Here is a 144,179-nt window from a genome sequence, read left to right as displayed (position 1 = left end):
GTTAAAAGCTGCAATAACAGCAAACAATGCAAAATTGGAGAGTAGTGTGAGAATGTAGCAAAGAGGGTGAAAGTGGTCGTTATGTCCTCCAGCAGCCTAAGCCTATAGCAGCATAACTACACAGATCCCGGTCCCGGCTTTCTTTTCCAGGCCGTGGGGGAAATCCGCTTTGATTAGGGCTGCTTCTGGAGATCTCAGAAGCTTGTCTCATTACAACCTTTATATGAATGAATGCTGGATACTTGATCAGCAAATCATTACTTAACTTTGTTGCATATGATCGCGTGATCGTATGACACTCTTGGATCCAGTTTGAAGAGTTATGTCTGTTTGGTGCCTCTCCTGTCCGGTTCCCATCTGGAATCTGCATGGAAAGAGATCTGTTTTTTGGAACGCGGGGTTTTTATTTAAAGAGTGACGTCATGGGAAATCCACTGTCACTCCTGTTCCTGTTCCTACTTGAGCTGGAAGTAGGTTAATGCAATTTATTTTGAATGTTCCTGAAAAATTCTTACTGGCTTTTAATGTTGTAACCCATGGATAGCGTCCCAACAACGCTGTAGTAATATTAGCTGGCCATGGCTGGAGCAGTGATGATGTTGGCTTGTTGTAAGGGGGATGATTTGCAACGGTGTGTGTGTGTGTCAGATGGTTTATCAGAGCCTTCAGAGCAGTTACCCACTCGGCCACCCACTTGTGCAGTCGTTTTTTGTTTTTTTTTTGTGCCTGCTAGCTCCATGCTACACTGTTTTCTCAAACGTTGCTCAGCCTCATCAGTCCAACATTTTAAACAAGCCTTTTGTTGCTTCAATGACTGCAGGTCTTTCTGTTTTATTTTATTTTTAGCCTCTAATTTTTCCTCTTGCTCTTTTATTTTATTTTCAACCTTTTTTCAGTACTGGAATACAAAACAAGCCCCCTGCAGGAAAATTTGAGAATTTAATCCAATCATTAATGCATGCAATGCTCCGGGGCCCATATTTTCTCAGCATAAAATCAAACAGTTCTCCCTGGAGGATTGTCAATTTTCTAGAACCCTGCACTTGTCTAATTTTACTGGAAACTTCACCGTCCAATTTATCTGCAAGTAATTTACCAGTAGCCAATGCACACAGAGTGAAGCCCTTAGGCCTTCACTGTTTTTAAACTTCGAAAAAATGGGGAGATATCTCTCTTTAACACTTACCCACGTCTGAGCAAGAATCAGGTGCTTTGTGGCATGCCTGGCGTGCCCCTCTCCACGCATGCGCTCCTGTGGGGGATCTTTTAGGTTCCCAGCTGTACTTGGGAACCAAAGCTGTAAACGGAGAAATAAAAACTTCAATAAATAATAAGTCATTTCTTCTAGTCACTCCTAAATATGCTGACTACAGAGAGCTAATAATCAATCCTGCGCGCATGTGTGTCTGCGGCGAGTGTAAAGGCTCAATTTGGCCTACTCCATATGAAAAATTGTTTTTTGTCATTTTCCACAGGGGGCGTGCGGGGTGTTATACTGTCTGTAGTTACCGGAGGCAGGGAACCCAATGTCGTGCTCAGAAACTGTGGACACTGTGGAGGTATCTTTTTACCCTATAACAAATTTTAGTTGCACCTGCTCTGAATTTTATTTTGTAACCTAGCTAATAATAAAATTACAATTGAAATGTCGTTTTTATTTAGACAAATTAATAATCATTGGCAGACTTTCACTATTTATGTCTCGCTGCAGAAGCGAGTCTTTTGATTATTTGTTGCGCCATGACTTTGCAGCTCCTTCTGCCGATCAGGGTGAATTGAGGACGCGTCAAAATGAAACAGCCAATTACATCTCGTCGCAGTAGTCCGGTAAGGGTAGGCGTGGGGGCAGAAGGGAGGGGGAGTCCTGCACGTACTCAGACATACGCGCGCGCTCACACCTATGCATTGCACCCCGGTATAAAGTGAAAGGCAGCAGGCTGCGGGTGACAGTATCTGTTACTGTAGCGGAAGGCTGTGTTAGTGAGAGCTGCCCCTCCTGCTTCTGTGGTCAGAAGCACCCAAACTACCGCTGTCATGGCTCTGCCCGCCGTGTCCAGCCTGTTCAGGAGCGCTTTAAGGAGCCGAGTCGTTCCTGCGGCCAATCTGATGACCAAACCTGCCAAAGAAAACATCACTGCTGGGGTAAGTTTAGAACCGTTCAACCAAACTTCAGCCACTCCATAGGTCCCTTTCCTCCGCCCTCAGACCCCCACAGGCTGTTGCTAATCTCTGGTATTTAACAGTTCAGAAGGTGTCTGCGTCATCTGATGATTAATGCCGTCTGAAGGGCTTTACTTTAAGTGCGCCAAACTTTCAAATTTCTTAATTTTTCCCTCAGTAAATAATATCTATCCTAATAAACATTTCTAGATTAATGGGTTAGTATCTTTATTCCCACGAGAAAGGCTTTCAATGCACGGACTCACCTATATCTTGCAGTTTTATTAAGTACGTCAGTATCTCGCCATTGTTCCGCATAAATCCATCACGTACACTGCCAAATTAATACCACGTTCCACTGAGCATGTCGGGTGCACATCAGCATTTAGCATATAGACTGAGCTGTGGAACTTCCACGTACTTCTGTGGAACATTTTCCCATGTTCTAGCAGAACTTGACCTCTGAACAAGTGGCAGCAAAGACCTTTATACTGGACTTGTACTGAGCGGAAAGGCTTAAGAGTAGGGATCGTTCATTTTCGCCCACTGCTTGGTTCAAAACATACAACCTTATTTTTCCCCTTTCAGCATCTCCTTTAATGCGGTGTGTTTATATTTAATATGTAAGATATCCTATTTGAATGAACATTAATAGAGTTCTGTTGTGCAGCTTACAACAAATGAGCAGAAACCTGATACTTCTGATAAAAATATAGGATCTCATATTCTGTTGTTTTTAAGGTAGTGGTGCTGTTTTTAGTTGGTGTGTACCAGTCTGAAAATGCTGCTGTGATGTGTTCTTCCAGTCTTTCCAGTTTCGTTCCATCTTGTTCATTTTATCAGTTTGTCTGATTTCCCACAGGAGCAGGCGATAGCCATGACAGCCTTTTTTGTGTCTATCCTGGTTCCCTCTGGCTGGATATTGGCTAACCTGGAGAGCTACAAGAAGAAGGAATAAAGGAAAGGAAGATGGAGGAAGATGGATATCTGATAAGACCAGATGCTAGTCTTCATCCCAGTTAATGAGTGCGCAAAATGTGGGGATATGAATGAATAAAATCACATAAAATTGCAAATAAATTTGATTAATTACTAAGGTTTGAATTAGTTTATTAGCACACTGCATGTCTATACCCCTCTGCACTGACTGCACAGCAGAGGCTCAACTTTAAAAATGTCTTGTTGCACATTAAAAAGAAAACATGAGGATTTGCTTTGACTGCTATCTATTTATACACGCCCAGAACATCATGTACTGATTAACCATCAACTGATAAAGAGTTTGCCTTTCTTCTTGGTTGTGCAGGCAATAAAGGTGCTCCATAAATCCATCTTTACATCTGCGGGATAACAACAAAAACGGTTAATATTTAAGATGTTTTACGGTTATTAGCCTGCTGTTAAAATCCTGTTCCACATAAAGCACTTTACGGTTCTTCAAGACTGGATCACTTCACTGGGTTAACTGTATTAATTGTAGACCAGTAAATCTGAGGGAATTCAATCGTTTTGGACAAACTTCACTCATCAAAACATATAAAACCACATGGCCCACAGAGGAGGAAGGAAATACACAGTAACACTACTTCCGGGTTCTGCTTCAGTCAGTTCCAGTGGTTTCAAAATGGACCTTGTTCCAATAAACTGGTAATAATTAACCAATGTAAAAACATTTTGGCCAGACGTTAGTGATTATCACCGATCTTGGCTTTGCAGGTGTTTTTGTCTCAAGTATTCTTGTAGTAAATATTTTAATTACTGATGCATATCTTAATAATTAATAGAACTTCCATAGAATGAATGGCCAAACCTTTATCAGACTTTCTTTTTTATGCATCAGCGAGTAGCCTGTATGCCTGCTGTTACTGCATCAGTCCTGATGGTGGCAGTAATTGACTACTTATTGTACAGGTGTATGGCGAAACAGAATGTGCTACAAATAAATCTTGGCACTTTCACTGATATCTAGTTGCAAATGATTTGGCTGCAGCGTACCTTCTAAAAATATCTCACGTCCACCTAGAATCTTCTCTCTTCCTCTAGTTTCAGCTCCTTTATCTGAACAGGAGTCCTTCCTGCTATTCTGCCCATTGAAGTTTAAAACAATCATAACATATACATCACAGAACAGCATTACTTGTGCAAAGGATCTATCTATCTATCTATCTATCTATCTATCTATCTATCTATCTATCTATCTATCTATCTATCTACAGGGGTTGGACAATGAAATTGAAACACCTGTCATTTTAGTGTGGGAGGTTTCATGGCTAAATTGGACCAGCCTGGTAGCCAGTCTTCATTGATTGCACATTGCACCAGTAAGAGCAGAGTGTGAAGGTTCAATTAACAGGGTTAGAGCACAGTTTTGCTCAAAATATTAAAATGTACACAACATTATGGGTGACATACCAGAGTTCAAAAGAGGACAAATTGTTGGTGCATCTGTGACCAAGACAGCAAGTCTTTGTGATGTATCAAGAGCCACGGTATCCAGGGTAATGTCAGCATACCACCAAGAAGAACGAACCACATCCAACAGGATTAACTGTGGACGCAAGAGGAAGCTGTCTGAAAGGGATGTTCAGGTGATAACCTGGATTGTATCCAAAAAACATAAAACCACGGCTGCCCAAATCACGGCAGAATTAAATGCGCACCTCAACTCTCCTGTTTCCACCAGAACTGTCCGTCGGGAGCTCCACAGGGTCAATATACACAGCCGGGCTGCTATAGCCAAACCTTTGGTCACTCATGCCAATGCCAAACGTCGGTTTCAATGGTGCAAGTAGCGCAAATCTTGGGCTGTGGACAATATGAAACATGTATTGTTCTCTGATGAGTCCACCGTTACTGTTTTCCTCACATCCGGGAGAGTTACGGTGTGGAGAAGCCCCAAAGAAGCGTACCACCCAGACTGTTGCATGCCCAGAGTGAAGCATGGGGGTGGATCAGTGATGGTTTGGGCTGCCATATCATGGCATTCCATTGGCCCAATACTTGTGCTAGATGGGCGCGTCACTGCCAAGGACTACCGAACCATTCTTGACAACCATGTGCATCCAATGGTTCAAACATTGTATCCTGAAGGCGGTGCCGTGTATCAGGATGACAATGCACCAATACACACAGCAAGACTGGTGAAAGATTGGTTTGATGAACATGAAAGTGAAGTTGAACATCTCCCATGGCCTGCACAGTCACCAGATCTAAATATTATTGAGCCACTTTGGGGTGTTTTGGAGGAGCGAGTCAGGAAACGTTTTCCTCCACCAGTATCACGTAGTGACCTGGCCACTATCCTGCAAGAAGAATGGCTTAAAATCCCTCTGACCACTGTGCAGGACTTGTATATGTCATTTCCAAGACGAATTGACGCTGTATTGGCCGCAAAAGGAGGCCCTACACCATACTAATAAATTATTGTGGTCTAAAACCAGGTGTTTCAGTTTCATTGTCCAACCCCTGTATCTATCTATCCTGTTGTAGTTTTCTACTACATAACACCAATATAACATGTCCAGTATTTTCCATATGTCTGGACTAAGAAGAAGGATTGCAGATTACAAAAGATTTTTCTTTGAAACAAAACTTCCAGGCTGGCAAAAAAATTGGTATAAGCTTACAAGGGAATGTCTTTTGGTCTAATGAAACCACACTTGAATCCTTGTGCAAAAATAGATTTGTTTTGTCAAGGTGGATGAGATGATGAGCAGATCCAAATAACTGTTTTAACCAAAAAACTTTCAGGTATCTGAAGATGAAACTGAAGGTGATGAGAGATTTCATCATTCAACACTAGTTGATCATGTCATCAACCATGGATTGATGCTGAGAGAAGCTGGACTAAGAGTTTAGCCAAATCTTTGGAGATTTGCAGTGGCATCTGGGACTATGTGTCATCCCACTTCTCTGCTCTGGTGCAGAACTGGTTTTAACAACATCCAGTTTGCAGTATTTTACCTTCCAGCTTATTCTCCATTTCTAAACCCCATCGAAGAGTTTTTCTCGGCTTGGCAGTGGAAGGTTTACAATCTCCGGCACCAGGCTCAGGTGCCTCTCATTCAGGCCATAGAAGAGGTTTGTGACTAAATCAAAGCCCTAGCTGTGCAAGGATGGATCCGTCGTTCAAGACGGTTCTCCTCACATTGTCTTGCCAATGAGGATATTGCCTGCGATGTTGATGAAAGTCCCTGGCCAGATAAAGCTAGGGAAAGACATGTTTAGTATTCAATTTATTTTATTCAGATTTCTTTTTGTTGTCTTCTAATGCTTTACAGTACTTTTAACATGTACTGGTAATACTGTATTTTTATTTGCCTATTTTCTGGGCTATGTTGACTGATTTTGGTTATATGCAGAGAAATAAATCATATTTTTAATAGCCTGCAGCATTGGTCTTGTGTTGTGTTTGGTGAATTTACCATGTTAGAGAATTTAAGTGCACCCTTTCATCAAACATTTTGACAGGTGGGCGGGACTTCCGGTGAGGGCGGGACTTCCGGTGGGGGCCATGTGGGCGCCATGTGGTTGCCATGTGGGCAGGAGGTCACGTGGTCAAGCAGGGGGGTGTGTCCAAGGGGCGTAACAGTGGATGTTGATTTGTTGTCGTCATTAGGGGCGATACCTTAAATGAGTCAATTAAAACACAGGGGTGTGTTTAAGGGTGTTACGGGGAAGGCCTTAAATGAGCCAATTAAAACACACAGGGGTGTGTTTAAGGGTGTTATTAATAATCTGTATGTTTTTTCAGGCGTTAATACATCTAAAAAACAAACAACAAAAAAAGACATGCATCCTTTTATATTTTAAACGTATAATCAACTTAATGTTGACCTATCACATGAAATCCTAATAAAGGAACTGTGTAACCTGACAGAATTGTAAGTTAATTTTGCTTTACAGCAGGACCTATTTGTTGAATATATGAGCCAGTCTAAATCCGTTCAAAAATAGAAAAGACCTAAAAAAGTAAATAAAAATAATTGTGCTTCACTACATCGATGGAACGAGAAAAACCTTCAGCTTCTGCGTCAACATACTGGAAAAGCAGCTGAAATAGGTAAGACGAATATCAGATTAACAGAAAAAAAAAGAACATCAGTATACTCTTTCCAAGTTACAAATTGACTCTAGCAATGATGTGTTTGTTTTTGAATCATGAGAGACTCCATTTTAGGAAAAAAAGGAATGAGAATTTTAGTTACCTGTAGCTTTTCTAAAAAACATTTTACTTTTTCATCTTAGAGTTACAGGGTTACAACTGTTAGGGGCGATGTCAGGAAGGGGCAGTTACGTCTGTTTCTTAGATAACATATCACCTTTGAACTCAAGAAGGGTTTTGGTCTTAAAAACATAGTCTTTGCAGTTGAGATAACACTGTCATGTTCTGGTATAAATACTGTGTGTAAATGTTGGGGCTCTGTTTCATTGGTTAACCTCAGTGTCAGGGTCTTCAAATGCTGAATGTCTTTGAACCATAACACTTGTTACATTGAAAAATACCAGTACTGACAAGAAAAAATGTCGGTAAATATTTCAGGAAACCCGGAAATTGTGGCTTCTACTTCTGATAATTCACAAAAACACAATGACATCTTTAAACGTAAGTAAGTAAGTAAGTATTCATTTTTAAGAAATCATTAAATGCATGTGAATGTTCTCAAATTTTGTTTATATATATTGTTTTTATATATATATATATTTGTTTCTTTGTCATAGAACCCACCGCTGATGACCTTGATGATTTCATCTTGACACAATCAGATTATGTTAAGTAAAGGTTAAATGCAATAAAATATATATATATATATATATATATATATTATAGTTAACCCTTGACAATGTTTCAATTTATAGATTTGATGAGAGAGGTAAACTCGAATGATCAAGTTGGAGGGTTCAGTGGCTGGAATCGACAGTCAAAATTGAGAAGGCGAATTATTTCCAAACAAGAAAAACCCGCAACAACTGAACTTTCTTTTAACACAAAAATTAAAACTGATTCTTTGAATACCCCCCCGTCAATTATCAGCATTTCCCCTGAAGACACACCGGATAAGTTACCAGCACCACCAGAAAGTAAGTAAGTCCTAAGAACTATCTATTTTTTCTTTGAGAGTGAATGTATTTTAAACGTCAGATAAAAAACTGTTTACAGATTCGACTGAGAGCTCTGTGGAAGACATAGTTGTCGAGCAGGAGCAAGGTAAGGAAATAAAAATTAAATAAAAACAATATATATATATATATATATTTTAAGCATAGTTCAATAAAATGTCATATAAACCTGTTTACAGATACATCCAAAGATGCCACATTGAATCCGCCCACCAGAAGGTCGCTTTTCAAAGATCAAGACAGCTTTCAGCAGAAAGGCACCGTTTCAGTCCAACAAGAAGTGAAATGTGGAGGTTTTACCGCAAAGAATCGGAGTAAGATAAAAAAAAAAAAAAACTTGTGTATTTTAAAAACTATTTTTCGTTTTATTTATGAACGCTGTGCTGCGCAGCGTAAAATAACTTTTATTGTCTTCTGTTTTTACAGAATATTTAACCCCGGCCAAAAGACAGCGACTCTGCGCTACAAAGCAGAGCAACACTAGTGAGTGGATTAATGAACGGTACGTTTTAATTCATACATACATACTGAATTAATTTGAATTCCTTTATTTTTTTTCCAGCTTTAATGTGATTATTTCAATATATATATATATATATTTATTATCTATTTATTTATTTTTTGTTCATTCTCCTTACAGAGGTAACGTTGATGGTAGGACAGATTGGTCACAGAAACGGACAGCGCAGGAAGACAGTCTCTACAGCCTCACGGAATCTTCGTAATAAGGCCTCATCGTTAACGCTTCTGGCAGCATGTCAGATTCTGTTAAAGAAGCATTTTGGTGACATCAAGGTGATTTTAAACTGAACTGATCACTGTGTTTTGTTTTTTGTTTTTTTGTTTTTTCTGTAGGTTAGTTTTATTTTTATTTTGTTTCTTATGTTCATAGAAATGGATAACCGAATCAGACTTGCCCTGGATGAAATAAGAAATTTAGTTAATGAACTTAACGAAATTCCCGTTAATGCAGAAGTAAATAGCGCACCGTCTCCACACAGCATTGAGCAAAATTATCAGAATCCTTCTACGTCACATGCCGCAGATCGGCACAGGGGTCATTTCAGTACGGACGTAGCAGTTAGTTCTGATCAAATAATCAGACTTGCCCTGGATGAAATAAGAAATTTAGTTAATTAACTTAACGAAATCCCCGTTAATGCAGAAGTAGCAGATAACATCGTTTTAAATGCATCTCCTGCTAACAGTGAAAATGTAATAAATGAACATCAGCACGGTGACGTTTTAAACGTAATCAATCAGGCTCTTTCCGATTTAAATAGCGCACCGTCTCCACACAGCAGCATTGAGGAAAATGATCAGAATCCTTCTACGTCACACGCCGCAGATCGGCACGGTGACGTTTTAAACGTAATCAATCAGGCTCTTTCCGATTTAAATAGCGCACCGTCTCCACACAGCATTGAGCAAAATTATCCACCTGACACTCATCAGAATCCTTCTACGTCACACGCCGCAGATCAGCACGGGGGTCATTTCAATACGGACGTAGCAGTTAGTTCTGATCAAATAGAGCGAGATCCTCCAGCTGTGGTTGAACGTGAACATTTTAATAACCATGAAATAAGGAGACCTTTTACCATACCGCCGCCCTGTCCAAGTAACATTCCAGATTTAGCAGCATTCTATACAGACATCATGCGTATTATAATTTAATTAGCCGACGCTGCGAGATCGTTAACCAGACGTAACGACGTTGTGCAGCTGGAATTAGTGGGTGAAAATCTCAATCGTCACATCACATTTACTGTTACAGATGATGGAAATATGATCCTGCCTGCTTTCGAAAACTTCCTCGACGATTTAGTACAATCGAATGCAAATATACCTGTAGATAATAACATGGAATTTGTTCTTCAGGTTGTTAATGACCCAGCAGGAGGTTCTAAGCGTAAAGCTGCAGGAACGTTAGACTGTGAACTGTTTAATAAGAAAATGCGTCATTTGTATATTATAAACAATACCGGTAATCAGTTATGTTTTGCAATCAGCCTCGCACACGTCTCTGATCCTGAGCTCACGGATCACCGTGCTGTAGAACTGGGGAGGAGATGGCAGCATCAGGCAGGCCTCGACGAGCAAACAGCAGTTACTTTTAGTGATATTGGTAAATTTGAAACCATTCTGAAGAGAAAAAGTGTAGTGTTTCACAGAACCACGGGCTCTACTGCTCTGTGTAAATTTGAGACCAGTTTCCCTGATCGTTCAAACCCTCTGTTTTTGCTGTTATTTCAAGGTCATTACTATGGGATAAAAAATCTCAAAGGTTTTATGGGGTGCAGATATATTTGTAATTACTGTTACGCCAGCTATCAGAATGCCAATACACACCATTGTGAAGGTTATTGTCCAGTGTGTCGAACATATACATGTATGCAAGAGATTAGCAATCCTGTAAGCTGTGCAGGCTGTCAAAGAATCTGTCGTAATTCTTCATGTTTCAGCAGACACAGGGAACCGCGCATCAGAAATAGTGCTGAAAGGCCTATGAGTTTAGTGCCATGGCGAAAGCGTTAGGCTTTACCGATCAAAGCAAGGGTTTTTTTCCCCACCTATTTTCCTCTGAACAACATCTCCAGTATGTGGGGGCTTTTCCTCCTCCATCCTGCTACGCTGTAGAACGCATGAGTCTTCAAGAACAACAGGTGTTTAGCAGCTGGTACAGAGAAGCGAGCAAAGAGGTCTTTGACTTTAAGAAAGAAGCTATTCGTTATTGTAAAAATTACGTTGAAATTCTTTTTCAAGGATGCTTAAAATTCAGAGACGAGTTCTTTAAGGAGACAAATGTGGATCCGCTTAAAAGTATCACAATAGCATCAGTCTGCATGAAGGTTTTTGTAACCAATTTCCTTCCTCCTCAAACCTTAGCCATTCCATCACCTCTGGACTACAGACGTAGCAGTAAAACGTTCTCTAGCGCGTCCATTCAATGGCTCGGCTGGATTGCAGACAGCAGAGCCATATTTATCGAGCATGCATTAAATAGGGGTGAAAAGAAAATCGGGCCATATTCAGTGGATGGGTATGCAGAGATTAACGGTGTCAAAGTTGCGTTTGAATTTTATGGCTGTTTTTTCCACGGCTGTAAAAAGTGTTACATGCCTCATGACAAGTGTCCGTTGAGAGGGGTCGCATTTGAACAGTTTTACGCAGCCACTGTTGAGAGAAGCAAGGTGTTACAAACTGTGTACGGCCTTCGTCTCGAAGTCATATGGGAGCATGAGTGGATTGAAATGAAAAAATCAGACCCAGGGGTGATCAGCTTTCTTGAGAAAGTTAATGCACCCGAACCGCTATCCCCCCGGGACACACCTGTCCTATGAAGTTGAGGTACACAGCGGAACCGGATGAAACTGTACACCATGTGGATTACACATCTCTGTACCCTTATGTAAACGCCAACTGCGTTTTTCCCCTCGGACACCCCACCATCATTTACAAAGATTTTGATGACCCCAGCAGCTACTTCGGTATAATCAAAGCTGTGGTCTACCCACCACGTAACCTGTTGTTCCCTGTTTTACCTTACAGAACATCCCAAGGTAAACTTGTGTTCACTCTCTGCCGCACATGTGCTGAATTAAATTACCAGTCAGGTCCCTGCACGCATAATGATCAAGAAAGAGCTTTGACGGGAGTTTGGACGAGTGTAGAATTCTGTAAAGCGTTGGAGTGTAGTTATCGTCTTGCTAAAATCACAGAGGTGTGGCATTTTGAAAAGAGAAGTGATACAATCTTTAAAGGTTACATTCATTGCTTTTTAAAGGGTAAGCAGGAGGCTTCAGGCTATCCGTCTGAAGCAGTGGATCAGGAGAGTAAGTCAAAGTATATAAGCGACTACAAACTGCATCAGGGCATCCAATTAGACCCTGAGAAAATCAAGATGAATCCTGCCAAAAGGCAGGTTGCAAAATTGTGTTTAAACAGTTTTTGGGGGAAATTTGCGCAAAGAAGTGATCTGTCTCAGACCACAGTCATCACTAACCCTGAAGACTTTTTCAGCTTCATGTTCTCGAGTAAATACAGGGTTAACTATTTTCATTTTTTCAACCCTGAAATGTGTGTAGGGCAGTGGAACTACAGCAAACGTGTCATATATCCACCAAGTAAGACAAATAATGTGTTTATAGCAGCATTCACCACCGCTTATGCACGTTTAAAACTTCTCAGCAGCATGGAGAAGTTACAGGACAGATTGATTTATATTGACACGGACAGTTTGATTTATGTGACAAAAAGTGGTGAAACTCCTCTGGAATTGGGGAATTATCTGGGTGATCTTACTGACGAGTTAGATGGTGACAGCATTTCGGAGTTTGCATCGACAGGACCCAAGAGTTATGCATACCAAACTAAAAACCGTAAAAAAGTAGTGATACGTGCTAAAGGCATCACTCAGACGCATGAATGCAGCGAGAGGGTCAATTTTGACAGCATCAAAGGGCTGGTCGAGAACTACTTACAGGGGTCAAGTGAGGGTGTCATTGAAATCCCTCAGCACACGATCAGGAGGGATAAAAAGAGATTCCGTTTGACAAACGCGACGTTTCTTAAAAAGTTTCGACTGGTGTATGATAAGAGACGTCTTTTTTCTGACGGGACAACTCTGCCTTTCGGTTATTAGAGTTGAAGAAGAAATAAAATAAAAAGTCACATGGATTTACAGGAGATTGATTTTGATCCTAGATTTAGAGCACCTTTCTCATGTATGATAGTTGGACCCAGCAGCTGCGGGAAAACTTTCTTTGTAAAAAGTATTTTACAAAACTGTAATCATGTCATGGATATTGTTCCAGAAAATATTGTATGGATTTACACATCTTTTCAACCCATGTATGCTGAATTGCAGAAGATGAATAAAAATATTACCTTTGTGGAAGGATTGCCTCATTCTTTTGAAGATGAAAACCTGTTTCCTCCTGATCAGAATCATCTGATTATTCTAGACGATGTTATTGCTCAAGCCTCAGATGATGAAAACGTGATGAAGGTCTTTACCCAGTTTCGTCACCATCGTAATATGAGTGTTATGATGTTGACTCAGAATGTTTTTCATCAGGGAAAGTTCAGTCGCACTATTAGTTTGAACTGTAATTATATGGTGTTGTTTAAGAACCCGAGAGATAAACTCCAGCTGAATATACTGGCCCGCCAAATGTTTCCATCTCAAAAGGGTCTCTTCTTGGAGAGTTTTGAAGACGCATCGATTTTACGCCTACCTGCCCAGAACATTTCAGACTGAGAACGGGGATACTTCCTCAGCAGTGGCCTGCTGTGTACGTACCCAGAACAAAGTAAGTCATCATGTCAGCGCGTATAAAAAGGAATTTACCATTATTCAGAGCTTTGTACCAGGCCTGTCCACAGAAACGTAAAGATATTCTCGCACACTGCTCTCCCGACTTTATTCAGGCTCTGTGCGAGATTGCACTGAATATCCTAAAAGGTAACATTAAACTATCACCCTCTCAACACCGACAATTGAAGAAACAAAGAAATATCATCAGATTGTTGGGTGATAAAAGAACCGGGATAAAAACTAAACAGTTGGCTCTCAAAAAGCAACGAGGTGGTTTTATTCTCCCCATCTTAACGGCTCTTGCACCCTTGATAGGTGATCTAGTGGGTGGAATCATCAGGAGATAATGTCTCTCAGAACATCGCAGAAGATGTTTCTCATTTCACCTCATCAATTCAAGCGTCTGACCCAGTCAGACACGTCCATCAGACAGACGGCGGAGGAGAATTTGGATGCTGAAATGAGAGCGATATTAAACGAGCCGGGTTTGACTTCTTATGAAAAAATCAAGAGATACGATGCTCTTCTCCAGAGGTATCTGACTTTACTTAAGCAAGGTGTCAAAGAAGAAAAACAGCGGGTCAGTTTAACGCTGCAGCGTGACACAGAGGTTCCTGAACATGAGCAGTCCCAAGAAAAACAAGGCCCAGGGCAGGACGAGGCCCCTAAGGATCAGGTTCTTACGGAAGTACTGAAAAGCCTTCCTAAACACAATCGTAAAAATGCCGAGTACATTTTGAAGAAATTATCCGAAAGAAGTGAGAGTTGGACTTCGCGAGGTGAATTTGTATTTAACGGAAATATTATAAAGGGGTCCCACATGATTGATTTGTTGAAAAATCTCATGCTTCCGTTTAAAAAATCTGGAGCATCACAAACCCGAGGACGGTCTGATTTTCTACACTCCATGTCAGAAGTAAACATACCTATATCTTCAGTCATTAACCCTTATGCTCGTGAAGAATACAGACGTTTCAAAACAGAGGGTACATCGATTGAAAATGGGGGTACACCCCCCAGCGTTAAGCAGAGAAGAAAAAGAAGAAGAAGGCAGATAACTCATTCTCCCTACTGGTCGAGATCTGAGCTGGAAGATCCAAAAAATGCTGATGGGAGATCAAAAAGGTCTCTTCGTAAGACGACACTACCACCCCGATGGATTACATTTTCACCATAAACCGTTATAAGAAAAATGAAACATGTAGTCTATTTCTTTTATTCAATAAAATATTTATTGATTATATTTTTCAAGTCTAACTTCGTTCTCTACTTCACACACTAACATATGATATCATTACACAAATATTAAATCATAAGAAGAAAAAAAAAAAAAACAATGAAAAAAAAAATAAGACATTTTAAATTCCATAACAATCCAGAAACATCTCCAAAGAGCATGTTCCGTGAGTATAAAATGTACAACTTTGATTAATGACACATTTCTGATATTTTTTCACAAAGTTAGATACCATTAAACCATTCTTAATCACATCTCCGGTGTATTTCGACAACACTTGCTGCATTGATAATCCGCACGCTCTATGACATAGATAAAAAATGCAATGGTGACCACACACAGTGGACAGAGTGTTTTGAAGCTGATTATTATGATACAATATTTTTGAGGATCTGTCTTCTAAAAATGTTACAATGCTTGACGGGTAGAACTCGAAATCCGGAGAGAATCCATAAGAGTCAAAAAAGCTGGATTGACCATTCTCATCCAATGTCAGAGCTAGCCAGTGTTCCCCCGGCATGTGTGAAGGATGTGTATTCACAATAAAGTAGCCCGGCCCTGGGAATTTGTCAGCTAGCAGCGGCAGCTGGTCGCACGGCCACACACCGCAAAACAAATCTCCCAGCAGATGACGCATCAGGCTCTCAATTTCATGATTATTCATGCCTGATTAGATTAATAATAATCCACCAGCACACGCCTCTTTGAATCAATCTCTAAAATAGAGTCATAACAAGCGTAGATGATCAGCGTGGTGGTATGAGGCAACGGGTTTCTGAAGCGCATTTCCAATCTTAAATTCCCACTGGAAACTGGAGATAGAGCATCTGTGTCCTCGCCCGGGTTAAGATTAAATGTGAATAGAGAGTATCCTTGATTAAATTCCTGACGTGTTATACTCAGTGGAAGATCTTTTAGATGTCGTCCTGTAGCTGTAAACAAGTTGTAATACTCTCTCACTGAATGACCTTGGTTAAAATTTGGCTGGAAGGCTTTAGCAGGAATTTGTCTGCCATCCTTACACAAAGCTAAATATTCCATATCAAAATGATTAAAGTCAAACGGATTGAGATTGCGTGTTCCTGTAAAAGCGTCATGATCCAGTAACGCAATCACCACATACTTGGGAAAGACGCCTAAGAAAAGATTCTCTTGGTTGCATACCCTTGAATTTTCAGGGATGGAATATGTTTTTACATTCACACGTGAAAGTGGATACAGAGCATTTGCTTTCATTAAAGCTGAAGCGTGCCCCAGTCGTACAGCTGGAGAGACAGTAACTTTTTTGGTAAAAAGAGATGCTCCTAATATCCTGAGTTTGTAAGTGGAGTCTCTTGCGGCCATGAGACAAAAGGCATCGTTGGCTCTTGTAAGTTTAATTTTAAGGTCAACAGAGTTTAAAAGAAGTCTCTCGCAGAGAAATATGTCTGCATGCAGGGGTCCTAGGAGATGTACCTCCCTGGAATTTGCCGTAAAGCCTGCTCTGCTGTTAAGACCTTGGTTAGGGCCGTTAGTTGTAACAATAGAGTTCAGAGCACCTGCAGTGTCTTTATAAAAAAGACCAGAGCTAAACTGGGTTTTTAAAGAATCCTCAGAAAAGTTTAACAATGTCTCAATCATGGCTCTATATGGATGTGTAGCGCTGGATTGTGAAATCATTCGATCTCCGAGAGTGACGTCACACTGACTGAAGATGGTGTTTAACGGGTAGTTGATGAGCCCTACAGGTGCATCATCTGGCAGGTTTGTTCCATTCTCGTTAGTAATTTTCACTCTGAGATGCAACAGCGTATCGTTGAGATCCAGATACTTTTCTCCGTCTCCCGGAATGAAAAACTCGATCGGCCCTCCATCAGTGATTGCTGATAAAGGCTGGATCTCGGTGTAAATTTTATCTTCGATCGATAGCTGCATCATCGGGGCAGAAAATAAGTCCAACTCTGCCAGCGTGCACTCTGATGATTTGTTATGTAAAAGAACCATTATTTAAATATATCAAAACTTGCGGATGACTTCCTTCCTCTTCGTTTGTCGGCTGCGACTGATCTCCTTTTTCGCGTTTGTCGTTGTTTTTTAACCGTCCTTAAACGATCACCAGGGGGTCTTGTTCTGGGTCTTTTGGATAAAACCATAATTCCTGAACCTTCTTGACCTTCGGTGCGTGTAGAACCACTCATTTTACTCACGGCTCTACCGATGACATCCGAAGCGATATTTGATGCAGCCGTTTTAAGATGGGGTTTTGCAATTGCAGATCCTTTTTTAACCAGAGGGGATACGAAGCGGAATAATTTTGAAAATAATGATCCAATTCCGCGTCCGTACATGACCGGGGCCCCATAAAACCCTGGCAGATTACCGCCTGATTGACTTACATAGTAATTTACAAAGCGATTTGGATCACGTCTCAGACTTAGCTGTGCCATGTTCTCTCTTGCCTGCTTGATGCAGTGTTGAATGACCAGCGTAATATGAATGATAACCAATCAATCTTAGAGGTTATATACATATCTCTGGAATAGTTTATACAAATAAAATTTATCTCAGGCTACGTTGTGATATCACCGGTCTGAAGTGTAGTCTTATGACGGTCTTTCCATAGACGAAATTTACAGGAACGTTTTGGTCCGATTTAATTTCTATATTGATATTTTCAATAAGTCTTCTGGAGACTGGAAGGTAGTGGGCGGGGTTAAACGTCTGAGTAATCATATCACTGAATGTGCCTTGTACTTCGACGGTCCGCAGTAAAGGTGCAAAAGTGTCGCCTACTATTTGAGGGCTGACCACGTCGCTGTAACAGTATAGGTGATAGAAACCAGCCTTTATATCCGCCGGAAAAGGAGCCAGTTTTGGTTCAGAAACATGAATCCATTCCCCTGGTTTGACGCCCATCATATAAGCTAGAGTGCTGAAGAAGCGTATTTCATACGGACTGTTTGCTTGAAATGCAAATCTCTTTTGAACTTTGCTGAATTTAATGCGTAAACCCGATTTCAATTTTTTGAAAAACATTTCCATCTCTGTCTCGAGTTGAATAATGCTGTTATAGTAGCCACTTCTGATCCTTTGCGTATTGATCTCCACATCACCAACCTTCCTCCATTCAAAGTAGGCATCATAATCCGGTAAATTATGCCATGTATGAGGATATGAAATCTCGGCTAATGCAACCATCCATTGGCCTTCTAAATCAATATGTTGAGCTAAATTTACACGGAAACTTGAACTGGTATTATTTTTAAACACTTCCATGCTAGCATTAGATGGAAGAGTAACGTAAAAGCCATCATCCTCTACCTGACGGTTCATGATGCTGTGTCAACTGTGAGGTTTAGTGCAAACCTTTTTTATACGTTTCGAAGTTCATCAAACTTGATCCAACTGTTGAATTTCTCAGGCCAGTTTTTCCAGCTTACAAAAACCTGTTTGACTCCCTTGACCGTACGTCGTTTTAATATTTTTTCCACTTGATACATCTTGTCGTTAAATATTTTTACTTTTTGAAGTTCCTCAGCGTAAAAGGAACCCTCGATAGGTTCTCCATCCAAATCTTTGAGTTTGTATACAGGAGGAGAACGGGGTATCCGGTCATACACTGTAAACACTTCATCCGTAAAACTCTGTTCGTATTTTTTGTCAAACACTCCACGGACCTTGGATATTCTGACAAGATCCCCTTGTTTAAACGTTGTCACTGAGTCCTTGCAATATCTGTTGGACTTGACATCATACAGATTCTGAAACACTTGAAAGGCATTTTCTGGGGTCACTTCCATAGGGCTCATTTTAATGCTGGAGTGGTAGGAATGGTTGTAGCTTCTAGCTAGGTTTTGCAGTACATCGACGTACCGCCGGGTATTGTTAGCTGTAAAATATCTCCACATCCTTGTTTTTAATGTGCGGTTAAATCTCTCGACCACTGAAGCTTTTGCTTCACTCGCTGTGGCAAAATGTTCAATACCGTGTTTCTCCATTAAAACCTTAAATTTCTTGTTAAAAAATTCTTTACCGGCATCAGTCTGAAGTTTTTTGGGGATCTGACTTTCTGTAAAAATTGATTCAAATGCCTTTACCACCTCAGCGGCTGTTTTCCTCTTCAAAACTCGTACATACGCCCTTTTTGAAAAGATGTCAATGACTGTTAATAAATAATTATAACCATCATTTTCCATGGCCAGAGCTTGCATGTCACAGAGATCAGCCTGGAACTGCCTCAATGGTCTGGTGACAAAAACTCTGTTTCTCGGGAACTTTATTCTTGCAGGTTTATGTAGAGTATAGGTATCTTCTCCTGATAAAAAATCTTTAACTTTTTCAACCGCAACCTTCTTTCCCGTTTCATCTTGCATAACCCTCCTCAGCCTATCTACACCCCCAAAACTTCCCGGATTTGAAGGGCTATAATATACTTTCTTCATCAGCCGTCTTCCTGCCATCTCTGCCTTATGCTCACTCTGCCGATAACTTGTTAAATAATGAGAAAAAACACACAGGAGGGTAGATTTATCCTTATTTTTATTTTATTTTATTTTTGTATTTAATATAAACAAAAAACAACCAGAAAACAAAATCAGATAAAATGCAGATGAATTCAAACACTACTAGCTTTTAAACAACACTTTTGGGAAAGGTTACTATGTTCCTACTTTAATTGTATTTAATAGTAAAAAGAAAAAAAGAAGAAAAATCATATAATGCAGATTAACTAAAGTACTGGAATACTAAAAAAAAAATGATACAACAAGTCATCAAACATGTGAGATCAGTTTGTCAGTCCATAGCACTCTGAAACAGAGTTAAGTTGTTTGAGATGTTTCTCATCGACCATGCGATCATAAACGTGCGCTATTGCACTGTGGATGCCTTGTACCGATTTCAGTTCATATAAAACCGTCTTGGCAATCGTCTTCACTCTGAAGTCATCCGCTTGTATGCTTCGAAGTACCAGAAGATTCTGAATAGCAGGAATGAGTTTGGGGGTTACGAGTCGTCGTACGATGCGTTGAAAGTTGACTTGGTAATAATCCTCCCCCAGTACCTCCAGGCAATGGTGTTGACGCTGGCTTGGGTGGTTCGTTATACATCCATAGCAGGTTTCTCTGAGATAGTTCAAAGAGGTTATGTTGAATAAATGAAGTATCGCTGTTTTCACCGTATTGATGAGGGTGGTTGAGAACCAACCGTCAAGTTCGTCCTTCTGGTTACTCTCATCCTCTGCTGAAGGCTGAGGGTCCTCCATCGGTCCCAGGGTTTGTGTAGGGGCTTCGGTAGAGGGTGAGTAGCCGGTGGCTACCTCCTCCTCCACGACCACCTTCATGTCTTCAGGCAGGACATTCGCGTCTACAGACTCAGCCATGAATAGCGGTGATGGTGAGCAGAGGTCTGGAGAAAGCGGTAGATATTTCATGTTGTATCCTGTAGGTGATGCAGGACTGAAGTGGTTCTCTGAGAATGAGGATGTTGAGGTGGATGGTGAGAAGAGGTCAGGGGAAGGCGGATGATATGGTCCAATGTTGAAGCTTTCATCGTGCTCAGGAGAGAAGTGGATCTCTGCTCGGTGGTTGTAGAGATCCCTGTATGGTGTCGGTCCACTCATTCTCATGATACGATTCTCAGTGTCTGTGAGCTTGCAGTTATCTCCCCGTATATATATCATAGGAAGGGGCGTGTCCTCAGAAGAGGGTTCGTTCTAAACGTAAAACAGGAAACGTCAGCGTTTTTTTCACTGACATGACATCGATCCAACTTCGTGACTTTTGGAAAAGGTCGGAAAGACGATGTCCAATTTCATTCATCTTCTCTGCCCAAGCTTCCAACGGCAGAGCCAGCATTGTCTTGAATACGCCGCAGTCTTGATTGAAAGCCTCCAACACAAACAGATCTGAGGGACTCGTCCGGTTGTTCCTGCGTCTGCTTGCCCGAAAAGACCAGCGGCCATTTGCTGTGGTTTTTGACCCCCACACTGCGCTAAAGAGAGGTTCTCTCTCAGCTATTTCAACATCGGATGGTATATGAAACATTCTCGCCCGTTTTACAGGTCGAGGAGACAGTTCATTTTCTTCTTCTTCTTCTTCCTCCCTCTCCTGCCTTGAGACTGTTTCAGGGCTATCATTAAGGTGCGGGATTGCAAGCTTTAACACAGCCCAGTCGCTGTGGGTGAGTGTACACAGAGCCAGTGATCCATTAAATACCTCATCTTGATCCAATTGATACAGGCAAAGCTCTCCTATTTCATACATGAAAATATAACCCCAGCTGCCAACCAGGCCATATGGCTCCAAAGACCATTCTTCCTGCAGTGTTGAACGGGGGTCTTTGTACCCTGCAGATGTAGTATGTTGATTTCTTAGGAGCATTCAATTCACGGGATGAATACTGGTAGACGGTCACTGGGGTTTCGCACAGAACTGACATACCTCTTGGCTGAACCGAGGTCTGATTTTCAACCATGGTTGTTGAAGTTGATGTTGGATCCTCATCATCGGTAGAGTATGTCACGACGGGAATTCCGATAGGTATCTCCGTTGAGGAAGTATATGATGCAGTTGCTTGTTCATCATCATCATCTTGACACGCGTTGCGTTTCTCCTCCGCTTGACGATAAACTCTCTTAACTCTAGCCATTGTTGAACGGGTGTTCTTTTTTTCCAACGAATGCTGCATGTAAAGTGCAGAGTTTTATCTCTGTATTTAAAGTAAACACTAAGGCACGCCCTATTGTTTTCATTGGGTTATTCAAGGTTTAACGATGCTTACAAACACACCCCCTCTATTTTTAATTGGTGCTGATGCCAAACAGTTTCCGATAATACCATATTTGTCTTGTTCTATTTATAACAAACACACCCCTGTGTTTTAATTGACTCATTTAAGGTATTGCCCCTAATGACGACAACCAATCAGCATCCACTGTTACGCCCCCTTGGACACACCACCTGCTTGACCACGTGACCTCCTGCCCACATGGCAACCACATGGCGCCCATATGGCCCCCACCGGAAATCCCGCCCTCACCGGAAGTCCCACCCACCTGTCAAAAAGTTTGATGAAAGGGTGTACTTAAATTCTCTCATGTTGTATATTTGCACTTTCTTTGTGTATTCCACTTACAGTAATCTAATCACTGAGGTAGAATTGCTAAACGTGTTTTAAGTTGAATACAGCAGTATGTAACTGGTTCAAACGGAATTAGGCTATATGGAATGTATGTTTTCATATGGTAACATAATATGGTTTATATAAATTTGTATAGTTTTTACAAGTGTTTCATTTTACACAGGATCTGAGGTGTTCTGCATATTGTGTGGGTGATTGTGCTAATTGTGTGTAGTGTTTTGAAATTCTGAGTCCTGATTTCAAAATTGTGCTTAAGCAATCGTAAAAAACTGTATCAACAGAATGGCTTTGCCAGAATAAAATCAACATTTTGTGGGATGGTGGTGGAATAAACTACTAGCACAAACGAATGAACACTGAAACTGAGTCATAGGTGCTTCAATAAAATAGTAGTTTAATATATGTAACCAGGTTACAACCAGGTTATTGCAGCTTATTTTGTAATTTTTTTCCCCAGGTAAATCTTTATTTCTCAGTACATGATGCATGTGACATTAGGTTGGTCTCAGTCATTCAAATCTTGCTTAAATAAAAAGCAACTCAACAAGGGAGCAAATTCAGCTGCCTTAAGCACTGAATTGTCAGAATAAACATGTCGTCTTTTTTTATGTCACAAAAACTGGCATTTTATTAGGGTGTGTTCGTTTTTTAAATCCACGGAAAGGAAATCCTGCAAACACTTGACATATAAGGTAAAAGATGTATTTTGTCTTTGCAAAAGATGCAATATAAAGACAATGTTCTTTTGTAAAGGCAGCTAAATTTAAAAGCTACTCTAATTTTTAAACTGAAATGAATTGAAATTAAGTGCAAAGAAGTGTTTCTTTAAAGTTGAACTCGGGTGCGCATTGTTACTTTTTGCTATAATGATCTGCTAAGACAATTATCTCTGTTGAAGAATCATGAAAACAGAATGTGAGTAACGTTGAGGACATAAAGATCGCTTTCTATTAACCTCTCAGCAACATTGTTTAGAGCCACAATGTCTTTGAAGAGCTTCCATGTATTCTCAAGGATCATCAGATTTGACAACCGGGAATCAAGACCTGTTAGACAACGGGGGTCAAGTTTGCAGCAATCCGCACTGTGTGGGACCAGTGGATGGACCAGGTTCCAATGTTGTGGAAGACTTCCTGTCTTGTTCCAGTACCAAAGAAAACTCACCCATCAGTCCTCAATGACTATAGACCTGTTGCCCTGACATCCCATATCATGGTCCTAGAGAGACTCCTGTTGGCCCACTTGAGTAAGCAAACAGACTATCAGGACCCCCTTCAGTTTGTTCATATCTGTGAATTTGGAGCTGAAGATGCCATCATACACCTGCTTCAACAAGCCCGCTGTCATCTGAACAAAGCCAGCAGCACTGTGAGGATCATGTTCTTTGATTTCTCCAGAAAAGGCGACTTTTCCTTGAGGAGCTAGGCAAGGCACTGGTGACACTGTACATCCAAAGGAGACATGTGCCCAGGACCCTGGCTTCTCTAGACACAATGAGGAGTAAGTATTGAGAGTTTGCATTCAAAATAATAAATGTTAATGAAAACATTGTCTCAATTAGTTTTTTTTCCAAGATAAGCATTATTTATTATTTTTTCCAAGATAAGCATTATTTATGACACTCAAGTCTTGAGTATAGTGGATTTTTAACATAAATTATAACATGACAAAAAGAGTAGTGATGCTTCGTTTGTTAATTTGTGTTCTAATAGAGACTAATTCCAATCATTAAACATGTTATCTCAATTGTTTGAAATTGAGATAAAGACAATATATGTTAATGGTTCATTAAGTAAAAATTTATATTAGACTTGTTTTTAAAACCCCAAATATGTCCCAGGTCAATTTGACCTGAGAGATACCAGTGGGTCCCAAAAGTGAATACCATACAAAGGTTAAAAGCAGGAGAAGCATCTTCCAGCAGGGCTTTTGGCAGCAGAATCTTCTAATAGATCTGGGAAGCAGGTTTTCGGACAGAGGCAACTGTGGAGCGCTGCATCAGGTATCTACAGCTGGGAATGTACTGGGTCAACTGGAGCAGTGTCAGAACATGTGATATTTAAATCTGTGCAGTTCTACAAAAAATTGAGTTTAACAGTTGCCATCATTCTGAGTGTTGGCTTGAAGCATTTTAATTAGTGTTAAAGTGAATCTAAGCCCAAATAGTTTGGACCCTAAAAGCCACTAAACTGTACCTTCAAAAGAGTTGGCATCAGCCATTTAGTTGACACCAACCTACAGAAGCCAAGTTGAAGTCAAACTCATTAAAGGTCAGCTGTAAGATGCAATGGGAGGGTGGGACTTTGGTCAAGTCTTATTTACAGGTAAGAGAAGATGTCTTAAAACAAACTGTTTAATAATCAATACAGACATGAATTAAAAATGTACAGTAAATAAGAAAAAACAGGAACAACAAAACAATCAACTTATTTCCTTTAACAGATACAGAAAATACCTTTGACCAATAAATTCATTTCTCTTGATATACAAGTATCAAAAAGCAACATAACAGCAGTCACCCCGGGGGTGGGGGGTGGGGATGGGTTAACACAGAAAAATATAATCTGCAGAAAAATAGAGCCATTTACATCTTTGTCAGGAAACTTAAAAATGTACAATTAATTTTAAACTATTTGAAGGAATTCATTAGCACACATTCATCGAATATATTAAATATTTTGATAGTAAAATAAACAGGAAAAACAACTAATCGCACTCCCAGATCTTTTAATACCAGTAAACCTGAATGAAGTCCAAACCAGACAAAACATGGCGGTCTGGAAAAATCTCCTTTTTTCTGTCTGAATGAGACAGGTGTGGGTAAAAAACCAACCCAACATATAGGCAATTATAAACAGACATTAAGAATAGAGAGATTCAGGAGACCATCATGAGGAGCAAAGTGCACAATCTGAGGCCAGCTCTACAAAGTGGGTTTAACATACCCTGGTTCTTCTCTCAGAAATATGGCTTCAGTGCAGTTAGAAGTCCCATACAGCTGGTCATCAGCCTGCAAGTACACCCAGGCTCTATGACTCTGGTTAGACGTGGATCCATGTTAAATAGATGGAGTCGAACGAGCAAATCTGCTCATCAATAACGCGGGCACACATTACGCTGGGTTTTATTTCCACTGCCATTTTACACATCCTCTCAAATATTTCAGATTCATGTTAACATGAATATGGACATACAGATACAACAGGGTGTGGTTGGATGACTATCAAGTGCTGTGGCTTATAACCTGTAATGGATGAATAGTGAGGATGCATATCAGAGTTCAGAGGTTTTTAGTTCAAAAAATACATCAATGGATAAAAATGCACCATGAAATTGGCTGGTGACTGGAATGAACTGGTTCCCATTGTGATTATTCCTGACTGGTGAATGTCCAGTTTGGAACTCAAAAACATGTGGTGATTTATATTTCTTCTCCTCTGTGAATGCAGCACACCAAATTACTGTTACTGAATGAATAACTTAGCCATTTTCTGGATCTGTCAGGTGTTTAAATGAAGTCAGAGCAAAAACTAAAGGTGTTGGGAGCTTTCTAAACAGAAATTATATTTTCTATGACATCTCTGCTGTTCCCTAAGACTGTGAAAGAGAACAGAACTTCCAGCCGGTAATAAAAAGGTTGAATATAGTGCAGAAAAGTTGCTCCCTTGTTTTGAGCTATCATAGAACAGGCTGGATCTGCCAATTTTGGGAACCTTTTGGAAATCTTAAACTTAAAGGTCTACTTCATAATGCTAACTGTTCTAATGCTGATGTAAGATTATAAAATCAGTTTGTTAACCTTCTGATTTTGTCTGAAATACCAAATCCCAAAATTACAGCCACTGTTATTACACAGAGATGGACTGTTACCTCTTCTTCCATGAATAATTCTAAGTAAAGGTTTAAAAATTATTCTGTTCCTATGTCTTCTTATAACATAGTTCAAGAGAAACGTGACCCAGGTAAAGTCAGTCTCAGCAGGTCAAAGCTTTCCAAAAAGCAGAGACTGGAAATTAGCCCCAATATTCTGGCCAGTGAATCACTGATGAATAATGGGTTTCTAATCTGCAGCTTCTAACAGGAACAAACTCAGTCAAAAATCCAAACAAACTTTGGACACTGGAAAACACAAAATAAGGCCTCAAGAGATAAAACAAGAGTCTTGCATCCGACCATCAGATTTTGGTTTAACAGTGCAGCAGCCTGTCAGCTTTGTTCTTTACCCACACACACACATACACACACACACACAGCCCCTGAGGGAAGTTAAGTGCCATACTGCTGCAAAACTGTAATCCCTGGCAACAAAACTACGGCCTACTCCTTTCACATTCTGCATAGAGAACTTCAAAAGTGCTTTTCAATGACCCTCTGCAGTTTTCCTTTCACTTTGGAATAAAGTGAGCACACTGCAGCTGATCCCAACTCAGTATTTTGTTGACCTTAATAATACCAACTAATGAGAAAAGTGCGAGGCACTGGGTTAGACACGTTGCACACTTTCAGGTCACACACTGGTACCTTCCATGGTTCAGGAAAGTCTAATCTATTAAGATTCCACCTAAATGACATCATAGCCTAAGCAGGATCTGTTTTGGTCCTTGGGTTTAACAGCCAGGTTTCTGTAGGAAAACCAAACCAGCAGCAACAGGAGCAAGAGGACAGACTCAGCTATGCTAAAGGGTGGCAAGAATCCTGAGGAAGGACATGAGGACGACACAAAATGATTGTCCCACACCAAAAACAAACGCTTCAAAGGACATCATTGTCTTCCCTGCTGCTTTGTACACCCCGGCTATGGCCGCACCTAAAGAAGAGAAGAACAGATTAATGGCTGTTTATTAGCCTGCCAAGATAAAAATGTGGAGCAGATGATGATAGGGTGGACTATAGAAATGAGTCTATGTTCTGTAACATGTATACAGAAGAATTAAACAAAATAACAAAATACTACTTCATATGGAAAGCTTACTGGTGAGAACTCCCCCACAAACTGGTCCCAGAATGCCCATGAGGAGGATAGCGATGGGCATGAATCTGGCGATCTTATGCTGCCGTAGTGTGGCGAGGGAGATCAAGGCTGCAGGCAGGTGGAAGATGAGCGAGGACACCGCCGTCCACAGAAACACACCATACCACATCTCTAAATAAACAAACAACATGTGCTCACCCATCTCAAACAGCAGTTAGGATTCAAATTCAAATCTAGTAGTATGTGACATCTCATACTACTAGATACAGGGGTTGGACAATGAAACTGAAACACCTGTCATTTTAGTATGGGAGGTTTCATGGCTAAATTGGACCAGCCTGATAGCCAGTCTTCATTGATTGCACATTGCACCAGTAAGAACAGAGTGTGAAGGTTCAATTAGCAGGGTAAGAGCACAGTTTTGCTCAAAATATTGAAATGCACACAACATTATGGGTGACATACAAGAGTTCAAAAGAGGACAAATCGTCGGTGCACGTCTTGCTGACGCATCTGTGACGAAGACAGCAAGTCTTTGTGATGTATCAAGAGCCACGGTATCCAGGGTAATGTCAGCATACCACCAAGAAGGACAAACCACATCCAACAGGATTAACTGTGGACGCAAGAGGAAGCTGTCTGAAAGGGATGTTCGGGTGCTAACCCGGATTGTATCCAAAAAACATAAAACCACGGCTGCCCAAATCACGGCAGAATTAAATGCGCACCTCAACTCTCCTGTTTCCACCAGAACTGTCCGTCAGGAGCTCCACAGGGTCAATATACACGGCCAGGCTGCTATAGCCAAACCTTTGGTCACTCATGCCAATGCCAAATGTCGGTTTCAATGGTGCAAGGAGCGCAAATCTTGGGCTGTAGACAATGTGAAACATGTATTGTTCTCTGATGAGTCCACCTTTACCATTTTCCCCACATCTGGGAGAGTTACGGTGTGGAGAAGCCCCAAAGAAGCGTACCACCCAGACTGTTGCATGCCCAGAGTGAAGCATGGGGGTGGATCAGTGATGGTTTGGGCTGCCATATCATGGCATTCCCTTGGCCCAATACTTGTGCTAGATGGGCGAGTCACTGCCAAGGACTACCGAACCATTCTTGAGGACCATGTGCATCCAATGGTTCAAACATTGTATCCTGAAGGCAGTGTCGTGTATCAGGATGACAATGCACCAATACACACAGCAAGACTGGTGAAAGATTGGTTTGAAAGCGAAGTTGAACATCTCCCATGGCCTGCACAGTCACCAGATCTAAATATTATTGAGCCACTTTGGGGTGTTTTGGAGGAGCGAGTCAGGAAACGTTTTCCTCCACCAGTATCACGTAGTGACCTGGCCACTATCCTGCAAGAAGAATGGCTTAAAATCCCTCTGACCACTGTTCAGGACTTGTATATGTCATTCCCAAGATGAATTGAGGCTGTATTGGCCACAAAAGGAGGCCCTATACCATACTAATAAATTATTGTGGTCTAAAACCAGGTGTTTCAGTTTCATTGTCTAACCCCTGTATATCTGGTTAGTTTTTCCTTAGCCTGGAGCAGTCCAAGTTTTGTAACTTCAGTAACAATTGAAGGATACAATAAAAAAACTACAGGTATTAAAAATAAAGAACGTATATATTTAGAACAAACACTGAGGAAATTTGTGTTTGGTCAAGTAATTTGTTACAAAAAAAGCCTTCTGCTTTTCCTAATTTGGTTGAAGACAAAGATGTAAAAGTAGAAGGGTCCATAGCTGAGATGGAACATTTCAGGTGTGACAGGAAATCTGCGGGTCAAAGGAGGGGGCGGGGGGTCTGTTTGGCTGTGGGCTGGAAAGGAAGATGCAGAACTGGTTCCTCAACTGAACCTATTGAAGAATCTCTTTAGTTCAGTGGCTCTATCCAGACACCCATTCAACTGATCCTCCTGTGCTCAAAAAAAAAAGACCCCGTCTTGTTCTTCATTTTGATGAACGTCTCAACTTCTGTCAATCAAAAGCACCTGAAGGTAAATGAAACCTTCTACCAGTACAACTGAATCTGCTGTTCCAACAAGAAGGTACAAAAATGTTTAAAGGTATTAGTTTGCATTAAAAGGAATTTGCAGTGACTCAGAGTGATTATTAACATGGATCTGAAGTTATGGTTGAGCTAAATAATGTTAGCAGACAGGTTGTTGTCACAAACTCAGGTTATCATATGATCTGTAGCTTCTTAAAAATCGTTTTTTTTCCCCACCTGAAACAGCTGTGAACAGTTTCCATTCTCTGTTGTCCCCATTTAAATATTCTCCAAAAACTAGTTACAGATTGAAATACTGGATTGTGTCCTTATGGCTGGTGGAGATCAGACTGCACCAAACACTGTTCGATAGGACCATCTCCCTCTTTGTCAGGGTAGTTGTGCTTACTGGATGTAATACATGCTTCAGCTCTGCTTTTGTTATATTCTGAAGGTCTGGTTTCTTAAACTATCTCAGTTAAAATGAAGCAAAGATGCCAAATAAAGCTGCTGTAGATACTGTAAACCTCCACAGTGAGAAAACAATGTGAATTATTGCTTCCAGATGGAACGTTTAGCACATATTTGACCTTTCTCAAAATGACTGTACCTATCATCAAAAACTCTTATGTTTCTATCATTATGGTAAACGTTGTGGTAACACAGACCGAAGCCATTAGTTTTATACTGGACATATTGAAGCCAGAACAGCCTGTCTGCACAATTCAACCTCATTAAACCTTTAATGGCTACAGCAGGTGCTGGTGGGCAACCGGCTCTGCCAGCGGCTCCTGGGAGTAATCCAAAGCAGAAAAATGAACAAGCTTACTGGAAGAAGAAAGTTAGCTAGCATCACTAACCACGCCATTGATTAATATTTAGCTTCTAAGCCTTATTCATTCATAAGATAAAATATTTAACAGAACGCAACGCCGAAATCGGAAACTTTTGCGATGTATAACACAAACATTCTGGGCGGCTAACTAGCTAGCACACATTAGCTTACCTGAGAAGTCGCTGAGAGATGTGTCGTTGCCTCGTAGGGTGCCATTTTTCCTCGGTACTAAATTCAAACCGAGTATTTGCTGGGCAAAACCTATTTCACCGTACCTATGTTGCATATTTCAGATTAGAATTAATGCATATGTGCTTATAGCGAAAGGAAGTTATGACTTGCCACTCGGCGCAAATCGACACAACAGCACTCCAAGCCCCGCCCCCCTGCATTTCAAAATAACAGCATTTATCCTGTTAAAACCTCGTTCACATTTCCCCTGATCAGCCATAAAAACTGGATTTAACCTTCTAAAACTGATTTTAGAGCTAGAACAGTAGGTTGACAGTGGTCCTGTGAGAAAACTATATCTTCCTGAAAAAAATCTACATGTGTTTTGGTCTTTGCATGAGGGACAGGGAACTGTTCCACGAACAATAGTGACTGTTTAGGCAGATAACTATTTTAACCATTGAGAAATGCTCGTGTAAATATGGAGACGTTTATTACCGGTAGGGACAGAATATATATCCACAAACACAGATTGCAGCTGCTTTTACTGAATCGGGGAGCAAACAGTTCAGAGCTCCGTTTTCCTTCAAACCAACGTCGTTTTATTCAACAAGCATTTTGCGGCGCTGAGGAAAATGTACAAATCATCTTTGCCATATGAAATATCTCACTCTTCTTGACATGTTTTATAATCTTTAAATAGGTCTTTGAAGTTTATCTAATGGATCAACCGTAATAAGCTGCAGTTATGTGAGAAGATACAAACCGGACAAAAACCGTGGACTCTTTATTCAGCGTAGCTGAGTTAAAACTGGCTGCTGTTAAGTATCTGCATATATCACGTGCTTTGTTCAGGTTCATTCCTGTGTAAAGTTGTGAGGAAGTGCAGAACTGTGTGGGAGACCGTTAAAGCAGCATAGCTAATATGCTAAGCAATGTTTGCTGTTAAGCAAGGCCAGGGTCACCATGTTGGACCTCCAAGCTCCATAACAGAAGCCGTTTGGCTGTCCAGTTCACGGTAAAAATTACACATAACTGAGCTTGCATGGGTTCTCTCTGGGTACTCTGGCTCCCACCCACAAACGGAAACATGGCTGTTAGGCTAACTGCTCTCTCCAAATTGCCCTTAGGTGTGAATGTGTGTGCATGGTTGTGTGGCCTGTGATGACTGGCTACCTGTCCAGGGTGCACCTCACCCAATGATTGCTGGAGATGGGCACCAGGCCTGCCCCGACCTGCAAGGTCAAGTGGGTAAAGACAATTGATGGGCCTTACAGAGGAGAGGCCAGAAATATCAATCAGTTCAAGGTAGGAGGGGGCATTAAGGATGTTAATAATCTAAATGTGTAAATGCCTGGGTTAACAGTTTTCTCAGATACCTGGTCAATCGACAAAAAAACTTTGGCCAAATGTTTAAGAATCTAGATATAACAATAGGTCCCAATTAGGTATGGGGTGGTTAAGCATCAAGGTATACTTGTTTTATACATTTTAAAGCACAAAATATTCCTTCATAACAAAATCTAATGAGAAGCCAAAGAAAGTGCTGGAGAGACTTTTTCTCAATATGGAACACAGATTGAAGCAGTAATACCCCCTCCTCAGCTGTTGCTGTACACTGCTGGTCAAATGGCTGAAACAAGGCTAATTTCTATCAAAAAAAGAGAAAAGACCAAGTTGGCTGTCTGGGAATATTTTCAGTAACCAAAAACAGTGACATTCCAGGTAAACTAATTCCCAGTTACTGTAGGTTTATTGTTAAAATCTTCCTTTCACTCCAGTTGCTACGGAAGAACACACTTCTTTCATTTTAAACAAGACCGCATTAGAGAGCTGCTGCAGTCTGAGAACCTCAGGTTGTACAAGTACACGGATCTGAGTTCAGGATTAAGGTTTAAAGTGTGAATTAACCAAGAGAGGATATGGTGATAAACTAATTTTTTTCTGTTCAGGTGTCTAGCTGACCTTTCCCAAACTCTTACCATGAATGCAGTGTGCTTGGAAAAAGACAAGTCTTTTCCAACAGATCATGACCCTCCTGCTAATTTTAGAATTACAATTTTTTTTAAATAATTAGGAACGTCTCCAGAAAAGTAAAACTGTGTGCTGTGTCAGACACGAGTGCTTCTGTTTCCTGTGATTCACCATGTTTCAGTATACATTTTCTTTTCATAAAATATTTTATTCATACAATCATGTTTTTAACTATAGCAACATTACTATTTCATTTTGAGTGTCAAGATATCAGTCGCACATCACCTCATAGGAACAACAGTATATAAACAAATGCAGAAAAAAAATTATTCTATGCGCCTGAGTCCCGTCTCTCTCTTTTTGGGATCATTCTGTACACCTGGTCGGCCTTTCCATCAATAATGAGCCAATGGGAGTATTGCTGGTCCTGTTGGGACATGTGATTGGTTCAGCTTTGAGCAGTACCCTCTGCTGGGAGAACAAGCTGGCCATTAGTACGTGTGGTCCTCAGGCTGGCCCATTTATGACTTGCTCTGAAGAGAGGGAATTCCTGTCCAGCCTAGAAAAAGGAAAAGATGTAGATCACTTGCTTCAGAGCACTGACAGTTCAGGCTATTACTTAAAGTAATGGGAAAAAAATTGCAATCCATATTAAATTCTTGCCAATAAAATGTTCCCATAGATGTCTAATCTCTGAATAGATGAGTTTTATTGGAAAATAAGTGATTGAAGTGCAGGTAAACAACTGAAATAAATCTCACTTGGCTCATTAAAACAAACAAAAGAAAACTATTAAAAATGCAATTTTTAGCCGAGGAATACTTAGGACACCCCACCACCTAATAACTACTGTTTCCTTCTTTGGCTAAACTGACTTCAGTGACATGCTTTTTGTAACCACCTACCAGGGTCTGCCCTACTCCTCACTTTGAGATGTTTCAACGGTACAGCCCATTTAAAGTCACTTTCACACCACCTCAATGAGATCTGGGCTCTCACTTGGTCCAGGAATTTCCACTTAGACCTTTGTGGATTTACTAGTGTGTTCTGGTCATTGTCATGTTGCAGGGCCTAGTTCTGCTTCAACTTTATTTATTTTTACACAGATGGTCTAATATGTTTCTCAAACGCCTTCTGATATAAGGCAAAATTCATGGTGCATTCTATGCAGAACTGGCCACGTCCTGCTGTAGCAAGGCATCCTCAAACCATGACCTTTTGTGCTTCACAGATGGCTTGAGGAAGGCTGTATTTGGTTTATGCCAAACATCCTGTGTTCTTGTGTTGAAATAATAATTTAGTTTTAGACTCATGGCCTAGTCCTGGTCTATTTTTACGTTCTCTCTGGTGAACTTCAGTGTGGCGTTCATGTTTTTCATAGAAGGCAAAGGTTTCCTCTTAGGACATCAACTGAAAGTAGCAAGAGGCTGCTGTAGGTGCCATGATGACATTTTAGAGTAATTTTAGCATCTTGTGGTCTGCTTTCACAATGAACCTGCTTGGCCAGACCTAGGCAAGTTGCCCACTTTCTTGACACTGGAATGGCTGATTTCAAATCCGTAAATCCCTTAACAGACTAATATGCTGATACACTCTTCTTTGTGACAGCCTCAGCTCTTTCGATCTTACATGGTCTCACTTCCACACCCAGTGGCAAACCAAACCAAACCAAACCAAACCAAAAGCCTGAGGTTTAAACAGGACAAACCTAGAAAAGGATGAGTAATGATGTTCTCATGTGCACCTGATGTCATACATTTATATGGGATTTTAACCATTTTAAGTGGGGAAAATGTGGGAGTGTCTTAACTTATTCATCACAAGAAATACATTTTTTATTATATTTTTCAAAACATTTTTGTAGGCTTTGTTTAGTTTTATTACTTAAATCTGTTACTACTGTTAAAAATGATGTTAAGTATCCATATGACCAAAAATGCCAGAAACACACAACTGAAGAAGGCATGTCGAGGATGTGTATAACTGTATAACTGTACACAGTTATACAGTGTTTGCTTGACTTAGCAGAGCAGCTAAAAACCACCCAACTCAGACAAGATTAAAGTCATCACACAGATAATGAGCTCAGTCTTACTTGGCCTCCTCCATGTTGGACATTTCTTTTAGAGGTCCATTAGGAAACTTAGGCCGACACTTCTCACTGCAAAAAAAATAAAAAAGTGAAATCAATGCTATTAAACGGCACCAGTACAGATGTGTTCTGCTGAATCAGAATGTGACCACATGAAGCACATTTAAAGGGTAAAGTCAAATGATAGCAGTTAAAAAGTTTAAGATGCAGAACAAAAAAACCTCAGAGGTTTTACTACAATGTTATTAGCAGGCAATTTTTACCTATTGTAGACAACTGAGGGAACCCCTTTCTAGAATTGTGCGGCTCAAGGTGGCAGCACCTTGAAGTAGTTCTGTTCCATTCATCCTGATTTATTAAAAAAAAAATAACTTTTATTCCTCCTTTTCTGGCTGAAATATTGTTTTTGTTTTTGCTGTGCAGCTGGAAGGATTTTTGCTTTTGGACAGCTGTTATGATGCATAACCATAGCTACAAGGTGTGTTTTTATTTGAAACAAGACCAGCTGGTCAGCATCTCAAAAGCTCAAATAATACCTCAACTGCAGCCCTAAATCCCAGATGAGATGAAAAGGAGGCCAAGCAAAAGAAAAAAGAAGAGGAGTGGAGAATTCAAACCATTTCTTCGATCAGTCATAATAGCCAATATGAGATCTTTGGCAAAACAGCCTGAATGAACTTCAAGCAGTAACAAGAACCCAGTCAAAGTTCCAGGAATGCAGCATTGTGTGTTTTACTGAGACGTGGTTGCTGGGTTATATTCCTGGTCTCCAACATTTCTCTGCCAGGCTTTCTGATAAATTTAAAGAGAAGATGCAATAGCAAAGCCGCCCCACAGTCCAAAAAAAAGTAACATGATGTGATTTGTAATGACACAAGCAGAACAACAATGGAGGACCTGCTGCTTGGACTTAGTGGAGCAGATAAAAGGCCTGGAGTTGATGTAAGGTGTAATGCTTGCATTTGGAAGATTTTACTGTTAACATAAGAAGTATTCTCTATGCAGGTAAAACAAGCCATCCCTGGAAAATAGAGAAAAAAAATGCTACAATATTAAGAGTAGCAAAATTTACAGTCTGGCACATCCTGAGAAACAAAGAAAGCTCTGGAGGGCTCAGCAAAGCAAACAAACCTGGCCATCCAAAAACAGTGGACACTTGTTAATAACCCACTGACATCTGGACAAACCCAGCAGCACTGTGAGGATCATGTTCTTTGATTTCTCCAGCGCATTTAACACAATTCAACCTGATTTCTCTGAAGACGCAGGTGGAGGCCTCAACAATCTCCTGGATCAAAGACTACCTGACCAACAGGCCACAGTTTGTGAGTCTAACCAGGTAGTAGGCAGCACAGGAGCACCACAGGGGACTGTACTCTCACTATTCCTTTTCACTCTGTACACCTCAGACTTCCAGTACAAGACAGACTCCTGTCATCTGCAGAAATACTCGGATGATTCTGTAGTCGTGGGGCGGATCAGAAATGGACAAGAAGCTGAGTACAGGAAGGTGGTGGACCACTTTGTGGCATGGTTTGGAAACAATCATCTCATCTTGAACGAGACACAAACAAAGGAGATGATTACTATTTACATTATGGGAGAAGAGGTGGAGGTGGTGGAGGAGTATAAATACCTTGGTGTTCACCTGGACAACAGACTGGAGTGGAGATGCAACTGTGAAGCCGTCTATAAGAAGGGACAGAGCAGACTGTACTTCTTGAGAAAGCTTAAGACCTTTGGTGTTTGCAGCAGGATGCTGCATATCTTCTATAAGTCTGTTTTAGAGAGTGTGATCTCTTCAGCCATCATCTGCTGGGGAAGCATCAGAGCCAGGGATTTAAAAAAGCTCAATAAGCTGATAAAGAAGGCTGGCTCTGTTCTGGGGACTCCTCTGAAACCTCTGGAGATCATTGTGCAAAGGATTCTTCATAAAATGAAGAACCCTGAGCATCCTCTTCATGAGACTGTTGTGGGACAGGGCACGTAGAGAACGTCGGCGATCAGCACGCATTCTCCGACGGGGTTCCAAAATTATAAATGTAACGTTCAAAAGTCTGTGTTGAATGAGCTGCTCTTCACCCTCACAATAATATTGCAGCTGTCATAACGGCAGAAATATGCAGAAGACAGATGCTGCACGCAGTACGTCTACAGCTGTTTTCCTCAATTTCCGGGTCTGTGCTCTGTCCTGCCCCCGTCATTTCTGTCCAATGGGAACAATGATTGTCACCTGCGTGGCGTTGTTTACAAGTAATAGTTCACTTGCAAAAAGTACAATGTGAAAACAAACCGCACCAAATGAAAAAAATAAAGTTTGCTTTTGGTCCGGACCAAACAAGCGCACCAAAGGACTTTTCTGGTGTGAATACACCCATAGACTCAAGTTTTTCTCTCTCTGTATGGTTAAGGGCGATACCCAACCTTCACCTGTGTTATTGGATGACCAACGTTCATTCTCTGCGGTATTGGGCCAGCAGTAAGCAGTACAGCCATATTTCATCGCTTTCATGGAAATGTTTTAGGCAGATGTGAAAAAAGGCTGTAAGCAAAGAATGCTTTCAGAAATATAAATGATGGTTTATTTTTATCAATTTACAAAATGCTAAGTGAGCGAACCCAAACATGCAACAAAAGTCATTAAGAACTATCTTCAGTGTAAAGAAGAACAAGACTTACTGGAAGTGATAGTATGGCCCCACAGAGCCCTGATCCCAACATCATGGAGTGTGTCTGGGATTACATGAAGAGACAGAAGGATGTGACAAAGCTTACATCCACAGTGTAAAGCGCTTTGAGCGGTCTGTATAACTGGAAAGATATAAATTCAGTCCATTTACCATTGTTGAAAGCATTCTTTGTTTACAGCATTTTTCCACACCTGCCTAAAACATTTGCACAGTACTATAAGTTGAACATTACAAACAATGAGAATTACTTAAATATTTACAGACTGTAAAATGCTTTCAAAAAATACATTTGAAAAAAAAAAAATGGAAAAACTCCAAATTTATGTATACATAAATAAAAACTCTAGACAACAATAATCAAATCACTGTATAAATGGAAGTAGGATGTAAATAAGGTGAATAAGTATTTTCTGTATTGTACATGATGCCAGCAGCCTAAACCTAAATGTTCATCTACAGGTCCTTCTCAAAAAATTAGCATATTGTGATAAAGTTCATTATTTTCCATAATGTAATGATGAAAATTTAACAGTCATATATTTTAGATTAATTGCACACTAACTGAAATATTTCAGGTCTTTTATTGTCTTAATACGGATGATTTTAGCATACAGCTCATGAAAACCCAAAATTCCTATCTCACCAAATTAGCATATCATTAAAAGGGTCTCTAAACGAGCTATGGACCTAATCATCTAAATCAACGAGTTAACTCTAAACACCTGCAAAAGATTCCTGAGGCCTTTAAAACTCTCAGCCTGGCTCATCACTCAAAACCCCAATCATGGGTAAGACTGCCGACCTGACTGCTGTCCAGAAGGCCACTATTGACACCCTCAAGCAAGAGGGTAAGACACAGAAATAAATTTCTGAACGAATAGGCTGTTCCCAGAGTGCTGTATCAAGGCACCTCAGTGGGAAGTCTGTGGGAAGGAAAAAGTGTGGCAGAAAACGCTGCACAACGAGAAGAGGTGACCGGACCCTGAGGAAGATTGTGGAGAAGGGCCGATTCCAAACCTTGGGGGACCTGCGGAAGCAGTGGACTGAGTCTGGAGTAGAAACATCCAGAGCCACCGTGCACAGGCGTGTGCAGGAAATGGGCTACAGGTGCCGCATTCCCCAGACCTGGGCTACAGAGAAGCAGCACTGGACTGTTGCTCAGTGGTCCAAAGTACTTTTTTCGGATGAAAGCAAATTCTGCATGTCATTCAGAAACCAAGGTGCCAGAGTCTGGAGGAAGACTGGGGAGAAGGAAATGCCAAAATGCCAGAAGTCCAATGTCAAGTACCCACAGTCAGTGATGGTCTGGGGTGCCGTGTCAGCTGCTGGTGTTGGTCCACTGTGTTTTATCAAGGGCAGGGTCAATGCAGCTAGCTATCAAGAGATTTTGGAGCACTTCATGCTTCCATCTGCTGAAAAGCTTTATGGAGATGAAGATTTCATTTTTCAGCACGACCTGGCACCTGCTCACAGTGCCAAAACCACTGGTAAATGGTTTACTGACCATGGTATAACTGTGCTCAATTGGCCTGCCAACTCTCTTGACCTGAATCACATAGAGAATCTGTGGGATATTGTGAAGAGAACGTTGAGAGACTCAAGACCCAACACTCTGGATGAGCTAAAGGCCACTATCGAAGCATCCTGGCCCTCCATAAGACCTCAGCAGTGCCACAGGCTGATTGCCTCCATGCCACGCCGCATTGAAGCAGTCATTTCTGCAAAAGGATTCCCGACCAAGTATTGAGTGCATAACTGTGCATGATTATTTGAAGGTTGACCTTTTTTGTATTAAAAACACTTTTCTTTTATTGGTCGGATGAAATATGCTAATTTTGTGAGATAGGAATTTTGGGTTTTCATGAACTGTATGCCAAAATCATCCGTATTAAGACAATAAAAGACCTGAAATATTTCAGTTAGTGTGCAATGAATCTAAAATATATGAATGTTAAATTTTCATCATTACATTATGGAAAATAATGAACTTTATCACAATATGCTAATTTTTTGAGAAGGACCTGTACAACGCTCCCTGTCTGTGGAGACATTCTCTAGTGTGCTGCTATCTCCTCTCTAGCTTCTGAATGCTGCAGGTACCAGAGCTGCTCACATTCCAGGCTGGTGGTGAACGCATAGGGAACGATGCATTGACCTGCTCGGGAATGCCTGTTTGTTCCCACCGTGATCCCAGGACCAAACCTACCCTTCAACAATCCTCTCTTCTCCGACAGCAGGCTCTGCTCCTCTGTTCAGTTCGGTTTTCTACTCCTTTTTTTCTCCGTTTTGTTTTGGTCATTTTACCACATTAAACCTCATCATACAAGAAGGAGATCACAGTAAAAGGCTGAATTTTAATATTAATATGAAATACAGGAGTTGGACAATGAAACTGAAACACCTGTCATTTTAGTGTGGGAGGTTTCATGGCTAAATTGGACCAGCCTGGTAGCCAGTCTTCACTGATTGCACATTGCACCAGTAAGAGCAGAGTGTGAAGGTTCAATTAGCAGGGTAAGAGCACAGTTTTGCTGAAAATATTGAAATGCACACAACATTATGGGTGACATACCAAAGTTCGAAAGAGGACAAATTGTTGGTGTACGTCTTGCTGCCGCATCTGTGACCAAGACAGCAAGTCTTTGTGATGTATCAAGAGCCACGGTATCCAGGGTAATGTCAGCATACCACCAAGAAGGACGAACCACATCCAACAGGATTAACTGTGGACGCAAGAGGAAGCTGTCTGAAAGGGATGTTCGGGTGCTGACCCGGATTGTATCCAAAAAACATAAAACCACGGCTGCCCAAATCACGGCAGAATTAAATGCGCACCTTAACTCTCCTGTTTCCACCAGAACTGTCTGTCGGGAGCTCCACAAGGTCAATATACACGACCGGGCTGCTATAGCCAAACCTTTGGTCACTCATGCCAATGCCAAACGTCGGTTTTAATGGTGCAAGGAGCGCAAATCTTGGGCTGTGGACAATGTGAAACATGTATTGTTCTCTGATGAGTCCACCTTTACTGTTTTCCCCACATCCGGGAGAGTTACGGTGTGGAGAAGCCCCAAAGAAGCGTACCACCCAGACTGTTGCATGCCCAGAGTGAAGCATGGGGGTGGATCAGTGATGGTTTGGGCTGCCATATCATGGCATTCCCTTGGCCCAATACTTGTGCTAGATGGGCACGTCACTGCCAAGGACTACCGAACCATTCTTGAGGACCATGTGCATCCAATGGTTCAAACATTGTATCCTGAAGGCGGTGCCGTGTATCAGGGTGTCAATGCACCAATACACACAGCAAGACTGGTGAAAGATTGGTTTGATGAACATGAAAGTGAAGTTGAACATCTCCCATGGCCTGCACAGTCACCAGATCTAAATATTATTGAGCCACTTTGGGGTGTTTTGGAGGAGCGAGTCAGGAAACGTTTTCCTCCACCAGTATCACGTAGTGACCTGGCCACTATCCTGCAAGAAGAATGGCTCAAAATCCCTCTGACCACTGTTCAGGACTTGTATATGTCATTCCCAAGATGAATTGACGCTGTATTGGCTGCAAAAGGAGGCCCTATACAATACTAATAAATTATTGTGGTCTAAAACCAGGTGCTTCAGTTTCATTGTCCAAGCCCTGTAGATGAAGTATAAAAACGACCAGCATGACAAGTAAACATAATAACAAGCAAATCAAAATAATGATGAGCATGTAAATAAGCTATGTTCAAACATGTTGATGCTGTGTGACAATTAATTTAATCTTGCTAAGTTCTATCATCATGACTTAAACATTTTTGAGTCAAGTCTAAATTCTATCATCGGTTCATTTCACTCCATTGATTACTAGGAGTGCATTTGTTTTTTAATTTTTTGGTACAACCAATCACAGCTCTTAGAAGACAGCGTCACACCTAGCAACGTTGGTTACGTCCTGTAACCCCAGATTCTATGAGTATAGGCGCAGCCCTTTAAGGCTATCGCTAGTGGGTTTATCCCTTCGCGCGCAGCGCAACACTGAAAACTTTAGTCCACGCCCACCTGCTGTGTGGGCCCCACCCCGGTCCGTATAAATTACGGTGAGACCGGACAAACGGCTCCCAAATAGCTTTTTCTTCAGCCATTCAGGGACCAGTGAGGCCCAGAGCTTAAAGGGCTGCGCCTATACTCGTAGAATCTGGGGTTACAGTACATAATCAACGTTCTATTTCGTATAGGCTTCGCCCTTTAAGGCTATCGCTAGTGGGTTAAAGGCGAAGCAGGATGTAGTCTATGCCTCACTGGGTCCATCCAGACCACAACTGAACATCTGCTCGCCTAATGACACCAAAAATCAGCCTTCTAAATGCGTAATTACGCACTCCAAGCGTCTTGCGCATCACAATGAACAGAGAAAATATCTGGTCAGGGAAAGGCTGAGATAACAGACCTGCCGCTGTAATTGGAAAACGAAGGTTACAAACTGTAACAGTGTAACGATGAGCAGAGCAGGTCAAAAATCTCCATGAGGGAACGTGGAGACAGATCAGCAGCTGGATCATGCGTAATGATGCAGCATAACAACCTCGTATGCCACAGACAACACAGCAGAGGAGAATAACCTCTGTTCACACGGAGGCTTAATGAAATACAGCCGCAGTGACAATAACATCATAAGTCACGAACAGTGGCTGATAATATTACGGCACCCTGCGTCTGCATGCAGGAAGGGTGACGAAATAACAGTCATTCTGTCAGAACCCTGAGAACAGAATGAGTCATGGAGAAACCTGACACATCTCGCAGGTAGAAACGAATAAATGAGCATGGAGAAGACCATGAGGCTGCTGTGCAGATGTCCTCCACTGTCATTCCTCTATGCAGAGCCGTGGAGGATGAAATCCCCCTGATCGAATGATCTCTGAGATTCTCTGGAGGATCCAATCCAGAGGAAATATAAGCCTGTGAAATAGCCTCACACAGCCAATGTGAGAGGCGCTGGACAGATAGAGGACGTCCTGCAGAGTTTTCTCTGTAATGCACGAACAGACGCTGGGAGCGGCACAGTGCAGCCATGCGTGCTACGTAACATGAAAGCACGCGCACGGGACAGAGGAGATGAGAGGTGGCCTCCTCTTCAGAGTTTTGAGGAGGAGGATAAAAACCATCCAGAGTTATCACTCTCGATCTGAACGAACATGTGATGCTTTTAGGTGTAAAAGCAGGGTCAGGACGCAGCACAGCTGAGCTGCCGTCGGCTCGTATTCTGAGACATGAAGGAGCGACAGAGAGCGCAGATAAATCGCTCACTCTCTTCGCAGATGTCAGAGCTAACAGCAGGGCTGTTTTAAAAGACAGAAATTTTAGTGGAGCCTGATCTAAGGGCTCAAATGGGGCTTTAACCAGTGCGCGCAGGACGAGCGCTAAATCCCACTGAGGGACTAAGGGGCGTGACACGAGTCTGTGTCTACGTACACCCCGCAGAAAACACTTCATCAGCGGGTGGTTAAAAACCGTTCTATCACCAAAACCCTCATGACAGGAGGAAATAGCTGCAGCATAAGTTTTAATGGTGCTGAAAGCTAAATTTCTGTTCATCAGCTGCTGGAGGAATGACAGCACACAGCCTAATGGACACGAAAAAGGCTCCACGCCTTTCTCTGCGCACCAGCGCTGAAAAGCTGCCCACTTTGATGCGTATGACGCTGTGGTAGAGGGGGCTTGTGCGCCCTGAATCGTGTGCACCACATCGTGCGGGAGACCCAGCCTTTCTAAGCCCTCCCATTCAGCGGCCAGACCCAGAGACGTTGACCTAACTCTGGGACGCTCCTGATCGCACCTCCCGCCTGGAGGAGTGAATCCTCTCTCCACGGCAGCTGCCGTGGGCGACCTGACACCAGCTGCTGCAGGCTCGGAAACCATGGCGTGCTTTTGCGCTCGGGGGCTACGAGAATCACTGAGAGCTGTTCCTCTCGGATTTGATCCAGTCGCCGCGGGATCAGCAGAATATGTGGAAAGGCAAAAAGGAGCGTTTTCGGCCAAGGGCTGTGAGCAAAGGCGTCCACTCCTAATGGTGGATCCTCCCGTGGGCTCAGTGAGAACCACAACTGGCATTGTGCGTTCTCCCGTGTGGCGAAAAGATCCACTGCTGCTTTCCCAAACCTGCTCCAGATCTGAACAATCAGCTTGGGGTGGAGACTCCAGTCCCCGGGACGAGGACCACCTCTGGACATGATGTCCGCTCCTTTGTTCAGGACGCCGGGGATGTACACTGCTCTGATGGAGAGCAGGTTCATGCGCGCCCAGCACAGCAGCCGCCTGGAAATGTTTAGCAGCTGAGCCGAGCACACACCTCCCTGGCGATTTATGTAGGCTGCTGCCACTCTGTTGTCTGTGTGGATCAGAACATGCTGATCCCGCAGCAGAGGAGCAAAATGCTGTGTCACCTTCCACACTGTGAGAAGTTCCAGCACGTTTATGTGGAGAGACATGTGGTCTGGCCACTGTGCTCCCACCGCCTGAGACTGACACGTTCCTCCCCATCCTGACAGGGATGCCTCTGTGAACACTGAGACGTGTGACGCCAGTGTGCTGAGGGGAACTCCCTCTGATAGGATGCGGGGATTTCCCCAGTGGGCCAGGTCGGGTCCCACTGAAGGAGGGACTGAGATCATCCGCCTCTTCTGACGCACAGGATCTATGCGCAGGCAGATGAACCATCTCTGAAGACGTCTCATATGAAGCAGACCCAGCGGAACAACCACGTGAGCCGCTGACATCATTCCCAGTAATCGCATAAGTGACAGAGCTGTCACTACACTGTGAGGTTTGACACGGAGGAGAAGCGCAGTCTGTTCTCGGCTGTGAGAGCCGGGCTCTCATTGTGGCTGAGTTTAACTCCACCCCCAGATAAACGATCATCCGGGATGGGAAAATAGAACGTTTTTGCTAGTTTATTGAAAACCCCAGAACTGTCAGATGTGCGGCCAGCTTCTTTGTCTGTACCGCTGCTTCCTCTCTGGACCGAGCCAGCAAAAGTAGGTCGTCCAGATAAAAAAGGATTCTCATCCCTGCCGAGCGCAGCGGCTGCAACGCCGTCTCCACACATTTGGAGAACGTGCGTGGGGCGAGAGAATAACCGAACGGCAGGCGGTTGTATTGATATGAGATCTCCTGATAAGCGAAACGCAGATATTTGCGGTGTTTCGGGATGATGGGGATGTGAAAATAAGCATCCTTTAGATCTATGGAGGTGAACCAGTTGTTCTGGTGAACGTTCTCCATCACCTTTCTGATTGTCAGCATGTGGAAACGTCTCTCCATGATCGCTTTGTTGGACAGGGACAGATCGAGAATCGGTCTCATACCTCCTGTTTCCTTGGGAACCAGAAAATATTGAGAATAAAACCCCGTGTTTTCCTCTCCGCGAGGAACCCTGGAAATGACGTTTTTTATCAGGAGTTCCTGCAGTTCTGACATGAGAACGGAGCTCTGCTCCGGGGAGGACAGGACTGTCTCCAAAATCCCTCCGAACGGTGGTGGCGGAGACAGGAACTGCAGCGTGTAACCTCTGCTGATCAGTCTGTCCATCCACCTGTCCAGGGAACATACGCGCCGCCACTCTGAGTAGTGCTCTGAGAGCGGCCGCGCATTTATCTGTGGTGCCATGGTGCTCATGGATACGAGCCAGGCTAGAGCCCCTACCGCCGTTACCCAACTCGGATTCTGACCCATGGGAGGCTCGGATCGAAAGGGTTGTAAACCAGCCTCACAGGGGGATATTCACCCAGGCTCGCAGCTTGGTGTTGAGTGGGGGCATCACTGATGCGCCGCTTCGTAGGGAGCTGCTGTTGTTCATCCTCTGTGATCTCACCCACTGACAGCTGGGGAGGACAGGAGGGAGAAGGCAGCGAGCATGGCTCTACCAGAACAGCATAGGATGCTCTCGTGGAGTCATGCTTTGAAACTGTGAGATCGTGGGGCCTCTTAAACGGTCGTTTAAAAGGGGCCGTCTCATTAGGAGTGGGGGACATGTGTGAGGAAAGCACAGCAAGATCGTACAATATGGCTGAGCCGGATTAAAACGGAAACTTGCTCTTAGAGAAATTTATGTGTTTTATTTGAAAACAATCAGTAGTTTTACACACATCCCTCCCCCCCCACCAGTCACTTTTTAAATCTCCGCCGTGGCTCCTGTGGAGGGTTGGACCAGGCGCACGCCAACTGCCGACCTCTGCGCTGCTGTTGTGGCTGTGTAGACGGAGCAGTGGGCGGAGGAACTCGGGGAGCTGCGGCAGCGGCCGTGGAGCGTCTGTGCTGCTGCCGCTGATCACGGCGATCCCGCCAGCGGCCGGTGGTATGGGACGATCGGAAGCCAGAGCGATTAAGAGACCCATGTCTCTTGACCCGCTCAAGTTCCTCTTGACAGGTCTGCATTTGGCCCAGCACGGACTGGAAATGAGGACCGAACAGCCCATCCGGACTGATCGGTCCTCCAGTAACTCCCTCTTAAAATCCTCAGGGATGGAGGAGGAGAGCCGAAGCCACATCTGTCGCTGTGGCAAGGTCTGCCAGGCAGCGATGCGGGAGGAGCACACAGCCGACGCCGCACAGAGGTTGAGGATGGTGTCTGCGAGATTGCAGAATTCCTCCACATCCTCCGGAGGCAGCTCCATCTCCCGAGCCTTCTTGGAGATGGCGTAGGCCAGGAAGGCGGTGTTGTTGGTCGCCGCAGCGACCTGAGCGGCACATTGGTGGGAGCGATCAGTCAGTCTGGTCGTGATCTGATCACTGGGGGCACAGGCCGTCGTCCGACGCGCCGGGCCGACCTAACCCCAAAAACTGCCGACAGACTGGGCTCCAGAGCTGGAACTGGGGGAAACCCCTGATCCGTCAGGGACTCCACCCTCGTGATGGGTGTGAAGGTGGAGACTGGTGCCTTTAGCTGAAGCGGCTCTGCTGCTGCTCCCGACAGGTAAGCAGTTACCGCAGGAAAACGGGGCCAAACCGGATCTCGGCGAGTTGAATGAGCTGGGGCGAATTTTCCCGCCAGGTCGTCAGTCGGGAGCTGGGCTAAAGGCGCGGGAACAGGGACACCTTTAGCCTCAGCTACTTTCGCGATGATGTCCGGCAGCGCGCTAACAAGTGTGCCCATCGCCGGAAAGGGGGTGGTCGCCGACATCAGGAGGCCCTGAGCCTGGACTGATTTTGTATCTGCCTCCGCGTCCTCCGTCCGGAGGAAGGGAATGGAGATATCAGTCGCCCTCTCTGGGGCGGAATCGTCCGATTCCCGCCCAACACCAAAGATGTCAAATGCCTCATCGAGGGAGCATTGGTCCGCTACGGGTAATTCCCCTTCTAGCGGGGAGAAAATGGCTATAGCCGCCGTTGCTTCTCTTCCAGAGGCAGACGCCTGCAGGAAGGGCAGGTGGACTGCAGGGTCAAGGCCAGGCTTGCATGATCAGGATCGAGGCAGCCCTCGCAGATGGCATGCAGGTCATAACTCATGATGTAGCCGGTGTTACAAGCCGGGCAGAGGCGGATAGTGCCGACGCTAGCCATGGTTCTTCTTGAATCAGTGCTCTTAAGCTGTCGCTGAAGAAAAATGGGAGCCGTTTGTCCGGTCTCACCGTAATTTATACGAACCGGGGTGGGGCCCACACAGCAGGTGGGCGTGGACTGAAGTTATCAGTGCTGCGCTGCACGCGAAGGGATAAACCCACTAGCGATAGCCTTAAAGGGCGAAGCCTATACGAAATAGAACGGGGTCAACCATACCTCCTCACTAAGATGGGAATCACTGTCGTCTCCTCGCTTAGTCGCTCTCAGCAGCGAGTTGAATCACTCTTAAGCTAGGAGACCTTTCCAGGAATATTTAGGCTAAGATAGGAGCTCTTTGAGAGGACTGAGAATCTTTGTGAATACAGGCCCTGATCACTAAGGACAGATTCTAATGCCAGCTGACAATTTTCTTTGTTAGACTGGTCTACTTACAAAAGGATCAGCCAGGACGCATGTGAGCTCCACATCTGAGCATCACCTAAGGCAAAGGGTTTTCTTTCTTATCAGCTCAAAGTTTATTGACAATACAACTAGTGAGGGTAGAATACAGAAGATGTCCCTTTCAGATTTATGAATTTATAGAATAGTTTAGGTACAAAATCCCAAACCTTCCAATGCCAAACATGGAAGACAGCAGAGTATTTCAGGGCCTATTCAGTTATTGTACATAGTAAGGCCTGTGGTATGTGTGTATGTGTAGGACTCAGGTCTGACCCTGTGTTCGGAGAGTCGGCTGTAGCTAAGCTGTTTAGCGCTGGATCCACCCGCTCCACCACTACGTATTTCTCTGAAGAAGCCAGCTTCTCTTCATCACTGAAACAGACAGGCACAAACATTAAGAAGGGATGCCTACCATGCACCCTGACCACAGAATCAAACAGACCACTGAGATGTGAAACTGTATGCATGCTGAAGTGACAGAACACAGTAAAGCAAAGGATGATGGTATGGAAACGGATAGAGTCGAGGAACATTCAAATGTACAGCAAATGGAGAAAGTCAATTGTTTTTAAATGTTTAATTTTGTTACTCTGTTCACTTCTGAAGCTCCAGAGCAAGCAAACAGCACACATGGAGATTGATTTCCGACACAGATTAGGCCAAAACCGATTAGATCAGCCGTCGGTCTTGCTTCATCTCAGAGAACCACCAAAATTCTTGATGAGGACTCAATTAAAGCAAAAAACCAACATCCAAATATAATACAACACTAGAGGTAAAACAAAACCATTGCTTGGCCGGTTCAGCAACAAGCTTTCAGGCTGTGAAAACATTTCTTTAAATGTCCAGAATAAAACTGCACATTAAAGCAGAAATGTTCTATAGTTTAGGGATGGGCCAAAACGGTTAAGTAGTCTAAAAGAAAGGAAAAAACTGCTACTTCAAGTGTCTTTTCTCCTCTAACCTGAATGTATCTTATGGTGACACGTTACAATCACTGTAAGGTGTTGGTAGATACTGCTGACCAACTGCCAGGCTGATATCTGATACCAAGTGTACAGAAAAATTATTTCTAAAAACTAAATTTATGGCTCACAACTAACTTCAAACTTTGCAATAACTCTTATTTATTTAATAGGATGGTTACACAAAAAGGAATCTTTTGTGTCTGGCAACCAGATTTTCCCCTCATGTTTTCACATCTGGACTCACTGATCGTCAGCAGATCAGCAAGCCCATATTTGCCTTTCTAACTTATTGAGTCACAGCATCAGGATGAACAGCTGTGGTGAGTAAACAAAACCAACGCAGGAAAAACTAACTGAAGATGAATATATACAAACATTTTAAAGGCCTTTGACATTTAAGCTCTTAACTATTTGAGGACATTTTGGAAAACTGCTACTTGTTCCAATTGAATTTGGTGCCGCTGCTGGCCTCAGCGGTTGAGGGAAAAGCCAACTAAAAACATGGAACCAAAACTAACTAAACAAAGTGAACTTTTTTAGAAACACATGCAGAATGGAGATAATGAAAACAGTTCAAATCAAAAAGAAATATTGGGAAAGACAAGTTGGTGGTTGACGTGACAACAAGACTACATTACGGCTGCAGGCTCATCTCTGATTGGCTGTACATACCGATAAGATTTCAACACTCTGAAGACCACACCCACAACGCACAGCAAAAGAGAGAGGGGAAGCTCAGACTGTGAGTGTTGTTCATTAAATTACATTACACTGTGGTTTACTGAGACAGATAAGACAGCAAAATGCAGCATCAACAACAGGATAGTGGGACAGAGGACTACCAACCAAAACAAGGCTTTTCACAATTTCTGGCTTTTCCACTATGAAGATTAACAACTGCCCCTCATATGTGTTGAAAAGGGTTTACTGTACCATAGTTTGTTTAAAACACATCTTTAGATCCTAATTACTAGATGCACCAGAAATCAGCTGGTGATCAGAATCTGACAATTTGCCCTGATTGGAAATTGGCATGGACACCCCACAGCTAAGCCCCAACTGGTTGCAGCAACAATTTTACTCTTCAGTGTGGATGGTGTTACTGAGACATAGCTACTTGCAGTATCGGTGAGATGTTTAACAGGTTCAGAGGAAGCACAAAGTGGTTAGAATAGAATTTTCTGTGTGCAGAAACAGTTGATAAAACCAAACTATAAATCCATCTACCCTAACCCTACATGAGCAGTATTAGTGCATTGTAGTGGATCAATATATTTCAAAGCTCATAGAGCTTGATTTTGAACACTGATGAGGAGACTCCTAATAGTCAGACACGATACCACATCAGTTCAGTTCCTTCCACCAGAGAAAGGGATCTGAACTCAAAAGGTTGCGGTAACATTACAAAAAACAATATTCAAAAATGAAGTGTCCACTATATTTCTTTAAGATGCTATGAGCTAGATTTCAGCAGACTAAAATACATAAACTGTGTAAACACTTCTTACAACAGACGTTAAACCCTAAAAAGTAGACACTTAACTGTTGAAAATGTTGCAAGTACTTAGAAGATTGTAACAGTATTGAGTGTAGATGTGGTAGGCAAACCTCTTGAAAACAGCTGTCTCAGTCTTGGCATCAACAGTGAGACTGACAGTTTCCTTCATGGAGCCGTTGATGACAGTCTCTGTAATGCTCCGCTGCTCTGAACAGGGGGTTTCTTCCACTGCCGTAGATCTCTCACAGTCCTCAGGAGCAGAGGATGAGGGAGAAACTACGTCGCCACCCATCCAACCATCACATTCTGAAACATAATAAGCTTGGTTGGTTACAATATCGTAGCATATCACACAGGATATCAAAAAATAGCAAAGAATATCCAACATTATTGTGGTTTTGATGGTGTGACCAATAACAAGGATATGCCTGTGTACACAACTCACCATCAGGACGCATTGGTGCATTAACCCCCAGAGGGTCTATAGTCTCTAAGCTGGTTTCCATAGCAACAGGAGAGTTGCATCTTAAAGGGTCTTTGGGACTGAAAAATGGAAATTTCTATTTCAAAATCAGCTCTTCCACTTTTGTAGGTAATAACAGTAAGAGCTGCAGCCAAATTCTGGATCAAAGCTATTGGGGGTGTCATACCAGACAGGAGAAAAACTGGAGAAATCTGCCCAGCCTGTCTCAGAGTTTGATGGTGCTGCAGAGGGAGAAGAGTTCCATGCTTCCTCTGGGGGAACTGCTGTGGTAGAAGACAAAGGAGAGGATACATCAGGGTTGCTGGGGCTGGAGACAGGAGCTGCTGGTGTACCCGTATCCATAGGCACGTCATCAAAGTTGGCAGTCCACACTGGTGCTTCAAATAAAAACAAATTTAGTCAAAAAAAATCTAATTTATAAGGTGCATGACACAGCAATGCTACTAATTGCAAACTTGGAGAAAATTACTATTTAGAGTCTATTATCAACAAAGAAAGGCCCCAAAGGAAAATAAAGCCAAACAACCTTCGTATGTGTATCTGCACCAACCTGTGTCCACCTCCATGCGATCGTCAGCGCTAGGGTTGCAGGGTTCAAAAGGATCTCTCTTTATGTCCTCTTCCTCTGAATCAGTGCTGTCCTCGCTGTCGGTACTGCCTGAACTCCTGAAAAAGACACACAGATGCACTTCCACTTCATCACACAGCGCCATCGTTGGAAAAGATGCTGCACAGACCCACTATAGAAAGGCATTAAAGCTTGTGTTTGCTGTGTTGCTTCTTCAGGCCCTGCCCCCGGCACCTGAAGAACTTAGGCTATTGATACATCACCAGGTGACAGGTTTTGAGCTGGCTTGGCAGTCAAAGAGGAATTAGTCCTCCTGGGTAGGAATGGGTACCGAATTCTGTACTTTTATAGGTACCGACCGAATTCCTTGAGTACTTTTGAGTACAGATTTACGTAAAATCAAACGGTAATATATTTTGGTGCCTAAATGCATCATTGTGACATTGAAGGAGTGGAAGAGTGGTCGATTTTCTATGCTGGACATAAACACAGCATTGCACGCACAAGAGCATAATGACGTCAGTAGTCCGTGGTACCGTCAACAAAGCAAACATGGCTGATAGAAAGCACTCCAAAGTATGGGTCCACTTTTCAAAATGTGGTGCAGATTACACTCGCTGCAATATTTTTTGAAAACTTCTAATTTGAGGAAGCTCCTGCAGCGTTTCCCCACCACTATTCAAGTGGGGTGCCCCGCGTTGTTATTACTCTACTTTCTATGGCCAAACGTAACAAAAGCTGGATGAAAACACACTCCTCATACTCTATGTCACCAACGCTGACGCTGACACACTGAGTTACTGCGCTCGCACGCAGGTGAACACAAGCTCCTGACAGCAGACAGAAAAACATGCCGCCAAAACCTAAAAAGCAGGCAAGGATATCTGCAGTTTTAAAAAGCGCCAAATTTAGTTTTGATGGCAGAACTTCCTCTCCTGCGTGCAGCAGCAGGGCTAACTCTTCTACTCCTGGTACATATGGCAAAGGTAGAGGTAGAAACAATAGCCCAAGTGTCTCATGCCCTGCCTCTGACACGCAGCTAAAGTCCAGTCACCTCTGGATAAAAGGTTCTGACCTGGCTTGGCTGTCAGAGGTGAAATAATCCCACTATAAGCCTGAGCTTGGTAATTAAATACATACATGATAGATAGAGAAAATAAAGAAAGAAAGATGGAAAGAGACAAACAGATAAAAGATGTGATAAAAAGACACAAAGATAGAGAAATACGAAAGATGGCGTGACAGCTAGAGATAAAGGAAAAAAAAAGATATAGACATAATATATAAATACAGTAGATAGAAGATAAATAAACATTTCAGTTTTTTTCCCATAAGAATGTTCTGTTGAATATGAAGACAGCTTAAACAGGCTGCCGTCCAGACCATGGACCCGGCCATTTCTATGTTCTGAGTGTGTGTGTATACACACTGACCTGGTTAAACACAAGATTTTTGTCAAGGCTGAAGAGACAGTTTTCATCAGCCTCAGATCTACGGCTACGACTCCTGCATCTGTTAGCGACTCGTCGTCTGCAGCCAGAAACATGGCTGGGTTTTAATTTGTGCATTACAATGCGTAGTCAGTTAAGTTTGATATGTCCATTAAAGTTTGTATATTGAGAAATAAATGTTAAATAGAAAATGTTTGAGATTTTATAATTAAACAAATTAACATTTATTACCACATAAAAGTACCGAAAACTGGTACCTTGGCTGAAATACTCTGCTGTCTTCTGTTTGGCATTTTAAGGTTTGGGATTTTGCACCTAAATTATTCTATAAATTCATAAATCTGAAAGGGACAGCCTAAATATACCTGGAAAGGTCTCCTAACTTAAGAGTGATTCAGCTCGCTGCTGAGAGCAACTCTGAGCGAGGAGACGACCGTGATTCCCATCTTAGTGAGGAGGTAAGGTTGACACCGTTGCTAGGTGTGACGTTGTCTTCTAAGAGCTGTGATTGGTTGTACCAAAAAATAAATGTGGTCCTAATAATCAATGGAGTGAAATGAACCAATGATAGAATTTAGACTGGATTCAGAAACGTGTAAATCATGATGATAAAACTTGGCAAGATTAAATTAATTGTCACACAGCATCAACATGTTTAAACATAGCTTGTTTACATGCTCATCATTGTTTTGATTTGCCTTTTATTATGTTAACTCGTTATTATGCTACACAGGCGCCACCGAGCCCTTAAAAGCAACACAAAAAAAAATTATTTCTCCTTTAGGTGTTTGAGTAAGTTAGTGCAAGACGACAGTTCTAGGGGAAACACTGGAATGTAAAAGGTAAAAGTAGTGTTTAATCCCTTTCTTTCAAATCACCCACACTTTATCAATCCCCCATACAATTCAACAGCAGCGGTTGGACAGGTTAAAGTAAGGCTGTGTATTTCCTCAGCTCACCTTGGATGTCTCTGTGTCTCTGGAGCAAAGGTGACATCTTTTTCATTCCATATATCCTCCTCGTCTGAACCAGCATCTTCAAACTGCTGAATTTTTTCCTTACAGCGGGCCTCAAACAAAGCTATGTTGGCCTGGAAGAGAAACCAAGACACATGCTACAGGGTCAGGAAAAGTAAATGTGCTTATAAGCCAAGGCTCAGAGGAGAAAACTAGCAGAAAAGCATCAGTGCTGGGCTTCAAAACAATTCCTTTTACTGACCTCCCATTTTTAAACGGCTGTACTTGAAAATACTTAGAAGAACTAAAACTTTAGTTTTTATTTCAGGCTGCTTTCATTCACTGGAACAAACAAGATACAGCACAGGTAATCTTTCAAATATCAACACTAAATATCTGACATGAATATACTTCCAGTTAATGAGTCTACTATTGTTTTTATATTTTATAATTTTTTTAATCTTTTTTATTTTTGAGCATTACATGCTGTGCAGCACTTGAACATGGTACAGTAAAATTATGCCAAGCTCCATAAATAGTGTTTGCTGAAATGAGGCAAGAGTATATTGGAAGAAAACTGACTGTAGTAACAGGAAGTAGAGGCTGTAATGGACGTGATGCACAGGTGAGCAGCATTTACAACATTTGTCAGGCTTGTTTTGCTGGTTGTTTACATTTGATTTGGCTGCTTTCTGCCTTCTCCAGCGTAATGGTGCGTTCAGAAGGACCGCGATCTCAGCGAATTTATTGGGTCATTCGTGTGCGGTTGCTCGCCTGACACTTTGCCAGCAATTCGCGTGGCCAACTGCGAATCAGCCTCTGGGACCCCAACTACAGGTGCAGAATGCCTGTCCATCTGTCTTCAGTGAGGAAATAAATCTCAGCTCAATAGAAAGCTGTGTGTGAAGGTCACGTGTGCCTTTTGACTACATTTCAACAGCTTTTTTTTTAAGCCAACCACAAACCTCTCAGAGCAAACCTTCCTTCATTCTATGTGTACATGAATGTTGCTGTCTTTTTTATATATGTGATGTTTGCAGATTGTATGTATTGATTTCCCATATTTCTTTGTAGGGACTGCACCTACTGATTCGTGACACGAATTGACAGAAAATTTCAGATTTTTCAACTCCAGCGATATTTGCTTCACTGCCATCGCTTCGCTCCATTTGCCCTAATCGTTCTGTTCGCTTCACGTCCTTCGCATCGCTTTGCTCCTGAACACACCTCTACATAGGGTTAACATGTCAATGACTCGCTCCTTTCGCATCATTCGCAGTCGGTCTGAACGCACCATAAAACTGATTCTGTCTTAGACATATCCTGTATCTGTCATTCATGTTGCATTTCATCCAACTTTGACATGATTGTGAGAGTTATGACCATAAAGAAAAAATGACCAAGGTTTGATTTAAAAAAAAAACAAACAATTATTTATAAAAATTTTATTTTTGTTGTTCAGTCCATCCAAACCAGTTTACCCGGAGTGTAAACGTTGCCTGAGACATGTAGAAAAAGCAGGCATTCTCCCCTGCAACTCTCATTATCGACTCAATAGGATTGATATTTAAAAAAGGTACTTACACTTTCATTTGTATTCAGGGAAAAGTTGATGTCTGATATTCTATCAAAGGGAATACTGTAATGTGAAGAAAAAACAAGTTTAGTTATGGTCTATAGATGTTGCCATGGCAACACAATGCAAAGAGTGAATAACACAACTAGAGGTTTAACATATCAGGATAAACTTATTCATGTCACATGCAGAATACCAGCAACAGAAGACAGACAACTAACTGCCTTGAAAACATTTCCTAAAATGCAGCAGTGACAGAACCTGTCCAGACAGAAGGCAGAGCTTACATCCAACACTCAGTGTAAGCTCCCAGGCTGTTGAGCACATGGTTTAGGTTCTCATCATTACTACTACAACTACTACTAATACCTAGAACTACATGTAGAACAGGAACATGAACAAGAATAATTTATCAGACACACACAGAAACAAGCACCTCTGCCTTGCCAACAGTGGAAGGGAACAAAAAAAAAACAACAACATTACTTTCCATGCAGATCTAAATAATGATAAAGAATGGAGCTGCAAGTAATGGCAAATAAATGGCTTGCAATGACTCCATAATCAAAGCAGTGTTGCATGAGTTAGGGGTCAAATTAGAGCAAAGTTTGTTTCCTGGTTTCAAATGTTTACATTTTTTAATGAGAGCCTAAAAAAACGTTTGTTTGAGGAACAGCAAAGATACAATGCTTTGAGTCACTGTGGTTAGCACAGTGACTGTGTGCCAGTTTGCAAAGTTAGGATTCATTTCAACACTGGAACTGTGGAAAAAAACTCTACTAGAATACAGTGTTGTCTATGAAACAAATCAACATGAGACAGAAAGGAAATTCACCAAAACATTTCAGTGTTTTGGCTTATTAATAAATGCTCTTAATTCAGTAATATTTCCATGGCATCAACACACACAGACACACTGATAGTGAGGTGGTCAGTTGATTTGTTTGGTTTCCAGCAGAAGAAGATAAGTTTAAAACATAAAAAGTCCTCCATATTTTGTACTGCTGGCTGATCGTTTCCACTTGAACTGGATCTTTAGACATCCTTCGCTAATAAATAAAAATATTCACGTTTGGCTACTTACAAATATAAGACAATGTTATCAATAAAAAAAAAGTCACAAGAACAGAACTTTGTTTCTGACATTTTTCTAATGATTTAATGATTTTTTCACCAAACCCTTATCATTTATTCCACTAATTAACTTTGTTGATTGTGGATTGTTGATTTTGCTGAGCGAAAGAAAGAAACAGGTTGCAGATGCTCCCAGTCTGAAGTGAAGCAGGTCTTCCTAAACCACCAATCAACTGCCAGCCCTCCCCACAAGCCTTTTCACCACTGCATAGGATTACACTGACCCAAACCAACGCACCTTGATACAGCAAAAACAAGCTACAGACAGCAAAAGACAACACAAGAGGTGGATATGATCGCTTTTCCACAGACACACCTGGGACTGTAGCAGCCATATTAAAGTGGAAATCAACACCTTACAGATCTTATGTTTTCTGATCTGAAAACAAGTTATGTTTTATACTTATCAAAACAAAGTAATGTAACACTAAATGAACTGAACTTATCCACCAGCTTTATGATGTCTTTAGTGTCAGTGATAGAGTTTAATATTAATGCAGGATGCATACTTACTCCACAACATCATCCTGGTCTGCAAACTCTTCATCATTGAAGCCGAACTGCTCAATAAAATTGGACGTCATTTGTTGCATCTGATAATCAGAAAAGGCCTGGCAAGACCCAGGACCAACGATAATGATATAGTCTTGGCTCTACACACAGCTAGTCATTACTTGCAGTACAAAAACTTTACACAGGTATCACAATTGTTAAAACAGATTATTCTGTGATTCACAATTATTCTGAGTGAAAAGTAACTAGAACGTAAATGTAATGTTTGGGAATAATTTCAAGAACCTCCAGGCTGTTTCATGTTTGTTTCTCAGAAATGTAACAACTTAGTAGTGGTTTCGAACCTGACTGAAGGATTCAGAGAAATGTCTATGTTCATGTAAAGACTGAGGCTGAAATCTGACTTCAATAACAGCTTTGATGTTTGGGACTTCAGGGTGCATGATGCTACCAAAAGGCTTTACAGCTGAGAACCCTGACATTTCCAAATGTAAAAAGGTCAGCAGTTTCTCCTGCTCCTGGGCACATTTAGGATGGAGTGGAGCAAAGCTAACCCCTGTGGTCTTTAGAAGTCAATAACACTTCTCATTTTCAGGTGAATAGAGTGTTTAGATGCTTTCACAGGTCAGAGAACGTCACATTACTTTTGACATTAGAAACTAGTCCCCAACAGGGGTGGGCGAATAACAATCCACACAGTGAACAACTAAAGAACATCCAGTTGCAGCAACAGCTTAGCATAGGGCTGGATGACATTACATAAACATATTTATATACACTTGGGCTCCATCTCAATATATTTTAAATACTGTAATATTTGAATCCCTTCCTAATTCATTTCAACAGTGGAAATGACTTTTAACCACTCTGAAACAAAGGCTAAGCTTGATTTTAGCTTCATAAGTAACTTGGAAACATTAGATTAGCCTGGTGAACAGATTAGGAAAAATCAAGCAGTAACCAATGTTTTCGGAAAAAAAAACAGATCTGTGTGAGCAATTATCTAACCAAAGAGCAGAACCACTGACAGTTCACCAATGCACAAACATATTAATGACTGAAAAGGAAACAAAAAACAATTAAAAAGAGTGAGCTCACAGATATCAGCTGAGAATGACGCCTCAGATCTATGAGCAGCCAATCAAACAGACTGCACATTTACAGCATATGTTTTAGGTTATAATAATACAGTAAAATGTGGCTGGAGTCATAACTGTTTGAGATGATTTGGAGCACAGCCTAAACTACAACAGCAAAGAGGTCAGCATAAAAGCTGCTTTACAAACCAGCCAAATAACTCAAAAGCACTAATGTTGACAAAGATCATCATCCGTCCTATCTGTCCAGTCATTATTTCTTTTTCATAAAACTCAAAACCAAGTATGCTCCCTAATTTATGGGCACCACAACTGTGGGCTTGCAACTCACAACCTCCTCAGTCGAACTTTTCTTTCAGCTTCTGTAGGAATGTCAGTGAACCGTAGCCTTTATAAAACCCCTACCTGTAGTAAAACACTCACTGCGCGCTGTCCTTCAGGAAGAACAAAAAAGTCCTGCTGTTTTTTTATTTGTTTCTGTAATGTACATTTGAACACTTGGACATTCATGGTGGGCTAGCTGTAGGTGCTAGGCAGCATCATGCCATCCTAATGTTGCCTCTGAACAAGCAAGGCAGTGATGCGTTCAGGGGTTCCCAAGTTAGATGCAGGTGGGATTTCTATGGGAAATTTTAACATCTCATGTGGAATAAATCTCACCCAGTCCTGTGTCGGCACCATTGTGGGAAGAAGTCACAAGGCAGTAAACAAGCTAAGTAGAACTTGTTTTAAAAGAATAAAAAATGTTTTAGACATTTCTTTAATTGAATGATTTACTACCTACACTACTGGTCAAAAGTTCTAGAATGCCTTTCTCATTTAATGGTTTTCTTTAGGTTTATGACTATTTCCATTGTATGTAGATTCTCAAAGAAGGCTTCAAAACTGTGAATGAACAAAAATGGAATTATGTAGCTAAAGAAAAATTGTTAAAGAACTTTAATTATGTTTTATATTTCAGATTCCTTAAACTAGCTGCCCTTTGCTGTAATGACTAAAATATTAACCTCTGGCCGTCTCTCAATGAACTTCTGGGAAGTTCTTTCAAGACTTTTTGGAAAACCATTTTAGGTGACCACCTCATGAAGCTCATGGAGAGAAGGCCAAGAGACCAAAGCAGTCATCAGAGCGAATGGTGGCTATTTGGAAGAAACGAAAATATAAAAATGTTTAATGTTATTTTACACCTTTTGTTTACTACATAACTCCATGTGTGTTCATTCATAGTTTTGATGCCTTTGGTGACAATCTACAAAAGTCATGAAAATAAAGAGACCCATTAAGTGAGAAAGTGTATCTAAAACCTTTGACCTGTAGTGTACAGGTCCTTCTCAAAATATTAGCATATTGTGATAAAGTTCATTATTTTCCATAATGTAATGATGAAAATTTAACATTCATATATTTTAGATTCATTGCACACTAACTGAAATATTTCAAGTCTTTTATTGTCTTAATACGGATGATTTTGGCATACAGCTCATGAAAACCCAAAATTCCTATCTCATAAAATTAGCATATCATTAAAAGGGTCTCTAAACGAGCTATGAACCTAATCATCTGAATCAACGAGTTAACTCTAAACACCTGCAAAAGATTCCTGAGGCCTTTAAAACTCCCAGCCTGGTTCATCACTCAAAACCCCAATCATGGGTAAGACTGCCGACCTGACTGCTGTCCAGAAGGCCACTATTGACACCCTCAAGCAAGAAGGTAAGACACAGAAAGACATTTCTGAACGAATAGGCTGTTCCCAGAGTGCTGTATCAAGGCACCTCAGTGGGAAGTCTGTGGGAAGGAAAAAGTGTGGCAGAAAACGCTGCACAACGAGAACAGGTGACCGGACCCTGAGGAAGATTGTGGAGAAGGGCCGATTCCAGACCTTGGGGGACCTGCGGAAGCAGTGGACTGAGTCTGGAGTAGAAACATCCAGAGCCACCGTGCACAGGCGTGTGCAGGAAATGGTCTACAGGTGCCGCATTCCCCAGGTCAAGCCACTTTTGAACCAGAAACAGCGGCAGAAGCGCCTGACCTGGGCTACAGAGAAGCAGCACTGGACTGTTGCTCAGTGGTCCAAAGTACTTTTTTCGGATGACAGCAAATTCTGCATGTCATTCGGAAATCAAGGTGCCAGAGTCTGGAGGAAGACTGGGGAGAAGGAAATGCCAAACTGCCAGAAGTCCAGTGTCAAGTACCCACAGTCAGTGATGGTCTGGTTGCCGTGTCAGCTGCTGGTGTTGGTCCACTGTGTTTTATCAAGGGCAGGGTCAATGCAGCTAGCTATCAGGAGATTTTGGAGCACTTCATGCTTCCATCTGCTGAAAAGCTTTATGGAGATGAATATTTCATTTTTCAGCACAACCTGGCACCTGCTCACAGTGCCAAAACCACTGGTAAATGGTTTACTGACCATGGTATCACTGTGCTCAATTGGCCTGCCAACTCTCCTGACCTGAACCCCATAGAGAATCTGTGGGATATTGTGAAGAGAACGTTGAGAGACTCAAGACCCAACACTCTGGATGAGCTAAAGGCCGCTATCGAAGCATCCTGGGCCTCCATAAGACCTCAGCAGTGCCACAGGCTGATTGCCTCCATGCCACGCCGCATTGAAGCAGTCATTTCTGCCAAAGGATTCCCGACCAAGTATTGAGTGCATAACTGTACATGATTATTTGAAGGTTGACGTTTTTTGTATTAAAAACACTTTTCTTTTATTGGTCGGATGAAATATGCTAATTTTGTGAGATAGGAATTTTGGGTTTTCATGAGCTGTATGCCAAAATCATCCGTATTAAGACAATAAAAGACCTGAAATATTTCAGTTAGTGTGCAATGAATCTAAAATATATGAATGTTAAATTTTCATCATTACTTTATGGAAAATAATGAACTTTATCACAATATGCTAATATTTTGAGAAGGACCTGTACATGTTATAGTCTGCTGTCTCAAGGCTCAAAGAGTTGCGCTTTTTTTTTTTAGATTAGAGGTAAGGACCATAAGAGAACTGCTTGACCCAATATGATACCTTCACTCATGTAAAACCGATTACTGTAATGAGGGCTCTAGCTATTGTCGTGTCCAGCCAATCGGCTTCAAAGTGAAGCAGTCTGACTGCCTGGCTGTCAGCAGGCATTGTCACTGGCCCACCCTAGCTCTAACTCTTTTCAGAAATCCTTTCCATTCAACTAAAGTGGTCAAACTCATTCATTTAGTGTTAGCTTAGTTTCCTTATATTCTAACTAATGGTCAGATAAATGAAGTTAGTGTGGATAGAAAACCTACTGTTCTAAATTACTTTCAACTGCATATGAAAGATTTAAAACACAAGTCTGCGTTATAAGTATATTTGAGTGTGTCTTACTTGTTGAAGTGAAGAGTCCTGGTGAAAGCCACCATCTTTAAAGTCCACCTCATCATCACTGGAAGAATGGATGTGATGAGTGTTCACCTGACAAAAAAAAAAAAAAAAAAATTAGGGTTAGCACAAAGGTCTGGGACTTTGAAGGACTGAAAACTATGCTTCATTAGCTACATCAGATTAGCACGTTAAACCCCATGGTTAAGGTAAAATCACTGAACACCAAGATGATGCCACTAATTGCTACAGTTTGACTTTGCATGCCAGCATTTATCAAGCAACTCACCAGGTCAACAGTGTTTCTTTTGTTTGTGTCAGCAAGCTGCCCAGAAATAAATGCCTCCCAGTTCTCTCTGTCCTCTGTGGGTAGCTCTGTCACACACACACACACACACACACACACACACACAAACAATGCCAATCATAAGAAATACTCTGACATCAATGTTGGTTACTTCCCAGACAACAATGACGTGATGCAATCCAATTATTTCCCTCAGGAACCATCAACAAGGGCAGTCAGGATTCATTTATTGTGGGGAGATTTCAGATTATTCTTCTCATATTTGGTGTTTAGACCTGTGTTTAAAAAGGTCAACCCAAACAATATTTACTGATTGACATTTTGTAAAACCACATATTGATCTCGAATCTTGATCTAACAGCTGTTTAAATAACTTACAGGCCCTTTTCTACTGCAAGAACCTTCCCATAGTTCTTAGAACCTTTTGACGTGGTTCCTTTGCAGAAACTGTGGCTGTGGTGAAGTTCACAGAGCTTCTTTTAAATGATCTTCTTCAGCTCCTACTTGACAATAAAAGCTTGTTCAAATTCAACATGAACCTGGGTGGCACAAAGGAATGTCACGGGTCCAGCTGTAAGCCAAATGTGCTCCAAAGATTGTTTCTCGAATTGTACGTTTGTTCGTCGTCTTCCGCTTATCCAGGACCGGGTTGCGGGGGCAGCAGACTCAGCAGAGACGCCCAGACGTCCCTCTCTCCAGACACCTCCTCCAGCTCCTCCAGGGGGAGCCCAAGGCGTTCCCAGGTCAGCCGAGAGACATAGTCCCTCCAGCGTGTCCTGGGCCGTCCCCTGGGCCTCCTCCCGGTGGGACGTGCCTGGAACACCTCCCGAGGAAGGCGTCCAGGAGGCATCCGGTATAGATGCCCGAGCCACCTCAACTGGCTCCTCTCAATGTGGAGGAGCAGCGGCTCTACTCCGAGCTCCTCCCGGATGGCCGAGCTCCTCACCCTATCTCTAAGGGAGTGCCCGGCCACCCTACGAAGGAAGCTCATTTCAGCCGCTTGTATCCGTGATCTCGTTCTTTCGGTCATGACCCAAAGTTCATGGCCATAGGTGAGGGTAGGAAAGTAGACCGACCACTAAATTGAGAGCTTTGCTTTTCGGCTCAGCTCTCTCTTCACCACAATGGACCGGCACAGCGCCCCCATTACTGTGGCAGCTGCACCGATCCGTCTGTCGATCTCCCGCTCCATTCTTCCCTCACTCGTGAACAAGACCCCGAGATACTTAAACTCCTCCACTTGAGGCAGGAACTCCCCTCCAACCTGAAGAGGACAAGCCACCATTTTCTGGTCGAGTACCATGGCCTCGGACTTGGAGGAGCTGATCCTCATCCCAGCCGCTTCACAATCGGCTGCGAACCGCCACAGCGCATGCTGTAGGTCTTGGCTAGAGGGGGCCAGCAGGACCACGTCATCCGCAAAAAGAAGAGACGAAATCCACTGGTCCCCAAACCAGACCCCCTCCGGCCCTTGGCTGCGTCTAGAAATCCTGTCCATAAAAGTTATGAACAGGACCGGCGACAAAGGGCAGCCCTGCCGGAGTCCAACATGCACTGGGAACAGGTCCGACTTAGTGCCGGCAATGCAGACCAAACTCCTGCTCCGCTCGTACAGGGACCGGATGGCCCCTAATAAAGGGCCCCCGATTCCATACTCCTGGAGCACCCCCCACAGGGCATCACGAGGGACACAGTCAAATGCCTTCTCCAGGTCCACAAAACACATGTGAACCGGTTGGGCAAACTCCCATGAACCCTCGAGCACCCTGTAGAGGGTATAGAGCTGGTCCAGTGTTCCACGGCTGGGACGAAAACCACACTGTTCCTCCTGAAGCCGAGGTTCGACTATCGGCCAGACTCTCCTCTCCAATACCCTGGCGTAGGCCTTACCAGGGAGGTTGAGGAGTGTGATCCCCCTGTAGTTGGAACACACCCTCCGGTCCCCCTTCTTATAAAGGGGGACCACCACCCCAGTCCGCCAGTCCAGAGGCACTGTCCCCGACCGCCACGCAATGTTGAAGAGGCGTGTCAACCATGACAGCCCTACAACATCCAGACACTTGAGGTACTCAGGGCGGATCTCATCCACCCCCGAAGCCCTGCCACCGCGGAGCTTTTTAACCACCTCGGTGACTTCAGCCTGGGTGATGAAAGAGTCCAACCCCAAGTCCCCAGCCTCTGTTTCCACCACGGAATGCGTGATGGCAGGATTGAGGAGATCCTCGAAGTACTCCTTCCACCGCCCGATAATGTCCTCAGTCGAGGTCAGCAGTCTCCCGCCCCCACTATAAACAGTGTTGGCAAAGCACTGCTTCCCCCTCCTGAGGCGCCGGACGGTTTGCCAGAATCGCTTCGAGGCCAACCGGTAGTCCTTCTCCATGGCCTCACCGAACTCTTCCCAGGCCCGAGTTTTTGCCTCTGCCACAGCCCGGGCCGCAGCACGCTTGGCCTCACGGTACCCGTCAGCCGCCTCAGGAGTCCCACAAGCCAACCACAGCCGATAGGACTCCTTCTTCAGCTTAACTGCATCCCTTACTGCCGGTGTCCACCACCGGGTTCTGGGATTGCCGCCACGACAGGCACCGCAGACCTTACGGCCGCAGCTATGGGCAGCAGCATCGACAATAGATGCAGAGAACATGGTCCACTCGGACTCTATGTCTCCAACATCCCCCAGGATCTGGTCGAAGCTCTCCCGGAGGTGGGAGTTGAATACATCCCTGGCCGAGGGCTCCGCCAGGCGTTCCCAGCAGACCCTCACTATGCGCTTGGGCCTGCCGAGTCTGTCCGGCTTTCTCCTCCTCCAGCGGATCCAACTCACCACCAGGTGATGATCAGTGGACAGCTCAGCCCCTCTCTTCACCCGAGTATCCAAAACATGCGGCCGAAGGTCTGATGATACGACAACAAAGTCGATCATCGACCTCCTGCCTAGGGTGTCCTGGTGCCAAGTGCACTGATGGACACCCTTATGTTTGAACATGGTGTTCGTTATGGACAATCCGTGACTAGCACAGAAGTCCAATAATAAAACACCACTCGGATTCAGATCAGGGAGGCCATTCCTCCCGATCACGCCTCTCCAGGTGTCACTGTCGTTCCCCACGTGGGCGTTGAAGTCCCCCAGCAGAATAATGGAGTCCCCGGGAGGGGCACTATCCAGCACCCCCGACAGGGACACCAAGAAGGCAGGGTACTCTGCACTACCACTTGGCCCGTAGGCTGAAATGATAGTCAGAGACCTCTCCCCAACCCGAAGGCGCAGGGATACAACCCTCTCATCCACTGGGGTAAACCCCAACACGAGACGGCTGAGCTGGGGGCAACAAGCAAACCCACACCAGCCCGCCGCCTCTCCCCGTGGGCCACTCCAGAGTAGAAGAGAGTCCAACCCCTCTCAAGGAGATGGGTTCCAGAGCCCACGCTGTGCGTGGAGGCGAGCCCGACTATTTCTAGTCGATATCTCTCGACCTCCCGCACAAGCTCAGGCTCCTTCCCCCCCAGCGAGGTGACATTCCACGTCCCTAGAGCCAGCCTAAGAATCCGGGGATCGGGCCGTTGAGGTCTCCACCTTCGTCCGCCACCCAATCCTCTTTGCACTGGTCCCTCACGGTTCCCCCTGCAGGTGGTGGGCCCACTGGGGGATGGCCTCGCGTCTCTCGTTCGGGCTTGGCCCGGCCGGGTCCCGCAAGGAGCAACCCGGCCACCAGGCGCTCTTCGACGAGTCCCGACCCCAGGCCTGGCTCCAGGGTGGGACCCCGGCTCCGCCGTACCGGGCGACGTCACGTGCCTCGATATTGTGTTTTTCATGAGGGGTTCTTGAACCATTCTTTGTCTGACCCATCACCTAGAACCTGTTTGCCATGGGAGACCCTACCAGGGGCATTTAGGCCCCAGACAACATAGCCTCTAGGATCATTTGAGCACTCGAATTGAAATTCTATTAAATTAGGTGCAAGATAACGTCCTAGTCAAAGTGCAGCCCCATGCAAGTTGCTGGATAAAGACTCACCAGAGATGAGCCTCTGTATCTGCGGCCCGTTAGGACCTTTGTCACTATTATGAACTATAGAATTGGCTATTCTGGTCAGATGACCCATGTAGCCACGTCGCCGACCACCCTCTGCTCTGAAAACACACAAAGATCAACAGAATTATGAAGAATTACTAGCCAAGGTGGTAGATTTAACATGAAAACAGCTCGTCTAGAGTCTCATAAACAAGAAAACTTACTGTTCTTTTTCATTGGAGCGCCAGGCGTCTACGATTCTTTGGATGAGCTGACAGGCTTCAAACAGCTGGCGGAGGAAAAACAAACATGAAAAAGAAATTATATACAACACACATTTGTTGGTTTTTTTAAACCCGAAACAAGCATCGAAACCTCTTCGGTTCTGGTTCAAGACGTCTTGTACCAGGACTGCTGTTATATTCTAAGGCTACGTTCACACTGCAGCTTGAAGTGACCCAAATCCGATTTTTTGCCCGTATGCGACCTATATCCAAACTTTTCATGACAGTCTGAATAACACAGATCCGATTCTTTCAAATGCGACCTAGGCCACCTGTATATGTGGTCCTAAATTCGATACGTATCTGACCTTTTCAAATGCGACCCGTGTCTGTACGGTCAGGTCACATTCATCCGACCTGTACGTCATTGATACCCGATACTCGTCACTATTCTGGGTCCTGCTACGCGGAAGTGGGAAGAAAAATATGCACATAAAGGTTGCCTTTGTCATTCGAAAATTATGAATTAAGTCCGTATCATTAAAGCCGCTCACATCACTATCCCACCACTGCTGGCTTCGACTCCGAACCCACATGTTTCTCTGTACTGACAACACTGCCACTGCCCCACAAAATGCCATGGCCAAAAACCTGGCTCTCTTTCTTTTTGATTTTCTTAAACCTGAGCTATCTTCCTTATTTTTTACCTCCGTCTTCTTCCCTCCCTGTTGGTTGGAGTAAGGGGGAGTCAGGTTTAGCCTAAACCGGCTCAGTTATGGTTGAGGTGCAAACACAGCCTCCATTTCTGCTACCTGTATGACCCCTTCTCTTTTCCAATGGTTATAATCAGTCTGACAGAGGGAGGTATCCCAATCATTGTGGTTTTTAGTATAACAATGACCATCAGTGGGACCCTTTGTGAGGTGCATTGAGACGACATTGTTGTAAATAAGCGCCGTTTAACTAAATAATCTGAACTGAAACTATCTGTGTAGTTATGCTGCTATAGGCTTAGGCTGCTGGAGGACATAGCGACCACTTTCACCCTCTTTGCGACATTTTCACACTACTCTCTAATTTTGCATTGTTTGATGTTATTTCAGCTTTTAACCTTGTTCTCTCTTTTCTCTTCCTAGAAGCTACACCTGGCCTGGCTCTGTGTCTGCCTGTGACACCTTTCTGGAGAGGGGAATCGTCCGAGCTTCTGCTGGCAACAACTTAATGCTCACCCTCTACCGATGATCCACATAGCCCTGTCTTTTAGTGTTTAACCCTTTCTCTCTCCTAGACATGGAAATTGACTGAGCTTTTACTGTAACTAATTATATGTGCTCTCTTTCAGACTCTAACCTTGAAAACTGGCTCAGAGTTTATCTGTTCTTTCTTTCTAGGTGAAACGACTAAAGGAGCTACATCCATTAACATTTACTTTTCCTTCCCATAGAAAGTACTTCTGGATCAGTGCTTCTGTGTTCTTTTTGTGTCTCTGCTCTGTTCTCTCAAACCCTCAGTCGGTCGTGGCAGATGGCAACTCACACTGAGCCTGGTTCTGCTGGAGGTTTCTTCCTGTTAAAAGGGAGTTTTTCCTCTCCGCTGTCGCTACATGCATGCTCAGTATGAGGGATTGCTGCAAAGTCAATGCCAGTGACTGTCCACTGTCTCTACATGCTCATCCGGGAGGAGGGAATGGTGCAAGTCACTGACTGGATGCAATCTGCTGGGTTTCCTTAGACAAAAAACTTTTAATCCAATTTGAATAAAAAGCTAACTGCGACTGCACTGTTCAATTGTTAGGATTAATTGGAATGTATGTACCTGACTGTTGTGAAGTGCCTTGAGACAACATGTGTTGTGAATTGGCGCTATATAAATAAAACTGAATTGAAACTGAATTGAAATTGCATTAAAAATACTGCGTTGTTAATATGCTAGCTCCGGTTGGAAAACAACTTACAAATCGCTAGATACAGGCCAACATTTCCATCCATATTTACTTCTGCAAACATTAAACACGCTCGCTACATGTGACGTCATTGCGTCGTCTACTGCGCATGCGGGACACTTAAGTTGTATGAATGCGTTCACACAGGAGATTCCTACAAGTCACATATATTTGGAAATGTGAAAAAATAAAAATAATCAGATTTCACCAAAAAATCGGAATTGAGCATTAAGACCTGCAGTGTGAACGTCACACCTTATAATGAAGTTGTTTAAATGATCTGGAGAACTAGCTCTACTAGTTTGGTTACTTTCAGTGAAGTCCTAGTGCCAGACCATTTCACCACAATGTGTTTTGAAAAGTACTTTAGCAGTGCTTCTAAATCATCAAAGCATAACAACATGAGGAGTAAATTATTTATGTGTCAACACATACAAGTAGGCAATTAACCAATTTTAAATGTGATGTTTCAGCACCTGGCTAAATAACAGGCAGGCCTATTTACAACATGCCCCCTAATTTTTTATGTCTATCCTAACTAATGAAAAAACACAGTTTAACAGGCTGGAAGGACCAGAACTAACAAACATCTACAGCAGATCAGATGTTTGTTGGAGCCTTTATTTTATGCATTTTATGAATCTCAATTGTAACAGATTTAACTGCATCTGGTCTGAACTTTCCCAATAGTCTGGTAGAACGTGCCCAAAGAGCCTTACATGTTTGATGAGGGCGCTCTCTGGTACGTTTCCCTGCTCCCCGTCTAGCTGGCTGTCTGTTGGAGCTGGGGGCATAGCCAGAATCATTGCAGTGCAGATTTCCACCTGAATATGGAGGAAGTTGTTCCAGATGTATTTGAAATACATATCCTGTTCAAATGAAAAAAAAAACAAAAAAAAAACCACAAGCAGTTAAAATCGGCGACACATTTGGACAGTGCAATTTACGAAAATTCCAACGGCCTCTGAAAGCTGTGGAGTTGCGTCTCACAGCCAACATGTAGTAATTACGGTAATTTCACTCTGGCTGTTGCAGGAAGCCTGTGAAACATGCTATTTGTCTCCTCCCTCCCACACACACAGTCGGAGAGAAGTTGTGGAGATAAACCATGTTGGTGGAGATACGGAGCAGAGAGAAATATTTAACAAAAATGTGTAAAAAAATGTTCCTCCCGGGTTGCAAGACCGTGCAATTTTTTTGAGACAGAAGGAGTGGATGATGGAGGAACCTCTGATGAAAAGAGGTAAAGTTAGACCTGTGCACGTCCAGGTTGTATTTATGGATGGTTGAAGCTCGATAGTATCTCTGTATAAACTACTGTTGGTGTAAATTGAGATTTTTATTCTGTGGTAACTTCGGTAGGACAGTGTGCCAACTCAGTGTGTACAATGCAAGTCTATTTGTACTTTGTATAAGTAAATGTACGCATTGCGTACTCTCAAAAATATAATCTCTTTGCTGATATTTGGTATAGCATTCATAGCTTTATTAGAGTGTTTAGCTACATTTGTATGTGTATATATAATGTTTGCAAAGTGTAGCATGCCTTGTTTGTTCTATATAGTATGTGCGAGAGACTAGCTGAATATTTTGTCCACTTTCAGTTTCTCTTGTCAAGAGGAACAGAGAAGTTTGTTTGTGCTCCACTATCCAACCAGTGTACAGTGGGGAACAATGCAGCACTTCACTGGGAAGCCCATCACTGTTTTCCAGCATGTCTGCAACCAAAGTGCTGCATGGTAGTGGGAGGACTGTGATGTGGGGCTGTGTTTGCCGCCAGACAGGAAATGTCACTGGCAGAACCACCAGGACTCTGAAATGTGAAAGGACTGATTCTACACCTAAAGAGGAGAAAATTGCAGACAAACGCTCACACAAACTGTTTAATATTGGCCTGTGTTTGCACACTGAAAGACAAATACTCCATTATTTTTCTATAAATATGTCCCTTACTGTTCAAACTTTATATTTAAAATCCAAATCATTTCTTTAAGTACATCTGCAGTGTTTTTCTTTCTTCTAAATTCAAATTCATTTTTTCCCCCTTTAAAACTGTTAATACACTCTTTTACTGTACAGTAAATTGTATATAACTGCCAAATCTTGAAAGTTCCATGTCTTCTGGAAGAATAGGTGAAAGCATTAAATGACAGGACATTTCCTGTCCTACAGGTCCTTCTCAAAATATTATCATATTGTGATAAAGTTCATTATTTTCCATAATGTCATGATGAAAATTCAACATTCATATATTTTAGATTCATTGCACACTAACTGAAATATTTCAGGTCTTTTATTGTTTTAATACGGATGATTTTGGCATACAGCTCATGAAAACCCAAAATTCCTATCTCACAAAATTAGCATATTATTAAAAGGGTCTCTAAACGAGCTATGAACCTAATCATCTGAATCAACGAGTTAACTCTAAACACCTGCAAAAGATTCCTGAGGCCTTTAAAACTCCCAGCCTGGTTCATCACTCAAAACCCCAATCATGGGTAAGACTGCCGACCTGACTGCTGTCCAGAAGGCCACTATTGACACCCTCAAGCAAGAGGGTAAGACACAGAAAGAAATTTCTGAACGAATAGGCTGTTCCCAGAGTGCTGTATCAAGGCACCTCAGTTGAGACGTCTGTGGGAAGGAAAAAGTGTGGCAGAAAACGCTGCACAACGAGAAGAGGTGACCGGACCCTGAGGAAGATTGTGGAAAAGGGCCGATTCCAGACCTTGGGGGACCTTCGGAAGCAGTGGACTGAGTCTGGAGTAGAAACATCCAAAGCCACCGTGCACAGGTGTGTGTAGGAAATGGGCTACAGGTGCCGCATTCCCCAGGTCAAGCCACTTTTGAACCAGAAACAGCGGCAGAAGCGCCTGACCTGGGCTACAGAGAAGCAGCACTGGACTGTTGCTCAGTGGTCCAAAGTACTTTTTTCGGATGAAAGCAAATTCTGCATGTCATTCGGTAATCAAGGTGCCAGAGTCTGGAGGAAGACTGGGGAGAAGGAAATGCCAAAATGCCAGACATCCAGTGTCAAGTACCCACAGTCAGTGATGGTACCGTGTCAGCTGCTGGTGTTGGTCCACTGTGTTTTATCAAGGGCAGGGTCACTGCAGCTAGCTATCAGGAGATTTTGGAGCACTTCATGCTTCCATCTGCTGAAAAGCTTTATGGAGATGAAGATTTCATTTTTCAGCACGATCTGGCACCTGTTCACAGTGCCAAAACCACTGGTAAATGGTTTACTGACCATGGTATCACTGTGCTCAATTGGCCTGCCAACTCTCCTGACCTGAACCCCATAGAGAATCTGTGGGATATTGTGAAGAGAACGTTGAGAGACTCAAGACCCAACACTCTGGATGAGCTAAAGGCCGCTATTGAAGCATCCTGGGCCTCCATAAGACCTCAGCAGTGCCACAGGCTGATTGCCTCCATGCCACGCTGCATTGAAGCAGTCATTTCTCCCAAAGGATTCCCGACCAAGTATTGAGTGCATAACTGTACATGATTATTTGAAGGTTGACGTTTTTTGTATTAAAAACACTTTTTTTTATTGGTCGGATGAAATATGCTAATTTTGTGAGATAGGAATTTTGGGTTTTCATGAGTTGTATGCCAAAATCATCCGTATTAAGACAATAAAAGACCTGAAATATTTCAGTTATTGTGCAATGAATCTAAAATATATGAATGTTAAATTTTCATCATTACATTATGGAAAATAATGAACTTTATCACAATATGCTAATATTTTGAGAAGGACCTGTATTTGCAGTAAATATAGGCACACAAAAAAAAAACAGGTGGACATTTTGAGGCTAATGTGTTAAATGGTAAAACAGTGGTTCATTTCTTTTGCTGCTGAAGAAATGATGTGATGCTCAGTTTACTGAAGACAAAGACATATTCCCTTGGTAGGACCGTAAACATTGGCTGCATTCTGCAGCCAAATGTCAAAAATATTCTACATACAATACTTTTTATAACAATGACTACATTATAGATAAACTAACAATTAATGGCCTGATGTAAAGCTAATACTCACTAGTATGACTCCCAGGGTGTTGAGGTTTATGAGTTCTGCGTTGATGCTGTGAGTGTTGCACTGCAATAGACTTGCAACCAGTCTGACCACATTGAGCCTTGTGTTGCCCACTGGTGGGTCCAGAATCCCCCAGGTTGTCTTCAGAACATTCTTCTAATGGTGGACAGCAAACAGTATTAAACATATACAACTTATAACACGCAACATTATATTTATTACTTTAAGTTATAACATGACTATGATTGGTCAATAAATGGAGCAGAGGATCAACCTGACACTGCAAACCAGTAAGACTTAGAAAAAATGTTTGTAGGGATTTTTATGGAGCTAAATTGGGGCCATAAAGTTTGTTCAAACGAAAAAAATTTGAACCTGAAAAAAAAAGTTTTTTAAAAAAACAACAACATTTGAACCTGAAAAATTATTTTGAACCTCCCCCCAAAAAAAATTTGAAAACTGAAAAAAAAAGTTTTGCAACTGAAAAAAAAAACAAAAAAAAAAACATGTGAAACTAGAAAAAAAAAAAAGTTTAAAACTGCTTTTCAGATTCAAGTTTTTTTTCTTTCGAACTTGCAGATTTTTTTCCGGCTTCAAACTTTCGGCCCTGTTTTGGTGTGGGGGGCGGGGCCTGAGATCACGGGGGTGCGGAATCATGACTGACAGCTCAACACAGCCGCTGAACAACATATTTCCAGCTGTTGTATTCAGGGACCGTGGGAACTGGAAATATCTGTAATACATCATCAATATTCTATATATATGTGATTGGTTTTGAAAGATAACATGCTTCACCGATAGAAGCAGCTTACAGGAATACACGACGCGCATCTCAGAGGAGAAAATATGATCTTGACAGATTTGCACAGCATTTTGGAGATTTCCCATGCTCTCAACGTCAAGCAAAAGAACCGCCAGACTAAGCGGCAGTATGAAACCAGATGCAAAACGAGCCAGTATTTTCCGAATATCCTTGCATAATTAAGCCTGGACTTGTTTTCACATGGACTGGACTGCCTGACTGGAGCAGAGGAGAGGTTTGTCCGAGCTACCGGACCCTGTTGGCGGTCAGACTTCTCTGAGTTCCTCCAGTCCTTGGTCCCCAGAAGCGATCACACTATCTAACACTGACTCTTAAAGGAACCACTCTCAAACAGTTTCTAACTTTCAGCTCCTTTAATCTAAATTAGGCAGAAGAATGATTACAGAGATCAGCGCCGAGGCTCGTCTCGGACCGTCTCATCTGTGAAAGGATGAGGAAGAGCCCCGATAGAAGGTCACATGTAGTTTTATATCTGGCACTCCGATGCAATGGATGTTCCATCCCTCAGTGTTTATCAGTAGACTATGTGTCACCGTTGTGGTGTCTATCTGGTACGTTGTGTAGTAGCGAGTGTCCATCCTTAATCTAAGTGTGCTACTGCATTCTAATCAAATCAGTTACAGCCTGCTCCACCATCAAACCCAGTGCCCTAGCCACAGGTCACCTATTCTAACAAAAAGGAAACATTAGAACTTATGCTTTATATTATTATGGTATAAATAGGAAAAACAGCTATGAGTCATATAAATAAAGGTTATTCTTAACAGGTCGATATGGCATAGTTTAGGGCACAATGGTCCAGAAAAATATCAGCGCCCCAGAAACTGTCGCCTCTTGCGTACTTGATGTCGCGCTCGCCCTGCGTCTGTGCATGGTGGTGGTCCGGTGATTCAGCTCGTGGGCCAGAGATTCACGGGCTGAAGTGAACCACCGGCCCAGGGCCCCGCATCTGTGAAAGGCAGTTAATAAAAACTAAACATTCACAAAATAAGAAATGCCTAAGCCAGCGGACCACCGGGGATTTCCACGGTTGCCCCTGGCTGCGAGTCACTTCACTAAATGAAGACCAAACATGTTTGAATCAAAAATGCACCACAAACCGAAACTCGAGTCCAGTCCATGTGAAAACAAATCCAGGCTTAATTATGCAAGGATATTCGAAAAATTCCGGCTCGTTTTGCATCTGGTTTCATACCGCCGCTTAGTCTGGCGGTTCTTTTGCTTGATGTTGAGAGCGTGGGAAATCTCCAACATGGACTTAAAATGCTGTGCAAATCTGCCAAGATCATATTTTCTCCTCTGAGATGCATGTAAGCTGCTTCTATCGGTGAAGCATGCTATCTTTCAAAACCAATCACATATATATAGAATATTGATGATGTATTACAGATAATTTGTTCCCACGGTCCCTGAATGCAACAGCTGGGTATATGTTGTTCAGCCGCTATGTTGAGCTGTCAGTCATTATTCTGCACCCCCGTGATCTGAGGCCCTGCCCCCCATGCAGGGGGCCAAATCTGCAAGTTTGAAAAAAAAAATTTGAATCTCAAAAGTAGTTTTAAACTTTTTTTTTCCAATTTCACATGTTTTTTTTTCAGTTACAAACTTTTTTTTCCAGTTTTCACATTTTTTGGAGGAGGTTCAAAATAATTTTTCAGGTTCAAATGTTTTTCTTTTGAACAAACTTTTAGTTTTTAGGTTCAAATTTTTTTCTTTTGAACTTTTATTTATTAGGTTCAAATTGTTTTCTTTTGAACAAACTTTTTTTTTTTAAGGTTTAAATTGTTTTTGTTTGAACAAACTTTATGGCCCCAATTTAGCTCAATAGATTTTTTACCTTTGGGGGTTCAAGCAGCAGCTGGTGAAAATCTTTGAGCCGGGGTCTCACAGCCTCAAGGATGCTGTGGTTGACTGAGAATGAAGGGTGAGACATCCCAGGAGGGCATTCCATGTGACCCTCGAACCTACAATGTACAAAGGCAGAATTTAACTGCCTGAAACACCTACATAAGTCAACTTGAATATATATATGTTGTGTACTGTATATATATAAATAAAAAAGTAAAAACAATAGAACATACGCTGGTCTCCTGGTCTCAAACAATGTGAGCAGGATCTGGATCACACTGACTATAGCAGACTCATTTTTGTCCATCTCAAAAATATTTGAGAGCAGCTTCTCCACTGTTTCCTGCCTGAGTAAGATGAGGATACAAATGGAGATGTAAGAGGTAGAAATATCACAGGGAATTAGCAGTAAACCTTCACCCCCTCCCCCTTATTTCTGATGGCTTATAAACCTAGTTTGTTTAAAATTTTCTGTTTTATTAATCTTTTAATTTTATTCTTGTTTAGTAATCAGCCATTTAAAATGTTACAAATAATTTTTATGTTCATAGATGTAAAAATACACCGTAAATAAAGTACATTGTTGACAAATATAATTAGTTTATTTGTAAAACTTTTTACAACTTAAACATTGACATATTCACTTTCTGAACAAAGTTTAAATTAATTTCTTTGTAGAGCATAATAATAACAACTAAACCAAACATTAACATTAGATATCATCTGACTTATCTTCCACTCATTGGGCAAAGTCAGTGGGAGTTTAAAAACCGCCTGGTCAGCTGACGAAGCGAGCCGGCTGTTAGTGCAGTGGGAGCGGATGACACGTAGGAGCACTTTTGCAATTAGGTGATATCTTGGTGAACAGAGCATATATTTCAGGTTTACACAGCAATATTTTCGCCCAAAAACATTGTAAAAGTTAATTTTGTTTCACAGAAAACGCCATTGCAACTTTCGTTTGAACAATCCACTTCAACCTGCAATGACTAATGGGACAGGGTGGGCAACAAAAAACACATCCTTCAAATCTGGGGAAAAGAAGGGCACATTTGTCAGCTGCATTTTGAGGAGCCTTCGAATTTGGACAGCCTTCGCCGCCTCCCTGAGATGTAATCGGTCTACAAATGCGGCCTACGAAGGAGGCAGCCCGAATCGGGACACAACAATGGGTTACAGATTTTGGTGCAGGCCATTTCCTTTGTGGCTTTTATATTTGTGTTGTGGCTTTTGTATTTGGCCCGAGACCTCTGGGCCACCATACTTTCTCCATGGTTCCACAATAAACATTCAACTACTAGCACGCCCCTAGATTTTATACATACGGGTCATGATAACATTTAAAACAATTTGAAGGGTTGTGTTCTAAAATATTGGATAATAGTTTTCAACCAACAGTTGTTTCTAATGTAAGATGGTTTAAAGCATCCTACAATAGAAATCTTAAAAAATGAGATCGCTGTGGGTTCACTTGTTTACCTAAAGGTTACAAGTGTATGAAATGTAATATTTGGTATATATCATTTTCAGCTTTTCCTACTCACATGTGTTCATGACATTTGTTCATGATGAACAAATGTCATCTACCTGTAGCACCAACAATAGATTAATGATGTCTGCAGGTAGGCCGTTTCAGGGGCTTCCACACAGGATGTGGCACCAACTTTGCTGCGCTCTAAAATCCATTCATTTCTATTGCTGCTCAAGTGGAGAGCAGCAGAGGATTGGTGCCGTTTTGGCTGCACTCCAGTCACAGATAAAATTTGTTGAGCTTTGACTGTTTGCTGTTGTTAACCTCCTCTGGGAGGGAAGGTGTTATCGCGAGAGTCTGGTGGAGTTGGGTGTTTGTTTTTATGGTTGAGCTGAGAGACGGGGGTTTGGCAAAAATAAACCTGGCAAAATTATAAACGTGGAGTTTACGAGTTTCATGGTAGCAGAGGATGGTTTCCAATTACAGAGTACCGCCGAAGTTTGACGAGGCAAGGCCATATGAGTGCTGGAAAAATTAAGTTAGTATCTGGAAGCTTGTTATGGACTTGGATCCGAAAAAACAGGCACTAGCAGTGGCACTGGGGCTCGAAGGGAGAGCCAGAGAGACTGCTTTGGAAATATCCGCAGAAGATCTGAACAAAGATAATGGTATGGAAACCTTGCTTACTAAATTGGACACGGTATTCCTAAGAGAAAAAAAAGACTTATGAAGCATACTCCTATTTTGACTCGATATCCAAAGATGGTAAATGGACTGCACTTATATAGCGCTTTTCCAGTCATATAGACCGCTCAAAGCGCTTTACACTAGTGCCACATTCACCCAATCGCACTCACTAACGCTCACACATTCATACACCTATACGCAGATCGGTAGGCAACTTGAGGTTATGCCCAGGGGCACATCGACATATGGCAGGAGGAAGGTGGAATCGAACCCACAACCTTCTGATTGCAAGACGACTACTCTTCCTACTGAGCCACAGTCGCCTCTAGATAACACAATGTCAATGGCGGACTCCATAATGGAGAGTTGAACAACGATACAACCGTATGAAGAAGTACAATATCACCCTGCCTGACGCTGTACGCATGTTTAAACTCCTCAACACGGCATGTCTCGAGGAGAATAGGCAGCTTGCTCTCACAGCATGCACAGATTTGACTTTTGCGTCTATGAAGTCTAGATTAAAGCGGATTTTCGGAGGAAAAACCAGCGCACCAAGCAACGGCAGCGAGATGCCATTTTATTTACAGAACAAAGACCACCAGGAAAATTCAGACGGAGGAATTGCCCGTCACAGAGCGGACAGCGGCAAGGTACAAATCCACTTGATAAATATGGTAAGTGAACAAATGCGCCATTTGTCAGAGCACGTACCATTGGGCAAAAGACTGTCCTCATCGGAGAAATGAAGTGAAGCTGACAGGAGATGTAGAGGAATGCAACATTACGTTATTTACTAAAGTAATGACTGACTCTGAGATCTTTCTGACTGAATCACTTGGATCAGCTATCATTGACACTGCCTGCACATGTACTGTTTGTGGTGAAAAGTGGCTGGGTAGTTACATAAAAGACCGGAGTCAAAGCCAAATCGATAAACAGCTGCAAACAGAATATCCAAGCTGCAGACCATTCAGATTTGGAGATGGTCAGGTGGTACACTCAAACAGAAAAGTGAAACTTCCTGCCAAGATCGGACAAACAAAGTGTCATATTGAGACAGAAGTAGTTTCTGTAGATATTCCATTATTGCTGAGCATAATGTCTCTAAAGAGAGCTGGAACTGTTTTAGATATGGAGCATGACAGAGTTGTCATGTTCAAACAAAATATTCCTCTTGAGTTCACTAGTTCAGGACACTATTGTGTGGACATTAGAAATGAAACTACAAAAATGAGCAGGAATGAAAGTGAAGCCCTTGTCGTCACAGCGGGGATGTCTATAAAAGAGAAGCAAAAAGTTCTCCTGAAGCTGCACAAGCAGTTTGGCCACGCCTCTGCAGATCGTCTGCAGAGGCTCCTTTACAGCTCTGGAAATACTGACAAAGACTGTTCAGTCGTTTTACAGAAAATTATTCAGGACTGTGAGATATGTCAGATTTGCCCTTAGCCTCAGAATACAATGAGACGGTGGCAAGGGATTTACATCAGTTGGAACCAGGTGTATGGTATCTGCACATCGATCATTTCACACGCTTCAGCGCTGGAAACATTGAGAGGACCAAGAAACCTTCTGCGATTGTCAACTTGTTCATCCACTCATGGATAAATGTACATGGTGCTCCCAAACGGATCTACACAGACAACGGTGGAGAGTTCAACAATGAGGAAATTAGAGACATGGCAGAAACTTTAACATTGAGACAAAGACTACAGTGGGATACTGTCCCTGGAGCAATGGACTGCTTGAGAGACACAACATGACAGTGACTGAGATCCCCCTGAAGGTGAAAAGGGGTGTAGTTGGCAAACTACTCTAGACTGGGCTCTTATGGCCAAAAACAGTATGATCAATGTGCATGGTTATAGCCCATATCAGCATGTGTTTGGTCACAGTCCTAATCTCCCTTCTGTTTTGACTGATAAACTACCTGCTCTAGAGGGTACTTCTATGAGTACTAGAGTAGGACAGCATTTAGCAGCACTACATGCTTCCAGGACAGCCTTCATAGAGGTGGAATGCTCAGAAAGAATAAGAGCATTGCACAAACAGTTAAGGTCTACAGATGAAAAGTATGAGACAGGTGACAAAGTGTACTACAAGCGAGTAGATAGTACAGAATAGAAGGGCCCTGGTGTAGTTATTGGTCAGGCTGGAGCTGTAGTGTTCTTAAGACATGGTGGGATTCTTGTCCGAGTACATCAGTCCAGGCTAAATAATGTGAACGTACAAAGGGAGGAAAAACCACAACTGCCTAGTGTTACTGAAAATGATAAAGAAAATGATGACATGGTTCATACTGATGTGTCAGAGAGTTCAGATGATGAAATGAGTGTAAATAGAGAAGAACAAATCACTGAGAGCACAGAGCAAGATGAAAGAAATGTCAGACAGACTAATAAAACAAACAATGAAACAGAGGGTGATGTAACTAATATTCAAGATTCTACTCACATTAAACTGAGAACAGGTCAGACAGTCACATTTACTAACAGAGATGATGGTACTCAGCACACTGCCATTTTCTTAGGTAGAGCAGGGAAAGGCAAGGGGCGATACAAAAACTGGTACAATGTAATGGCAGTGAGGGACAAAAAACAAGCATTAGACATGTCACAGGTTGATAACCTTCACACTGAATGTGAAAATACAGATGCTGATGTATTCATTGCCAAAGACATCTCTTTTTATGCTGCTAAACAGCAAGAGATTGAAAACTGGAAAAATAATGTCTACGAGGTGGTCACAAAGGTCAAAAATGTGTTTCAACTAGATGGGTGTGTACGTTGAAAGAAACTTCAAAAGGTATCATTCCCAAAGCCCGCCTTGTGGTGAGAAGTTTTGAAGAAGTGAATATTCAAGAGTTGCAGAAAGATTCTCCCACATGTGCATTGGAGTCACTCAGGCTGCTGATGGCTGTGATCTGTCATAACAACTGGAAAGTTCATTCAATGAATATTAAGTTTGGCTTTTTGCAGGGTATGGAACTCTCAAGAGACATTTACATTCGTCCCCCACCTGAAGCGGGCGTGGATAATGCTTTGTGGAAACTAAAGAAATGTGTGTATGGACTTGCGGATGCTTCCCTCTACTGGTACAACAAAGTCAAAGAACTTATGCTGAACACTGGTGGTAAAATGTCAAAAGTTGATCCTGCAGTGTTTTATTGGCAGAATGAGCAGTCTAAAGTGACAGGAGTACTGGCATGCCATGTGGATGATTTTCTTTGGGCAGGTTCAGACCACTTTGTAACTAATGTTTTCCCTGTACTCAAGTCTGCTTTTCATGTGGGACGTGAAGAGCATGAGTTTTTCTTACGTGGGGATGCACATTGCTACTTTGGGCTATGTGGTGCAGGTGCATCAGCATAGTTACATTGACAACCTGTAAACGGTTCAATTACAGGCATCACGAGCTGTACAGCGAGATAACCCACTAAATGACACAGAGAGAGAACATCTAAGGTCCAAAATAGGACAGATTTTATGGGTTGCAATACAGACTAGACCAGATGTTATGTTCGACACATGTAGTCTGGCATCCAACATTAAGAATGCTACTATTCAGTCCATACATGATGTGAACAATGTGATTCGCAAACTCAAGTCGGAGACAGTCACACTTAAGTTTCAACATTTGGGCAACAGTAATAACTTGAGTTTAGTTATCTTCAGTGATGCTTCACTGGACAATCTTCTAGACGGAGGTACACAGGGAGGGGCTTTAATTGTCCTAATGGAAAAAAAACACAGGAAAGTTCTCCCCTCTGTTTTGGTAATCTAAGAAAATCAGACGTGTGGTAAGAAGAACATTGGTTGGAGAAACCCTTGCCATGTCAGATGGTATTGATAATGCAATGTTCTTAGCTACTCTCTACTCTGAGCTCACTACTGGTACAGTAGATCTTAACTCTCTTCCCCTCACTTGTGTTATTGATAACCATTCCCTGTTTGACACACTTAAGTCGACAAAACAACTCACAGAAAAGAGACTAAGATTAGAAATAAGCAGTATTAAAGAACTCATGCAAGAAAACAAAATCAAAGAGGTGTGTTGGTCAGAAGCAAAGTCACAACTTGCCAATTGTTTGTCTAAGAGAGGTGCTTCCCCCCTTATGCTCCTTAAGGCACTGGATGAGGGTGTATGGACACTGTGATTTTATGTACACTGTTTAACATTCATTTGGTGGTAGCTTTTAAAATGCTACTATGTTCTGATAAAAAATAGTTTTGGTGACTTTTTTTTTGCCAAGGTAAACAAACCTCTTATCTATGGTTAATTTTTATTTAAAGAGAAAGAGGGCGATTGTTAACCTCCTCTGGGAGGGAAGGTGTTATCGCGAGAGTCTGGTGGAGTTGGGTGTTGGTTTTTAAGGTTGAGCTAAGAGACGGGGGTTTGGTAAAAATAAACCTGGCAAAATTATAAACGTGGCGTTTACGAGTTTTCAGATGTGACAGATACTTGGGTAGCCAACATAGACAGTACAGCTATCAAATCAATCCAGACCGAGCAGAAAACAGCCAATCAATGTGGAAACAGAGCTCCTGCAGAAGCTCCACCTGCTATGAATCACAGGTTGTCAATTAGTTGCTCTGTTTTTCTCTTCCTCTTTATCTCACTTAATCAGGTTTACTACTATTGATGGTTTTAACACAAGAATAACTGCAGCCTTCAGATTAAATTGTTATTTTAAAAACCTTGCCTCCTTTGCCCAGTACTCTGCTGTGGATGAACAAAGCTCAGTGCCATTGATGTTGGTATCAGTTTAGCTTGACAGAGTCAAACAGGTCAAACTCGCTGGGGAGGAAGACTCTACTAATTCTTTAAACTTTGATCCAGAGTAGACTATTATCTGGTGTTTGTGTACCCGCTGGTTGCAGAACAACCACAAGTTAAGTAATGATTTGCTGTTCTAGCATCCAGCATTCATGCTAAATGGGCAATCGGGACAATCTTGTCTTAAACCTTTAATACCAACGGAACGCTGGCACTTCCATTTGCATATCTATTTTTAAATGCCTGTAGAATTGCAACCAAATAAGATGGAGCAATATTTTTTTTGCAAATGAAACAAGTGTTAAACAAATATTCTACTCACATGTCCCAGAGCACTAGCTTTTTCCTCCAGAAACCTTTGCAGAAATCCAGTTAACAGTGCAAAAAGCAAACATTTTAATCCAGAGTGTTGTGTGCTTCCTACATCCGTATTTGCTTAATGACATCGGTGGATGAACGTGGTTTCACGTGGTTTTCTTGCACGCCAATGACCGCAACAACCGGAAATGATGTCGTTTCTCGGGTTTTTCCCCCCGGAGTTGTAGTTTTTCTGTGGCACAAAAATCTTAACTTCGCTCGCACTTCTACTTTCGTCTCGACTTTTAGTATTTATTGCTTTTTTACAAACACACACACAAGACACTCAACACACACTTACACACCCGCACACATATTTATGGAGCTAAAGGACAGAGGACGGGCCAAACAGTATTTTACCTTGTTTGAAGCTGCGGAGTTTATTACAGCACCAGATGAAGGTGGGATTCTGTCCACTCATCCGGTCTGGATTCAGCCGACAATGGTGATGATGCTGATTTTATTGACTGGATAAATCCTTCCCATGACATTTATGTACACGTTAATGAAATATTACTCGTTTCTGAGTTACAGAAAACTAAGCAAAATATATGATTGAAGGAATTTTACTGTGTTATGCATCATTGCTATATTATTCACGTTATGGACACATCTAACACGCTAACGTTTTTTGTGTACAGTGTTGATGATGAGGAGGAGGAAGAAGAAAGCTCCTGCCCCCCTGAGACACCCAGTGCTCTGGAGAGAGGCAGAGGTAGAGGAAGAAGTCAGCCTTTAGGAAACGGGAGCTGCAGCAGTTGTTCCACTGCCAAGCAGGTAATCGTGGACAGGAACTGTCACAATGCCCATCACAGCTTCACTGGCAAAATTGAAGGCTAATCTTTGACTCCGTGCCTGTGACTATTTTCTATTGTAAACAGTAGTTTGTAATTAGTTTTTTAATGTTCATGTTGTCTTTTTGCATTCTGCTTTTTTGCATCTTGATAAAAAATAAAAATTTGTGTTAATCTGTTGTAAACTGCAGCACTGTAGCACTGTTGCCTTGCAGCAAGAAGGTCCTGGGTTCGATTCCCAACCGGGGGTCTTTCTGCATGGAGTTTGCATGTTCTCCCCGTGCATGCGTGCGTTCTCACCGGGTACTCCGGCTTCCTCCCACAGTCCAAAGACATGCCTGTTAGGTTAAATGGTCACTCTAAATTGCTCTCAGGTGTATGAATGAGTGTGTGCATGGTTGTTTGTGTGTTGCCCTGCGATGGACTGGCGACTTGTCCAGGGTGTACCCTGCCTCTCGCCCATAGACTGCTGGAGATAGGCACCAGCTCCCCCACGACCCACTATGGAATAAGCGGTAGAAAATGACTGACTGACTGTTGTAAACTTTCAACAAAGTAAAAACCGATTATATTTTTGGTTGTTTTTAGCACTTTTTATTGTATGAACCGGGTCTAATGAACATACACTCACTGGCCACTTTATTAGGTACACCTGTCCAACTGCTCGTTAACGCAAATTTCTAATCAGCCAATCACATGGCAGCAACTAAATGCATTTAGGCATGTAGACATGGCCAAGACGATCTGCTGCAGTTCAAACAGAGCATCAGAATGGGGAAGAAAGGTGATTTAAGTGACTTCGAACGTGGCATGGTTGTTGATGCCAGACGAGCTGGTCTGAGTATTTCAAAAACTGCTGATCTACTGGGATTTTCACGCACTACCATCTCTAGGATTTACAGAGAATGGTCCGAAAAAGAGAAAATATCCAGTGAGCGGCAGTTCTATGGGCGCAAATGCCTTGTTGATGCCAGAGGTCAGAGGAGAATGGCCAGACTGGTTCGAGCTGATAGAAAGGCAACAGTAACTCAAATAACCACCCGTTACAACCAAGGCATGTAGAAGAGCATCTCTGAACGCACAACATGTCGAACCTTGAGGCGGATGGGTTACAGCAGAAGACCACACCGGGTGCCGCTCCTGTCAGGCTCACCAAAAATGGACAATAGAAGATTGGAAAAACATTGCCTGGTCTGATGGGTCTCGCAGTTACTGCTGCGTCATTCGGATGCTAGGGTCAGAATTTGGCTTCAACAACATGAAAGCATGGATCCATCCTGCTTTGTATCAACGGTTCAGGCTGGTGGTGTAATGGTGTGAGGGATATTTTCTTGGCACACTTTGGGCCCCTTAGTACCAATTGAACATCGTGTCAACGTCACAGCCCACCTGAATGTTGTTGCTGACCATGTCCATCCCTTTATGACCACAGTGTACCCATCTTCTGATGGTTACTTCCAGCAGAATAACGCGCCATGTCCTAAAGCACGAATCATCTCAGACTGGTTTCTTGAACATGACAATGAGTTCACCGTACTCAAATGCCCTCCACAGTCACCAGATCTCAATCCAATAGAGCACCTTTGGGATGTGGTGGAATGGGAGATTTGTATCATGGATGTGCAGCCGACAAATCTGCAGCATCTGTGTGACGCTATCATGCCAATATGGACCAGACTCTCTGAGAAATGTTTCCAGTACCTTGTTGAATCTATGCCACAAAGGATTAAGGCAGTTCTGAAGGCAAAAGGGGGTCCAACCCAGTACTAGCAAAGTGTACCTAATAAAGTGGCCAGTGAGTGTATATGTGTGCTCAGGTATCTGGAACCCTTAGAGATTTGATTGCACTACTGTAAATAGTTTATTTTAAATGTACATAAATTTTCTTAAATTGCTCACAATGTACATTTTATTTTTGTCTCAGTTCATAAAAAACTGTGTATTTTAAAAATGAAGTTCTGGAAATACTCCAAATAAATTTCTGCTGTTTCAAAGAGTTCTGTCCAAAAAAATGTTTTTCATTTTTCTGATGGTTAATTGTACTTTATAGCTATTTATTTATATGGACTTATTAAATACAAATTATGAAAATCTGGAATGTAAGGGTTGTATTGATGTCTAGCAAGAAATGGCTCTATAGCATGTAAAAATGTAAATATGCTCTGGCAAACTTGTTCCATGGTAGGTCATAAAGGGTTAAACCTTTCTTTCTGAGCTTCTGCAGAAAAGGAATCTGAGCCAGAGATTAATCAAAGCAGTTTTCCCTACAGCCTGAAGAAGGCGGCATCGAAACCGCCGCTGTTTATGCCTGATGCGTGTCGATCCACCATAAATCACCCCAGCTGCTAGTGAGAGCAGCCAGGTCTTTGTTCACAGTCTGCCAAATAACTCATCGCCCAGCGGACCTGAGGTCCCCTAGTAAGAAGTGGTGTGACAGCTTTGCTTACAACAGAGCTTGTTTCAATCGCTCCATAATCGTTAGATAATGTACCACCAGTGCTCTATACACCTCATTTGTATTAATGGTGTTTAAAGCACATATCAAACTAAAAGGGTTGCTAAATAAGCTACTTTCTTTGTCAGCTAAAACTGCTAATGCTAGCGCCAGGAAGGTAAATTATTTACATATGGCTTGTGCCCATCTTTTGAGAATACATTAACATTCCTCTCTGCCATATTAATTGTCCATTACTCCATGTGATGGCTAGTTAAAATAACATAAGGATTGCCCAAAAAGGTTGTTGTCAGCAAATATTTCCTTAAATATTATTTTACTAAGATAATGGAGGCTAATTAAAACATTAGGAATCATTTATCCAAAAACGTTACCGACTTTTAGTTTGCCAAATTATTCTTTAAAATATTGTTTTACTCAAAACATGTTTTACTTACCTTCTGATTTTGCATTGTGACTGGTTGTTTGAACACTTGCCAACTGCTGTCCTTAATTAGTTTCAAAACTCATTTAACCTTATTTCCAAATTACTCAAGTTAAACCTTCTTAAACATAAATATCCACATTGAACTGTTATATCATTGCATCAATTCCATTGGTTCCCTTGTTCCTTTATTTGTACTTTTTTTCACATTTGTTTTCTTTATTCTTTCATTTTGATTGGTAGTTTTAGTTGAATTGTTTTAGCCTAGTAAAGGGTTGTTTCATTGAAATATTTTAAATTGGAGTTGAATTGTTTTTGTTAATAAATTCTTATATTTTGGAGAGAAATTGTTTTGAATTTATTCCGTATGTGTGCAGAGTTTGCTGTTCACTAATGCCAGTGCTCATATCACTCTTTCATCTATTGTTCTAATACCACCGTAATATTGGGCTGGTATTCACAGTACAATACTTGAAAGACCAAAAGGTATTTAATTAAATATTAAATAACTTAATATGATTACACAACGTAAGCCGACTGTTAACTTTAGAGGATGCTTGATTCCTCTATGAGACGTTTTGGGTCTTTCCCTCAGATTTTCGCTCACTATCTCCAATTTCTCAGGAACAGTTGATGTAAACAGAAGCATGTCACGCAACCGCTATAACCATCCACTGTGAAACATGTGACTGTGTCACATGGTTGAACAGTACGAAGGTATATGAAATAAACGAAGAATTGAGGCAAGAGATTTCAACTCAAGAATTCTTTTGAGTAATGATTACAGCCCCATATGTCATATTTATAGTGAGTTTAACTAAACAAATCTCCCAAATATGTGAACCAACAAAAACACCAACAAAACAAACAAGCTTAGCTGTATAAAATACAAATGGCAAAGTTCCTATTGAAGAGCAAAAAGCATACTTCTCAAGTGTAGCCAGAAGTGGATCAGGCTCTGAGCAGCCCTGGACCTGAAACATCTGGTCTCTGCTCAATCTGATGATTTCACATAAAGACTGAGAGGCATTGGAGTGTCTCTGTGTGAAAAACAAAAAATCTGGTAAATGGAAGAAAGAGGTTCTATAATAATGTGAAATTGGTTTCTTAACACTCACGTCTTCATCTTGAGAAGGCTGTACCATGTCAACCAACCTCTGAATCACTTTCTCTTCATTCAGCCACTGCAAGACACAAGATGGTAAGGATGTTGCAATCTGATTTTTTTATTTAATACTGCATCAAAACAAACAGTTTTAAAACATCTGAAAAATGTTAAGGACATGCAGTTAAGGTTAATATTATTCCTACTGCTCGAACATTGAATAATGAAGTATTTGAACTTGATAAACACGTTTCTTCTGACTGGACCAAAAATGGATGTATAGAAAGGTATGTGCCACAGATTTCAGCCCAAAAACAAACAACTTCTACATTTAAGTTACATTTTTTGTAAATAATATGTCTAATATTAGACATAGCAACTGCTGATTGTTGGAGTTTTTGGAAAGATTTAAGGTTTTATACCATTCTAAATAGTCAATGCTGTTCTAAAGCATCCTAATTACCCAGATTAATGGAAAGCAGCTGCTTTAAATCAACCCAGCAGGTGAAAATCGGCAGCTCTCTGCAGTCGGTTTGGGACAAGTAATGGCTAAAACAAAAGAGCTCACTGAGGACCTGCAGCTGTGCATTGTGGCTACTCACAACTCAGTTAAGAGTTACAAGGCCACATCGAAATACACCATGTTGCCAGAAGTAATTGTCTGTCTACTTTTACATGTACATGAACTTTGATGACATCCTATTCTTAATCTATAAAGTCCAATTCGTTGATGGACCCACCAAATTGAAACTTTAACTTTTCTGTAAACATCTTCCATAAGGTTTAGGAGTGTGTTCATGGTCGGATGAGAAAAGCAGAACTGCAGCCTCCACTTTAATTCATCACAAAGGTGTTCAAGAAGGTTGAGGTCAGGGTTCTGTGCAGTACAGACACGTTTCTTCACATCTGCAGCCACGGAAGTGATTGAAACACCAGAATTCATTGATTTGGTGGTGGGACCCAATACTTTTGGCGGCAGAGCATAGATTCTAAAAAGCTGCTATTCTTTTTCCAAACAGTTGCTTTCCAATAAAACGGCTTCACTGGAGTCTATAAGTGCATGACAGAAAGTTATCTTTGGTGATATTAATTATACATTCTAACTTCATCAATAAAGTGTGCATTTGGATGTTTGTTTCCATATTTAAGACCTAATGTGATTGTCTACACATCTGAATGAGAAAAAACAGACAGAAGACACATTTTAGCAAGGCTTAGTAATTACTGTGCTGTTACCCACATTAAGTACATCGTGTCGTAGCTGCTGGGGTTCAATGCATGTGAGCATTCTCAGCAGCAGGTCCATGATGGCAGATGTCCCGATGTGTTTGATCATCAGATCAACGAAGTCGTCCCTCTTTCTTAGAAAATGTACTATCTGTTAAAACAGAAAAAAAAAAAGAGACAAATATTATCAACACAAAGGGCAAACTCTCCCCTCCTAACACTGGAATTGGAAACAGAAAAAAACCACAAAAAAACCCAGTAATTTTCTGAGAATTTCAGTTTAGTAATAGTGTCGATTATATTGTCATGTTGGTTCTAAAATAGTTACTGCTGTAACTATGTACTTTTATTTTATTTCATGAATTATATTATTGGTTCAAAGCTCATCTGTTTTGCTGTGTTTCTCTAGTAGAGGTGCTGAATGTTTTACTCTTTCTTTGATATAGAAAGTACTCCTGGACCAGTGTTTTTCTGTCTATGCTCTGCCCCCTTGAATGCCCAGTCTAGGGTTGCAAATAACTTATTTTTTCCTAATTGATAAATCTGTTGACATTTTTTTTTTTTTCATTTAACAGATTACTATTCAGATAGCAAAAGGTGCATATTTACATACAAAGATGGTTTTTCATCTTAAATGGAAAAAGTATACATTTTAATTTAATTTTGTCCCAATTACTGCTCTAAGTGGTTTGTTCTTGAGCAAATGGCATGTTATAGAGTCTGTATACTCCAGTTAACGATTAATTGATTAGTAATCTGAATAATTATTTCAGCCCTAGCCCAGTCAGTTTTAACAGACGGCCTTTCACAAAGACCCTGGTTCTGCTGGAGGTCTCTTCCTCTTAAAAATGACCATTCTTTCTACCATCGCCACATACTTGCTCAGTATAAGGGATTATTGCATAGGCAATGACTCGACGCAATCAACTGAGCTTCCTTAGACAGAAAACTTGTTACCAATTGGCATTAAAACATGAAGAGACTGGAATCTAACTGAATTCTATTCCCCCTATATAATTGGACTGACTATATACACAATATTGACAAAAGTATTTGTCTACTTTTACCTGTACATAAACTTAGATGACATCCTATTCTTAATCTATACAGTCCAGTGTAATGATGGACCCACTACAGTGACAGCAAATTTAACTATTCTGTACACATCTTCCACAAGGTTTAGCACTGTGTTCATGGTTAGATGAGAAAACCAGATTTGCAGCCTCCGCTAGGGCTGGGCAATAAATCGATTTTATCGATTAATTCGAATTTGCAATTTATGAAGATTAACTTTTTTGGGAAATTGGGATTTTTTTACTGCCGCACCAATGAACTCCTCAGCCCTCTGTAGTTGAGTGATGTCACCAGGCCCATCTCTCACAGAAATACCGAAAATTACTGCTTGCAAAACAGACCTTGTTCCCAAAAAAGGCACGACTTCATCAATTATATGGAACTGGTTTGGTTTCCAACCACGGACTTGGAGCAACATACAGCACATTGTAAAATCTGCTTAAAGGCTGTTGCTACTAAAAGGTGGAAGCACTACAAATTTAATTCAACATGTGAACCAGATGCACTCGATGGAGTGAGAGAAATGCTCCTCTCTACGAAAACCCCAGGACAGCAACAGACCAGAAATCCCTGCCAAGAGACAACCCACCTTAAGGGAATCATTTTCACACTGTGTTCCCTATGAAAAGACGGGGGCCCGTGGAAAGCCATCACGGATGCCGTCTCATTCTTTATTGTCAAAGATACTGTGCCTATTTATACAGTGGAAAGGTCTGGCTTAATTCACCTGCTGAAAACTTTAAATGCCAGGTATGTACTATATAGCAGGAAATATTTTGCTAAAGTTACCTTGCCACACCTGTACAACTGCACAGGTGAAAGGATTGCAAGAGAGCTGTTGGCTGTAAGTTTTTACTATGCCACAGCAGACTTGTGGTCCAGTTGAACAATGTAGCCATTTATGGGTTTGACTGAGCATTTTGTCGATTATCACTGGGCTCTACAAAGTGTCTGACTGCAAACAGCTTACTCTCCTGATGATCACAAAAGCGAGGTCATTGCCGAGTGGTTAAAAGACACTTTGAACTCCTGGAACAGTTTCGAAGACCGACTCATCTGTATGACAACAAACAGCGGCACCAACATTACTAAAGCTCTGAATGACATCGGGTGGCCAAACTTCCAGTGCTTTGGACATAAACTACATAATGCCATAGGTAAGAATCGGTAAGAAGAATCTATATATATATATATAGTCAACCTTAGTTTGCATTTTATATGCATGTCATACATTGCATATTTTTTTAATTTGATATGCATTCATGACCATTTTCCCGAGAAAATATGCAATTACAGTACACTTAATGCATGAGCAATTAATGTAATTTAAATCAAATACATACTTTTGCAAAATGCACATAAATACCATCATGATTCATCATGATGTACCATGTGAGTGTGTGTGTCTGTGTCCCTACATCTGTAAAAGCAATATCTGTGAAACAGTAAAAATTGACCAGATGTTAATTGTAGCTCATAACAGTAAACCTGATGCATCTGTGTTTTCATTATTATAAATAAAATGGTGTGAAGGACCCACAGACTGAACGTGCCAAAGGGGTTTGTAAAAAGGCTACTGCTGCCTTTTCTTACAGTTGGAAAAAACAAAGAGAGATGAGTAAAGTACAGGCTGAGCTTAGTCTACCCCTGCATCAACTAATAACCATTTAGTCCCCAACTAACTGAGGTTTGCATCAAAAAATGATAGAGATGTCTGGAACAGGAAAAAGCGATAGTTCGTGTCTTGGGTTCAGACAAGAAAAGCCGGCATGTTTCCAACATTAAACTGGTTCTCCATTTGTTTAAAACCAGTCTCCTACAGCCAGCAGAGGAAGACACTGAGCTCACTAAAACAATAAAAAGAAAAAAGCTGCAGGCTGCATACAGCAGTACCTTAATGATAAATACAGCAACATGTGCGGAATGAACTCTTAGACATGGCCTCACTAATGGATCTTAGATTCCGGACAACCTACAGGTATGAATGTGAAATTTTCATCATTACATTATGGAAAATAATGAACTTTATCACAATATGCCAATATTTTGAGAAGGACTTGTATTTAGATCTGGTGACTGTGCAGGCCATGGGAGATGTTCGACTTCCCTTTCATGTTCATCAAACCAATCTTTCACCAGTCTTGCTGTGTGTATTGGTGCATTGTCATCCTGATACACGGCACCACCTTCAGGATACAATGTTTGAACCATTGGATGCACATGGTCCTCAAGAATGGTTGATTTGTCGGTAGTCCTTGGCAGTGACGCGCCCATCTAGCACAAGTATTGGGCCAAGGGAATGCCATGATATGGCAGCCCAAACCATCACTGATCCACCCCATGCTTCACTCTGGGCATGCAACAGTCTGGGTGGTACGCTTCTTTGGGGCTTCTCCACACCGTAACTCTCCCGGATGTGGGGAAAACAGTAAAGGTGGACTCATCAGAGAACAATACATGTTTCACATTGTCCACAGTCAAGTTTCTCCACACCAAACTTTACACCAGAATTCATTGATTTGTTGGTGTGACACAGTACTTCTGGCAATACAGTGTATTTCTGTATATAAATTGGATCAGTTTGTCTGGTAAGGTTCCTAGAGATGACATTAGCTGTGACCTGGCATTATATAAATAAACTAAAGGGAATAATCCAGTGCATTGAGTATTCTTCCAGACTTACCTGTTCAGGCTTGCGTCCTATAAGAATAGACAGAACTTTGGAGAAAAAGCTGGCTAGGAGCGGGTTCAGAGATGGTTCGTTCTTGAGGAAACCATACAGTTTCATCAGCAGCTTTTCATCTTCGCCCAGTCTGTCGTTTATTTGGCTCACATCGGAGGTCAGCAGCTCACATGATATGTTGGGATACCTATAAGACATAAGTGTTGCTCTTCAGATTCAAGAAAAGCTTTTCTTCATTGCTTGATTGATTGATTTATTCACCCTGACCCCATTTAACTCCAAGAAAAATTATCCTACAATCTCTGTTGATGGGTTAACTTGGAGTTGTCTGAAACGGATGTAATAAAATGCTCCTTTTTTGTGTTTTAACTTTTCAATGTTTCCCCCAGTTATGATTTATAAAACATCATCAACATTGTCGCTCCCTATAGTCATCTGACCTATTACTAGAAGGCACCTATAAAGAATGGTCTTACTTGTATTTAACCTTTTCCTCAACATCAGCACTAGGCTCCTGTGTGATAAAGGTGACAAGATCCTCCATGCATTGTGGTCTCAGTAGGAAGTCAACCAGCTTGTGGTTCTGAGCCTTGCACTCCTGCAGGACGTCATCCTCATCCATCACCTCTGTAAGGGTTACATCCTCCTTCTCCAGGAGTGTGTCAATGTGGGATGTGGTGTGGAGATCAAATTTCCAAAACATGGTGAATCTAAAAAATAAACAAATGAAACGAAATTAACAGAAAATAAACAAAGTCTTCAGTCCTGCTAACATACACTACTCAAAAAATTAGTGATATTAGGCTTTTGAGTTAACTTGATGGACAATGTAAAACGTTCACACTACAGTGCTATTATATCATTAAGTAGGACATTTAAATAGAAGAATGCAGCAGTTATTTCCTCATCTTAAACAATTTATTTAAACAAAAGCCAACAACAGTGGTGGATATACCACAACAAAATGTGTTTATAACATGTCATGTGACATTGAGCATTAATTACACCTTGACGACATCTCATGCTGTTCAGGAGATAATAAGGCTACCTTTGGTCAAAGCCACTCTTCTTAAAGGGTGACTCTTAGGTCATTGTGGTTCTGGGGTACAGAGTTACCAGCCTCTAGATGGCAACTCAACTGATCCCATGGGGTTTCTATGGGTCTCAGGTCTGGACAAAGTGCAAGATTCTCCATTTGAGGTACCCGTTTCCAGCAGCTGTTCCCTATTATTGCAACCTGGATGAGCTGGAGCATCGTTCTGTATCTCTGTTGCAACCTGCTGATGACTCTGTGACCCTCTAAGCTCAGTGGTCCCTTCCATCCGAGAACATCCTGTTTGAAGCCTTACAATGGCAAGGTACTGTTGATCAATTGTTAGGAGTTGTCTAAGTCCCATGATGTCAAAATGTGAACAGCATGATGAGGAGAACTGTGGTAGACTCAGGCTGGTCTATTCATGGATCAAACATCTGATTTTTGCCATCCAGCTCCTTGTTAGAGACCAGCAAGTTGTGCAAAAAGTACTGAAACACTAAACAGTTGGTCATGTGCATTCAAAGGTTTAGAGGCGGTTGCATTAGGTTCACCTGTAAAGGTTATAGAGCATTTTAGGTTCATCCTGAAATTTCACCCAAAAGCCAAATATCTTGGACCTCAACTATCGATTCTTTTGCTAACTGATTCGTCTGTCAACTATTTTATAACAATTAATTAATTAATAATCGGATATAGGGCTGAAACGATTCCTGGAATAACTTGAGTACCTCGATTTATAAAATTCCTCGAGGCAAATCATCTACCCCGAGACTTCGTTAAACTATGTTTTACTATTCATAATGTGTTCCGCCCGGATAGGTATTTGTGCTGCGCAATTCTCTGACTTCCGCCAATGTGCTGTTGACCAGAGCTGACGCATGGACGCTAAGGGATACCAGCAGCTATGGAGAGGATGGATTTGGCATTTCATACCAGGACCATTTGTTTCCAGCTCACAGTCAAAATTACATTTTGCAAACACCGGACCAACATAATAATAATATAGTTTTAATTAAAACATGAAAAAACGTTTGCTATTTACAATAACTCAACAAAATTCAGTTCTTTGTAGCCAAATTTCTAAACTTAAACCTATTTACTTACCTAACTGCTAACATTACAAAGATCACATTTACTTTTGTAATGTGTAAAAACAATATGCAAGATTTAGATTCTTTTGTAATGCTAAAATACTTGTATTTAATGCAACCTTGATCCTCACATGTATACATAAATAAATCAAATAATTGAAGCTTCAAATGCAATAATCACTTACTTTTACTGCAGTAGGGTCATCAGTAGAGGTAAACTATCGCTTCACAAAATTAAATAAATGTACAAGTTTTTTCATACTTCAAACTTGACACTTAAAGTCTAGTGTAATATCTGTAAAAGGCAGTCAGTGTTTACTAATATGCCTCAATGATTTTTAAGTTAATGTGAAATATTTCTCATCTGCTTTTGCACTTTAGAAAATATACAAGATTTTTTCATATTTCAGACTTAAAACTAAAAGGTGATATTTGAATCTTATTGCATTTTAAGCAATATTTTATTTAAAAACCATCTGAACTTTTACTTGCACTTTCTCTTTCATAATATTTCTACTAACTTAGTTGCTACAGCAAAACAGAATTTTTATTCAATTACTTGATTAATTGTCAGAATAATCAATAGAAAACTCAATTAGTAAAATAATCGTTTACAACAGCCCTAATTGGATAGCAGTATGTGCTTAGTAGAATTTTTTTTAAATAATTAGAACCAGGTGAAGCTAAAGCTATGCCACTTGAAGAGTTCTGGATAGAGCACATTTACAGACAACGAAGGTGTTTATCTTAAATGCAAAATGTATATTTTTATTTAATTTTGGCCTAATTACTCCTATGACTGGGTTGTTCTTTCAGCAAATGGCATGTTTTACAGTCTGTATACTCCAGTTAACGATTATTCGATAAGTAAATTAGTTAACATTTATTTCAATAATCAATTAATCACGATTAATCACATTAATTGTTTCAGCCTTACCAATATCCCAAACTTTTTGTCAGTAGTGTACTCTGACATGCACTTAAAGTAAAAAATAAATAAAAAAAGGTTTCCTTTCCAAAAAAGACCAATAGCACTGGACAGAGTTTTGAAGAATCAGAGTGGCTAAGATGTCAGGATGTTTGCAGAATCCTAAACAGATTTATTAGGGTTCCAAGCCAGCAGAGCGAGCGAAGTTCACCAGAGCAGGATACCCTAAAGTAATTGTTCTGTTTTATTCTTTTTCTTCTCTTTTGCTAAAAGTCATTAGCAGAGAAGAACCAGAAAATGTTGAAAACACTCTGATCTAGTAGAAAAAAGACAGCTACTCGCACACAAAACATCAGACTCCAACTGCTAGTTGTAGAGACTAAATCTCTTTTCCTGCATGTTCCTCGAGTTATTCTTGCAACATTGCATGTACTCTGATGGAAAATGACATCTACACTCCTTTGAAGGGAAATCTCTATGCAATACCCAACTTCCTCAGAAAGAAGTAACAGCTTAATCTGCATTATGGCCCCCAATTTGAAGTCTGTACTTCAATCAGCACAGTTTAATTGTAGAAGTCTGTTTGTTGGTTTCCTTGTAAAGAGTCATTATGTCCAAGGGAATTCAGTTGAAACAGCAAACATTTCACTGTTTGTACAAAGTTGCCTCCATACTTCAGTTTTTAATTATTAGAAAGGTTTTGCACATGTACAAAGTGATCGTATGGAATCCTGACAAGCTGTGTGCCTTAAAAACCTTATGGTATCAGCTTATCCAGTTCAGAATTTCTGAAAAAAAAAATATTGCTGCTTTAAGTTCTTACATGTAATAAATATAACAAAAAAGGCTTTGTACAGTTATAGTATATATATTATAGTCTATATGAAAGGCCATTTCTTCCATGGCCTCTGCCATTCTCAGCCTTAGAACCACACACATGAAAAGCTGCAAGTCTGGATGCTGTCTGTGCACACATATAACATGTTCTGTTTTTCAGTACATGTTTTAGATGGAAAGGTATTTACACACTTACACAACTATATATAACCCCAAATCCGACCACAAGCATGGTTTAAAGGTTTATGAAATACCAGAAATCTGCTTTAGTCTTGGTTACATTTAGGTGAGCTGCTACCTTCGACCTCCAAGTAAAGCATCCAGACGCTGTTCATCCTAAAATGATCAAAAACAATTAGAATTTCACTGCTCATAACCTCAAAGACCTTGAAGCAATGCCTTTAACTACAGTTTCAAGATGTGCTGCTGTTTGTCAGGTTAAAAAAAAGACAAAACTACTGGTAGTCCCAAGTTATAAACTCTTATGTATTGTCACTATATTAATGCACAATTGTTTATGTCTACACTGAGTTGCATCTCAGACTGAGTCATCTCAGTGTCTTAGTTTCACACAGTTGCTACTCACATCAATATAATGTTGTGCTCCAACCTTTGACTATGTGAAACACACAAGATATTACATATCAGCTTGACTATACCATCCCACATCTACCAATACAATGATAATAAATAAACCTCAGCACGTAACAAGTGTCTGCACCATAGTAAGCTACTAGGTCGCATGGTAACAACAGGACATTGTGACGCTGTAACTGCAGAAGGACGACTTGAAAGTTAGCTATCTTCAGGATCAGGTTGAAAATGCAGGCAGGTGAAGCAGAGATAGAAGCTGTTTAAAAGACAATTCTATTTTCTACGACATGTTAAGACATGGCTTACATGTCACAGAAAATAGTTCTTATAACAGTTTCCTGTCCTGGTGTCTTTCTGCATGGAGTTTGCATGTTCTCTGCCTGCATGCATAGGTTCTCCAGCTTCCTCCCACAGTCCAGAAAGACTGGTAGGTAACTGGCCACTCTAAGTTGCTTTTAGACGTGAGTGTGTTCATGAATGTTTGTCTATTCTGTGTGTCTCTGTGATGCACTGGAAACCCGTCCAGTGTGAGCTCACCTCTCACCCAATGACTGCTGGAGACAGGCACCAGGTCAAGTCTGTCATGGAACATGCTACATTGGAAGGTGTTGGCAGCATTTTGGAGATCTTTAACTTAAGGTAAAGATCTACAGGCAATACACAGAGACTGCTGTTTATTTTAATACTAGCCACGCTATTACCCCAAATGAGATGCTAAACGCAGTTTAAAATATCAACTCCATAATCATTTCCTCTTGGTTTTAAAAGTAAGAGCAAAAACCTGTTGAACAGTGACTGCCTTTCACACACACACACACACACACACACACACACACACACACACACACACACACACACACACACGTGTGACAACACCACACATAACCTCTCAAAAAAGGGAAAAAAAAAAAACCCACTGACTGCTGTTTTTATACCTTCCTGATTGAAACTAAAGTGATATCAGAATTAGCTTAAGCTGCTATCTTCATCTCAAAGCTTTACAATAATAAGAAGTTGCTGTATGCTAATGATTCTGTTCTTTTCTGGCACTTTGAGATTTTCTCTGAAAACGTAAAGTGCATCACAAATATAATGCAATATTATTATTAATATTTAATAAATAAACAAATTGGCGACAAAAGTCTGACTGGTGCATTTCTAAAAGGAGCGTTAACTAATAAGATCACTGAATGGTAAACAGTTCTGCCTACCTGTAAATATATCAGAGTCCAGACTGTGGAGCTCAGGTTAAAAAGAGATTTTTCCTAGTCTTTGGAAGTTGTGGCCCATTCCAGGAGAGCCAGATGGACAGGCAGAAAGACAAAGATGCTGGGCTGGCCAACCAAAAGCAAACTTAAAACAATTCAGAGCACACCTGTGAAACAAGGTATAGAATCAAGTCAGATGACAGATTAAATTTTTTAAAGAAGCATTAAATTGCATTCTATGTTGTATATACAACTAGTTATTTAATAACTCAAGGAAATTTATTATTTGATCATTTTGTCCCGCTACGACATCTGCAAATCTGAAAAATTCAAGGATACATCTCCATGGTCTTTAAAACCATCTTCACTATCAATACAACATCCTACATATTCTAAACCCAAAAAGCTTCAAACAAAGCAACAGAAAACCACATGACTAAAACAAATTCAATATACAGGGGTTGGACATTGAAACTGAAACACCTGTCATTTTAGTGTGGGAGGTTTCATGGCTAAATTGGACCAGCCTGGTAGCCAGTCTTCATTGATTGCACATTGCACCAGTAAGAGCAGAGTGTGAAGGTTCAATTAGCAGGGTAAGAGCATAGTTTTGCTCAAAATGTTGAAATGCACACAACATTATGGGTGACATACCAGAGTTCAAAAGAGGACAAATTGTTGGTGCACGTCTTGCTGGCGCATCTGTGACCAAGACAGCAAGTCTTTGTAATGTACAAGAGCCACGGTATCCAGGGTAATGACAGCATACCACCAAGAAGGACGAACCACATCCAACAGGATTAACTGTGGACGCAAGAGGAAGCTGTCTGAAAGGGATGTTCGGGTGCTAACCCGGATTGTATCCAAAAAACATAAAACCACGGCTGCCCAAATCACGGCAGAATTAAATGTGCACCTCAACTCTCCTGTTTCCACCAGAACTGTCTGTCGGGAGCTCCACAGGGTCAATATACACGACCGGGCTGCTATAGCCAAACCTTTGGTCACTCATGCCAATGCCAAATGTTGGTTTCAATGGTGCAAGGAGCGCACATCTTGGGCTGTGGACAATGTGAAACATGTATTGTTCTCTGATGAGTCCACCTTTACTGTTTTCCCCACATCCGGGAGAGTTACGGTGTGGAGAAGCCCCAAAGAAGCGTACCACCCAGACTGTTGCATGCCCAGAGTGAAGCATAGGGGTGGATCAGTGATGGTTTGGGCTGCCATATCATGGCATTCCCTTGGCCCAATACTTGTGCTAAATGGGAGCGTCACTGCCAAGGACTACCGAACCATTCTTGAGGACCATGTGCATCCAATGGTTAAAACATTGTATCCTGAAGGCGGTGCTGTGTATCAGGATGACAATGCACCAATACACACAGCAAGACTGGTGAAAGATTGGTTTGATGAGCATAAAAGTGAAGTTGAACATCTCCCATGGTCTGCACAGTCACCAGATCTAAACATTATTGAGCCACTTTGGGGTGTTTTGGAGGAGCGAGTCAGGAAACGGTGTGGAGAAGCCCCAAAGAAGCGTACCACCCAGACTGTTGCATGCCCAGAGTGAAGCATAGAGGTGGATCAGTGATGGTATGGGCTGCCATATCATGGCATTCCCTTGGCCCAATACTTGTGCTAGATGGGCGCGTCACTGCCAAGGACTACCGAACCATTCTTGAGGACCATGTGCATCCAATGGTTCAAACATTGTATCCTGAAGGCAGTGCTGTGTATCAGGATGACAATGCACCAATACACACAGCAAGACTGGTGAAAGATTGGTTTGATGAGTATGAAAGTGAAGTTGAACATCTCCCATGGCCTGCACAGTCACCAGATCTAAATATTATTGAGCCACTTTGGGGTGTTTTGGAAGAGCGAGTCAGGAAACGTTTTCCTCCACCAGTATCACGTAGTGACCTGGCCACTATCCTGCAAGAAGAATGGTTTAAAATCCCTCTGACCACTGTGCAGGACTTGTATATATCATTCCCAAGACGAATTGACGCTGTACTGGCTGCAAAAGGAGACCCTACACCATACTAATAAATTATTGTGGTCTAAAACCAGGTGTTTCAGTTTCATTGTCCAACCCCTGTATATTGCACATTCAAATTCTACCCGACGTGTTAACCTTGGAATCAGTACAATAAAAGATTCTACCGGGCCCGGTGCAACTAACATAACCTTACAAGACAATGCTTTTAATAGCTCTATAAATTGAACCAATGCTGGCACTGGCAAACCCAGATTTCATGACCGTGTTCTAAATTATCACATTTTGCCAGCCTCGTTTACCGGTGTACATGTTCGCAATTTGACCTGTAGTGAACAACATCCGCTTTACGTTAATTAGCTACACCTAAACGGATCATCTTATTTCCCTTTCCAACCTTGAGTCAAAGAATCAGACGGATGATTACCATGATACGTGTATGCAAGCAACAGTAGTCACAAATGAAGATTTTTACTTGCCCTGTCGTTACCGCTAACTCAGCAGGAAGCGCTGCCTGTTATAGAATAGGTTGATTTACATTTAGAAATGATTTACATATGGACAGATCCAATATGCAAAAGCTCGTTATGAAACCAAAACAACCCCGTCGCTACTGTAAAAGTAACACCGGCTCTGGCTAACTGGCTAAGGAAACTGAGTACAGTATGGTAACCTCTCCTATATAAGGTGGAGGGAGAATGCCCAGTTAGCTGATGTCAGTGAACTTTGGGACTTCCAAGGTAACCATGTTCATCTAAATACGTATTCCGTATACACGATAACACCATTAGATTGTGATGACGGTGTTCCCTCATTAGCTAGAGCAGTAAAATGTCATCTAATCACACATACAGTGACAAGACTGCAACATATGTTTTGTGCTAGCCAGCCAACGGTAGCCGGTTATATGAAGCCTGCTGGCTAATCGTCTGTAAGGCAGCAAGTATACCTACCGATTGGCAGCTGGAAACGGCAACTCTGGAGCGTGTAGCTTATCCCGCCATTAGCCCTAGGCCTTAACAACACGAATCTGTAAACAATATTAAATTCCAAAAAGGAAAATAATGTGTTCAAACCTGATTCTAGCAGGCGCGAAAAGGTAGATCATCGGACTGTACTTTTCAAGATGGCGGTTCCGCCAACTTCAACGACCCCCTCCCCCACTACAGCTGCAACGTCTATCAGCATGTCACCTACACAGTGAGCCTATTGGTCACATCCCCATCGCTCAACTAAGGCTCCGATGTTTTATTGGACATGATATCACTGCTTCCGGGAGTCATTTTATCGCAGTATTAAGATTCAGCGGCCGTGAAAATCAGGTTGGAAGCTACTGTTTTGCCAGTTTTGTAAATAGCAGAAGTAAACAAAGAGCAAATAAAGTAAAAAATAATAAACTACTTGCGTTTCCTATGCTTAATGATCATTATTTGGAAAAGTGGGTTAATCTAAATAATGACTCCGCCCATAGGCTTGCTTTGAATTCGATGCTTCACAGCTATACAACAATTGCAATCAGGGATATAAAAATGATTCTTACACTGTTCAGCCATTAAATGTATTTATAATATAATATAATATAATAGACAGCATTCTGCAGACAGTATGAATGTGAATGAAGATCAATTGAGATATGAAAATTGACGTAGACCGATCCGAACCTGAGTTTTGACATTTCTTTCAAGAAAAATATGAAACTTCAAAAGAAAAGCTGGATGAAGCGTGTAAAATCATTTACAAGAAAGGGCAAAGGCTATCTTTGCAAGACATATTCATTTTACAATATCAAGTGTTAACGTTAACTTGATATGTCGTATTGTTTTTCAAAATATGTACAATAACTTTGTTTTATTACTGTGAAAATTGTATATGTTTTGAAAATGATAGAAAATGATAAGAAATACATAAGAAATACAGGTATTTTAAGGCCATCATGACGCATCAACAAATGTGTAACTATAATTGATGTTTGATCAATAAATATTTTCATTTAAGTTGGATCATCAGAAGCTGCTAAGGTTTGGTGTTATCGTTTTTCCCAGGGACATTAAACGCAACACTGAATTTAAGCTAATCCTATTCCGTCTAATCGTCTCTACTCGCTTCTAAGGGATAAGGGGATACAGACATCATGCTTTCATTGGTCAGAGGCGACAGCCTGTAGGGTGGAATATAACCTTCAGCCTGACCGACCCAGCCAGACTGCATCCTTCTCTGACGGCGGAACCAAGACAAAGCACCGAGAGCTGTTCTCCCCATCACAGCACCGTCATGGATTTACGTGTTATTATTGAGAAAATGGAGGCGGGAGAGCAAGATAGGGTCCTGGCGGTGTTACAGAGCTTCAACAAAGAGGTAAACACAAGTACAGAAAAGGTTATCAACTATTGTACAGCTGTCGTTAAGGAACATTAATACAAGTTGGAGATGCAAAGAGAGATAGAGCATTAACCTGGAAGTGAGAACCCCTCTGCTGAGCTGAAATGTTATACACTCTGAAGATGAAGAAAAGTTAAGCTCCAGAATGACTGGTCAGATTCAGATGTTCAGCAGACCAGTGGTGGTCATATACAGAAAATGATTTGTTGAGCACAGGCACTAGGAAGTATAAGGGGAGGAACACCATAAGTAGTACAAGCAGTTTAGTCTACAGAGGATCCCTCATTTGATGGAGTTACATGAGGGCTTGCTTGTTAGGTTTGCATGAGGCTCGGTGGTCGTATAATAAAATTAATTCCTTAAATTTCAGATGTATGGGTAACCCTTACGAAAAAACTTTTGTTATACCCTTTGCTGCTTGTTTTAGACATTCTAAGTCCTTGCAAACAGAATAATTTACATTTTTGCATGCGCACCAAATTACATTGAAACCAGACCTTTCCTTCTGGATGCTTAACTTAATTCTAAACCATGTACATGCTGTGAACCTTTGTGTCATGATGCTGTTATTATTAATTTCATTAATTCAGCTTCTTCCTACAAAGAGCAAAGCATATATCAATTAGATCAGATTAAGATCACACAATTCCTTATATAAATATATAAAAGAAATCCATCTTTTTTATTAATTTAACCATCCTATATATTTGTATTGTCCCATTTATAGGGGACATGCTTTAAATGTGGAAAAAAATCTGCTCACAGACTTTAAAATGCATTTTAAAATACATAATTTCATAAATGAATAATATAATTTACGCTGAATATTTATCAAAGATTAGAAAAGATTTCAAACAGTGCAAACACTGATGTAGTTCTACAGATTTGGAACGGCATGTGAGAACTGTTCATTTTGTAGCATCCTGGATCTCACTGTGACTGGGAGCCTTCATTGAAGCATTCCACTTGGAAAATGTTTCTTTATGTAAATAAGAGCATTAAAGCATGAGCCAACGCACCTTTATTTGAAAATGAGAGTGTGCTTTTTAATGTTTTGAGTATTTACTTCAAGTTATTTTATGTGTGATATTTTTATAAAGTTTTAAAAGATTTCTCTAAAACTTCACTCTAAAAAGGTCCATCCATCCATTTTCTATGGGTTATCCTTTCATAGACGCAGGGGGGTGGGCTTGTCCCCCTCTCTTCAGGTGGTCAATGAGCGAGAGGTGGGGCCCATATCAGACATGTCACCAGTCTATCACAGGGCAAAACAGAGACACATAGGACAATTTAAAGTGGCCATATACCCTACAAGACTTTTGCAAATGTGAGAGAAAGGTGGAGTACCTTAATGCATGCCCAGGGACAACATGCAAACCTCCTGCAAAAATACCCTATGCTGGGATTCATACTCAGGACCTTCTGTTTGCAAGGCAGCAGCGCTAACAATTATCTGTACCAATGTGCCAATTATCGTAACATGTCGTAGAAAGTGCAATGGTCTGTTAATCAGCTTCTTAGCTCTCTGCTTCATCTGCCTGCATTTTAAACAGGACAAACAATCCATGCATGGACACACTCACTCACACCAGAGCAGATGTTTTCTTTATAGTCAAAAGTAAGCAGAATATTAGTTGCTGTGGGTTACATGGTCCAAGTACAGGGGTTGGACAATGAAACTGAAATACCTGGTTTTAGACCACAATAATTTATTAGTATGGTGTAGGACCTCCTTTTGCGGCCAATACAGCGTCAATTCGTCTTGGGAATGACATATACAAGTCCTGTACAGTGGTCAGAGGGATTTTAAGCCATTCTTCTTGCAGGATAGTGGCCAGGTCACTACGTGATACTGGTGGAAGAAAATGTTTCCTGACTTGCTCCTTCAAAACACCCCAAAGTGGCTCAATAATATTTAGATCTGGTGACTGTGCAGGCCATGGGAGATGTTCAACTTCACTTTCATGTTAATCAAACCAATCTTTCACCAGTCTTGCTGTGTGTATTGGTGCATTGTCATCCTGATACTCGGCACCGCCTTCAGGATACAATGTTTGAACCATTGGATGCACGTGGTCCTCAAGAATGGTTTGGTAGTCCTTGGCAGTGACGTGCCCATCTAGCACAAGTATTGGGTCAAGGGAATGCCATGATATGGCAGCCCAAACCAACACTGATCCACCCCCATGCTTCACTCTGGGCATGCAACAGTCTGGGTGGTACGCTTCTTTTGGGCTTCTCCACACCGTAACTCTCCCGGATATGGGGAAAACAGTAAATGTGGACTCATCAGAGAACAATACATGTTTCACAATGTCCACAGCCCAAGATTTGCGCTCCTTGCACCATTGAAACCGACGTTTGGCATTGGCATGAGTGACCAAAGGTTTGGCTATAGCAGCCCGGCCGTGTATATTGACCCTGTGGAGCTCCCAACGGACAGTTCTGGTGGAAACAGGAGAGTTGAGGTGCACATTTAATTCTGCCGTGATTTGGGCAGCCGTGGTTTTATGTTTTTTGGATACAATCCGGGTTAGCACTCGAACATCCCTTTCAGACAGCTTCCTCTTGCGTCCACAGTTAATCCTGTTGGATGTGGTTTGTCCTTCTTGGTGGTATGCTGACATTACCCTGGATACCGTGGCTCTTGATACATCACAAAGACTTGCTGTCTTGGTCACAGATGCGTCAGCAAGACGTGCACCAACGATTTGTCCTCTTTTGAACTCTGGTATGTCACCCATAATGTTGTGTGCATTTCAATATTTTCAGCAAAACTGTGCTCTTACCTTGCTAATTGAACCTTCACACTCTGCTCTTACTGGTGCAATGTGCAATCAATGAAGTCTGGCTACCAGGCTGGTCCAATTTAGCCATGAAACTTCCCACACTAAAATGACAGGTGTTTCAGTTTCAATGTCCAACCCCTGTATATATTACTTGCACTAAATCTTATAGTTTGGTTGGAACAAGTTGGTCCACACTCCATTTGATTTGTGCTGCTGATCAACTTAGGAGAGCTGTTTGGTGTGGTTCTATAAGCCAGAGCCTGTGTGGGAGTTGATCTTGAGAGCAATTGGATTAGACTCTCAGTTACACAAATAGAGTCACACAGCCAAACCAAATCCCACTCCAATAAGAAGCTCTTTTAAGTTTGAGGGGCTTAAAGGTAAGAGAGCCTCTGACAAATTAGTTGAATCATCTGTTATTTCTACTTTAGGTTCAGTTTTCCTCTGTTTCCTTCAGATTGCATGTTCTAATGGGCCCATTGATTGAAGGCAGTTTAAAGCACATTAGTGCAAAGAAATATATTTTAAACATTACATTGATGTAACAGAATTGCATAAAATAGACAATATATATAAAGACAAACCATTAAAATGTAAAACAGATAGATAACTAACATCAGATAAAATCAAATTTAATAAAACATGCAAGTTCTAAATGTGGGTCATCCACATAGGTACAGTTAAAGAAATACAAAACCCCTACATTTGAACTCAAATTAACAGGTAGTAATTCATATTTAAGGCTCAAGAGATATTGGAGCCTCTTTTTAAAATGTATTGTCCTTTGCTTTCTATTCCTGTTTATCTTCCTCTTTCATCAGTGGTTAATTGTCCTTTGTGCCTTTAGCTCTATTTCTTTTTTGCAGATGAGCCAGTGCTTCACATTTAGCAGAGAAGAAGCACAGGAAAGAAAGGTACTGGTAACATTTTCAATACACAGCATTGTATATATTTATTTGTTTTTAGATTAAAAGATTCCAACTCAGATTAAATGTTTTATGTATGTAATCTAATATAGAACACATCTGAAAACCTGATGACCTTTGTGCCATATTTGTATTATTTGCATTTTTTCTTTCTTGTTTGCTTATGTGTTGTATTAGGAAGCAAAGCTACAAAAGGTATTAAGCAGCAGATCAAAATTTTGATAAGCTTAGAAACACACAGCCTGTAAGTTAGCTACAAATCTTTAACCTCAATGTATTTTATTGACATTTTATGTGATAGACCAACCGCACATAACTGTAAAAAGATAGGAAAAGGATACTCTGTTTTCATTATTTTTAATGAAACTGAAAACTGCTGGATGGAGATGTATTCAGAACACTCTTTTTTAAACGTGCACATGAAATCAGGTGCAACAATGACCTTCACCTAGTCACCTACAGTGTGGAGAACAAGTACAGTGCCTTGCGAAAGTATTCGGCCCCCTTGAACTGTTCAACCTCTTGCCACATTTCAGGCTTCAAACATAAAGATATAAAATTCTAATTTTTTTGAAGAATCAACAACAAGTGGGGCACAATCGTGAAGTGGAATGAAATTTATTGGATGTTTCAAACTTTTTTATCAAATAAAGAACTGAAAAGTGGGGCGTGCAATATTATTCGGCCCCTTTACTTTCAGTGCAGCAAAGTCACTCCAGAAATTCAGGGAGGATCTCTGAATGATCCAGTGTTGTCCCAAATGACTAATGATGATAAATAGCATCCACCTGCGTGTAATCAAGTTTCCGTATAAATGCACCTGCTCTGTTCAAAGCGCAGAGAGCATCATGAAGACCAAGGAACACGCCAGGCAGGTCCGAGATACTGTTGTGGAGAAGTTTAAAGCCGGATTTGGATACTAAAAGATTTCCCAAGCTTTAAACATCCCAAGGAGCACATATTGAAATGGAAATGGTAAATGGACTGAATTTATATAGCGCCTTTCCAGTCATACAGACTGCTCAAAGCGCTTTACACTAGAGCCACATTCACCCAATCGCACTCACACACCGATACACAGATCAGTAGGCAACTTGAGGTTAAGTGCCTTGCCCAGGGGCACATCAACATGCAGGAGGAAGCTGGAATCAAACCCACAACCTTCCGATTGCAAGACAACTACTCTTCCTACTGAGCCACAGTCCCCTCTAAGAGTATCAGACCTCTGCAAATCTACCAACACCCGGCCGTCCCTCTAAACCTTCATCTCGAACTGATCAGAGATGCAGCCAAGAGGCCCATGATCACTCTGGATGACCTGCAGAGATCTACAGCTGAGGTGGGAGAGTCCATAGGACAACAATCAGTCGTACACTGCACAAATCTGGCCTTTATGGAAGAGTGGCAAGAAGAAAGCCATTTCTCAAAGATATCCATAAAAAGTCTTGTTTAAAGTTTGCCACAAGCCACCTGGGGGACACACCAAACATATGGAAGAAGGTGCTCTGGTGAGATGACACCAAAATCGAACTGTTTGGCCACAATGCAAAACGATATGTTTGGCATAAAAGCCACTACACGATTGTGTCCGACTTGTTGATTCTTCACAAAAAATTAGAATTTTATATCTTTATGTGTGAAGCCTGAAATGTGGCAAGAGGTTGACCAGTTCAAGGGGGCTGAGTACTTTCGCAAGGCACTGTATTTGATACACTCCAGATTTTGCAGGTTTTTCCACTTGCAAATCATGTAGAAGTCTTTAATTTTTATCATAGGTACTCCTCAACTGTGAGTGACAGAATCTAAAACAAAAATCCAGAAAATCACATTGTGTGATTTTTAAGTAATTAATTTGCATTTTATTGCATGACATCAGTATTTAATACATCAGAAGAAAAAATAAAAAACTTAACATTTGATACAGAAACCTTCCTTTACAATTATAGATATTAGATGTTTCCGGTAGTTCTTGATGAGGTTTGCAGCAGGGATTTTGAAACACTCCTCCATACAGATCTTCTCCAGATCCTTCAGGTTTCAGGGCTGTAGCTGGGCAACACGGACCTTCAGCTCCCTCCAAAGGTTTTTGATTGGGTTCAGGTCTGGATACTGGCTAGGCCACTCCAGGACCTCGAGCTACTTACGGAGCCACTCCTTAGCTGCCCTGGCTGTGTGCTTCGGGTCGTTGTCTTGCTGGAAGACCCAGCCAGGACCAATCTTCAATGCCCATACTGAGAGAAGGAGGTTGTTGGCTAAGATCTCCAGATACATGACACCATCCATCCTCCCCTCAATATGGTGCAGTCCAGTGGCGAATGCTGGTCTTTCAAGGAGGGGAAGCTCAATTTCAACATCGCTGTTTCGCTCATTTCGCTGTCAATCAAAAAGGGATTCAGCCTCAGACAGATCATCATGCAGAAGTTGAGCGTCCGGGCCAGTCAAGGCCAGCCCACTGCCCCATAGACCCCCTGAGACGCTGAGCGCCCGATGGGCGGGACAAAGCCCAGCATTTTCGCTTTGCTATTGAACTCACTGTTTAGAGCACTGTGAAGCTGCGGGAATGAGTGAGAGGAAAACCGCGTCGTTACCAGTGATAAGAAGCTGATTGGGCACAAAAGTTGAGCGCGTTGTAGCGCATATTTAGTATATGACATGTACACACAACAGTATATATTTGATCACTTATTTTTTGACATTTTAGGCGAAGCTGAGCTACCCTTGCAGTCTTAGAGCAATTGCCACTGGTGCAGTCATCCCTCCCCTTTGCAGAAAGGCATCCCCAAAGAATGATGTTTCCACTTCAATGCTGCTTAGTAGGGATGGTGTTCTTGGGGTTGTACTCATCCTTCTTCTTCCTCCAAACACAGCGAGTGGAGTTTAGAGCAAAAGCTAAATTTTTGTCTCATCAGACCACATGACCTTCTCCCATTCCTCCTCTGGATCATCCATATGGTCATTGGTGAACTTCAGACAGACCTGGACATGCGCTGGTTCTAACAGGGGACCTTGCGTGTGCTGCAGGAATTTAATCCATGGCGGCGTAGTGTGTTACTAATGGTCTTCTTTGAGACTGTGGTCCCAGCTCTCTTCAGGTCATTGATTACGTCCTGCTGTGTAGTTCTGGGCTGATCCCTCACCTTCCCCATGATCATTTATGCCCTACAAGGTGAGATCTTGCATGGAGCCCCAGACCGAGGGAGATTGCTGTCATCTTGAACTTCTTAAATTTTCTTATAATTACGCCAGCAGTTGTTGCCTTCTCCAAAGCTGCTTGGCAATTTTCCTGTAGCCCATCCCAGCCTTGTGCAGGTCTACTATTTTATTGCTGATGTCCTAATGGTGCCTTCCGACCGAACACGAATGACGCGACAGAAGCGAATGATTTACAAGTTAACCCTATGTAAAGGCATGTTCAGGAGCAAAGCGATGCGATTCGAAGGCCGTGACGTGAACGGCAGGATGCAAATAGTGTGATTAGCATGAATAGAGCAAAGCGAGAGCGAAGCGAAACCTGCAAGTGGAAGTGAAGTGAATTTCTGTCAATTTGCGTCTCGAATCAGTCAGTGCAGTCCCTGCAAAGAAAGAAGGTTCACTTTTATTTGATTTGAAGAAGTTGGTTGAGGGCTGGTTGACCTTTGGTGACCTCTGGAAGTTTTCATTAATATCTTCAAAATGATAGCAGCACAAACAAAGATTTTTGCTGCACCAAGGTAGCAGAATCAATTGACATCAATTTTGTTTGATTTGAAGAAGGTAGGGTAGCCAACTGTAGTCAGCTTACAGAGCTGGCTCTTGAAAGTGTAGTGTGTGCAGTGCTTGCATGAGCCCGATGAAGTAAGTGGTGCCTGGGCATGCTCCAGAAACAGCCAATGCAAATGTTGTGCATATGTCTAGCCGCGAGTTTGCAGACACACAGCAGTGGCGCTAGATTAACTGTGACATTGACTGACTGGCAAGCCATGAGTACACTTTCAGTGAAGTTGTATATCTACGGATCTCAAACATCGACAAAGTTGCTGAATAAAATCTCACAGACTGATTAGCTGTTGGTGTGCTGAAAGCAACTTTCTATAAGTTTTGGGGTAACCTGATTTAGTGTGATGTGGGTAGTGTGATGGCTATTCACTAGGCTGGTGAGCAGAAGCAATGGGTGAGTTGCTGGTGCTTTTGACTACTGTTTGTTTGTGATGTGTCCAGTGTGCTGATGCTTCAAAGCGTGTGTCGAGTAATTCGGGTAGATTTTTTGTGAAGCGCGTATCGAGGCTTGTGTTTATGACGTATGTGGTGATGTCCGAGGCCTCGAGAACAGGCCGTACTTTGACTGATTCAGTCATAGTACAGGCGTCTTTGTTTTGCTTTGGAATCAACAAGAAAGGGGATAATTGGAACGGATAGAAGCATGTTTATCACAGTATAAATTTGCTGTCGCTGTTAATGCTCATCAGCTTCATCTGTGCCCTGTTAATGGGTCAGTCTAAATCAGGCTTTACATTTATTATTCACTTGATGGCACAGTAGAGCAAATGAAACATCTTGATTCCTCGGCTCACGAGTCAAGCAATTGGATGGAAAGCCTCAGTGCTTCAAGAAGCTTCAAATTGCATCACTATTGTATGTTGAAATTGTTATGGATGTATGATTCTGTGGCCTTTTCTAATGATCTCTTTGCTGCCCTAATTAAATGTATCTGGCCTTGTTGCTTATCTGCCGCACCGCTCACTGCTACAGCTTACACGACATAACTGTTGGTAACACATAAGACGCAACACATAGTCAAGGATAAACTGAAACAAGAAGATGACACCCTTTAGGAGGGTTAAAAACAGGCATAGATAAAAGCAGGACTCAGGCTCCATTATTTGCTCTGCTTGGTTCATCCCTAAGATGGGCTGAGGGGGGCCTGGTACCGAAAGTGAATGTCACTCTGTATCTGTTCAACTGTATATTCTGTACACTGATCATTTTGGCATTAAATCTTGATTTTATACTTAACCATTTCTCATTATTTCACAAGGTAAATACTTTGTTGGTTTTACTGGTTGGGTCTCGGAACTGGAGAGAAATGGACCCGGTGGTGCACAGGGAGGAAAGAGAGTAAAACTCCCATTTTACAACAAAAGTCTAATCTCTTATCGCTTCCAAGTGTGTAGCGTAGCCTTTGATAGCGTGGGGGCTATTCGTTAGGGTTAAGGCAGAAACACAACATCGGGGATAAAGGTTGGCTTTAAAACTCAATAAGACAGACAATGAGTGTACATGGAGAAGAGACTGCACCCTGACGTTCACAACTTCATGGTTTTTCACATTAATATATTGCTAGGTGAGACGGTGTAATTGTTTTGTAGTTTATAGCAGATTTTGGAAACAAATGTCAGATAATAACAATGTTTAGTTTTTTCAGTTTATATTAGATATAAACAAGATTGTTAATTTGAGAAAAAAATGTGATAATATTATTCTCCATATTCACCGGCATGTGATAAGTGTGACTAGAACTGAATCCATCTGTAAGAGCCAAATACTTTTCCAATTCACTGTAGCATTTTTATAGTTTTTTTTCCTTTTTGAACATTTAGATCTGTTTGAAGTTTTACTTTATAATGAGGATTATATTTTCTTATATGCTTTTGAACTACAAGAATGAAATGTATGTGGCCAATTGCTGCTTCTTAAATAAAATTTTATGTATTATTTTTGTGAAACAGCATCTGGGGGAGCTGGTGCTCAGTTTCCTTAGCATGGAGTTGCAACCTTCTTGTCTACTGGCATGTCTAGAGACCGTTCGAATCTTGACCAGAGACAAACATTGTATGGATCCATTCATCAGCCGCTCAGCTATGCTCACTCTTGCCCGCTATGCCGGCATTGCCATTGCCCATCCTGCTGCACCTGCCCGAGACTTGTTGGAGGAGAGCGAAGGTAACTAGTGTGATTCCAGTCTCACATTTACAGAACATGAGGAGAAAATTTGCAGTATTTTTAAGTTTAACTCAGCAAATTTCCTTCATAAAAACCTTTTCTTCCCTCCCAGTCTGCTTAAATGTAACATACTCTTGTACAACCTTGAGATAAACGTCAGGAATCCCATTAAAGCCCCCTGAGTCTCTCTTCAATGAAACACTCAAGTTTTTGATAGGAAGCATTCAACATTTTTAGCAAGTACAATGTTGAAATTTACACTGAGGCATATTTCTAATTTGTGTTTAATATGGTGAGCTTTCCTAACGTAAACCTAAGTTCAATTCCCAGATGGCCAGTTGATCCATAAATATGAAAAAGCAAATGAAAAAAATAATGTAAATAAGATGGTGAAGTCTACGTAAAATTAATGAACTGCACCCTGACTCAGTGAACCACTGTGAATTCCACACTCTTTATCCCAATATACAATTGTGAAGTGGAAAGAAAATTATACATTATTTCTTGCAGTGTGCAAAAGTATTCAGCCCCCCTGAGTCAATACTTTGTGGAACCATCGTTTGTTGCAATTACAGCTGCAAGTCTTTTAGGGTATGCCTCTACCAGCTTTGCACATCTACTGACTGACATTTTTGCCCATTTTTCATTGCAAAACAGCTCAATCTCAGTCAGATTAGATGGAGAGCATTGGTGAACAGCAGTTTTCAGATCTTGCCACAGATCTGAAACCCAGATCTAACCCTAACCCAGATTGGGTTTAGGTCTGGACTTTGACTGGGCCATTCTAACACATTAATATGTTTGGTTTTAAACCATTCTATTGTAGCCATGGCTTAATGTTTAGGCTCGTTGTCCTGCTGGAAGGTGAACCTCCACCCCAGTCTCAAGTCTTTTGCAGACTCCAACAAGTTTTCTTCCAAGATTCCAAAATATGTGGCTCCATCCATCTTCCCATCAACTCTGACCACCTTCCCTGTCTGTGCTGAAGAGAAGCACCCCCTCAGCATGATGCTGCCACCACCATATTTGACAGTGGGGATGGTGTGTTCAGAGTGATGTGCTGTGTTAGTTCTCCGTCACACATAACATTTTGCATTTTGGCCAAAAAGTTCAATTTTGCTCTCGTTTGACCAAAGCACCTTCTTCCACATGTTTGCTGTGTCTCCAACATGGTTTTCTTTTAACAATGGCTTTCTTTTTGCCACTCTTCCATAAAGACCACATTTGTGCCGTGCACAAGTAATAGTTGTCCTGTGGACAGATTCCTCCACCTGAGCTGTGGATCTCTTCAGTTCATCCAGTCACCATCGGCCTCTTGGCTGCATCTCTGATTTGTGCTCTCCTTGTTCGACCTTTAAGTTTAGCTGGAAGGCCTTGTCTTGGTAGGTTTCCAGTTGTGCCATACTCTTTCCATTTCCAGATGATGGATTGAACAGAGCTCCATGAGATGTTCAAAGCTAGGGAAATCTTTGTATAGCCTAAGCCTGCTTTACACCCCTCTTTCTAGCAACACTGCAAAATTTCAAGGTATACTCGGGCCAGAAGGAAATTAATGTCCTACCAGCAAATTCTGGGGCTGCCCAAGGGGCTTCTTTCCTAAGGGAGGCACACAGGAGGCATCCTGATCAGATGCCTAAACCAACTCAAATAACTCTGGCACCATTTTCTCCCCCCATCTCTAAAGCTGAGTTCAGCCACCCTCTTTCAGAGGCTCATTTCATTTGCTAGTACCCAGGATCTCTCTCTTTCAGCCATGATCTTTCTCAGATAAGGATCAGAACAAAGACGGACTTGTATAATGAGAGCTTTGCTTTTTGGCTTCACTCTTTCTTCACTACAACAGACCATAGCTGCACCTACACTATTGCAGACAAACTCACAATCCATCTGTCCATCTCCCACTACATCCCAAAATCACTCATGGACAAGACATTGAGATTCTTGACCTTCTTTGCTTGAGGCAAAGACTGACCCTTGACACAGAGGTGGCAGTCTAGCTTCCTCTGTTTAGAACAATGGCCACCAATTTTGAGAAATTTCTTCCTATTTATATTGAAAATGATATCATCAAAATAATAAAAAAAAAGTCTGAACATGGTGGGTAGTCAACAAAACCATAAAAGAAGCCTCCCATTTTCTGAAATAGACTCAATAAAACAATAAGCACATCGTCTTTGCCTGTGTCGTAACTGAGATGGGACCAAGGCAATGGGATAAGCAGCTGTTTCAGAAGGAAGACATGCATTTTGTCAACTGAACCACACAAACATATCACACAAAAAACTATTAGTAGTGTAGCATTAAATAAAACTTGGGTTATCCGCGTGTTAAACTGCAAAAGGATTTCATGGACAAAATTATTGTTCTTTAAAGCTAAAGAAATTGTGATTAAAATTAGAACAAAAATGTAACAGTCTACTAAAGAACATGAGTAATGTAAATTTTTTATGGTAACTTTGCTCTTTCAATTTGTCAGGATCTGTGCCATGTCTGTTTGGTGCAGTTTACTGTGCTTAGCTTCTAGACGGCGTGGAACCTGGAGGAGAGGTGACAGGTGTTCTCTATCCCCTTGATTATCTTCTGAGGAGTATTTAAGGAGGAGGCTGTCAGCAACTCACTGCCAGAGTGTTTCCCTTAGTGGTACAGCTCAAGCCACATTACCTTTGCCTTGATCTTGCCTTGTACTTTGGTAATTTTATTTTTGTTACCTTGCAGGTTTACCTGAACCTGACTTTGCCTTCTGCATTGAACCCTGCCTGGATTACCGTCTTCTGGAAGGAAGCTATCCAGCTCCATGAACAAAGACTCAAGCCTCTTATTGCCTCGTTGGATCACAACGGCTGGCAGCCTCCTGATTCCTTTGTTCCTTGGATCTCCTTCTGCGAACCCTGTCCACCCTATTCCATCCACTGCACCAACTTTGGAGGCTCTTGGACCTACTAAACATCCTGGCTCACCAATATTCACCATCTCCAGTCTCACGGGTAAACAACCCCTTGGTCCCTCCACCCCCCTATGGCGAATCTCTCCATCAATCCAGTAAGGCAGAATTATTATTTAAGAGTTTAGATCCAGAGTTATCCCTTGCTTACCATTCTGTTTATTTTACAGTTGGTATCCCGGTTCCAGTTCCCTGCACATTTCATTACACTGTAAATAAACTCATTACCGTAAAACTCTGTCTCCTGAATTGCTTTCTGCATGTGGATCAAACCTGTTCGAAACATTATGACAGAACACTCTGACCAACCCGACCCAGCAGAAGCATTCAGGAGAACTCTTTCTGAACAACACCACCAAATCATAACTCATGACTCTTCCCTCCGTTCTCTTTTTGAACAGCAGAAACAAACTAATCAGCAAATCGAATAACTAGCCTCCTTGTTTCAGCACACCTTGAGCAATTTCACCGCCCCGGCCGTAGAGGGCGCTTCTGCCTCTCCAGTCTCTCAGCAACTTCCGCACTCACGTGATGTCACTTCCCCAATTCCTGAAAAATTCTCCGGGGAGAAAGGGGATTGTATGGGTTTCCTCCTCCAATGTACTCTTGTTTTCAATCGCTCCCACAGTCTTTTCCACATGATTCAGTAAAAATGTCTTTTGTTCTGGGGTTACTAACTGGAAAAGCCCTGAGATGGGCAGAGGCGCGCTTTTCTAATTGTTTCGACTTTGGTTGCACATTCTCTGATTTTGAGGAGGAGTTTCGACAGGTCTTCTCCTGTGAAATAGATTTAACCGCCAATGCTAGAAAATTATGGTCTATTAAACAGAGAAAATCAGTCAGTTGCAGAGTTCTCCATTGATTTTTGCACCCTTGCAGCAGCTTCTGGATGGAATGACTGCGCACTCAGAACTGCTTACCTTCCAGTCCTTAAATGATCTGTTAAAGGATGAGTTGGCATTAGTCAACGAGCCCAAGACCTTGAATGGGTTAATCAATTTAGCCGTCAGACTAGATAACCGAACAAGAGAGAGAAAAAGATCCCGATTAGAACAGAGCAGAGTTAGGACCCATCTCCTTAGCCAAACCACTGAAACTATTCGCCCCACCTCAGTTTCACATAGATCTGGAATAGAACCCTTGCAGATCGGGCGTACTCGGCTTTCCCCTGAGGAAAAACTGAGACACCGCCAAACTAACCAGTGTTTTCACTGTGGCTCACCTGAGCATCTTCTTGCCGACTGTCCTATTCGTCACTCGGGACCAAAAGGCCAGGTCCGTCAGTAAGTGAGGGGAGACTGACGGACCGTCCACTTACCCCCAGACTTGGTTTGCCTGCCACAATAATTTCACACCGTCCTTTTCAGAATCTTTCCGCTCTTATTGACTCTGGTAGCGACCAGAACCTTATTGATCAGAGGTTAGTTAGTGAAGCTTAGATCGAGACTGAGCCACTTCCAGCTCCTCAGTTAGTTTCATCATTAGATGGACAAAATTTACCACGAATCAATCATCGAACCAAACCTTTGACTTTAATTGTTTCTGGAAATCATACAGGTCCTTCTCAAAATATTAGCATATTGTGATAAAGTTCATTATTTTCCATAATGTAATGATGAAAATTTAACATTCGTATATTTTAGATTCATTGCACACTAACTGAAATATTTCAGGTCTTTTATTGTCTTAATATGGATGATTTTGGCATAGAGCTCATGAAAACCCAAAATTCCTATCTCACAAAATTAGCATATCATTAAAAGGGTCTCTAAACGAGCTATGAACCTAATCATCTGAATCAACGAGTTAACTCTAAACACCTGCAAAAGATTCCTGAGGCCTTTAAAACTCCCAGACTGGTTCATCACTCAAAACCCCAATCATGGGTAAGACTGCCGACCTGACTGCTGTCCAGAAGGCCACTATTGACACCCTCAAGCAAGAGGGTAAGACACAGAAAGAAATTTCTGAACGAATAGCCTGTTCCCAGAGTGCTGTATCAAGGCACCTCAGTGGGAAGTCTGTGGGAAGGAAAAAGTGTGGCAGAAAACACTGCACAACGAGAAGAGGTGACCGGACCCTGAGGAAGATTGTGGAGAAGGGCCGATTCCAGACCTTGGGGGACCTTCGGAAGCAGTGGACTGAGTCTGGAGTAGAAACATCCAGAGCCACTGTGCACAGGCGTGTGCAGGAAATGGGCTACAGGTGCCGCATTCCCCAGGTCAAGCCACTTTTGAACCAGAAACAGCGGCAGAAGCGCCTGACCTGGGCTACAGAGAAGTAGCACTGGACTGTTGCTCAGTGGTCCAAAGTACTTTTTTCGGATGAAAGCAAATTCTGCATGTCATTCGGAAATCAAGGTGCCAGAGTCTAGAGGAAGACTGGGGAGAAGGAAATGCCAAAATGCCAGAAGTCCAGTGTCAAGTACCCACAGTCAGTGATGGTCTGGGGTGCCGTGTCAGCTGCTGGTGTTGGTCCACTGTGTTTTATCAAGGGCAGGGTCAATGCAGCTAGCTATCAGGAGATTTTGGAGCACTTCATGCTTCCATCTGCTGAAAAGCTTTATGGAGATGAAGATTTCATTTTTCAGCATGACCTGGCACCTGCTCACAGTGCCAAAACCACTGGTAAATGGTTTACTGACCATGGTATCACTGTGCTCAATTGGCCTGCCAACTCTCCTGACCTGAACCCCATAGAGAATCTGTGGGATATTGTGAAGAGAACGTTGAGAGACTCAAGACCCAACACTCTGGATGAGCATCCTGGGCCTCCATAAGACCTCAGCAGTGCCACAGGAGATTTTTTTTTGTGTGTGTTTCCCATCGCTTTGAATTCTATTGTTTTAGGTTTCCCTTGGCTCAAAAAACACAATCCTCACATTAACTGGGCAGAAAGCCGAGTTGAATCCTGGTCCACTAACTGTCTTTCTTCTTGTCTACAGTCAACAGTAGCATCACTCCACTCTGAGTCAGGTCCTGCAGAAAATGAGATTTCCGATCTCTCTAACATTCCTCCAGAGTACCACGATCTCAGGTTAATTTTTAGTAAATCTAAGGCCTTATCATTGCCCCCGCATAGACCCTATGACTGTGCAATAGATCTGCTTCCCGGTGCCCCCCTGCATTCCAGTAGGCTATATAACATCTCCAGACCAGAAAGAAAGGTTATGGAGGACTATATTAATGAGCCTCTGGTGACTGGGTTAATTCGCCCCTGTTCATCTCCACTCGGAGCTGTTTTTTTCTTTGTGGGAAAAAAGGATGGTTCACTCCGCCCTTGTATTGACTATAGGGGGTTAAACCAAATTACAGTAAAGAACAAATACCCTCTTCCTCTCCTTTCCTCTGCCTTTGAACCAGTTCACGGTTCTACTATCTTTTCTAAGTTAGATCTCCATAACGCCTACCATCTAGTTAGGATCTGCCAGGGGGACGAGTGGTAGACCGCCTTCAAGACCCCGTTAGGCAATTTTGAATACATTGTCATGCCTTTTGGACTAAGTAACGCACCAGCAGTATTTCAGTCCCTTATCAACGATGTTCTTAGGGATTTTTTGAATGTTTTTGTTTTCGTCTACCTTGATGACATCTTAATCTACTCCAAGGACATTAAAGAGCACACCCGTCACATCTGTCTAGTTCTTCAAAGACTTTTGGAGAATAGACTGTTTGTGAAAGCCGAGAAGTGTGAGTGCCATAAAACATCTATCACATTTTTGGGAAACATCCTGGAGGGTGGACAGGTTCGCTTGGACCCTGAGAAGATCAAGGCAGTACTGGAGTGGCCTGTCCCGGACTCCCGCAAGCAGCTACAACGGTTCCTTGGATTTGCAAACTTTTATCGACGGTTCATTAAGAACTTCAGCTTGATAGCCACACCACTCACCACCTTGACCTCCACTAACATCGTGTTCACCTGGACACCAGAGGCTGACAAGGCTTTTCGGACATTAAAAGAGAGGTTTTCTCATACTCCCATACTAGTTCATCCTGATTTCTCCAGACAGTTTATTGTGAAGGTCGACGCCTCTGATACAGGTGTTGGTGCCGTACTTTTTCAGCAGTCTTCCACAGATGGAAAGCTCCATCCATGTGCCTTCTTTTCTCGTCGGCTAACAAACATTGAACGGAATTACGATGTGGGAGATAGAGAGCTGCTTGCAGTAAAGTTAGCTCTCGAAGAGTGGATACATTGGCTGGAGGGTGCAAAAAACCCCATTTTAGTATGGACCGATCACAGAAATCTGGCCTACTTGCAATCAGCCAAAAGACTAAACCCACGCCAATCACGTTGGTTACTGTTTTTCTCTCGTTTTGATCTCTCTATTTCTTACAGACCTGCCTCCAAGAACCTCAAACCGGATACTCACCAGTCTCCACCAAGAAAGAGGCATAACCCATTGTGCTGTCCCGTTGGACTTTTGGAGCTTTAGTTCGGGAGGTGGAGGACCTTAAAGACAATGCCCAACGAAACGAGCCGGACCCAGGTACAGGTCCTCCCAACAGGAAGTATGTCCCTACATCTGTTAGGTTTAGGCTAATCCGTTGGTTTCATACTGCTACATTCTCAGGTCACCCAGGGGTTAGCAGAACCATCTCACTCATTTCCAGGCAATTTTGGTGGCCATCCCTTCACAAGGATGTTAAAGAGTATGTGCAGGCTTGTTCGGTCTGTGCCAGACACAAATCGGGCAATCAGCCTCCCTATGGGTTATCTCAGCCTCTCAGTACACCCAAACGCCCTTGGTCTCACATAGCTCTTGATTTTGTAACTGGTTTACCCATATCTAAAGGAAATACGGTCATCCTTACGATTGTAGACCGTTTTTTTAAGTCCAGCTACCTTGTACCACTAAAAAAACTTCCATCTGCTTTCCAAACTGCCCAGCTGTTGGTTCAGCATGTTTTTCGCCTTCATGGCATACCTCAGAACATTTTGTCTGATCGTGGCCCCTAATTTATCTCTCGTGTTTGGAAACAGTTTTGTTTGGCTCTTGGAGCCAAGGCCTCCCTGACGTCTGGTTACCACCCCCCATCAAATGGACAGACAGAACGCATGAACCAACAGATGGAGTCCATTCTCAGATGCATGACCGCAACTGAACCTCTTGATTGGTGTAATTATCTTCCCTGGGTCGAATATGCAGTCAACTCTCAAATCTCATCTGCAACTGGCCTCTCACCCTTTGAGGTTTCTATTGGTTATCAACCTCCTCTATTCCCCGCTGATGAAAAGGACATAGCCATAGCATCCGTTCGGCACCACATACGCCGTTGTAAACGGATCTGGGGAAATGCTACCAGAGCTCTCCTTCGTACAGCGGACCAAAACAAGAAGTACGCTGACCGCAGGCGGCGGCCTGCTCCGGCGTACCGTCCTGGCCAAAAGGTTTTGTTGTCCTCCCGGGACATCCCATTGAAGTCTATGTCTCCTCGCTTCATTCGTCCCTACACTATCGACTCAGTCATCCGTCCCTCTGCTCTTCGTCTGCGCCTGCCTTCCAGCCTACGTATCCATCCTGTGTTTCATGTCTCTCAAGTCAAACCTTTCATTTCCAGCACTTCATTTTCAACAACCCCTTGGTCTCTCCACCCCCCTCTGGCGGATCTCTCCATCAATCCAGTAAGGCAGAATTATTATTTAAGAGTTTAGATCCAGAGTTATCCCTTGCTTACCGTTCTGTTTATTTTACAGTTGGTATCACGGTTCCAGTTCCCTGCACATTTCATTACACTGTAAATAAACTCATTACCGTAAGACTCTGTCTCCTGAATTGCTTTCTGCATGTGGGTCAAATCTGTTCGAAACAATATGACACAATTAACTGTTTTTCTCCTCAAGTGGGGGTTGTGAAGAAGGATGGGAAAGAGGCAGCAGAAGACTCAAGTGTGGTGCTAAAGGAATCCCCCCCTCCTTCAGAAAATACTCATCAAGAAGTGATTGTTGAGGCTCTCAAGTCCATCTGTAACATCCTGCTCCACAATGAGACAGGACAGGTCAGTCCGTCTTTATTTCTTGGACTAAGAAAATTCTTTATGATTTATTTTAATCTCTGAAAGTGGCTACCTCCTTTGTTGATTGGATGACAGGCTGTAGCAGCTGATCTGCACCTTATTAATGGTGTTACAGAGAGACTGAAGCAATGTAATCATACCACCTGGAACCATGAGGTAAGACAAATAATTAACACGGGTTTTACTTTTAGGGTTAAATGTTTAGAATTTTCTTTATTGCTTTGATCATGTTGAAGGTATAAAATGCTGACCCTGCAGTACATGTGTTTCTGATGTTACAACCACATACATGTACATTCGTTTTCATAACTGCACAAAATATCTTGTCACTTTTCGCTCCTGCTCTCTCCTCAAATATGTGACATTTACCTTAAAGTTAATACCACATTATTACACTATATTCTAAATATGTTTTTCATTTTCACCTCCAGCTCTATTCTATGAAGAAAAAGGGTTGAGTGAGTTGTCTTTGTCTATCTAGGTCTGTTTCTTTGATCTGCGACTTACCTTCCTGCTCACTGCCCTGAGGGTGGATGTAAGGGCACAGCTGGCCCAGGAGCTTCATGGAATCAAACTCCTAGGTAACTTTCCTGTTGTCCAAGGTAGCTTTTGCAAGAAGGTCTATCTATTGTTCTTGAATTCAGATCCTTTCATCCAAACACCTAATTTTTTCTACTGTTACCTGTAGGGATGGGTACTTTTCACATTTGTACCGATATGGTACCGATACCCGGTACCTGGAAATCGATACCGGTACTCAACGGTAACAGTTTTAGGTACTTTTGTGTCTGTTTATGTGGTAATAAAGGATCATTTGTTTAATAATAAAATCTCAAAAATTTTCAATTTAATGTATTTATTTCTCAATATATAAACTTTAATGAATATAACAAAACTATTGTATTGTAACATCTTAGTAGTTTCAAACATTTCTTCAACAGAAAAACCCGTAATTGACTACGCAGTGTTTTTTCTTAATAATGTACAAATTAAAACCCAGTCATGTTGCTGGCTGCAGACGACGAGTCGCTAACAGATGCAGGCGGGCTAACGGTGCCGAATGCAGGAGTTGTAGTGGTAGATCTGAGGCTGATGAAAACTGTGCACTCTTTAGTCTTGAGAAAAATCTTGTGCTTAGCCAGGTGTTTCCTCATATTAGGAGTATTTCCGCCGCTGGCCTTGTACTTCACGTCACAAATATTGCAGCGAGCGTAATCTGCATCCCACTTTCAAAAGTGGAGCCATACTTTGTTGATGGTACCAGTGGCCACTGACGTCATTACGCGCTTGCAATGCTATGTTCATGGAAAATTGCCCACTCTTCCACTCTCTCAGTGTCACAATGATGCGTTTAGGTACTGAAACATGGTACCATTTGAGTTTACATGAACAGGTACTCGGTAGTACCAAAGGAGTTCAGTCGGTACCTATAAAAGTACCGAATTTGGTACCCATCCCTAATTACCTACACCAATTTAAGTGACTCCAGGAGTTAAGTTACTGTTTCAGTATAATTATGGAAATTGTATCTGAACAAATTCCAGGTACACTTAAAAGTATGAGATGCCTCTCCTGTGTTTGGTCAAATGGCTATAAATGGCCATAATTGTTTATGAGAAGCTCCTGGGTACAGTTGAGGCGAAAGATGAAGCAATGTGATCTGATCTTTAACAAAAACGTTCTGTTGTGCACACTTTGTGGCTTTGGGTTTTGTGCTAATGTTGTTAGATTATTGTGGAGATTCATATTAACTCACTGCAAGTTTTACTAGCTTAAAAAGCTTACTAGTAACAAAACAAATTTACACTAATCTTCCCTGACAAAAGATTATCAGCTGACTTTATTACAATAAAGTCATATTGAGAGCATAGGTGGAACCCAATCTATTATGCACTTAAAAAGCATTAGATTTTCTTCTTGGGTTAGCAATGGTTACCTCAATGGAAACGTTTGCAGCCATCATCAATTTACATCAAAACTCACATGTGGGAAATTGCTGCTGAGAATAGCTAAAAATACCAGTTTTTAAATTCTCAAGAACTTCAAAATGAGAGGTTCGGCTGCAGGGAGGTCACTTCTGGATATCCCAAATGTCCAGCGTGCTCCACGAAGTAACATAGCTTCAGCAAATGAATCCCTTCTATCCAAGAAAAACATCAATAACTGAAAAAAATTATCGCAAGTACAAGAATGGACGGCAGAAGATTGGTGTTCATCCTACGTTAATTTTACAGATGAATTATGTTTCTCATTGTTTGGAACATCTAAAACATCACTGGTCTTGAGAAGAAAACGTGAACACTACCATAAATCCTAGGCTACTTGTATAAATACAGTCCATATTTGGGGTGACAGAAGCTTTCGCTTTGCACAAACATTGTTAAGAATTCAGTACAATTTACAAGAATCTATTAAGAATACTGCACGTTGAACATTAGGAATCAGTTAATAATGGGCTCAACACATCTAAGAACCCGATACAATTAAATTTGAAATTGTTACTATTGATAATTTGTGACATTTTCCATCAAGCTATAATAAAAAGGCCCCCACCGCTACTTGGGCATCAATTCCTAAATGAGCTCTGAACAGCAATGAAATGAATTCACGGAATTTCTTAAAATACAAGAATTTATTAGTAAAAATAAGTCAACTCAAAGGCAAGGCAATTTTATTTATATAGCACATTTCAGTAGCAAGACAATTAATGAAAAAGTTAAAAAGAGACGTTATAGGAATATGTTGGAGAACTAAGTATTATCTTGAAGAATTTGGAAATGTGGTTAAGTTAGTCTTGGAACTACCTTAGACAATAATTGTTATACCTTCAAACAAGATAAAACATTTTAATAAAATATTTCAAAGAATGATTTACTGAGTAAAGCCAACCTTCTGGATAATTAATTCTCATTGGTGTTTAGTTAGCTGCCTTTACTTAGTAAAAATAAATTGTGCAAATATTATTAAGGAAATATTTCAATAATATTTAAGGAAATATTAATTTTAATAAGAACCAACAACCTCTATGCATGAATAATTCTTAATGATCGTTAATTTGCTGTCTTTATTTATTTAGTACAATAATAATTAAGGAAATATTATTAAGGAAATATTAAAATTATATTTATGGAAATATTTTGAATAAGAATAAGAGTTTTAATGGTGTTTAATTAGCTATCACCTTTAGTAAAAAATATTTTGGGAAATATTATTTCCTAGATTGAAAACAAACAACCTTTCTGGTTAAATGATCTTTAACTGGCCCTCACCTGGTGATGACAAACCCTATGCATAAGATGGCGGCGAGTCACGTGCTTAGCCTTACAAAGGAAACTTATAGCTTGTTATCACTCCTTTAAAGGCAAGCATATACTTTAAAATACCATTGATTAAAGGATAAAAATGCATAAGCATTGACGGCGCGTTATGGTCGAACTGTATTTAAAAACCACCCTTTAAATAAAGTTTGTCCTAACTTTAAAACACTACACATAGCACATAATTAGCTGAGCAGCTGGTCTGCTAGCACTTAGATAGCTGAGTTTCTCAACACAAACAAAAGCAAACGTCATGAAAGAAACATTATTCCGATTATTTTATCCTACACTAATTGTCTCTGCCCAAACACTACCTCTTACGTGAACCTTGCGGAAGAAAAGTTGTCCTGTTTGACGGGTTGAAGGAAGGGAAACTGTTGCAGTAATCCACGTGTGGGCATTAGGAAAGGGGCTAACATTGCAGCTATTCTCCGTAGCTGCCGTGTGGTGGGACAATTAGCAACTTCGTCCCTTGGGTGCTTTTGTAGCTTCTGCAGGCCTCAAAAAAATGTCGAGCCATGCTTGTCTTATTACTTCACCTTTATGAATGAATACCGGATACTCTTTAACAGCAAAATCATTACTTAACACTGTTGCACACGATCGGCGTGATTGTAGTCACTGTTGGAATTAAGAATTCTTAGAAGCCTTACTTGCCCCTGAGTTTCTAGGCCTTGAGCTGACACGTGGTCTGGCCTCTCCATTACCTGCAGTGTACGCACACAAATTGAGGGCAAGCAGAGGGGGTAAGGTGTCTTTGGGTCAACGATTCCAGCTCTGACAGGAAGCAGGTTAATGTGATTTATTTTGAAAGTTCCAGAAAAGTTTATACTGGCCTTTAATGTTGTAACCCATGGCAGGGGTCCGAACAGGAGGTTCGTGAAGCATTGTCTTGACCACTACGAGCCATTGTACTCCCTAAAACTGCCCAAATCTCTCGTCTGACCTTTGAAAACAATGAAAAACAAAGAAACAAAGAAAATAATAAATAGAAAAAGTAAAAAACCTAGACAAAAAACCAAAATAATGAAAAGATTTTAAAATAAATAAGAAATATAAGACAAAGTATAATTTTTGTTTTTGTTTATTACATTTATGTCCAAAAACATTCACTTTAGTTTTTATTGGCATAACCAATCACTTTACAAACATTTTAATTTCTAAATGTCAACAGCCATCACTTAAATAACAATCACTTCTGCTAGTCCCTCATCACTTTTTATTATATCTTGAAGGAATTTAAATTTAATCATATCTGATTCTTAGATGCTTTTGGCATATTGTTTACTGATTCCTAACAGATTACTAATGTTCGTGCAGTATTCCTAATAGATTCTTGTAAATTGTACTGAATTCTTGACAAAATTCTTGCGAATCAAGCGGTATCTCATGGTTTTTCTGTATCTATCATACCTGTGTCGTAACTGTAAGGATTATGATTATTGATTAATTATTATTTATCAAGAATTATAATTTTAAATCATAATTTGAAAAAAAAAAAAAAAAAAAACTCTTTGAACCGCCACCTTAACGTGGTGGAGGGGTTTGAGTGCCCGAATGATCTTAGAGGCTATGTTGTCTGGGGCTTAAATGACCCTGGTAGGGTCTCCCATGGCAAACATGCTCTAGGTGATAGGTCAGACAAAGAGCGGTTCAAGATACCCTCATGAGGACTATATGATCGAGGCACGTGATGTCACCCAGTATGGCGGAGCCGGCGTCCCACCCTGGAGCCAGGCCTGGGGTCGGGACCCGTCAGAGAGCGCCTGGTGGCTGGGTTGCTCCTCGCGGGTCCCGGCCAGGCCCGAAGGAGAGACACGAGGCCATCCCCCAGTGGGCCCACCACCCGCAGGGGAAACCGTGAGGGAGGATTGGGCGGCAGACAAAGGTGGAGACCTCGGCGGCCCGATCCCCGGATGCTTAGGCTGGCTCTAGGGACGTGGAATGTCACCTCACTGGGGGGAAAGGAGCCTGAGCTTGTGCGGGAGGTCGAGAGATATCGACTAGAAATAGTTGGGCTCACCTCCACGCACACCGTGGGCTCTGGAATCCATCTCTCAGGGGCTGGACTCACTTCTACTTTAGAGTGGTCCACGGGAAGAGACGGCAGGCTGGGGTGGGTTTGCTTGTTGCCCCCCAGCTCAGCCGTCTCATGTCGGGGTTTACCCCAGTGGATGAGAGGGTCGCATCCCTGCGCCTTCGGGTTGGGGACAGGTCTCTGACTGTCGTTTTGGCCTACGGGCCGGGTGGAAGTGCGGAGTACCCGGCATTCTTGGCATCCCTGTCAGGGGATTAATCTGCTGGGGGACTTCAATGCCCACATGGGAAGCAACAGTGACACCTGGAGAGGCGTGATCGGGAGGAATGGCCTCCCCGATCTGAATCCGAGTGGTGTTTCATTATTGGACTTTTGTGCTGGTCACGGATTGTCCATATTGAACACCATGTTCAAGCATAAGGGTGTCCATCAGTGCACTTGGCACCAGGACACCCTAGGCAGGAGGTCGATGATCAACTTTCTTGTCGTATCGTCAGACCTTCGGCTGCATGTTTTGGACACTCAGGTGAAGAGAGGGGCTGAGCTGTCCACTGATCAACACCTGGTGGTGAGTTGGATCCGTTGGAAGAGGAGAAAGTCGGAGAGACTTGGCAGGCCCAAGCGCATAGTGAGGGTCTGCTGGGAACGTTTGGCAGAACCCTAAGCCAGGGACTTATTCAACTCCCGCCTCCAGGAGAGCTTTGATCAGATTCCGGGGGATGTTGGAGACGTAGAGTCCAAGTGGACCATGTTCTCTGCATCTATTGTTGATGCTGCTGCCCATAGCTGTGGCCGTAAGGTCAGCGGTGCCTGTCGCGGCGGCAATCCCCAAACTGAAGGAGTACTTCGAGGATCTCCTCAATCCTGCCATCACACAGTGGAAACAGAGGCTGGGGACTCGGGGTTAGACTCTTTCATCACCCAGGCTGAAGTGGTGGTTAAAAAGCTCCGCGGTGGCAGGGCTTCGGGGGTGGATGAGATCCGCCCTGAGTACCTGAAGTCTTTGGATGTTGTGGGGCTGTCATGGTTGACACGCCTCTTCAACGTTGCGTGACGGACGGGGACAGTGCCTCTGGACTGGCAGACTGGGGTGGTGGTCCCCCTTCATTAGAAGGGTGAGCGGAGAGTGTGTTCCAAATACTGGGAGATCACACTCCTCAGCCTCCCTGGTAAGGCCTATGCCAAGGTATTGGAGAGGAGAGTCCGACCAATAGTCGAACCTCGGCTTCAGGAGGAGCAGTATGGGTTTCGTCCCGGCCGTGGAACACTGGACCAGCTCTATAGGGTTCATGGGAGTTTGCCCATCCGGTCCACATGTGTTTTGTGGACCTGGAGAAGGCATTTGACTGTGTCCATCGTGGTGCCCTGTGGGGGTGCTCCAGGAGTATGGAATCGGGGCCCTTTATTAGGGGATTTCGTCTCTTCTTTTTGCCGATGACGTGGTCCTGCTGGCCCCATCTAGCCTAAACCGCTGGGGCGGTTCGCAGCCGAGTGTGAAGCGGCTGGGATGAAGATCAGCTCCTCCAAGTCCGAGGCCATGGTTCTCAATCGGAAAAGGGTGGCTTGTCCTCTTCAGGTTGGAGGGGAGTTCCTGCCTAAAGTGGAGGAGTTCAAGTATCTCGGGGTCTTGTTCATGAGTGAGGGAAGAATGGAGCAGGAGATCCACAGACGGGTTGGTGCAGCTGCCGCAGTAATGGGGGCACTGTGCCGTTCCATTGTGGTGAAGAGAGAGCAGAGTCGAAAAGCAAAGCTCTCGATTTACCGGTCAGTCTACGTTCCTACCCTCACCTATGGCCATGAACTTTGGGTCATGACCGAAAGAAGGAGATCCTGGATACAAGCGGCTGAAATGAGCTTCCTCCGTAGGGTTGCCAGTAGGGCTGGGTATTCTAGACTAATTTTCTAAATTGATTCGATTTTGATTCATAAGGTTCTGAATCGATTATTTGCAATTCGATTCAATTAAATTCATTATCGTCATAAATAATTAAAATGGCTCAACTGAGTTACAAAATACCTGTCCAGGGTGTACCCTGCCTCTCGGCCATAGACTGCTGGAGATAGGCACCAGCTCCCCCACGACCCACTATAGAAGAAGCGGTAGAAAATGACTGACTGACTGAGTTACAAAATACAAATTTACTTTATTTTTTATCTTCACCGTAAACAGAACATGAAACAGAAAGTCCAGACTTGTAAATTGGGCAGCTTAAAATTGAACTGTAAACAAAACTGTCAAGTCTCAAAAGGGCGAACTTGAAATGAGAAAGTAAGTGCAAGTAAATCTGTACTTGGAACTACAAGTTTCCATAACTGCAAACTGCATTAGGGCACTGTTTCTTTAAGTTCAAAATTAAATAATAATGGTAACAAATCTACAAATAAACTTAAACTGTCAAGACCTGTCAATTTGACTTTGTTCTCACTTCTCACTAAATGTGAGATTCTTGTGAAGGAAAAGAAGCTCATTGACATGATCCGGGGTTGGGCAGCTCCTTTTTACAGTGACAATATCACCGCAGTGGAAAACACCCTCTCTAACGAAATACATTTTAGTTGGGATGGCTTGCTGAGCGCAGCCTTACTCACGGTGGCCATTTTGTGAATACACACGCATGTGTTTGAACGTGAACCAGACGAGACTGTTGAAAGATTGATTTCATGCCTTATGAATTGATATTGCTTAATTTAAATGGAATCAATCCGAAATCGATTAAATCGATTTTTGTACGCAGGCCTAGTTGCCAGGCACTCCCTTAGAGATAGGGTGAGGAGCTCGACCATCCGGGAGGGGTTCGGAGTAGAGCTGCTGCTCCTCCACATCGAGAGGAGCCAGTTGAGGTGGCTCGGGCATCTATATCAGATGCCTCCTGGACGCCTTCCTCAGGAGGTCTTCCAGGCACGACCCACCGGGAGGAGGCCCAGGGGACAACCCAGGACACGCTGGAGGGACTATGTCTCTCGGCTGGCCTGGGAACTCCTTGGGCTCCCCACGGAGGAGCTGGAGGAGGTGTCTGGGGAGAGGGACATCTGGGCATCTCTGTTGAGTCCGCTGCCCCTGTGACCCGGTCACGGATAAAGCGGAAGATGACGAGTACGAATTTGAAAAAACTTAATTTCTTAACCAAAAATCATTACTCACGAATCGAAATCAGAGATGCCCTCTGGTGTTGTAATTATGGCTCAAGGCCCTTAATAATTACAATTATTAAATTCTCAGTAATAATTGATAACTATTACTAGATGGACCTTATTTTGACTGACAAATCAGTCTTACTCAAAATAAACACAAACGCTTTCTCTTTATCTACGCAAATATTTATTAAATCAACAGCCCTGATAAACCTTGCTATTTTGATTCAATAATCTTCACCTAATCAAGCATGCAAATGTTCTACACAAAAGGGGTAAAATAACTATCTAAACAAGATAAAACAACATTGAGTGTGTATGAAAGTCAAACCAGCAGTTGTGGCAAAAACAAGAGAAAATATGGTACTGGGCGTAGCTTTGGGAGTGGCCTCCACCAGGCTGCAGTCATAAAAGCCCCAAAGTTGGAGCTCAGTGAAACACAAAGGGTCATAAAACTTTTAGGCGGCAACCAGTGGAAAAACATGAAGAGTGAAGACAAAGGAATAGTGAGTTTTCACCATGAGGTTCTAGCAGTCCAACTTTAAGTTCACCTGAGTCTGCGCTCAGGTGTTCAACACAGTTAGACACAGACAGCTTCAAAGCACAGCAGCTTCAGAGTCCAACAGCAATCAAAGTTTCAATAAGCCATTTCATGCACATACACCTTAGAACACATTGGTCTATAAGTGACGATTCTAAATCGCCCTAAAATCCTACTCTATCCTGCCCAAGCTATAGAAATAAAAACAAAACGGGATTACTTGGTGTCATCTTTTCTGGAGCAGGGTGAGAGGGGGGAGTTTGTTACGCATTCCCAACAAATTCAAAGACTGCCGGCCTTCCTCCTTTGGCAAAAGGGGAAAATATGACAGACCATCAGCAGTCGACTCGAACAAAAACAAAGAGGAAAATTTCGTCTCCTTGGAAAACCTCCATGGGTTTTCTTGGGTTGCGTGTTAAATCCACGCCTTTGATCGGTAAAGTAAACTACTGGTCTTCTTATTCCAGAAAACTCTTCTCATAAGTTTGGCCAGTGAGAAGAATTAATGAAAACCAACGTGTAGTTTCTTCTCCAGAATGATGCGCCTCCGTTGCGTGGTAACCGCGTCTTGGTTTCCAGCGGGAGAAAAAGCAATGGTGGGGCGTCTCCCGTGTCCTTATATAGCCCACTGTGACATCAGAGCTGCGACGCCCTTTCCTATCAGCTGCAATTCCTGCTGGGAGTTGTGGTAGCAGACCATACTGGGGTATATAGTAGCAGATGACACTGGGAGGTATAGTAGCGAACAAATGGTTAAATATAACTGACTCTTAGAGCTTCGCAAATTTGACCAGAAAATTAGCAAAATTCCAAGAATCCTCACAAATTCAAAAAATTCATTTGAATTCTTGGCGATTCATATTATTTGTAGTCTGTATGGAACAGTAGCTTAATAAAAGCCTACTAAAGCCTGTAAAATGTTTTAATTATTTCCAGAAAATTGTAAAAGTTAATATATATCTAATAATCCTGAAGCTGGAAGACACCTGTTGCTAATAATGCTTTCAGTCACGGCTGTATTGCTGAGAATTATTTTCACATACAACTATTTTATTAGGTAAAAGTGAACCGTTTTCTTTCCTTTATGTGTCCTAGGCAACCAATTGGAAGCCACCCTGGATCTGTGTTGGCCATATCCCCTGGTGACAGCGAGAGCGGGGTTAGAAGGTGTTCCACCTCAAGAACTGCCCCCACTGAGCAGGCAGCAGACAGAATGTTCTATGGAAATACTGAAAATACTTTTCAACATCACATTTGACACAAACCGACGCAAGGTTGATGAGGTAAGAAGGAAGTTACACAGTGGAGAGTTTCAGTTTGCTGTTAATTGGATACTAATAACCCCAGAATGAGCACTAGAGAAGAAGTTAGGAAGAGTCTCAGACTTCCTGTTCCTTCTGTTTGTCCTTGCTTCTCTGATCAGTTGCTGGCCAGAAAAGAAAATATTCGCCACAGTTCTTCGTTGTAATGTTGCATTGTGCTAAGCATGGCTACCATAAAGCAGCCTTCTGTTCCTGTAGACACTAAGCTTAAGAAGATGAGTGCACTCTTCAGAACACATTAACAAACTTTGTGCAATGTGTGTGTGTGTGTATCTGTGCGTGCGTGCGTGTGTGTGCATGTAGGAAGAAGCAGCGGAGTACAGACACTTGGGCGCTCTCCTGAGACACTGTATGATGAGCCAAGCAGATGGTGAGGAGAGAACCGATGAATTCCACAGGTTTGATAAACAGTCTTCATTCATACACTAATCGCTTACCTTTGAGGCCTACCTCTTATTGCAGTTCTCCTTGTGTTCTCAGCCATACTGTGAATTTACTGGGGAATCTGCCGCTGCCTTGTTTGGATGCACTGTTGCTGCCCAAGGTGGAACACGGCTCCATCGAGTACATGGGAGTCAACATGGATGCTGTCAACATGCTTCTGGAATTCATGGAGAAAAGACTGGACCGTGTAGGACAACACTGCAGATATAGGATTTATTGCCCTCGGCGCTGTAACCCATCTCCCAGTCCTTAAATGCAACTGTTTCAGAGGGTTGCAGGATACTAAGGCTTATCTCAGTTAACACAAAGCACCATGTACACTAATCCTAATACAAGGACCATTTATATAGTATGTTTTCACAAAGTGAAGATTAGCTGCAGTAACAACAGAAATACACAATTTTTTTGGACTACCTTTCTTCAAGTACAGAAGGATAATTAATCTGTTTACCTTAATATGCTCCAGCATGCTCTAATACTTGTTAAAATGCCTATTTTATTATGATAGTATTAGGCTTTTTCTGAACAGCCATCACACCATCAATGAGTACCTTAATTGCGTTGCTTGGTTGTATATTCCTGGTATGTGTCACATGCTTTAGCACTGTGGATTTTTCCATGTTGCTTGGAAAGCTTATGTAGAAATATGAAGATAATTTGTGTAATGATGGAAAGAGGCCAGCGAAGTTTTTAAATCATGGCATGATCATGACCACACTCCTCACCAGTTCCCATAATGTGAGATGAGAAGCCCCAATCATATTTATTTACCTACCTAGAAGGAATGGTCTGATCTGGGTGTGCATGACGCTGGGTAGTGACATTGTTCAAATGCCCGGCATGTGTGGAATACTTTTTACAACATGGTTAAGGCAGGCACTAAATGTACAGATTTCCTAATATACAACATCTGGCCACTGTGACATCTTTAACCCCCATGTTCAGAACAGAACATGACTACCTTCCCTCAATCATACCTACAGTATAACACAGCTCCCACCAGAAGCTGACAAGAGCTGGTAACTGTCAAATGAGTCCAAAACAATCCTCTGTCCTTGGTGACCTTCCCTGTTGGGGCTGACTGTTGGACGTTCCAGGAACTGCCTGATAACACTATCACTTCATTTACTCACTTCAAGGATTATTACTTTAGTCTTCTGTTGCCTGTAGGCAACAAGGCTCATTGTACATAGAATCATTCACATCCCCATCACTGTTCAGCATGTGTGTAAATATGTTTCAACCCAAACACTTTTCTGGTTACTTAACTCTGTGCTTCTCTGTTTTTGTCTGTGTGTGTACATAGTCACACTGACAAAGCCACATCTAGTCAGAAGAGAAACATCTATGTACTTAAAAAAACTCAATTAGAACAGTTCAAGATGCATTTAACATACAGGGGTTGGATAATGAAACTGAAACACCTGGTTTTAGACCACAATAATTTATTAGTATGGTGTAGGGCCTCCTTTTGCGGCCAATACAGTGCCAGTTCGTCTTGGAAATGACATATACAGGTTTTGCACAGTGGTCAGAGGGATTTTAAGCCATTCTTCTTGCAGGATATTGGCCAGGTCACTACGTGATACTGGTGGAAGAAAACGTTTCCTGACTCGCTCCTCCAAAACACCCCAAAGTGGCTCAATAATATTTAGATCTGGTGACTGTGCAGGCCATGGGAGATGTTCAACTTCACTTTCATGTTCATCAAACCAATCTTTCACCAGTCTTGCTGTGTGTATTGGGGCATTGTCATCCTGATACATGGCACCGCCTTCAGGATACAATGTTTGAACCATTGGATGCACATGGTCCTCAAGAATGGTTCAGTAGTCCTTGGCAGTGACGCGCCCATCTAACACAAGTATTGGGCCAAGGGAATGCCATAATATGGCAGCCCAAACCATCACTGATCCACCCCCATGCTTCACTCTGGGCATGCAACAGTCTGGGTGATACGCTTCTTTGGGGCTTCTCCACACCGTAACTCTCCCGGATGTGGGGAAAACAGTAAAGGTGGACTCATCAGAGAACAATACATGTTTCACATTGTCCACAGCCCAAGATGTGCGCTCTTTGCACCATTGAAACCGACATTTGGCATTGGCATGAGTGACCAAAGGTTTGGCTATAGCAGCCTGGCCGTGTATATTGACCCTGTGGAGCTCCCGACAGACAGTTCTGGTGGAAACAGGAGAGTTGAGGTGCACATTTAATTCTGCCGTGATTTGGGCAGCCGTGGTTTTATGTTTTTTGGATACAATCCGGGTTAGCACCCGAACATCCCTTTCAGACAGCTTCCTCTTGCGTCCACAGTTAATCATGTTGGATGTGGTTCGTCCTTCTTGGTGGCATGCTGACATTACCCTGGATACCGTGGCTCTTGATACATCACAAAGACTTGCTGTCTTGGTCACAGATGCGCCAGCAAGACGTGCACCAACAATTTGTCCTCTTTTGAACTCTGGTATGTCACCCATAATGTTGTGTGCATTTCAATATTTTCAGCAAAACTGTGCTCTTACCCTGCTAATTGAACCTTCACACTCTGCTCTTACTGGTGCAATGTGCAATCAGTGAAGACTGGCTACCAGGCTGGTCCAATTTAGCCATGAAACCTCCTACACTAAAATGACAGGTGTTTCAGTTTCATTGTCCAACCCCTGTATGACAAAGAGAAAAATGTCTTGTCTTTCATTAAAGGTTTCAGGTTTACTGCATGCTTCATGTAGGACAATTGTTGTTTGGTTAACTGTATGATTGTTAAGGACTGCCATGCTTACAGAGCAATAACCATATTCTTTATGTGATTAAGCCTTAAAAGTCTTAAGAGGGATTCATGGACTTACTTGCACACACTCACTTGCACACACACACATGCTCAAGATAAACATATGCACCCCCTCACACCACCTTCACCGTTCCCGGCATGATGTTGTTTTGTAAACTTGTTGCTTCTTTTGTGCTGAGGTTTTTTGCAATCTCAAACTGTATCCTGCTAAGGATAAAGTGTGAAATATGTTTTTTTTCCCTCTTCTTACCTAATGTTGCCTCTTTTCTCAACTAGCAAGGGCAGCGCCTGTGAGTGGGCAGCAAAGCCTCGGTGACCTGTCCCCCCTTGTCTTGTGTCATGATGTATGTTTGGATGGGTTGTACTGGAATTCTAATTTCCCCTCGGGGATCAATAAAGTATCTTTGAATTGAATTTGAATTTAAATAAAAAATAAGTAATGCATTTGTTTCACAGTAACAGGTAAATAGGCTGTAGATAATTTCTGTTACATGTACTTTTGTTACACATCAGATTGACTGCTGATTAAAAGTTAATTGTTTGTCTTTTTGCCAGGGCCATAAGCTGAAAGAGACTCTTCTCCCAGCTCTAAACTTACTGACAGAGAGTTCCCGCATCCATCGCGAGACCAGAAAATTCCTCAGGTCAAAAGTCCGTATGGGGCTGAGCCAAAAAGCTGATTGATGAACATGTTTCCTGTTGATGGCTTGGAAATTGTTTTCTGCTTTTGCTTTCTTAAGGTGCTGCCCCCTCTTCGCGATGTGAAAAACAGGCCAGAAGTGGGCAATGCTCTGAGGAATAAATTAGTTCGTCTCATGACACACATTGACACCGATGTCAAGGACTGTGCTGCTGAATTCCTCTTTGTGCTTTGCAAAGAAAGTGGTGAGAGAAATATCTATTGGCTGCAATGATTCATAGCTATCTGTCTGATGGCTTAACAAATCAAATTCTGCACAATGTTAAAAACTACAACATTACAACTATAACATTACGCAGAGCAGGTAATCCTCAGCAACTAAGGCTACATGCACACTGCAGGTCTAAATGCTCAATTCCGTTTTTTTGCTGAAATCAAATTTTCTTTGCATGGTCTTTCAAACTACTAATTAAATGCGACTGCCATCAAACTTCAGCCTGAATGGTTCATGACCCCAAAACAACCTGCATGCGCAGAAGAAGAATATTGAAATTGCACAGCAGCCCACTGTTTATGGACGTAATAATGGATGTGGTCATCTCTGTGTTAGTATTCAGTTGTTGAGCAATAGGGGCCGACAATATTATGACCACATCATAACAAGACGAAGAAATGTAAAAAAGAGAGCGCAACTCTTAACAATGACCTTTAATGGAGCAGTGACTCCTACTGCTGTAGAGAGGTCTGTGTGGATGTCTTGTTGGTGCCAGAACAATAACGTAAAAGTCGGATTAAATGCAACATGACCATTCTGACTGCGGACACTTTAAAAACTATTGGATATGTATACTGTACAATTTAGCGCCACACATAAAAGTGGCACAATTTAGATTATTTTGAGATGAAAAAATCATATTTGGGCCATTCTGACTGCTGTAAAAAAGTCAGATATAGGTCACCTATGGGCAATAAAGTTGGATTTGGCCGCATTTGCTTGCTGTGTGAACATAGCCTAAGAATGGGTGTGCAGAAAGCAAAACTGACTGAAATGAAGTAACAGGTTTTACAGAATAACCCAAAAAGGTTGATCTGATAAACCAAGACAACAACAGAAAAGTTAGAACCTAAACAAAAAACCCACCAATAACACTAAAATATGGACGCAGCTATAGGCTAAAGCTGGTGACAAACTACACTATGTTCTGAGTCTTGACAGATTTGAGGACTAGTTGTTCACACTAACACACTGGTTTTTGTTTCTTGACTAACAGACTGTGGATCACACTCTTAACAACACCTAACTTGATCTGCTGAACTATAGGAATTTTTAGACCAACGAAAGACAACTGTGCACATTAAGCTCTCGTGGAAAATCTCTAGAGGGTGACAGTTTGAAGGAACAAACATACTACTAGGCGGTAGTAATAGAAGATATCTTCAAAATTTGTATGGGTTATTAACAGACAATAATTTCATGTTTGGGCTGGATTGTCAAAATAAACATTAAGGATTTATGGTAATTATTTTTTTGTGGAAAGTATTTTATTCAGAAAGGTAAATTCGTAAAATGAAGCTACTTTTCCTTTATCTGCAATATGTGAATTTTTTGGTTTATTTCAATAAGGCGCTTCATTATTTACTGTGTTTTATTCCTTGAATTTTGAGTACATCTGTTGTTTTTTTGGGTTACCAAGCCGACGCAGACTCAAGGGTATGCTCCCAGTGGAGCAGAGAACGCTGTTGTTTTTTTACTGTTTTTTATTCTTCTTCCTTTTCTCTGCTACAAGTTGTTGGGCAGGAAAACTGCAAATACTGGAATGAGTTAAATATGCTAACGTCATAGAAAAACCACCCAACTGCTAACCAGATACAAAAATTCAGGGCAGTTCATCTATAGGGGGACACTGGTTAAAAAAATAGCGTTTTAGCTTCTCGCTCCTAGAATCACATTGGCAAAAGTGTTATGGGCAAACATTTCTTAAAAGATTCTGCAAGAGATCAGCTACCCCACGCCATCTTCTGCCTAGAATTTGTTCTTGCTACAGCGCGCTAAAACAAGTTCAAACCGAAACCAACCTCAGGTTCAGGCCCAACCGGCCTAGAAATGTGCACACATTTTTTTAGAGAGGAACATTTTAAAATTTTTTTGCATTGGAAAGTTACGCGTAAAGAAAGATTGTTAGGGAGATAGCCACAAATTTGTTAACTCTGAAATCTTATAAAATTTCTAAATGACCTTCAGACTACTAACTAGATTGTCAGAATTGTTACCAGCTTTGGCCAACATCCACCTCTATGGGCTGCTAAGATTTTTAAAAGTTTACTACGCATAAACGGCTGATTGGATTTTCACAAAACTTTGCAGATACCTTTAAGGGGATGCCCAGAGAATTTATCTCGAAAATAGTTATGATACATGGAAATGGGCAAGGCTTATTAAAAAAAAAAAAAAAAAAAGACCCAAATTTTGAAAACAAATCACCTAAAATCACCTTATTGTCTTAATGTGCTCAGAGTTTCAAGATATATTCCTTGGACTATTCTAATGGGGATTAACATTTTCCTTTTCAAAAATTCATCAGTCTAAGGACATGGCTTTGATATACTACTTCTGTCATAAAATACTTCTAGCAATAGTTTGAGAATTTAAGGACAAACTTTAGATTTTTCCCTGTTTTTTTATTTTATTTTCTTACAATGTGGTCAAGTAGCCATAATGCATTTTAAGGGCATTTTAAGGGCAGAGTGCTTCTGCAAGCATGGTTTAATCTCACCCTAAGATAAATGGGGTAATACTGAAGGTTGTTTTCAGTTATATTGGGTACAAGTTCACACTACTCAAAGCTTCCAGATCTGCCTTAGACAATTCAACACGTTTGTTTGTTTGACTGCAACTGAGGTTGAACTGGATCGGTTCCCTTGACACACTTGCAGACTCCAGTCTTCACCCCATCTCACCCTCATAAATTTTTGTGCCGACTCGTTCTGCCAACTGACCCCAGCTAGAGCAGACTGAGGCAGACTTTCCCTGACTATTAATTAGAGGTATAATCAGGATAAGCATTGTGTAGTGGCCCCACCTTAAGTCAGTTCTGATATCTTCTCTTTCATCAGGGTGAAATGCAACCATTTAATCCTAATATTTCTCTGTCCAGTTTCAAGGTTCATCAAGTATACAGGCTATGGTAACGCTGCAGGTCTGCTGGCTGCCAGAGGACTGCTCAGGGGGGGCAGAGACTCTGGGATCTACTCTGAAGATGAAGACTCTGAGACTGAAGAATACAGAGAGGCAAAGCCCCAGTCAGTACAATTCATACACTGTCAGTGTAGCTGTGATTCAGAAGAGGTGCTTATTACACCAGCAGCAAACACCTTAGATACATTAAGAATTAGACATGAACCACTGCAGAACTGCAACCCATCAGATAGTATCTGACTGTAAAAGTAAAAGAGTGCTTCGTGTTTAAGGTGTGAAGGTCTTCTTCACTGCCGAGCTGCTCCAGGTCCTATCAACCTTGGATACTTATTGGCTCAAACAAGAGTCAAAAACCCTGATCCTTTAGACTAGTATTCACCGACAGAAACATGGTCACTGTTGATGATGCTTTTTCAAAAAGAATACAGCACTTTATAGGATTTCCAAATGTCAATAAGAAAACTTTATTTTTGCAAACATTTTTTTCAAGATACACAACAAAAACTATGTGAAATTCCCCACTCGAAGGTTTTCACATTATATGAGTTTTAACTTAAACCCAGTTTTATTTCTCAGAGTAAGTGGATGGTGACACATTAATGTTCAATCAGCCGGCATAAAGATTATTTTCTTTCTAACTAAGGTAGCTTACAGTGAAAATATAAAATCCTGTTCTAAAATCAAATGTATGTTCTTGAATAGACTGATATGTCCCTCAATAAATCACTGTTGGAGATGGGCACCAGCCCTTCCATAACCCTAAATAGGATTGAGTAAATGCAGAAAATACTTGGATGGATTAATTTTTATATTCATTAGGTGCTCTATTTTTAAATGATACTTGCAAATATTTTTCCTTCAATACCTCTTATTTTGTGTTGTTTCCAGTATAAACCTGATCACAGGTGTTGTAGAAGATGAGCAGCCCAACCCCATGGAGGGAATGACCGAGGAGCAGAAGGAGTACGAGGCCATGAAGCTGGTCAACATGTTTGACAGACTGTCAAGGTCTCACACTGCTACTCTTTGGCAGATTTTAAGTTACCACATACAGTTACTGTTCACTTTATTAAGTACACCTTGCTAGTTCCTGCTTGGACCCCCTTTGCCTTCAAAACTGCCTTCATTTGTTTGTGGCATTAGTTCATTCATAGATTTGTCAGCTGTATATTCATAATGTGAATCTCCACTTCTACCTCATTTTAAAGGTGCTCGGTTGGATTGGGATCAGTTTGCGGTGAAGGCCGTTGGAGCACAGTGAACTCATTGTCATGTTCAAGAAACCAGTTTGAGACGAGTTGAACTTTGTGACATGGTTTATTATCCTGCTGGAAGTAGCCATCATAAGCTGGGTATACAGTGGTCATACAGGGATGGACATAGTCGGCAACAATACACAAGTATTCTGTGATATTTAAACAACGCTCTTTGGTACTAAGGGACCCAAGGCTTGCCAAGAATATATCCGCCACACCATTATATCACCACTACACTGATACTGGATACTGGATAGAATGGATCCATGTTTTAAATTGTTTACACCAAATTCTGACCTCAACATCTGCTGTTGTCCGGTTTTTGGAAGTGTGTGTAAATCGCAGCCTCAGTTTCCGGTTCTTGGGTGACAGCAGGGATGGCGACTTAAGTTTGAGACTGTATGGAACCGCAACTTTGTATGGAAGAAGCGGGTTTAGAAAACGGATGGATAGTGTTGAAGTATCCCTTTAACGGGGTCTTCTGCGCGTTCGTTTTATTCACCGTAACCTAGAAGAATTCACAACACATTAGAATAAATCACATTCAGACACCGTTGTATTCAATTTAAATACCTGGGCCCAGGGGAAGAGAGCTCATCTGGGCAGGACACACCGAGACTTCTTCTAGCTCTCTCTCACTGGGCTCATTTCTTTTATTAAAACACACACGAAAATGGGCAACGCCCTTGTTTAAAATATTTTCTACACATAGTCACGTACACACTTTTCCAGCTTACCATATTTAGACAGGTATTGTCCCACAGCTGCATCCCGTATCTACTGATATAAGCTGGGAGTAACTCAGTCAGTTGTACTATCTCTAATTTTCACACACATGCAGTTCTCAGTAATTTTCCACTTCACCATACCCCTGTGAGAAATACTTCTGCAGGCCACACAATGTCTTATACTAACACATGTTACACATTATATTTCCCACACTGTTTTGAACATAGTAATAATGCACACACATAATATATCTCCACAATAGGTATTGGATGGATGGATAAATGGATATTTTTCCAATATTATTAAAAATTCTCCAGCTCAGAATGGGAAGAAACCCCAAACCCTGTTCAGTGCAATATAAAATGGTGGATAATATGAATGCAGGGATAAACCGGTGTTAACTTAGTCATTACAAAAAGCATTTTGTTTGATTCATTCACAAATTCAGTATTAACAGGCTTAATCCCTTTCTATAATTTTTCGTACTGCTTAAATGCCTATGAATATTTCTAAATGGGTAAATATTGTATTTATATAAAAATTATATTAATCCACCAATTTTTGGATGATAAATTAAATGTTAAATGATTAAAAGTTAGCTGTTAAAAGATTGAAAGATAAGACAAGTACAGGGTTAGAGGTGACCTAGATGTCATCGATTTGATTAGAAATTGTTTTTTTTCAGTCATTAGAGACTAGACGCTTGACTCTGAATTTAGGCGAAAGACTTTAGGCTTGACTTGGAAAAATGACTTGTGAACATTTTTGGGTGACAGGGGTTGCAGTCTGAGGTCTTCTGCTGCTGTAGCCCATCTGCTTGAAATTGTATTCTGAATACCCTGGTTGTAGCAAGCTGTTATTTGAGCGGCTGTTGCCTTTCTATCATCTCAAGCAGTCTGGCCATTATCCTATGTCCCGCACATCAACTAAATGCTATTTTCCACTCAGGTACTGCTCATTGCATATTTTCTCTTCTTCAGATCATTCTCTGCAAACCTCAGAGATGGTTGTGTGTAAGAATCCTAGGAGATCAACAGTTTTTGAAATCCTCAGACCAGCCTGTTAGGCACCAACAACCATGCCATGTTCAAAGTCACTTAAATCATTTACTTTTCCATTCTGAAAATTGCTTGAACTTCAGAAAGTTGTCTTCACCTTCCCTAGATGCCTAAATGCATTGAGCCACTGTTATGTAATTGGCCGAAACACCAGTTGTGTCAACAAACAATTATTCAGGTGTGCCTAATAAAGTGAAGGGTGAGTTTATAGGGAGCGTTATCCTATTTATAGCTATCAAGCATTTACATTAGAAAGGATAAGTAAAAAAGATCATGGAGAAACGTCCTTCAACATCTGCCATTTTTTAATGATTACAGTATTTAACGTGCAGTCTATGCTAACACACTGTTCCTGCTTCGTGTAGGACCAATTTGATCCAGCCCATGCAACTTGATTCGGATGGGAAAATGAGAGAGATGACCACCGACGATCTGAATAAAATGGTTACCAATCCGTTGTTTCAATCAGAAGAGCCTGCTGATCCAAACAGTGAGGACGAAACCTAATTAACCCCCAAGCATGACAGCAGAAGCTGATTCAACTTTTGTGACAACACTGCATAGTATAATGATATCATGTAAGTTGTACCATTCTGGCCCACTGTGTTTCTTCTGATTGGACGAGAGGTAAAAACATTTTGGGATTAGTTTAGCAAATGTGAGAATGCAGCATTGAAGGCATAGGAGGAGACTGAAAGAAGCATTTATTCAGTTTCACATCACCTTAACCAATGATAACTGATCAATTTACCCAAAGCAGTGGTGTTCTGAAGGTACTTTTACTGTCTTACAAATTTGACGTAGTTTCATCATCAGTTGAGTTCAAGCTTAAAACCTTTACTGACTGTTTTTTGCAGAATAAGCATGACTGTAAATCAGAAGAATCCACAGACCTGGATTGATCTGATTTGAGAATCAACTTTTATTTTTGAAATGGAATTTAATAAAAATGGATATTATTTTTCATTACACCCCACAAATGTTTTATTTTAGCAAGTGAAAGACACTTTACTGATGGATCTGTTTCAGTGTTAGATGTAACATGACATAAAATACTATAAGAAAAAAAAAAAGAAATTCCTTGTTTGCACCTTTGTATTGTAACTGAATGGCTGTTTCAAACAGTAAAGTACACTTGCATCTAAATAAATTCACTATTTGTGGTCTCTGTTTATTTGAAGATTGAGGGTCCTGCAGAATATAGGAGATGATGCTGATAAGGAAGAAACTGTTTTTCCTTGAGACACTCATTAGTTGTCTGAGAGAGAAGAAGTTATACAAAGAGGACATGTTGATGGATGTGTGAAGGATCCTCTAGCCTCAGCGTGGCAGAAAGGTTATGGATGGAAATGTATAAATAAAATTAGCACAAAACGTAAGGAGTTCGTGTTTGGTTGATTTTTTTTCTTTCTTTTTTCTCACATGTCCTTTTGTGGTATTTCAAGGACCATATAGAGAAGCTTGTTGCCTACATGTGCCAGGGCAGATTTACTCTACAAAAAGTATATCTTAATTTGGAATCCTAATTGCGTGATTGACTTTATTAAATCAAAGCTGGATTCAGCATCAAAGTAGGTCTGATGTAATAGTAACCTGTGGTAACGTGTGACCTTCAACCATTTGGATTATTTGTGAGTCATGTGGGAGTGTGTGTTTGGCTGTATGAACATATATGTAGAAATAGGTGTGTTTGCAATGAGTGGGTGTGCATGAGCAATGTTGTCATCTGCAGGTGTACAGTTGTTAGAGTGGCGAGAGCAGTTGGAGACCTGCAACACACAGGACCCAAGAGCAGCAAAGGACAGTTGGACTCGGCCCTAGAAGACTACCGCAGCCCCAAGCAGGGGTGGTGGTAGCCATTTGGGTGCCCTAAGCACAAATATTTATTCACAGCAAAAGCTTAGTCTGTAGCTATGTCTAGGAGAAAAATAGGGTTTAACATTGAAAGACAGTGCCAAGTGTATAATCAGGAGAAGATGAGCATTAAGTTGTTGGCAGCAGAAGCTTGGACGATGCTCCCATCCAGAAAAGTGTCACAGGTAGACACAGTCAGGCCAGGTGTAGCTTCTAGGAAGAGAAAAGAAAGAGAACAAAGTTAAAAGCTGAAAATAACAGCAAATAGTGCAAAATTGGAGGGTAGTGTGAAAATGTAGCGAAGAGGGTGAAAGTGGTCATTATGTCCTCCAGCAGCCTAAGCCTATAGCAGCATGACAAAGAGCTCAGGAAAACCTAAACCACTCTAACTATAAGCTTTATCAGAGGAAAGTTTTGAGCCTAGCCTTGAGCTTACCTTCTCAGACAAGAAGAGAGATACGTTTGATATGGTCAATCTTGAAAGAGTGAGGATTTGTTCCTAAGAACACAAAACGAGCACCATTCGCATCGATTTTAAAAAACTATATCACAAGACTACAAGAGTGAGGTTTTGCTCCCGCGAACACAAAACAAGCACTGTTCGCGTCGATATTGAAAAAGCTGTATCGCAAGACTGAAAGAGTGAGGATTTGTTCCTAAGAACACAAAACGAGCACCATTCGCGTCGATATTGAAAAAGCTGTATCGCAAAACTGAAAGAGGGACGATTTGATCCTTAGAACAGAGAACGAGCACCATTCGCATCGATTTTAAAAAACTATATCACAAGACTAAAACAGTGAGGATTTGCTTCCGCGAACACAAAACGAGCATTGTTTGCGACGATATTGAAAAAGCTGTATCGCAAGACTGAAAGAGTGAGGATTTGTTACAAAGAACACAAAACGAGCACCATTCGCATCGATATTGAAAAAGCTGTATCGCAAAACTGAAAGAGAGAGGATTTGCTCCTAAGAACACAAAATGAGCACCGTTCGCGTCGATATTGAAAAAGCTGTATCGCAACACTAAAAGAGTGTGGACTTACTGCTAAGAACCCAAAACGAGCACTGTTCGCGTCGATATTGAAATAGCTGTATCGCAAGCCTGAAAGAGTGAGGATTTGCTGCTTAGAACATAAAACGAGCACCGTTCGCGTCGATTTAAAAAAACTATATCACAAGACTAAAAGAGTGAGGATTTGCTCCCGCGAACACAAAACGAGCACTGTTTGCGACGATATTGAAAAAGCTGTATCGCAAGACTGAAAGAGTGAGGATTTGTTACAAAGAACACAAAACGAGCACCATTCGCGTCGATATTGAAAAAGCTGTATTGCAAGACTGAAAGAGTGAGGATTTGCTCCTTAGAACACAAAACGAGCACCATTCGCGTCGATATTGAAAAAGCTGTATCGCAAAACTGAAAGAGAGAAGATTTGCTTCTAAGAAAACAAAACGAGCACCGTTCGCGTCGATATTGAAAAAGCTGTATCGCAAGACTAAAAGAGTGAGGATTTACTGCTAAGAACCCAAAACGAGCACTGTTCGCGTCGATATTGAAATAGCTGTATCGCAAGCCTGAAAGAGTGAGGATTTGCTGCTTAGAACATAAAACGAGAACCGTTCGCGTCGATATTGAAATAGCTGTATCGCAAGCCTGAAAGAGTGAGGATTTGCTCCTTAGAACACAAAACGAGCACCATTCGCATCGGTTTTAAAAAACTATATCACAAGACTAAAAGAGTGAGGATTTTGTCCTGCGAACACAAAACGAGCACCGTTTGCGTCGATATTGAAAAACCTGTATTGCAAGACTAAAAGAGTGAGGATTTGCTGCTTAGAACACAAAACGAGCACCGTTTGCGTCGATATTGCAAAAGCTGTTTCGCAAGCCTGAAAGAATGAGTTTTTGGTCTTTAGAACACAAAACGAGCACCGTTTGCGTCGATATTGAAAAAGCTGTTTCGCAAGCCTGAAAGAATAAATTTTTGGTCTTTAGAACACAAAACGAGCACCGTTTGCGTCGATATTGCAAAAGTTGTTTCGCAAGCCTGAAAGAATGAGTTTTTGGTTCCGCGAACACAAAACGAGCACCGTATGCATCGATATTGCAAATTTTGTTTCGCAAGCCTGAAAGAATTAGTTTTTGGTTCCGCGAACACAAAACGAGCACCGTTTGCGTCAATATTGAAAAAGCTGTTTCGCAAGCCTGAAAGAATGAGTTTTTGGTCTTTAGAACACAAAACGAGCACCGTTTGCGTCGATATTGAAAAAGTTGTTTCGCAAGCCTGAAAGAATGAGTTTTTGGTTCCGCGAACACAAAACGAGCATCGTTTGCATCGATATTGAAAAAGCTGTTTCGCAAGCCTGAAAGAATGAGTTTTTGGTCTTTAGAACACAAAACGAGCACCGTTTGCATCGATATTGAAAAAGCTGTTTCGCAAGCCTGAAAGAATGAGTTTTTGGTCTTTAGAACACAAAACGAGCACCGTTTGCGTCGATATTGAAAAAGTTGTTTCGCAAGCCTGAAAGAATGAGTTTTTGGTCTTTAGAACACAAAACGAGCACCGTTTGCGTCGATATTGAAAAAGTTGTTTCGCAAGCCTGAAAGAATGAGTTTTTGGTCTTTAGAACACAAAACGAGCACCGTTTGCGTC

The 144,179-nt window shown here is 41.8% G+C and overlaps 3 protein-coding genes across 17 annotated transcripts; 1 reads left to right on the top strand and 2 right to left on the bottom strand.

The window, feature by feature from the left end:
• Positions 1 to 24,291: 24,291 nt before the first annotated feature.
• On the bottom strand, positions 24,292 to 30,139 carry tmem170a (transmembrane protein 170A). Its single transcript, XM_047354553.1, has 3 exons — positions 29,936 to 30,139; positions 26,929 to 27,099; positions 24,292 to 26,763 (listed from the first exon to the last, which is right to left on the bottom strand). The coding sequence occupies exons 1-3, from the start codon at positions 30,048 to 30,050 to the stop codon at positions 26,633 to 26,635; spliced, it is 417 nt and encodes a 138-aa protein (XP_047210509.1). The 5' UTR covers positions 30,051 to 30,139; the 3' UTR covers positions 24,292 to 26,632.
• A 1,957-nt stretch (positions 30,140 to 32,096) lies between these two features.
• Positions 32,097 to 99,452, bottom strand: ppp6r3 (protein phosphatase 6, regulatory subunit 3). 9 transcript variants are annotated; one of them, XM_047390742.1, is made up of 27 exons: positions 99,185 to 99,397; positions 96,233 to 96,396; positions 94,682 to 94,763; positions 91,012 to 91,245; positions 90,536 to 90,722; positions 86,792 to 86,929; positions 85,565 to 85,630; positions 85,374 to 85,486; positions 73,716 to 73,829; positions 73,472 to 73,598; positions 70,815 to 70,967; positions 67,483 to 67,632; positions 64,822 to 64,886; positions 64,601 to 64,716; positions 60,571 to 60,656; positions 60,288 to 60,374; positions 55,824 to 55,921; positions 54,185 to 54,239; positions 52,604 to 52,734; positions 50,176 to 50,291; positions 49,792 to 50,002; positions 49,587 to 49,684; positions 49,252 to 49,447; positions 48,316 to 48,333; positions 46,949 to 47,047; positions 34,005 to 34,070; positions 32,097 to 32,468 (listed from the first exon to the last, which is right to left on the bottom strand). In XM_047390742.1, the coding sequence occupies exons 4-27, from the start codon at positions 91,236 to 91,238 to the stop codon at positions 32,417 to 32,419; spliced, it is 2,769 nt and encodes a 922-aa protein (XP_047246698.1). In that variant the 5' UTR covers positions 91,239 to 91,245; positions 94,682 to 94,763; positions 96,233 to 96,396; positions 99,185 to 99,397; the 3' UTR covers positions 32,097 to 32,416. The 9 variants fall into 9 exon arrangements, with proteins under 9 accessions (XP_047246698.1, XP_047246713.1, XP_047246708.1 ...); XM_047390757.1 differs by having other exon boundaries at positions 94,708 to 94,763; XM_047390752.1 differs by lacking the exon at positions 94,682 to 94,763 and having other exon boundaries at positions 99,308 to 99,452.
• An 822-nt stretch (positions 99,453 to 100,274) lies between these two features.
• ric8a (RIC8 guanine nucleotide exchange factor A) lies at positions 100,275 to 141,045 on the top strand. Of its 7 annotated transcripts, none has more exons than XR_007042263.1 (14): positions 100,275 to 100,586; positions 104,266 to 104,313; positions 110,031 to 110,244; positions 119,030 to 119,184; positions 119,278 to 119,358; positions 119,684 to 119,783; positions 129,326 to 129,513; positions 129,856 to 129,950; positions 130,033 to 130,183; positions 133,343 to 133,438; positions 133,528 to 133,672; positions 136,583 to 136,773; positions 137,512 to 137,631; positions 140,032 to 140,168. XR_007042263.1 is itself a non-coding variant. In XM_047390799.1 (14 exons), the coding sequence occupies exons 1-14, from the start codon at positions 100,503 to 100,505 to the stop codon at positions 140,171 to 140,173; spliced, it is 1,764 nt and encodes a 587-aa protein (XP_047246755.1). In that variant the 5' UTR covers positions 100,277 to 100,502; the 3' UTR covers positions 140,174 to 141,045. The 7 variants fall into 7 exon arrangements, 6 of the variants coding, with proteins under 6 accessions (XP_047246755.1, XP_047246774.1, XP_047246784.1 ...); XM_047390799.1 differs by having other exon boundaries at positions 100,277 to 100,586; positions 136,583 to 136,727; positions 140,032 to 141,045; XM_047390818.1 differs by lacking the exons at positions 100,275 to 100,586; positions 104,266 to 104,313 and adding exons at positions 112,721 to 112,884; positions 112,960 to 113,228 and having other exon boundaries at positions 110,107 to 110,244; positions 136,583 to 136,727; positions 140,032 to 141,045.
• The last annotated feature ends 3,134 nt before the right edge of the window (positions 141,046 to 144,179 follow it).

This window comes from Girardinichthys multiradiatus, chromosome 2, assembly GCF_021462225.1.
Source record: "Girardinichthys multiradiatus isolate DD_20200921_A chromosome 2, DD_fGirMul_XY1, whole genome shotgun sequence".
NCBI lineage: Eukaryota > Metazoa > Chordata > Actinopteri > Cyprinodontiformes > Goodeidae > Girardinichthys > Girardinichthys multiradiatus.
Note: the sequence above shows the minus strand (reverse complement) of the source record. Positions and strands in the feature narration are given on the sequence as shown.

Excerpts from the sequence above, each read along its gene's own strand:
- tmem170a (XM_047354553.1), bottom strand. The coding sequence starts at position 30,050 with ATGCAACATAGGTACGGTGAAATAGGTTTTGCCCAGCAAATACTCGGT. Across the intron at positions 27,100-29,935 it reads ATCTCTCAGCGACTTCTCAG|AGATGTGGTATGGTGTGTTT; the intron begins GTAAGCTAATGT and ends TTGTTTATTTAG. Across the intron at positions 26,764-26,928 it reads TTGTGGGGGAGTTCTCACCA|GTGCGGCCATAGCCGGGGTG; the intron begins GTAAGCTTTCCA and ends TCTCTTCTTTAG.
- ppp6r3 (XM_047390752.1), bottom strand. The coding sequence starts at position 91,238 with ATGTTTTGGAAATTTGATCTCCACACCACATCCCACATTGACACACTC. Across the intron at positions 86,930-90,535 it reads TAGGACGCAAGCCTGAACAG|ATAGTACATTTTCTAAGAAA; the intron begins GTAAGTCTGGAA and ends CTGTTTTAACAG. Across the intron at positions 49,448-49,586 it reads TGCACCAATGCGTCCTGATG|AATGTGATGGTTGGATGGGT; the intron begins GTGAGTTGTGTA and ends ATTATGTTTCAG.
- ric8a (XM_047390799.1), top strand. The coding sequence starts at position 100,503 with ATGGATTTACGTGTTATTATTGAGAAAATGGAGGCGGGAGAGCAAGAT. Across the intron at positions 119,185-119,277 it reads TCCACAATGAGACAGGACAG|GCTGTAGCAGCTGATCTGCA; the intron begins GTCAGTCCGTCT and ends ATTGGATGACAG. Across the intron at positions 130,184-133,342 it reads TGGAGAAAAGACTGGACCGT|GGCCATAAGCTGAAAGAGAC; the intron begins GTAGGACAACAC and ends TCTTTTTGCCAG.